Raw genomic sequence first — 144,179 nt, forward strand, 5'->3', positions numbered from 1 at the left:
ATAATTTCAAATTCGAATTTGGTGGCTCTGAATGACTTTTGAGCCGAAACTAAAAATATAGTATGTGAGTTTCACTAGATTTGTATTTTTATGTGTATTATGTATTTGATAGATAGGAAGCACCTTTGAGGCTCTATGAAAGGGGAAGACTCAAGTCTTGAAGTAATTACTCGATTATTTGAGGTGAGTGAATTTCTAAACCCTTCTTAAGTGTATAGAATCATGTATCTCCTTGTGGTATGTGTTGGGATGTAATGAGACTTGGTGATGGTTTGACTTGTCCATATTAAATAACTCTAATGATGAAAACTTATTGATTAATTATTGGTTTGTGAGTGAATTTCTAAACCCTTCTTAAGTGTATAGAATCATGTATCTCCTTGTGGTATGTGTTGGGATGTAATGAGACTTGGTGATGGTTTAACTTGTCCATTTTGAATAACTCTAATGATGAAAACTTATTGGTTATCCAAACTTGTGATATTTTGAGATTTCAGTGTCTTACTTCCGCGTAGTTTGTGATATTTGGATTTTAGGCTGACTTGTCGAGTGCCATTATATCCATTTTTAGGTCGTGACAACCTCCCTCCGGTTTTGGTTTTATCAATAGGGGAGGATTGATGAAGGGGAATCATAAAATTAAAATGCCATTAGGTCTCATTTCTTGATAGTCTCATGATGGAAATTTTAGGAAAATGCACAGTTCCTTAATCAAGAAAGTGACCTAGTTTTCTTCAATGCTGAATTATTTGACAAAAATATGCTGTCAAATAATTTTAACTTTGTTAGACCATTGACAGAGCTAATGAGAATACAAGGAATTAGTTACCTACTTTTTATATTTTGTTAGTTAAAGTTCGAATAGCCCTATAATTGGAACTGGACGACATGCATTAGGGATGTTAAAACCTCTCAATATTGTAGTCCTTTGTATTTATGTGTTAAAAGATTTACATATATGTTCATGTATAAGTAAACTCTCGACATATAATAGTTCCAAATTGAATCTCATTAGAAAGAGGATCTTTTGTGTCGTGGTAGCCTGCTCCAGTCCCCTTAAAAAACATTTGTTATTAGGTTAACCATAGAGAGGGAGAGCAGAGCTTTTGATTCTTTCATGTTTCCAAAGAGTTGAACAACGGGGTTTTTAATGTCCTGAAAGATTTGAACAATGAAAGTAGATGGTCAGTGACTGATTATTACGTAGCTCAGTATCTAAATGAGATTTTCTCCCAATATTATCCCATCAAGAGACACATTTTTCTGTAGTTGTAGCTTCTTGTACACCAGTAAATTGTAGTTGTGTTACTTTCTCACCTTTTACTCCTAGAAAACAGTCATGGGTAATTGCTTAATTTAATTAAGCTGGTGTTTTACTTACATCCTAGACAAGCTGTTCAACTATTTGAGACTGTCATTTTTCAGTATCCTTTTTTATTTTAAAAAACTGGGTATGCTTTCTTCTTGATAGTTGTCTCCTTTTTTTGTAGCCTGCAATTGCCATAGCAATTAGAGAACAGCTTTATGAGGTGAGAATATATCATTCATTTGGCATACATGACCTAATTGTTTCTACCTGCATTCCAACTATGTGTTCATAGTTGAAAGCCAGCCACTTCAAGGTCTTTTGACTATCTTGGGCATTTAACTTTTCAGATTGCAAAGCAAAGTGTCGCATCCGCGAGAGAAAGCAGGGCTAATAAGAAAGGACGCAGAGGAATGGAACATCCCTCAGCCAGGTTTGTGTCATTAAGCTATGCTTTTTATGTTGATCTTGTTAATCAAATCACAGATCTTCCTTTACATTATCCTCGGTACATCTCTTTCCTCATAATTATCTTTTTGACAGTAAAGTAGGTTTGCCTGCACTGGACCTGGGCAAGCTATTTAGCATAAAATCAAGTGTCGTCCGGTACCACTCTTGCTTTTTCTTAATATTCCACTCATAAAAGCCAAATCGAAACTAGGATTTTTGTATCTGTATTTCAATTCAATCATATCTCATTTCATACATTTCAATTGTGACTGTTCTCAGGAAGAAGAGGGACGCTGATGCATATGAACCAATTGTCGATCACCTGTCAAATGAAGAGGTGGATGCCCTCGAGGCTAAGGAAGAGAGGTCTGCTCGGTGATTCAGACAATGTCTGTTGGAATGGGTACCAGCAGTGTAAAGGGGAACTTGTTTAAAGTTTTAGAATGATCCTAGTCGTAGTATAAGCCAAAATCCCGTGTTGTAGATAATGTTCAGATTTTTGCATTAATCTGGAGATCACAGTTACTTCTGTTTATCAAAAGGAAATATGGAACAGCACTTCTGTGCTAATCTATAAGTTGTTTCTCCTACTTCTATGGTTTTGTTGGATTACAAAAGATGGAAAAGAAACTTGTTGATGGACTTGGTTAAGGCTGGGGCAGCTGTGTGCTATACCATCCTCATTTCCAAGTCTGTTGGCCAAAGTTCCCATATCTACTTGATATTGGTATCATAGTCTTTCATTAATCTCAAATGGATTTGTGAGTTTTCGTTTAAGCTCCTGATCCACGCTCTAGTCAGGCCTGATAGAGTTCTACCAGCGTCCTTCTAGTGCTGGTCAGGCCCTGCCTTTCTCTTATGATATTTCTTTTCCCTTACTTCAACAGCCAAACAGATTCAGTATGTAGGAGTGCCCAGAATCACATGGACGGAAGAGGAAGTAGACAGAATGAATGTGATTGAGAATCTACAGTATGCTATTATTGGCAAATTTTCATATGGTTGGCCTGACCTCGTTGATTTCAGTATGCAAATACCTAAACAACTAAAGGTCATTGGTGATAGTAGTATTGGTTTATTTAGGAATAGACATATTAATTCGATTAAGCTGCATGGATGAATATGTTAATATGATGTCTAAGAATGCTAATTACATAGTTGCTGAAATTGGTTATGCATATCAAATGCATCCTTTGATTTATGATGCCAAATTCAAGCCAGAGGAAGAATCCACTCAAGCCATGGCTTGGATTTCTTTTCCAGATTTGCTACAAGCTTTATTTTAACTAGATTCAGCTGTGGGCAAATCACTACATCTGGACATGGAAACAATTAATAAGACGCGTCCTAGTTGTGCAAGACTTAAAAGTTCAAGTGGACCTAATGGGCAATGGCTAACCTTCCTTAGCGGGTGGAAAAAGAGGTCATAAACCCTGAAACGAAGAACACAAGGTTTGAGAAGATGAAGATTCAGTATGATTTCTTGTCTAAAGATTGTCAAACGTGCAAGTTACAAGGTCATAATGAAGAAGAATGTAGAACACTTCATCCTAAATGAAAGCATGATAAAATTCAAGAGCGTCAAGAGAAAGGCGAGATTCCTCGGCAGCAAATACATGGAAGAAACTTCCTATACAACATAAGACATAAGAGATTTGTCAAAAGATAGTGCTCAACTCAGAAAGTATTCATAATGGAAAAAACTGGACATAATCATGTTGTTCCTAAAGCAACTCCTAATGGCATGAGGGGGTGGTGACTTGTAATGCATTTTTCAGTTTGGCAGATGAGGAGCAGCATGATCACATCAATGCTGAAAATTTAGGTCAAGCAACAATGAGGGGATACAAAAACTTTCAGTTGTGCTACAAATGCAGTAGTAGTTAAAGGTCACGATAAATATGATTGCAGACAACACGATAACAAAAAATGCCAGTAGTAGTTAGCGGTAATTAACACTCTTTGTATATGTCCCTAAAACCTTTAACGACATTGGTTCTAATGACACTTGACTAACGCTAGTTAAAAGTTTAACACTCTTTATTAATGTCAATATTTATTGCAGCTAAAAATTGTTTTTGTTGTAGTGAGCATACAAGAAAATAACAATGATAAGCGTATCTAGAGGGGGTTCTGTGGGTTCACGTGAACCCATGCTCCCCTCTCTAGTAGATTATATATAGTACCGTGTTATATTTTTGTTAGAATACTTAAATATAGATGTATGAACGCATGTTCAAAGTATCATATAAAAATATGATGATGATTGGGTGCACCTTTCTAAGTGATGATAGAAATTTAAATTTTATATCTATGTTTTTTTTTTTGAGTAACACCTCTCCAAGTCTTATCGGTAACACTTTTGACGTTTCAACTAAGTTTACTTTATTTTTTTGCTTTAGTCTTTCAAAATTCAAGAGTGTTACATTGAAAATTTCTTTAAAAATTATATAATTAAATCAAATATGTGTATTAAAATTTAAAACTAGTAATATTATGTATTTTGGACCTCTATTTAATGGTTCATATTACGAACCTAAAGGTCAAATATTTCAAATTTATATCTTAGATGCCTTTTTTCGTAATAATGCCTCCATCTTTAAGAATCCTGGATACGCAGTAGTCAAGTCAATGTGGAGAAGACGAATGTCCATTGCTAGGATAATGTTGACCTGCAAAACAAACAATTGTTGGATAATCAGGTCAGAAGAATGGCTGAAGACATAGTGAAGAACCTGAACCACTAGGTCGTGCTTGAATACCATCCTTTTCATTAGTAGTTTGCAACGAAAAATCCCTCATCTTATGACCACTCTTTCCACAATTGAAGCATTACCGACTAAGCAACTTTCTCGAGACGCCTTTTACAAGCGGAAATAGAAAATCTACTACCACCTCCACCTTGAGGTTTAGGGTTAGACACCCTATCTTTGTTGAATTTAGGAGCCAACACATTAGACGAACCTTGACAAAAATACTTTTGCCAGAATTAAGGACGACCATGTCCACCGAATCTAGAATGAGAAAAGTCACCATCACCGGTTCTTGCACTATTTGATTCCCTAGATTTATATTTTAATTTTTCCACTTCAATTTGTAGGCATCTATCATCAAATCAGAGATATCCATCTCTTTGATCAACATGACGATATGACACTCCTTGACCACCATTTCTGACACAGCCGACACGAATGCCCTAGAGCCCACAACCATAGTCGGAGCATACTTAACCAATTGAATAAAATTCAAAGCATAATGTTTCACACTCATGTTCCCTTGATGAATATTAACGAACTCAAGAACCTTCATGCCCCTTATCTCAAGATGAAAGAAACGATCAACAACATTCCGTTTGAATTTCTCCTAATCAAGAGGACTCGTCAATAATCCCTCTTCCTTCTATTGATTAAGACAAACTTGGGCAACAGTTTGAGTTAATAAACGACCAATTCCGCCTTCCCCACTGCTGAAAATCCAATAATTTTCAATATCTTATAAACCTCATCAATGAACTCTTGAAAATCCTCATCAACCTTCGACCCATGAAATTCTGGAGAATTCATCTTAGTGAAGTACCTCACCCTTATCAACTCCATACCCACACTCAGGTTCATGGGATCAATGGCCTCTCTATAGCTTAAGTCATCATAGCTTGATCAAACACTTGGAAAGTGGTTCAGAATTCGATATGAGTCACTTGCTCGGCCAAAGGATTGATCGACACTTGAGGATCCTCCGGCTCAATGTCATTAGGCATATTCCTTCTTGTGTTAGCTCTTTGAGAATGCATATCCTAAAAATATTGGACAAGATTTCGGAAAGAGACCTTTATAGAAATGAGCTCTATGACATGAGTTTTGAAGTTTTTCTAAACGCCTTGTAGCCCCTATTCATGAATGTGGTGCTTTTAACACTCATGAACAAGATTCTACTTGATGCGGCTTGTTAGACATCCTAAGTTATTTTTAAAACCTGATGCTTTGAATACCACGTCTGTCACAACCTAAAGTACACCCTAGAACATGAAAAATTGAACCTTGAAAGGATCTAAATAAGTTATTTGACATAGACATGACGTAATAAATTGAAATTAAAGAGATATATCCAATATAACTCTCAAATCATAAGATAACACAAACGATATTAACGAAGTACATAAGAGATACACAAAATACTACTAAATCTGACACAAGTCTTTCAAATATCATAAGAGTGGTTGAGACCTAACGTATACACCACATACAAGTCTGAAATGAAAGACATCTAAAGCAATAAAGGAACATTAATTGCCTTGTCCTCGGAGCATGACGACTCACCAAATCAAGTAGTCAAGCTGAGAAATCCTAACCTAGGCATGCCCGAGAGGAGAAGCGCCGGACCTTATATTATAAGACAATATAGGAACAAGTACGCATTAGTACATTAAATATCATTATTAAATGATTACAAGATAATTAACTAACCAATTTCATTATTAACCAATTCAGTATTTCCCCTCAAGCTGGATGTACTGAACGTATTCAAGAAGCCAAACTAGTCTATGAGGATCTCATGTTGAAATCTACCTTGTGCCTTTGTAAATAAATCTGCTTGTTGATATTTGATATTAATGTAGGAAGTCCTGATCATGCCATGTTGTACCTTTTATCAACTAAAATGAAAATTTATCTAAGTGTGCTTGCTGTGTGGTGATGCCAAAATTATATAGTTTTAATCATTATTTGTCTTACATTTATTATTTGTATTTGTCCCTTTTGAGCATGAATTTTATGGATTGTGTTGAATAGTTTATTTTATTTGTAGGAGAAAATTTGTATACAAATTAAGAAGTTTGGAGGTAAAAATGAATTCAAGATGAATGATTTTAGACGGAAATCAACCAGACAACTTAATGAATTAAACTCAATGTTATAATATATAAAACACATGATTAAGAATCAAAAAATTGAAATGTTATATGTTGGCTACATGTTAAAATTTGAATCAACAAAATCAAATTGAGACGACACTGTTCACGCGAAATCCTTTTGGATTTTGGGTTCCCAATTCATTTTGGAATCAATTTTTTTACTTAGGGTTTTCTATATCTATATATGATAACGATCAACTACACTTCATCCAAATCTAAACGTAAGCGTGTCGCTAATGAGTGTGAACCCAACTAAGAGTTGGGATCTATCCCACGTAAAGAATTCAATTAAGAAGTAAAAATGTGTCCTAATCATTTGTAGAAGTAAAGGTGTCGCAACATGAAAACACATCTCAAAGTTTCAATGATTAATTTCAAATTGGGAGGGGGGGGGGGGGAGGGGGAGGGGGATGTGGTAACCAATTTAAGACAGATTTTTAAATACGGGAAGTAAACAAGTAGATATTAAACCTTAGAATTGTGATCAGTTGAATATTGATTTCTCGTAGTAGGTGATTACTAGTTGCTTAAAGTTATTCAATCTCAATGGGTAGGCTAGATTTTTAATACAATAGTCATTTCTCAATCAATTCGAACCTCAACAAGCATAACACAACCAAACAACCCAATTCATTAATTAACCCTATCTTTTAAGCTGGGTTTGTAAAGACACAATCAAAACCACTTTCTCAAGCTATATTTTAAAGACACAATCAAATCAATCATTCTATTCTATAGCCTCTTTCTCCACTTGAGAACTAAGCTAGAGTTTTATTTGCAACTACAATTACTCAATTAAAACATGAACAATTTATTGAACCCACTTCAAAACAATATTAAAATCAACAACTCATAACACCCATTAACTAATTAACGCATTCAACTAAATTAATCTCACCCCTAAGGTAAGGGGTTTTCGCTAAGCATGATGAAAAGCAATAAATCGTTACCACCAATGTTTTTCATTTGAATAGGCTAACGATATGCGATTTCCAAATGTTGAAATCGAAGCTAAAATCTTACAATAACTAATTCCAAATCCCAAACTCTAATAAAAATGTAAATACAATGTTTTAAAATGTAAAAAACTCTCAAAACCCCAGAAGTAAATAGTGCAGGAACATTTTTTCTTCTTTGAAAAATTGTATTTATACGTTTCCAAAATTTCAGTATATAGTCAATTCAGTGATGTAAGTCGGATCGTCGATCAGTTTGGCAATCCACCGAGTTGATCTTCTTCTCTCCTTTTGGCTTGGCTCATCCATCAAAATTATGCTGGAACTTTTGGCGAACTTAATCACTATCGCTGATCCATTTGGTGTGTCACAAAATTCCCATTTGCTCACCAAGTTGGTGTTGTCCATGGGATATATTTCTAAAATTTAGTCTAGATGTAAGCCTACTCGGCAAGCTCCAGATATGCTTTTCTTCAACTTTTACAACTTTTTCACTTCTTTTGCTCCATGATGTCCTTGCCTCACTCTTAAGCCTTTATTGGTGTATATCAACATATTAACATCAATTATGACCGTAAAATAGACATTGAGGACACTAAATCCTTTAATAATAAATCCTCATTAAGTCAAAAACCCTGACTTATCAACACCCCTAACTTAAAATTTTGCTTGCCCTCATGTAAAACACAAGATCAATCAGACCAATAGGGATGCCAACAAATAATCTTACTTGAGACTCAACATGAATGCACACGAGGTTCAATCTACATAAGCAATCTCCTATGTGCAGTACAAGTTTCAAACTATGACTAGCCATCATCAGATAGAGTTCAAGCTCACAATACTCATTTCAAATGCAAATTCATGCTTAACAAAAGTGTTCAAATGCACTAACACCAAGAATGATTCCATGCTCTCAAAAAGCCAATCAAAGATTACAATTTTAGGAATCAAAACCATCTCTCACGCTCTTAGTGATAAACCCATGTATGATTTACCCATAGGGTTGCCCATATTTTTCGATCAACACATCATTCGAGTGATGCAAGATCAAGTTTTTTCAAAGCTTGTTATCCAGCAGAAGGTAAATGTATGATCATTTTGGCTTAGTGACTTCCATATTCATGAAGCATGGCTCAAATTTCGCTTCTTTCCCTTTTTCTTTCATTTTTTTCATCTTCACAACTCATCCTTGACATATTCAAATACACAAATTTTTTGGTATAGCTCATTATACATCCTTTTTCTTTTAACAATGCACAATTAATACAAATTTTTATTACTTTAGTTTTGTTGCTTTTATTTTTGTCTTTTCATAGGGAAAAGAGACGGATTTACCCCCGAACTTTAATAAATGGCACGTCTATGTCCTTCGTTATACTTTGTGTACACATATGTCCCTGCCGTCTAATTATAGGTACAAATATACCTCTCTCACTAATGGATCTGTATTTTCTTACACGTGTCTTAATCCTATTAAACTGTTTGTTTGACCCATTTTTTAACCCACAACCCAATAATCACTCCCATAACATCTGAACGAACTTATGAATTAACAAGGACCGGGTAAGTTATCACATACGACGTTTGAGTCTTTTCTCCTCTCTTCTCCTTCTTTTATACTCCTTGTCGTTGGACTTTTTTTTTAATCTATGTTTCCTACATTGGTCATGGTGGTTATTGGATTTAGCTTTCTTTGGGGCCTTTCTCTCATCATCTAACAGAGATTCATTTTCTGAAGAACTAGGGGAATTCATCCAGACGGGCTTCTCTGACCCAACGATAACGTGATACCCACTACCTTTGCTTAGTTTCACATTAGGACTTGACAACTCTTTTTCTCGGGGATCTGGACTAGACGGGTGAAATGTGAATGTCAATTTGGGTGTTTTAATTAGGATTCCTTTTACTGTGTATTGGGTGGATTATGGGTTATGGGGTGGTTGTTGGGTTATGGGTTAAAAAATGGGTCAAACAGATGGTTTAATAGGATTAAGACACGTGTAAAAAAAAGGGTCCGTTAGTGAGAGGGGTATATTTGTACCTATAATTGGACGGTAGGGACTTATGTGTACACAAAGTATAACGAAGGACATAGACGTACCATTTATTGGGTAAACTCGTCCCTTTTCCCTTTTTTATATGGATATAATCCATTTTTTTCTTCAACATAAGCTTTCAAAGATGGATTTCACAAAATTCTTGCTCAATTTCTTTCCTCATTCTTACCACACTCCTAAAGTAAACTTTTGACCTATGTTAACTATTCAAACATATTAATGCTTTATGATGATTTTAAGTGGGGAGGACAAAACCATTTGTGTTCATGTTTCATCGAAAGAAAAGGTTAGGATCAAATGATGTCAAGCTATGTCACACACTCACAAGGTGGTCACACAAAAAGTATAGCAAGTTTGTTCACTCTGAAAGATTTATGCCTAAGATTATTTCCACCATTCACCAAAATAGTCAATTGGACCACTTAGGTGAGTTCTAGATATAACCATGCACATATTTCAAGTAAACCTCACCACACAAGGCGTTCAACATAATCATTGATCATGACTCTATAAGTTAAGCTCACGTGTAACGGTGTAAAAATTCACCTCGAGAAATTGGTTAGTCACAATGAGATTCTAAGAGTTCAAAAGACTTACACAACTCAAATTTCCTCGTTGGACTAGCACACCATATTATTCATCGGAAACACTATTTAGGTCATCGATATTGATCACAACCGAAACTCAAATATATAAGAGAACATCTACAATATTTACAAATCTAGTAATTAAGAGTAGATCAATGAGATAAAACCAATAATCACAATTAAAACCATCATGAATGAGAAGTTTCGAACATAAATAGTAGCACCAAAATTGTAAAAATAGATAGAAACATCCAAAACAAAACAACTCAAAATGATAGGTATCAATATACCTTAACCCCATCATACAATGTCCTCAAAAGAAAACAAATGTCCCAAAATTAAATAAAAGTGAAGGAGAGTCAAGATCCCCCATCAGGCTAAGCCTGAGATGAACTCTACAAACCTAGGGAGCCTTAATTAGGGCATCTGTGCCTGACTTTCCTCCAACATTGAATAGCTGCACAACGACCTCTTCTATAGGTTTGTGATCCACTAGAACCTATCCTCGAGGTGTTAAACAACGAGGTCTATGTAATCATCTGGACTATGTCACCCTCAAATTCATCCAAGTCTACGTATACTACATCCTTAGGCTTTACCAATCCCTCTTGATCATCAATCTCGGGTGTATCTAACTCATCACCATCATCAACTACAATAACATATCCAATCATAGTAGCAGGAGGGATATAAAAAATAGCTGGCATATCTAAATTGGGGACCTTAGGAATCTCCATATTGCCCCACAAAATTGAGATATCAATGGAATTCAGCCACATCAAGTCACAACCCAGCAATATTAACTTTCAATGTTGCCAAATCATCTACTGGTTATCACCCTGCTCACAAGACTCCACCCAAACAGTGAGAGCATCCAATGCTACGCCATGGGCCGTAATCAACTCATGTTGTCCCCTTAGCTCCTCCTTAATGGGATCTAAAATAGCAGCTATAAATCTCTCTATTATGCCCGAGACAACTGCCTTAACCCTAGTGGACCTCACGTAAACCGAATAGGCAAGGTTTCCCATTTTGTAAATTAAAGCCTACATCAATGGGGGATGGGTAACAGGTGTAGTAGAAGTGGATGAGTAGGGTATACCTGATGGCTCAACTACTGGATTGGATTGAGGGGCATCGACCTCTATGACCTTAGCATCAATTACCGGAGAGGTGTCTATCCGTGATGCCTTCCTTGCACTGCCTCATCCATCGTGTACTTCACCCTAATCCTCTGGATGTGAGTAGATGAGGTAGTTTTCACCTAACATCAGTCTTTTCTCGGCAACATAAATTACTTATAAGAATAGGAAAGGGCAATGAGGCCTTGACTCTGCTTGGCTCGCATTGCCATCTCTATGCGATAATGTACACCAAATTCAGCTTATCCCGATCAATAATGCACCCTAGAGTTTTTGGGTGCCTGGTGATTGAGTCATTTTTATATTTCTTCTTAATTGGTACCCCTCCTCAATACATGGGGGTGTAATATCATAAAAAAGAAGGGCCTACCACCCATTTTAGTCATCCAATGTCTTGGTTCATATCTTATTAGTCAAAAAGTCAGATGGCGCGCGTGTTACAATCCAATAAGTTATTAATGTTGGTTTCGGTGCACAGGATGTTCTTGCCTTGCAACTTTACATAATCGACCGGTGCCATTGACTTAACCTCTTTTTTCGCTTTCGATATCAAATATGCATACCCTGCATAAAACTCTTGAACCCATTAGGGAAATAAAGGTTTAAGGGTTTTGTTAACTGCTAAAACTTGTTGAAACGTAACGTCTCCTACACATGAGGGTACCTATCCAATGCCCCATTTGTAGACAACTCTTCTCATCCAGAATTATATTCATATCGACGACCATTAAACAATTCTAGAGCGGGGCAAAGGTGCTAGGGTTGAAGTCACTTGGGGTGCAGGTTTTGTTGCTAGTGCTTGAGGTGTCGAGAGTGTTGGAAGTCGTCCTGGACGATGAAGTGCTCTAGATCATAGCTCAGCATGTCTTCGTTTTAGTGTTTGGTCATCAACTGACACTGAGTCATGAATTGGAGTCCCAGACCCCACTTCATTTTCACTCTCAAAATAAAATATGGTGACGTGGGTGGAATATAAGCTCATGCTATCAGAGCTAGAATTTCTCGAGCTGGGCTCCTTGGATGCTTTTCCTTTGTTTGACCACTTACTTGAGTGGGTCGAGGTCTAGTAAATTGCTGAGGTGAAATCTCCATAGCAATAACAACCCTTTCACCCTTTTTGGGGTGGTGGAACCTTTTCTAGAACTTTCTGTCTAATCATATCTATCAAAATGAGCAAACAAAATTAATGCGCTGCCAAATGAATATTGAAACATCAATTTTCAAAAAGGTGCTGAAAAACTCGCCAAACCACTCGATGAGTCGTAGATATCATTCAGCAGGAAACAAATGACTCGCCCAAAGTAACACAACACAAAAACAACAATTCAACACAAATCGATAATGCAAAAAGCCATACAATAAGATGTCGAACTTGATCAGTAAGGCAAAAAAGGTTCACCAAAAATCACAGAATAAATTTACAAAAATAAGGCTTCAAGAAGGCAAGGTTAGTGTTATTCGATGAGTCATCGAGTCAACTCAACGAGCATATGCTTATCGCTGAAAATCAGAGTAAAAATCAACATTAATTCAGGTGAAGTAGGCAATTAAGAGGCAATTCAGTGACACCGAGTCACTCCGCGAGCTCGATTTAGTTCGCCATATGGCTTGACATGTCAACTTCCAAGTCCAATTTTTAATTTTTCAACCATTAACCTATGACAATGATATTTGAACACAAACCTACGCAATTCAAGGCCTACCCACTGTGCAATGATAAACCAGGGTACTAAGACTACCCCAATTGATTTAAATTCAACCAAACAAAGATTTTGCCCTTAAGAATGACATCACTCGGTCTATCATTGGAAAAATTCATGTTGTTTTATGGAATTCGGGTTACCAAGACTTGACCCACACAAAACCCAATATACAACAACCACAACTTACACAATTCACACACAAAATCAACTAATTTTGACTAAACACAATATCTAAGATGCTCGATTATAAAATAGTATGCAACAATAAATTAAACATACAATCAAAACATAAAATAGATCCATTAACTGCTCAATATCATGCTAAGAAGAAATCATGAAAGTAAAGAAACATATAAGACACCAACCTCAATGCAGACAAGAACAAAAGTTAAGGCAAAAGGCAAAAAAAGAGCAATGCAACATGTTCTGATCACACGAACACACCCACAAAATCTCTAGTAAAAGCTAAAATCTAAAATATGATTGTAAGAGTTCAAAGATAGAAACATTCAAAATAAGGAGAGGTTTTAAATTTAAAACGGTTAAAATATTTTGACCCTTCAGTTTGCACCTCAGTCGGTGAGCTTCATTAATGTCGTTAATTTACTCGGTGATGCGCCAAGTGGATTTTAGCACACCAAAGTTTACCAAACCTCAATAGTTGGTCTAAAGGGCGATCCATGTCAGACTTGCCGAACAACTCGGGGAGTCGCAGAGTGAGCTATGGTCTCACCATTAGCATTTTCCTCCCAAAATTTAATTTTTCACTTGCACATTTAACAAACATTATTCAAAAAACACAAAATATAACTTGGGTTGCCTCCCAAGAAGCTCCTTATTTAACGACATGGCAAAATGTGACCATGTGATCATGCCTCATTATCCAGGTTCACCAAAGTATCATTTGGGATCCCCACTTTTGTTTTTGGATTTAAATGAGCTGAGATTTTGACCCATATGCGTTTCAAGTTTCTTAACGGTATCGAGTATGATGTGATCGCAAAGAGATCTTTCATCTCCTTGATCACCTTGTCCAATCCTTCTACCTTATTCAAGATAAGAGCAAACATATCCTCTATATAAAAGTTTTCAAGATCAGTCTTAGGTTCTTTTGCCTTTTGACATTTATGGGGAGGCACATAATGATCTTTGTCGCCATCTCGATCCCTCGAATTTGTACCACGATCACGCCCTTCACGATCTCTATCTCTCCAACAATCATCGTGATCTATATTCCAACCTTGATTTCCGCCCGACCTTGGATTGCTTTGACGATAACCCCCCTGGTTCGCCAAGAACTACAATGCTTCATTGTACATTGCCTTAAAGTTTGCTTCATCAAGGTTTACACTACTATTAATACTGACTGTATTTACAATCTTGTGACCATCTCTCATGACATGCTCTGTCATCATTCTAGCCATGCTTTCATCTCGCTCTTGGTTCATTTTGATTTGTTTCTTCGTCAGCCTAAGATTTAAATCAGACATCTTCTCTTGTGTACCATGCAGATTAATTTTCATAATCTCATCAAGGAGGGCCGATGCTAGGTCAAACGATTATCTTATGATTCCACCCCGAATGAGTTGGTCTGCAACACCTTTATTGAGCGTGTCCAGACTCTGATAACAATATTGCAATAACGTATTTTTTGGCAACCCATGAGTTGAACATTAAAGCAACAACTTTTGGAACCTTAACCATGTTTCATGGATGGGCTCACGATCAATCCATTTCAAGTTCTAAATACTATTATCAACTTAACCATCTTCAAAGGAGCGAAAAACCTTTCATAAATCACCTCTGAAGTGATCAAACCCCTTGGTAGTTCGGTCAACCACTTTGTTATTTCCCTTATTAGAGAAAAGGGAAACCAATGGAGTCTGATTGACTCTCGAGTGATATTATCGAAGGAAAATAGTTCACACACATCCATAAAGTTTTAGATGTGTTCATGCGGGTCCAGTGATCAAGTTCTCCAAAGATACCTTTCATTTGCAATAACTACAACATTATGTTGGTCACATCAAACACCGCATTGCCCATAGTTGGAGGCAATCGAATAGCACCTGTACTTCCTAACTGATCCTTATTGACATCATGCAAATTCATGATGTCATTATTGTTCCCAAGTTGACTGGTGTTACTCCCATTACACTCAATTTTAGAGCAGCCAAGAAGAACACTAATAAGATAATTCAACTACATAAAAATTAGTTCACGAATACACTTTAATAAAAGAATTATGAACATCACTCCTCGACAACAACAACATTTTTGATAAAACTCAACTACACTTCATCCAATTTTAAGTATATGCGGTCACTAACAATTATAAACCCAACTAAGAGATGGGGTCGATCCCACAAGGAGTGAAATCGTTTATAGAAGTAAAAAATTTGCAACATGAAAACAAATCTCAATGTTCCAACGATTAATGTCAAATGGGAGAATTTGGTAACCAATAAGGCAAAGATTGCTAAGCATGAGAATTAAATAAATATAGATTGAACCTTAGGAGTGTGATCAATTGAATGCTAATTTCGTGTAATGGGTGATTACCAGTTGCTTAAAGTTATTGAATATCAATGGGTAGGCTATGTTTTGAACACAGTAGTCATTTCTCAATCAACTATTGAGTTTCAAGTAAGTTCTCTCGAACCTTAACAAGCATAGAATATCCAAACAACCCAACTCCTTAATTAACAAACTCTTTCGAGATAGGTTTGTAAAGACACAATTAAACCAACTTTCTCAAGATAGATTTTAAAGACGCAATCAAAACAACAATCAATCAATCATTCTACTCATAACTTATTTCTCAAGCAAGCATAAAGAACTTAGCTAGAATTGCATTTGCAACTACAACTCCTCAATAAAATCATGAACAATTAATTGAACCCACTTCAAAACAACATTAAAATAAAAAACTAACAACACCCGTTAGCTAATTAACACATTCAACTATATAATCACACCCATAAGGTAAGGAGTTTTAGCTATGCATAATGACAAGGAAGAAATCTTTACCAACAAACTTTCCCATTGGATTTGCTAATGATCCTCAATCCCTAAATGTTGAAATCGAAGCCAAAATATTACAATCTCTGAATCTAAAATCCAAACTCTAATAAAAATGTAAAGACAATGTTCTAGAATTTGAAAACTCCCAAAAATCCAAAGTAAAAGTGTGGGAAATCTTTTTCTTCTTTGAAAAACTTTATTCATAGATTCCTAAAATTTCTGCACAGAGTCAACTCGGCGATCCACCGAGGTTCTCTTCTTCTAATCTCTTGGCTTGACTCCTCCATCAAATTATTCTAAAACTTTTGGCGAGCTTGATTACTATCGCCAACCCATTCGGCGTGTCATCAAATTGTTTGTTTGCTCGTCAAGTTGATGTTGTCCATGGACTATTTTGCTGGAACCTTAGGCAAGTTGGAAGCCTACTCGGTGAGTTGCTGAGTGGCTTTAATGAGTTCCACTTTTCTTTTCTTCAACTTTTTCAACTTTTCGTTTCTTTTTGCATTATAATGTTCATGCCTCACTCTTAAGACTTCATTGATGCATATCAACATATTAACATCAGTTATGAGCATAAAATAGGCATTCAGGATGCTAACTCTTTAAATAATAAGTCTTAAATGGGCCGAAATCTCAAACTCATCATGTAACAACCAGTTTGGTGTGATCTCATCATCACCTTAATATTTTTGTCTCATTTTTGTCTTTATTAATTATTTAACAGTTCTATTTTGTACTTTATCTTATCTTTTCATAATAGCTCTACCTGGTACCTTATTTTTCTTGTAGATTTGTCCTTCAAATTATGAATGTATGACATTATGTAAAGATAGAGAACAATACAATATATTCAAACATTGTATTCATTTGAACAACACAATACAATTCAATAGAATACACTACATTATGAAACACTATGTAAATCTTTTTCCATTGAAATAATACTTAGCACAAGTTAAGCGGGATTATATTATTATTTTACGCATGATAGCATATATATAATTAATTAAATATTATTGGTATCTTATTTAAATAATTAAAATGACAAGATTAGTTCACTTAAGTTAGCAAACAAACTTATTTCCTTGAGAAAATAAACACATATATTTATCACAATTTTATTTTTGATAACTGCAATTTTGTATTTCCAAATATTTCAATATGTACATATTTGTAAACTCAAGACATGGACATAATCCCAATTCAAAACATTTTTTTAAATAAATTATATTGCCTTTAGGAATTTTTATTTGAATGAAAAAAATAATCCCCTATACACATGTTCCAATTGGACCAGGCCCAAAATAGATCCATTCAGGTCCAACCCAAAAGACAGCATTATAAATACTAATCAGAACTGAAAACCCTAGTTCTAACACTAGAATTTTGTTGTCGCTTTCTCTCAATCTCTACCATTGTTGCTTGTTCTTCAGCCGATTAAGGTAAAGGCACTCTAGATTTTGCTTGTTCTTCTTCTTCTTGCTTGTATATTGTGTCTCATTATTTCATTTGCCCTTTATTGCTGAGATATATTTCTCCTTTGTTATAATCTATTGTGATTGTTGATCTCCACGAGTTTTTTTTATAATCAGGTACTCCTCATTTGCTTATATTCTTGTCCTTTTGAGCTTGATTTTGCTAGATCTTCTTCTCGTGCTGCCATTAATGTTTTTTTTCTGTATTTCCTTGTTGTTGAATCCTAAAACTAAATTTGCATCTACCACTTTATTGTTGTTCTCAGTAACTTGTCACCATTTATCAACCTTTCCCTTCTAATGTCAATTCTTGGAAATATTGATTTGTATTGCTCCATTATATAAACATTTATGAGTCAAATAATCCGTAACTTTATTAGCTTCCCTTAGAATGTGAGTAATCTTAATTTATCTCCTGTTTGATACGTTGTATCTCCTACACTCAAATCATAATATTCCAAGGAGTCTTCCATTACCAGTCATAATATTCACAAGAAACAATGAATCTGATTGTAGATAACCTATTTAATTTGTTATGCTTGTATATATTTACATGCTTCAAGTATGGCCTTAACTTCTGATTCTGTGTTTTTATCTACTTCTTCTCTTTAACTTCCACACATATCACATTTCCCTCATCACCCCTTACACAAAAGACATATGATTTTCTCCTTGGATTGCCCTGGGATATGCCATTAATATTGCACTTAAGGAATTTCCCAGGTAGTAGTTCTCCTAGTACTTTTGTTTCTTTCATCTGCGGAATGTCTTCTTTTAGTGCTTTCAATATGTTTGTCCATTCTGTTAGATACTCCATGTTTTGTCTTTTAAACTTTAGTAATCTAAGCAAGTTTTGAGTAACCTAAAATATTGTTGTATGAGTAGAGTTCAATTTTCCTTTATGTTGGCTATAATTATTTTCCTTTCTATATTTCTCATTATAGCATATTAAGAATTGCTCTGAAGTAAGATTTCATTTTTTTAAAAAAAATAAAATTTCACCAAGTTAAGATTATTTCTCTTAGGTGTCTTCCATATACATTTATACTTGCAAAATAAAACCGTAGGAGCAAATCCTGTTAGTTGTAGATTAGTTCCTGAAAAGGTGAGACGTTGTCTCTTGATCATACTTGCCACAACACCAACATTTAAAGACAAGTTATATCCCTATCTCCAAATTTTATCATTCACTAGTACCTTAGATCTCCACACTCTCCACATGAAGAGAACAATTTTAAAAGGTAATGTTTTTACCCCCTAACTTCTCCAAAATTGGATTAGACTCATCCTTATGTCTTACATACTACTATGTAGAATTAACAAAAAGTACCTATTTGATTCAAGCATCCGCCAATGCTAACTTCTCTAAAATTGGATTAGGCTCCTCCTTATGCCTTACATACTCTCATAAAGACTTAACAAAAAAGTACTATTTGATTCTAGCATCCACCAAGGATTGTCCATATCTTTTGAGTCAACGGGTGGTTGTTTTTTGTTAACTATTTCCTTTGCTACCTTTTGAGGCAATATCAGGTTTAGACTATGTACATTTGATCTACTAGCCTTTATCAAATCTCTTACATTCGATATTGATACATCACATAGAACTTCTTGTAGTGTGATATCATATAAAACACCCATACATTTAGTGGTTGCCATCACATTTGGAGTTCTATTGAATTCCTAGCTTAAAGTAATTCTTTCTTGCTTTCCACTCAATTAAGTTTGCTTCGGCTTTTTGGAATATTTATTACACATAATCAAAGAAATATAAGTGATTCCTTAAAAACCTCAAAGGTTTTCAGTTCAAAATAGTGATATTAGTGATATAAGTAATTAAATTTTGCCATAATTAAGGAATAACAGTAAACGGGAATTAAAATTCATTACCAAAAAGATTTATCTTGAAAACCCATTGGAAATCACCTCAATTGAGTCCTCAAAGCTCAAACATGAGAAATAGAGAAAAGCCCCAAAATTTCAGACCAAGAATGCTCTGAGGTCTTGCGAAAGTGAACTCTGGTTCACTTTCCCGAACATTGCGTTCGTGACCTTTAGTTCGCAAGAGAAACCTGAAAAAATATCTCGTCTCGCTTTTGCGGGCTTTTGCTTACGTGAAGGTCGCGAAATCGAGAAGGCCTTAGCGGAAGTGATGCTTTGTGAACGCGATTTAATCTTCGCTAACGCAACACTCACGAAAGTGAAGACCATTCACGACTGCAAGGTTTGGGGGCATTAGAAATCATTAGCCGACATAAATATTTTCCAATCTTTGAAAGGGTCCTCGGAATTCATTCAGAATCCCATCATACAAACCAATTACATTGCTTGATTAACTTGATGTTCCAAACTTAATGGAACTATCCAAACACGAATTTGAGGTCTCCTTGGTACGAACCTTGTGAAAGTCACATTGAACAACATAACATCTAAAAAGGTCAAGACAAGCTTGGGACCTTTGAAAATTCAACCAAAACCTCTCATATGCCTTAAATCACACCTAAATCTACCGAAACTAATGGTAATTCGATTTGAGCATTCGAACCCCGGATGTTCACCGAAGTCAATCCAAAGGCAAAATTTTACAAATTTCCAACTTAGAACCTCATATCCATTCCAAATATGAAACCTTCAATACTCATAAATCAACTTTCACATTCCGAAACTGATGGAATCGAAGGAATTCCATTCATAGACTCGAAAACAAAAAAGACACCAAAATCATTTCTTAACAACGTAGCTTTTCAAAAATCTAAAATTTCCATAATTCACAACTTTTCACTCAAAATCAATTTCACAATCTGTTAAAAAATGAACCGAGGTCAATATCGAGAGAGATAAAATAATAGTTTTATGACAAATTTCAAAAATAACCTTGAAATGGTCATTTCATTATCCATCTCTAAAAATCATGTTGGTCCTCGAGCATAAATTAAAAAATAGTACCTAAAGCCTAAAAAAGATGAGGATATTTGCCATGAATGTCGGAATTTTCTCCCAAGTTGCCTCACCAATTGAATGGTGCTTCCATTGCAACTTCACTAAAGCAATCTCCTTCTTCCTAAGCTTTCGAACTTGCCTATCAAAGATGGTTATAGACTTCTCCTCAAATGACAAGTTTGGATCCAACACAACCGAATCAAGCGAAAGCACATGAGAATTATCTGGCACATACTTTGAAGCATGAAAATATGCAATATATGATGCACAAATGACAAGCTAGGTGGCAAGAAAAACTTATTAGCCACCTTTCCACTGACTCAAAATCTCAAAAGGGTCATCGAATCTAGGTTAAGCATGCCCTTCTTTCGAAACCTCATCACACCCTTCATTAGTAACACTCAAAGCCAAATCAAGCTCAGGACCTCTAAAAATTCATATAATACGTCTCCTACACCTAAAATATCATCCCTTGAATTCAACAAAACTATTGAAAATCCAATCTGAACATCCAAACCCCGAATATTGATAAAAGTCAAATCAAAGGATAAAATTTCACAAATTTCTAACTTAGGACCTCAGATCAACGAAAAGACTCCAAATTTGAAATCGATAATTCTCTTGAAACACATTTACACATTTTAGAATTAATAGAATCGACAAAAATCCATTTCAAGACTCAGTACTCCAAAAGACACCAAAAATCACCTTTTAACAACTTAGTCTTTCAAAACTCTAAAATTTTCGTAATTCACAACTTTTCGCTCAAAACTCAAAACCGATTTCAAAATTCATTCAGAAATGACTCGGGATGAATATCAGGGGTAGTATAATGATAATTTTATGAAAAATCTAAAAATGACCTTTTGGGTCATTACATAAAAATTAAGAGTAAATTTATGTATTATTTTATATAGATATTAATGATGTATAGAATTATTATGTATTAGTTATTTCATATTCTCTTTCTATAAAATGAATTGACTTAATTCATGTACTACTCCTTAAAGTTGTCTACACAATTCACTTGTACACTTCAACTAGGAATTGTTCCTATTGAACACCTCAATTGTTCAAAACATATATCTATAAACACAAAACACTGATGTGACGAAATCAGTGTAACTCACTGCTATTGAGCACGTGAGTGAACTTTTTTTAAAAAATTGTTAAAAATAAATTAGTGTTTATTTTTTTGACACTTGGTATGTGTTAATTAAATAACTAAAAACTTATTTGATTAAACATCTTTTTCTTTATTTATTTTATAAAAGAAAATAACCCCACACCCATGTACACGTCCTTCTTCTTTTTCTTCAACCCACTATTTTAAAGACTCCAAATTCTTTGTCTATTTTGTTCTTCTTATTTTTTTTTAATTTTTCGTTATAAACAAACTAATTGAATTTGCAAGAAACTTATTTTTTATGTAGATAACTGAATCACTTAAATTATGTCTTTTTCATTTCAATTTATTTATCCATTTTCTTTTGATTATCCGTTTAAAAAAAACATGCACCAATCTTTTTTTACTAACTTCTTAATTTTGACTTTTTGGACGGCATGTTTAAGCATATAAAATAAGAGTATATTTTGATACATTAAATATATTATTATTTTTAATTTTAATTATAATTTTATACTACGAAATATAAATAACAGCCATTTATAAGGGCCTGTTTGGCCATAAATTTCCCAAATAATATTTGGGGGGGGGGGGGAATTGGCAAATAATGTTTATCCATACAATTTGTCATTATTTGACAAATATTTTTGGCAAATACCCCAAATTCCCAAATACTAGTTTTTTCTACTATTTAGGCCAAATCTCATTATTTGGGATCTTTTGAAAATTAAAATTTTACCCTAAAATTTTATCTTTTATAAAAACACCCTCTGTAGTACTTGTTTGCGTTGTATTACATAATTTTTTACGTGAACACTAAAATAGTGATGAAATATTTAGTGAATATTAAATAATGATATGATTGTTGATGAAAATGATGAAAAATTAGCTCAAGGTAACAAAGACATGTGCTTCGTCTACTTCACGATGTATAGAATGACGCTTGTCGCACTCACTCCAAATTACCACATTGCTCTAGTGTCATGGACACTATTTGTTATTGTTGTAACGAACATCCAATTGACTTGTAAACAAACTTATAGTTAGTTTTAATAGATTTTAAAACTTATGGGTATAAATCATATTTTTCTAAAAAGGTGAAATATATTTCCCAAATCCTATTTTCACTTAAGTAATATTTGCCAAGAATATTTAAAAATGTATGGCCAAACGCTAGCTATATATTTGATTTTAATAGTACATCCAAATTTCTGAGCGGGAAAACCAATTTCAAATGGTAGTTTCGTTATGTTTTTCTCCGGCGACATCCTCGGCGATTTTCTCCCTCCGACATCGTATTCTATATCTGATGCTTGTATTCAATTGACCTAAAGCCCTAAATCCTTTTCGCAATGTGAAGTGTCAAAATAATAACTGTGAATTTGCTTACAACAAGTTAAGATTCATTACTATTTGCTATATTAATTCTGAATCTCAATGTTGTAATTACATTATCTAAGTTTATAAGTTGCAATTGTTGTGTAGAAGAAAAGCTTAGCCAGACTCCTTTATTGCAGATTATCTTTTTGTTTCTAGATTGAAAGAAGCAATGATGAAACCCCCTTCGACATCGGGTTCACCGAAGAACCCAGTGAAGTTCAGACTGTAAACGTCTTGTTCATTTTTCTCTTCCTTTAAATTTTAATATGCATACATATATGTGATGGTAAGAAATGATTTGTTCATAATGTTTAACAAAAGTTATATCTATATTACAGTCCAACAGCCGAGAATCTTGTACCTATCCGTCTTGACATCGAAATTGATGGTAAAAAATTTAAAGATGCTTTTACTTGGAACGCAAGTGGTAAGATTTTATCTATTTATTTTTTTACATTTATGTAATACATCAAATGATTTTATGCTCCTGCATTGTATCCTACTAAGCAGTTGATGCTTTTAGTTAGTTCTCAATCAACGTTCAAATTTTTTATTCTAAATGTTAAATGCAAACACAACTCATTTGTATTGTCCAAATGAAAATTTCGGTTTCTGATAACAATGATAAGGAATAATCAATGAGCAAATTTTGTGAACAAGTTGGGTAAACATGCTAGTTCCAGGTAAGGGATTCAAAACTAGTGACTTTTTCATTTGGGAGGTACTATGATATCGAAGGCAATATCTGGAAAATAGTTGGAGAACAATGGAATTCGAGTCCATGGCTTTTTTATTTGTTTTTAGACACTAGTAACTATTTCAGGTGACTTTACAACGCTCTGAAGCCTTCACAGGAAAAGCTAGCAACCTAAGGGATGCTCTGGTGTGTTAAAACTTGGATTTAGGGTGCTTGATTCTTGAAAATGGCTTTATATATGATGACCTTTGTTGAGTGCTATCTTGAAAAACAAAGATTAATATTATAGGGCTTATGTTTGACAAAAGATAGCTTGAAACCTCTGCAAACTCTGATATTTGATAACTTTTTTACTAAAGTGCTTTTTCTGATGTGATGCTTGGCATACAAAGCCATAGATATATTGAATGGTTCTGTTGATCAGTTTTAGAGAAGGAAAATTTATACTTTACTTGATATCACCTTGAACTGACCAAGCAGTTGCGCCTCTTTGAACTTCTTAATTATAGATCCTGACTCAGAGGTGTTTGCGTTTGCGAGGAGAACTGTAAAGGATTTGAAACTTCCTACTGCTTTTGCCTTTCAGATTGCTCAATCCATCCAGGTAATTTATAAGAAGTTTTTGGAACATGTAGGTCTTGGTGTTGGTTAGATCTATAATTTTCTTTTGAAGGTTTCCTTGCTGGTTCAAATCAACCAGCCTTCATACAAGTCTTGTGGCCTTTGGCCGGAGCTTTTGTCTTCTTCTTTTTTTGAGATCATTAATAGTGTCTGTTCGGAATGCTCTTTGTTCTCCTTCCTCTCCCCATGTGCACAAATTTTGACAATCTTCAATTCTTCATTCTTCTGTTTCAACGAGCAATTTCTTGTAAAAACCTTAGGTGATTCTTTCTATTTGCCTAAGTTTTTGCTGATAGAGATACCGATAGTTGTGTTGGTGTGAGGTATAGGTACCGGCAGAATAGTAATGTGTGATAGAGCTTGCCTGGACAACATTGTCATACAAAAAGATCATAATTTGTAGTTGATAATTTTTATCCGAAATCTAAATCCATCACATTGTATACATAATATCGTGAACCTTGAAAGTTGTGAAAAGTCATAGAGCCTCTATTGCTAGACATGAAAGAATCAGACTTATCGTGATGACGTCCATGAAGGGAAACATGTTGCGTTGCTGGGGAAAGCAGTGTCATTTTAATGGGAACCAACATACAGAGATCTAGCATTGTTGTCAAACTGGTGCCATTTGATAATTTACCAAATGTGCGCAAGGGCAGAGAGTATATAAGTATGGATAAAAACTCAAACTGCTCATTTCTGTAACTTCAAAGTCATATGGAGGATTTATTAATTTTTTTTCAATTCTTTGGATTTCTTTTTAAAGGCAGGAAATCTTATTCCTCCCTTTGAGATGTTTATAGGTTGTTGTAGAAGAAGCTAATTTTGATCCAATTTAGAAACAGAATAAGGGAAATCTCTGATATTGAGATCATGATGCATGCATTTTTTTTGCAAAGGGCTTATAATTTGAGATGCATCAATGTTGTTGGATTAGTCATAAAAAAAATTGATGAAAGTGATGAGAGCCTAGCAAGCCTGCTTCACAATAGGCCAAATATTTTTGTATAAAAAGCCAGATTTTTTAAGTTGTCAAAGCCCTGGAGCCTTTATTTATATATGTAGCCTCATTCGTTGGGAAGACTAAAAGGGCATTGAAGTGATCTCCTTGCTTCCTCTATTAGTGATATGGAATACTTGATAGACACTCAAAATTTCCTATGTGATTACTTCTTTCCTTTAATTACGTTGCTTATCACTCTCAACGTATCTATGTGACTGTACCTATTCTTTTTTTAAAGTCTGGAATTTTGATTATATGCTCATTCTCCTTCTTTGGAAAAGGCATTCGAGTTAATCTCCTTCTTACTCTAGTAGTGCTATGAAATACTTGATGGACACTCAAAATTTCCCATGTGATCACTTCTCTCCTTTAATTACATTGCTAGTCAATCTCAACGTATCTATGTTACTGTACCTATTCTTTTTTTAGACTAGAACTTTGATTATATGCTCATTCTCCTTCTTTGGAAAAGGCATTCAAATTGATCTCTTTCTTACTCTAGTAGTACTATTAAGTATTTGATAGCCACTCAAAATAACCTATATGACCAGTTCTGGCTCCTAAATTACATTGCTAATTACTTCTAATCCATCGAAGGACAAACTGGGGCTCACAAATGCTGGAAGTAATGGCTGCTACTGGAAGTAATGTCATATTGGCCTTTTTTCGATTATAAATATTTGGTTTTGGGAAAACGATTGTTTTTTTGTTCTAATATTGGACAAACTCTATAACATCACGATGAGAGGGAATATGGGCTTTTATCCGTTTCACTTTGATCTATTAGTGTTTCTTGAATGAAAGTTTACAAGCTCAATTCTTGTAGCATTTTGATGCAATCTATTCTTTACTATCACATCATTACTTGAGTGCTCATGTAATGCTTGACTTTACCAACGCGTTTGAGCTAATTCGTATGAAAAATGTGTAACTAATTGGTGAGTAACTAACTGGTGGCTGACTTCCTCATTCAGGCCAAACACCATTATTTAGTTGATCACCCTTCTCTCCCTAGTTCTTTTGTATGCATTCTAGTGGAGTTACCTACAAACCACAACTTGTGGCCAGAAGTACTTTACAACACCAATGTATGGATAAAACCATTAAATTCCTTCCAAATTCTTAAACTAAGTGCATATATCTCAACCTTAAGCGGCACCAAGTACCCACCTTCACCACGAGCATAGGTCATCCTTATTCCTCACAACCTTGTAATCTCTCATTTTAATTGCAAAGCCAAATCCAAAGAAAGACATAGTTGTACCTAAGTGGTCGCAACAAAGAGGAGACTTTATACCTAAGTGGTCGCAACAAAGAGGAGACTTTAGGAGGGTGATATAAGTCCAAATATTGGTGTACTAGGACAAGTCCGCTTCCTCTCCGTGATGCAGAGCTGATAACGGACTTGTCAGTTAGGTTGGAGAGTCTCTAGTAAACCAACCATAACTTTTTACTTCGATTGATGAACGGTTGGTGGCATTGAAAAGAAGACTCGTAAAATTTTAATATGATAGGTCATGGACTCATAGGTCACCTAACTCTTTCTAATCTAAGAGATATTGTCATTTCAAGTTAACCTTTATACTAACTCATATGAAAACTTAGCCAATAAAAATGCTTTAAACTTGACTTGGTGTAAGAGGTCCCTTATGACCCTAAACCACATTTAATACGCTTCCCGTACAAAGGAATGAACCTTAACACACATGTACAAGTAGCATATCATGTGGTTTAATTTGATACCTACGATGTGGCTTAGGGTTCATAAAATAATAATTTTCAAGAATTCATCGAGAAAACATCAAGAAACCACTAAGGAAATATTAAAAAGTCATTAAGAAATCATTAGACTTAGTTGTCAAGATAGAAACCGTTACTTTCATAACTATTCATAATTTCATGGAGCAAATCTTGAAAACTCATGGATTAAGAGTTATCATGAAATTGAAACGCTTTCACGCAGAGTTCTTAAGCTTTCATGAAGACTCAAGAACAATTCAAGAAAGTGGGGCTTAAAACCACATAAATGTAGTTCATGGGGAAGAACAAGGTGTTCCCACACATGGAGATAACTTTACATATCTTAGCGATGTAATTTGATGAAGATTCTTGGAAGTTAAACCTGGCCTTAGTGTTTCTCTTGAAGTTCTTGAGCATAGGAATTTAGGAGTGAATGAGAGGGTTCAATTATAAAAACTGATCTCCTACACGCTTAGAGACATTTGGATAACTCCCCAAAGGTTTTTAGGAAAAAAATACCCCCTAAAAATAAAAAAAAATGACGAATCTTGGACTAGGTCTTTGTTTGCTCTGTGTCACGGTGTTTGAAGACAAAAATTTACTCAAGTGGACAACGAGGTTCGCGTCCTCTCCATGATGCGGAGTTGATAGTGGACTTGTTAACCAAGTTGGAGCATCTCTGCTAAATTGATCATAACTTTTTACTCTGAACTCTGATTGACAAACGATCGGTGACATTGGAAAGAAGACTGATACACTTTTAATTTGATAGATCATGGGTCATCTAACTCATTATAATCCAAAAGATATGGTTGTTTGAAATTAACCCTTATATTAAGTCATGCAAAATTAACTTAGCTGATAGAATGCTTTGAACTTGATTTGGTGTTAGAGGTCCCTTATGACCCTAAACCACATCTGATACACTTCATGCAAATAGGAATGAACCTTAACACACATGTACAAGGAGGATATCCCAGTTCAATTAGATACAGTCTCAACGAATGGTTTCCTTAACATAGAATTTGCGAGGTTTTACATATGCGTAATGAGTTGAGGTCCTCCCCCGTAGGGATAAGCTATCTTTGCCATATTGCTTTCATAAATAAATTATCAATACATTTCGATTAATATATATTCAAGATATTTACAATTGTTCATAAAAAATATTATATTATATATATATATATAGAGAGAGAGAGAAGTTGTCGGTTCGGTTATTTCTTTGGTTTTTTTTGTACACAACCAAAACAAATATTATCAAAAATTTTTTTTGATAAAGACAAATATTATCAATTTTTGAAAATGTAAAACCAACCAAACCCAAATAAAATCGGTTTATTGAATCGGTTTGGATGATTAAGAACATGTAAAATATAGCCAAGACTCGAGTGAGGACAATGGCAGGAGACTCGGAACACTTTTGATCCGAGATGGTTTGCATAGGGATCAACTCTTAGCCCGTTATTATCTGCCTTGGTGATAGATGAACTGATCGGCTTATTTAGGGTTAATTGTCAAGGTGTATGTTATTTATAGATGATATAGTAATGATTGAGGACACACACGACTAAGTTAATGAAAGGACGAATGTTTGGAGACAGACTCGACAGTCTAAAGAGTTCAGGTTGAACATGAATAAGATAGAGTACTTGGAGTGCATGTTGAGTGAGTAACTCCCTAGGCAGATCTGGATAAAAGACCAAAAGGCTTCATAAGATGTTAATGTAAGTCTTTGACTATTACAGAATAGTATAATTTGGAGAAACCTCAACAAATATTCTGGTTGTTTTATGTTTACTGATCTTTAAAAATATCCTTTATGTCTGCATTTGGTGGTCTATATGGATGCAGAGGAACCAGAGATTTTTAAAAACAAGAGCTACTCTATGCAGAATTTGAAGCTGAATTGCCTAGTTCTTTTCTTTTTTTGGTGTAAACATGAATATCCTCAAGATGCAGAGGATATTCTTAGCATTTTAGAGTTCTTATGACCTCCATAGGAGTTCTTTTCCTTTTGCAGCTTTTGGATGTAAGTATTACTAGGATACTCCTTATGTATGTTATTTCTTTTGCTGGATAAAAACTTTGTATTACTCTAATGTCTGCCGACCTCTATTGCAAAAGGACTGCTTAGGGTCCATGCTTCTTATTCTGTTGTTTCCTATAACTTAAGTCTTATTGGTTTAACCTTTTCCAATTTTGTAGTCCCAATTGTTAGAATTTCGGTCATACGAAGGAAAAGATATGCACACTGGCGAGAAAGTTGTTCCTATCAAGGTTTGTCACATTTGTTTTTGTTGATATTAATGACATTACGTTGAAAGATTATCCATCCCAAAAAAAATTCCTGTGAAAGAGACCTATCTTACTGACTTTGGTGGTCTCAACTGCCTAGGGTTCAATATTTGAATTAGATACTTGTATTTATCTATTTCCCTTTCTTTTTCGGGCTCATCCAGCTTGATCTCCGAGTAAATCAGACAATTATAAAGGACCAGATTTTATGGGTAAGTTGTTGGATGTCTCATTCTTCAGTCTTTATCTATCTTGCTTTGGTAAGAACTGTGACCAAATTAGCAACTACTTTGCCTCATTTGTTGCTAATACAAAGAGAAATAAAATAATTTCAGGACATGAACAATTTTGAGGGTGATCCTGAAGAATTTGCACGGACATTTTGTGAAGATATGAAAATTGAAGACCCAGAAGTTGGAGTAAGCTCTATTTATTTCTTTTCTGTTGGTTGAGAATAAAAATAGTGATTGTGTTTCCATCCCATAAAATTATCATTTGTTCTTGCATATTCGTTGTAAGTTTGATGTTTATAATATTGATATACTTCTAAGTTATGGGGTGATGAAGTTAAAGGGAGTGCCTTTCTATACTACTTTTTCTTCCCATTTCTATTTGGTTGTTTTTTGGGGTTAACTAGAGTGTGTATTAACTAGCCAGAGACAATTATGGTACCAAAAATTTAGCCCTGTGCTCTCAAGATTCAACATTCAAATTCCATGATACTTCCACATCTCTGATGCGAAATTGAATTTTTGGGTTTAATATTTGCAACTTGTGCAAATAAAATTAACCTCCCTCCTATTTTGCTACAATTAGGAAGACCTTTCTGTAATTTGTAAATGGGGGAGGATTGGTGAGGCGGAATTTAGAATTATAATGCCATTAGGTCTCATTTCTTGATAGACTCATGAGGGATATTCTAGCAAAATTCATAGTTCCTTAATCAAGAAAGTGACCTAGTTTTCTTCAATGTTGGATTCATTTGACAAAATATGTTGTCAAATAATTTCAACTTTCTTAAGCCATTAGTAGAGTATGAGAATATGAGGAATTTAGTTACTTGGTTTTATATAAGAATATAGTTATGTTTGGTGTCAAGTGGCTAATGCCTCCCAGTAATGAGAGCATATTGATGACATGGCAACGCAAAAAAATGATAAAGAGTATACAGTCTGTTTGGAGAACAATTCCTCTTTGTTTATTTTAGGGACAATATGACTGGAAAAAAATAGGGCATGGTTTGAAGGGGAAAGACAACATATATCCATGTTAAAGAATGACAAAAGTCCCACATCGGTAGTTAATGAGATAGGTGAACTCCTTATAAGGCTTGAACAATCCTCCTCCCTTTGAGCTAGCTTTTGGGGTGTAAGTTAGACCTAAGACCTAATTTCACATGGTATCAGAGCATGCCCAGCCTCACCCGATGTTGGGGCCCCAAAAAAATCAAAATTTCTCACGCACCAGATGCTAAGCACTGGGCATGAGGTGGGGTGTTAAAGAATGACAGAAGTCCCACATCGGTGATTGGGCGTGAGGTGGGGTGTTAAAGAATGATAAAAGTTCCACAATGGTGGTTAATGAGATGGGTGGACTCCTAATAAGGCTTGGACAATCCTCCTCTGTTTGAGCTAGCTTTTGGGGTGTGAGTTAGGCCTAAGACCTAATTTCACAATCCAGGACTAAGAATAGATGTCTTGTAAATATGTATTTCTGGTGTACAAAGAGTATTAAGTAAAATATGGAGCAATACATGGTATTCTTAGAAAGAGATGGGGAGATATAAGATATGTGGCTGAATGTTGGTGATAGATATTTTTTTTTTGTAATGTGTACCATCGTGGTTCCTTTCTCAATCAAATCTTACCTTATCAAAAAGATATTGGGAAGGAAATGAATAATGTAGGATAATAGGTCTTTAACCTAAAAAATACAGACAACATATTGGGCTATGAGTACTCTAGAGATCGTGTTCCACATAGGAAACAATTACTATTGTTATGTTTTTACAATGTTCTTGTCTTGTAGTTGTTATATTTCATTCTTTGTTCCCCGAGTCTCTTTTTTGTTATATTGGTCTTAGGAAAAGATCGATTATCTTGACACAACTGTGAGAAGCCAATGTTGAGAGAATTGCATTAGGGATATTAAAACCACTCGATATTGTAGGCCTTTGAATTTAAGTGTTAGAATATCTCTATATATTTCACGTATGAGTAAACTCTGGACATATAAGAGTTCCATATTGAATCTCATTAGATAAAGGATCTTTTATCTCGTGGTAGCCTGCTTCAGTACCCTTAAGAAACTTTCATTATTGGGTTAACTATAGAGAGGGAGGGCAGAGTTTTTAATTATATCATGTTGTCAAATAGTTGAACAATTGGTTTCTAATGTTGTCAAAGATTTGAACAATGAAAATGGATAGTGAGTGCCTGATTCTTACTTACTCAAATGAGATTTTGTCCCAACATTATCCCATCAAGAGACACTATTTTGTAGTGTAGCTTCTTGGAATACACTAAATTGTAGTGTTACTTTCTCACTTTTTACTCCTAGAAAACAATCATGGTAATTACTTTCTTTAATACCCAGTGTTCTAGTTCCATCCCAAAAAAATCTGTTCAACTATGTAAGACTGTCATTTTTCAGTATCCTTTTAATTTTAAAAAACTGGGTATGCTTTCTTCTTGATAGTTTACTCCTTTTTTTGTAGCCTGCAATTGCCATAGCAATTAGAGAACAACTTTATGAGGTGAGAACATATCATTCATTTTGTTTCTACCTGGATTTCAACTATGTTTTCATAGTTAAAAGCCAGTCACTTCAAGGTTTTTGACTATTTTTGGCATTTAACTTTTCAGATTGCGAAGCAAGGTGTTGCATTCATGAGAGAAAGCAGGACAAATAAGAAAGGACGCAAAGGAATGGAACACCTCTCAGCCAGGTTAGTGTCATTGAGCTATGTTGTTTATGTTGATCTTTGGTTAATCAAATCACATATATATTATCTTCGGTACATCTCTTTCCTCATAGTTATCTTTTTTACAGTAAAGTAGGTTCGCCTGCACTGGACCTGGGGAAGCTATTCGACCCTGAAGGAAGTATCCAACGGTACAACTCTTGCTTTTTCTTAATAATCTCACTCAATAAAAAATGAATGTCAAATCAAAACGGGTTTTTTTCCATATATATTTCAATTCAATTGTGTCTCATCAACACATCCAGTTTTGGAATTCATTTTATTTCAAATGTGACTCTTCTCAGGAAAATGAGTGAACGGGATGCATATGGACCAGTAGTCGATCACCTGTCAAAGGAAGAGGTGGATGCCCTCGAGGCTAGAGAAGAGAGGCTTCCTCGGTGATGCAGACAGTGTCTGTTGAAATGGATATCAGCAGTTTAAATGAGAAACTGTTTTAAGTTTTAGAATGATGAAATGAAACTAGTTCCTAGTAAAAGTATAACTAAAATCCGGTGTTTTAGATAATGTTCAGATTTTTGCAGTGATCTGGAGATCACAGTTACTTCTGTTTGTCAAAAGAAAATATGGAACAGTACCTGTTTCTCTACTTCTATGGATTTTTTGGATTACAAAAAGGTTGAAACAAATTTGTTGATGGACTAGGACAGGTGTGTATTGTGCCGTCAATGGGTTCGCGAGTTCATTGAAGAAAACTTTCAACAACTGTTGATCTATATTTATTGTTGATCTGTATTTATTTTTAAACGCATGTACTCATTTTTCACTCATGCTTATTTTTAATGATGTTTGAGTTTTTTCGATCAATATCAACTTTTCATTATTACATATATTTAACTCATGCTGATTTTGAAAAATAATTTTTGAAAAAGTATTTTGAAGAATAATAATTATTTTTGGCTAATTAATCAATTTGAAAAATATTTTGATGATTCTTTTTTCAGTAACTAGTCTTAGCTAAGAGTCTAAAGCTTTTGCTCATTTTGAAGAAAAAATCATATTTTTTCCAGCTATTGCATTAAAGTAAAGATTTTTAGTTTTTTTGGTTAGACGGGAGAGAAGATTCAAGAGAATTTTAAAACATATTAAATGATTGTAATTATTGATACATCACAAAATTTAAAAACTTATATCGATGACACAACACGATTTTAAAAAATTATTGCTACATGTGATGAATAGATGTAAATGTTGTTATTTATGGGATTTTCTCGAAAAAAAAAGTAGGCATCCCAATAAGGTGCCAAAGAATGTTTTATAAAAAGACTAGAAAATATAGCCCGTGCTCACACGGGCCCAACGTGAAAAATGTATTTGCGTACTAATTGAGTAAATGTCAGATTTCACAAATAATACTAGTAATTAGAAGATGATTTACAGGTATGTAACATGAGTTACAAGCACAATACTAAGATTAAGAAGACAATCTTATTACATTTTTATATTTTGAAGGTATTTGCTAAGGATGTAAGTTTTATGGATAGCAATGCATTATATTGAAGGTTAGCTGAGGCACAATACTTCCGATTTTAACAAATAAGATTTTAGACCTGTTCCAAATTCTGTCTCGGTAGGACATGTATTTCTATTACTATGAAATTCATAAATGAAGTAGTTAATGGTAGGGTTACCATTATTCTTTTTGTAGTGACGAATCTTGTATGTTACATAAGTAGAAAAGGTAAAAATAATATTTATAAAAATATAAGATTGCAAAAAGAATTAAATCACAGTAGTTGAAACGGTATCTAAATATGTTGTTAAAGAACCGTATTTCTATTTTGTCTCATTTCAGAAATTATTGATCATTGGCAATGAGAACATAACAACTAAATGAAGCTAATTTATCCCTCTTTATGACTTTTTCAGTCATTTTACATTGTCATATTCATTCTTAATATCCTCCTATTTAAAGACATGAATAACATTATAAATTTATCTTTAATTCAAGACTTTACCCGATTATAATTTAATTTAAATATTTAAAATTCTAGAAAATGTCCATAATTCTAGAAAGTGTATATTTTCTAATGAATATCTTACAGGTCATTAAAAATATAAATAAAATCGGAGATATCATATGAAAAAAATAAATCAAAATAACTTGATCATCAGAAAATTATACTTACTCAGGCATAAATAGCTTGTGATGATGTCGATCGAAGAACTGTTTTCGTATTTCATCTGCAGACAGTGTAGAAACGTATTTCTATTTCGTTTGCAACAGTGATTTTCGACAAATAACACAATGTTTGCTTACTTTTACTGTCCAAGCACTGTTACATCTAAATAATAAACGCAAATAAAAAGATATGTAAGAACAACAGGAAATAATAGGGCCTTGAAAGAAGAGACATAATCAAATGAAGGGAATGATGAACAGGGGAAAAAAATAGTATATAAGAAAAAAAATTCTATGCAAATAACCCGAATTTCCATCAAAATCGAAAGAAAATTTCTTGTTGTCATCGGATTTCAATAATATTAAAAGAGTAATCGAAATTAGTATTTTTTTTGTCCAATAATAAAAGATTAATCGAAATTAATGTTGTTCTTAGTTTGTGAATTTCAAATTTTAGTAGCAGTTTCAGCCCAAAAAAAATCAGAATCAAAATTTCTCCTAACCCTAAACAGAATCTTATAGATCTTGCAATTCAATCTAGCATAGTGAGATAACAAAATTAAATTGAGTTCTTCCATTGAAAATTATCTAAGGTTTAATTTAAAAAGGAGGAGAAATTTTTTTTTAAAAAAAAAATATCATAAAATAGCACCACTCACTTATTTTTCTATAAATGTAAAAAGCATTTTGGAGAAGGAATAAGAAAAACCAAAAAACAGGAAAAAAGCTTTAAAGTGTCACGTGTTCATCTTCACATTGAAGACACGTATAGGAGAATAGGCAGCATTCTTATCATATGAGTTTAAATGACTACAACGCCCTTATTGTTTAAATGATTATAACACCTTTATTTTAAAATTAATTGACATAAAAGCATACATGTAAAAAAATGAAAAGTGATAAGTAAAAAGTAAGTATATATAAGTAAGAGAGGAAATTTCAAAAGCATCTATGACCAGAAAATATAATCAAGCTCCTTAATTATATTTTGTCTAATTATGATGTATAGCTAGGAGTAAATAAGTGAGCAAGAATAGGAGAAGGATGTAGAAGAGAGGGAGATAATCACGATTTATATATCTAGTTGATAATCATAAATATAATTTATTTGTTTAAGAAAAAAACTAGATATTAAAAGGAGAATAGAGGCTTACGAACTAGGAGAGTAAAGAGAGAGACGAGTGACATTTAGTAGAGAGATCAGAGAAATATAATTGTATCAAATCAATCATTGTAAATCTAAATCTAACTGATAAGCGTATCACGAATACAATTGATTTGCATCAATGAATACAATTGTATCAAGGACTATTATATGCAATTCTTTGATGCAAATTAATTGTATCAACTATATTAATTAACACAATTTGTACCAATAAATGCAATTATATCAACAAAAATAATTGTAACGTTGTTGTAATTTGTAACAAACTGTTTTATTATTCATGTACATTTGTATTCAACTATTGCCTTGTGTATAGTTATGTGTTATCGTGTGTATTTATAGTATCATTTGCAGTATTGACGGTTAGTATTTGTATCATTAACTATTACGATTTGTATAGTAGAGAGAAAGGCAAGAGGCGAGGTAGAGAAGGAGAAAAAATAGAAATTTACTATAAGATTCTAACGGTAGCTACGAACTATAATACTTTTAAATTATAATTATATATAGTAAATACTTGATAAATATTAAAGTTCTTTGCCTAAAGGAAAAAAAGTAGTCTCGTGAAGGGCCCAAATCTGCTTCAATCTCTTTTGCACTCGTTGCGCGATAAACCCTAGTAACGCCACCACCTACCGTCTTGGCCTTCTTCCCTACGAGCAACAATGGCTTCCAGTGATCATACCATACTGCAATTTTCACCATCTTCAACCGGCATATCCGCAAAGGTTCACCCTTTAGTCATATTCAACATATGTGACTGCTTTGTCAGACGTCCCGATCAAGCCGACCGAATCATTGGCACTCTTCTTGGATCAGTATTACCTGACGGTACTGTAGACATTCGCAATTCCTATGCTGTTCCACATAGCGAGTCACAAGATCAGGTTCTTTTCTCAAAAACAATTCTCCTTCCTTATTTGGGGTCAATTTAGGCTTTTTTTTGGACTTGTGATGAATATCTGCTAGTTCAGTAGTTTCATTTTTAATTTCAAAATGACAGAGATAGAGGTACAGAAGTTTGGGGGCAGGATAATGAGAGAGAATAGAGAAGAGACTATGCTATTGTGTAAATTTCAGTAAATTTATGATATAAAGAGGATTACTCTAGATGAGTTGCTGAATAGAGATTTTAAGTTTTAGTGCAAAAATTGTGAGTAATTTCTAGTGTCTTGTGTGTATTTACGATTTCTCATAAAGAGAAATTTGTGTTTTGTATGCATAGCTTAATGGTTAAACATGCACACCAAATACTAAACAATAGGATTTTGTATGGATAATATACGATACTAGTGCTTCCTCTGTAGCTTAAAATGTGTCTTTCTGTTTTGTTTTTGTTTTCAAACGATCATAGTTCTAGGGAAAACAAACAAATGAGTGTAATGATAAATATTGTGCTTAAGTAATGGAAGAAACAAGGGAACAGATAATTGGCAGAAGTTGCGAATAGTATCCTATTTGATTGCATCAATCAACCTGTCAAATGCCTAATCGTTGTATCGGAACTTGTAATTTTTGGCGCCATGTTTGCACAACACGAAATACTTTTGTGTCATGTTAGAAAGAAATCAGCCTTCTTTTGAATAGGTAGCCCTGATTGTATTGCGGATTGATACTGAGGCAATGACTTTGACAGAAGAGGAGTGATCCTACTACATTATGTAAATATTTGATGTTCACCAGTTCCGTAATTCTTCTTTTATGGTTTCTAGTATTTTAAATGTCATTGTATGTTTACCAATCATAGTGGCCATTATCAATCTTTACAAAGAACGTGAGGAAGGTAAATGCACATAGATCGGAGGAGAATATGAATATCTTCTAAAGATTATAAAGAAGAAAAAACAGAGGGGATTGGGACAGTTGACTGAGATATCTTAAAATCTGCTAGCAAGAGTGTGAAACTCTACCTCATGTCCTTTACTTATCCAAAAAAAGTGTGAAATACTACATCATGTTTATCCAAAAAAAAGAGTGAAACTCTACAACAAACTTCTTTCTTCAATATGAATTTTCTATTTTGTTTCCTTTTCCATGAGAAGCCAAAGATGAAATCCTGGGTATCTTTCTTTTAAGCATGGATAATGTACTGCTGAAAGACTTCTTGGGCGTGCCTGTGCCTCCTTGTAGTATTATTTTACCATTTTCTTGGGAAGGTAACACATTCTATCATAGTAATTAGTAGCAAATCCTTATTTGGTGGTTTTGAAAAAAGCGGGGCTTGACACACGAATAGTTATTGAACCACTCAATAGGGAACTAAAGAGAAAGGAGGTCCTTATTGCAATAAATGCCAATGATTGCATGAAGACGAAATGTTGTTGGTCATTTTAGTTACTTGGAATATGAGGAAAATGGCTCTATGAGGATTTCCTATAATAAATAGATATGTAAAAGCTAACATAAACCACCTATATATGTATTTAGTTTGATTTGTTTGGGATTATTTGCCTGAAACTAACTGATAGTTGTGATATGGGTAAAGAGCTGAATGATCTTACGAAATATTTTCAATGAAGCGTTTCCACATGCCAAAAGCATTAAAGGCTCAGTGTCCACTAGAGCTTAAGCACAGGGCGTGGTTAAAGCATGTGGTATATAATGAAAGGAACAAAATAACTAGCATTACACATTTTAGAATTAAGATTGGAAGACAGTACAATAAGTGGAATATATGAACTATAAACTTTATAAATCAAGCTCAACCACCACTTTGTTACAAAAATGAAGCGTTGAGTTTCAAAGTGATATCAGCGTGGTGTTTTCTTCTGATTCTTCAAAATTTCCGATATCTATTCACTAAATCATATCCATTCCTAATATTCCTGTGCAGTTTACTCATTTCTTAGCTTTATTTTTACTGATCCCTTCTTCAGGATTAATATGTGAGTATTAATGTGCATGCCTCAAAAGTTAAAACATAGGTGCCTGGACTAAAAGTAAATGTTATATCATCGAGACAAAGTGCCTACTGCTATTAAAGGCTCATTCGTAAAGCCCTTAAGCCTCACGCAACGTCAAGCCTGTGATGGGTATTTTCCTCACTTGGGTGGCACTTCAGTGTATGTATCAAATAACTAAAGCATGCACGTGTATGCCCATGGGTTCTACTTGAAGACGTCAACTATATAAACAATAAATATAACAGGCAGAGAGATATTGATTGTGAAAAAAGTTCATAATAAATTTGTTACTTTATATGAAAGGAAATTTATCTGATGTGAAAATGTCACCTTACATCTTTCTTTGGTCTGAAGGAAAAAAAATAAAAATTCTTTGGTCTGAAGTTAATAGAAGTCAATTGACTTGGCTAAAACATAAAACTGCATCTAAATAATTATGTCAGGCTTTAAAGTTAATTTAACGATTTTCACTTCATTTATTCTACTTGGTTGTTATTTATTCTATTTTCTTTTTCGATGTGATTGTTGTTTGTTCTTATTGTTGCTTTTTTTGTTGCTCCTTTCTTTACTAAAGCTCATGTTTTAATTCTAATTTGTACTTAGGGCCCCAGTAGACATTGTGCAGTTTTGTATGGTTTTTGTCTTTGACAGCACTGGTTAAGTGCCTAATTTGCATGATATTGAGATTAAGCATGCAAGAAGCAAGCCTTTGACAACATTTCGATAGAGAGCAATTTCTGCCTAATTGCTATATCTTTTTTCTTTCCCTTTTCCCCATGTTGCTTTGTGTTCTTAACTTTGCGATATGCGCGACAATGTCATTTTTATTCCGGACCATATTTTTTTGGTGTGAAAATAATGGACCGTACTTCTTTTTGGATGTTTGTAATGCTCTTGATGACCTTTTTCTGGATATTTTATCCTTGATTTTAGGTTGCCTTGGATATTGATTATCATCACAATATGTTATCATCTCATCAGAAGGTGAATCCAAAGGAAGTCATTGTTGGATGGTAATTCCACCTTTCCGTTTTATATTTTGGTTTAATGTTTCTTTGTGTTGTCTTAGCTCCAACTATTTCCAGATTTGGGTACTTTTCTGTGTTGCTGCATTAGTGTACATTACCATGATAGATGAAAAAGATGTTTGAAATGTGAACATATGCTACATTTATTTCATATATATATTAAGTGGCAAAGTTGGGACCTTTTTGGGGGAAACTACCACAGATGACCATAGGTGGCTTAATTCTCAATGATGCCTAATGCGTTCTAGAAATGCTCTACACAACTCTGTCATTTATCTTTTTATATTTTTTGTTGTAGATTTTATTTGAAGTATTGACCATAATATGTGTGTGTTGACATCATATATGTATACATAAATATTTTGTTCTATATTCTAAATGTTTCTGTAACTTACAGTAGTTTCTTGATGTTCTACCTTTACTTTTAACAATTTCTGTTCTAGATTTCTTTTGAAGTATTTGACCATATTATATGTGAGTGTGTAGCCATATTATATGTGAGTGTGTAGCCATCATATATGTATACATAAATAATTTTTGTACAATATTCTAAACATTCGGTGACTTACAGTAGTCTTGATGTTCTCATTCTAATATATTTCTCTATTTTTTTTGAATAATTTATTTTTTAAAATACAAAATTCTTGTAGCAAGTGCTCAGTGCCCTCATTCATGGGACTAATGAATGACTTCCTTCTCCTACATACTTTCATGTCTACAAATTGCAGTGGATTTCCATAGGTTTTTATATACATATATCACCCCTTTATACTTTGGTCTTGTGAGTTGTGACCTTTGAAGGAAAGAGAAAGTATCTTCTGCAATAAGTAGGTGAAAAAACTTAATGCTGTAGTTCTAGCAAGGATAAGGATGCGACGGGGACTATGTTTTTCAAGAGAGCTTCCTGTATTATGTTTTTGGAGGGATGTCTTTATGGGAAGCATATAGTGAAACTTCATTTTATTTCCTAATTTTGTTGCTCTTTCGAAATGTTCACTCTGGCTGTTTTGTTTTCTCCCTTTCCTTCTGTTTAAGGCCTTGATAGGTATCTATCGAGTTAGCTAACCGACTAGCAATAAGTATGAAGGATGATATATTTGTGAATTTGTAGCTGGGGATTGGCAGGAGAGCGTTGGAGGTGTATTTATGATACATGGAAAGATGTAATCGAGTGCTTGCATTCACATTTGCTAATGAGCCTGTCAAACACAAATGAAGATATGGTTGTTAAGTTCTATTTGTATAGACGGCTTAACAGACTATGCTTGATTACTATTTTGCTTTAGTCACGACACTTTTTATGTTATTTGAAGATACCTCCAATTTAATGTGTATACACTTGGAAGAAGTTGGAAAGAATGACAATGATGTGTGAAAGCAGGAAGAAGGCAATAGAGATTCCAATAAATGTGACATGTCTTCAGTTTCAACTAGGCTTTAGTGTGAGAAATGGTTGGATGAGGTTTGCGTTGGTGAACTTGCTTTGTGGAGAGTGGAGACATGTGATAATGGCGAAATATGGGGGGTATTGGATGGGGGTTGTAGGACAAAAGCTGTGAAATATGCCTTAGGGTGCAGAATGTGGAGGAATATCTTAAAAAGTTGGGGACTGTTTAGTGGTGGCTGGGGGGTGGGAGGAAGGTTGGTCTTTGGGAGTAACTTGTAACGCGAGAATAACATTTTGAGAGACTTATTTTCTTTCTCACTTTTTGAGTTATCATGTTAAGAGTTAACAGTCCAACAAGTTCAGAGGCTACAAGATAGAGAAGTATTTTGGGACATGAGTTTTAGGAGGAATTCCCAAGATTGGAAGGTGATGGAATTAAGTTGAATTATTTCACAAACAAAGAACACCATAGGATCATCTTGATGTTTGCATGTTGAGGACGTGAACAATGGGGTATCTTCTTCTTAAAAAAAAATGGGGTATTTTCTGCTGAGTCATTTTAAGAGAAGCTTTTGATCATAAAAGAGGAAGCCTTTCCACATTCATTGGCATGGATCCTAGGATTCTGAGAAAGCTGTGTTTTTCACTTAGTTAGCAACAAAAAGGGTGATTTCGGTTAAGAACTTGAGGTGGAGGATCCACAAAAGGAGTAATTTTGATGGCTGAGAACCTGCGGAAGAAGAGGTTACCTACGTCAGTTGTTGTTTCATGGGTAAGGATTCAAGTGAATACGTGGATCATCTTCTTCGATATTATCTGTTAGCTTCTCGGTTATGGTGGAAAATTTTGAGATGGTTTGGAATACAATCTATTAAGTATTAAGTGAAAGAACTGTTCACCTGAAACTAGGCAAGGCAGAGGAGGAGAAGTGGGGTTTGGAAGGTTGCTCCACTCACATTTATGTGGGTAGTATGTAGAAAAAGAAATAAGAGAGCTTTTGAAGGAGTATAAATGTTCTTGCACTTTAAGGAATAGCCTCTTAACCCCCTTTTATTGGTGCATCATGTGTTTCCTTTATGTATAGGAGATTAGGTATGTGTAGACAATTATAATCTTTTTTTAGGTTTTCTATTTTTTGTGTACCACTACTAGTATTTGGGTGTTTATGCCCAAAGTGCAATAAATCTTGTTTACTTCATAGAGGAAAACTGAAATCACTGTACAAATAGTTCCATAACAGAATACACCTACTTGTTGTCTTCATGACTTAATAGTACTGGGCGCTGGTAACTATATGTTGCATATTACATACTCGATTCTTGCTGTCATCTGTCCATACTTTGTAATTGCTTTTAACTTCCGTTTGTCTTGAATATTTAGTGCATCCACCAAAGTCATTCATTGATCTGTGAACTTTCTACTTTATGTAGTAGTGAATGAGTCAAAGGTTGTAATGCTAGAGCTAATGAAACTGTGAATATCTGATACTTTGACTTCACAGGTTTTCTACTGGTTTCGGAGTCACAGGTGGTAGTGCTTTGATTCATGAGTTTTTTTCTAGAGAAACTACAAATCCGATACATTTGACCATTGACACTGGATTCACAAATGGAGAAGCTTCTGTAAAAGGTTTTGTTTCTGTGCATTTGTCTATTGGAGATCAGCAGCTTGCTGCACAATTTCAGGAAATTCCATTGGATCTGCGCATGGTTGAAGCTGAAAGGATTGGATGTATGTCTCCATTTACATCCCGTACCATATAGAACACTCTATTTTCTCTTGCATATTCTTTGTGTTTTCTTTTTGTTTTTTGATTTTTTGCCATAAACTGATGTCAGGAAATTGTAGTTGACTGAACTATAAGGGGTTGGGGGTGGGTGAGTGAGGAATCTGTTTGGGAAGTGGTAATGAATTTTTGCTTAGCAGTTTACTGAATCCCCAGTACATTAGTATATTGTAATAATTTTGGTGATTTAATTGTCATCCACCCGAAGGAGAAATGCAAAAGTAGCCATACTCTAAATATATTCCAATATAAAGAGTAAGAAGTAGCATCTTCTCTGTGTTTTGTGGGAGAAAGAGTTAGAGAGCACAAGTCATGTTAATTACCTTTGCAGTTTGCACAATGAAGTTTCTCACTGGAGTTCTCTTACTCTCCTTTACTTTAGTTGATATACTTAAGACGACTGCGGTAGAGAAACTTCCCAACGATCTTGAAGGAATGGAAGCCTCAATGCAACGATTACTTGCTCTGATTGATGACATCTACAAATATGTTGATGATGTTGTGGTAACTGAACTTGCCATACTCAAATTTTGCACTTGCAGTACTCAATTTTTTTACTTGTTTTTCTCCTGTTTAAGTCATTTTCAATATTGATATTCCTTTTCAGGAGGGACGCGTGCCACAAGACAATAAAATTGGAAGGTTCATATCTGATACCGTGGCTTCCCTTCCCAAGCTCTCATCTCAAGATTTCGATAAGCTTGTTAATGATGGTCTCGAGGTAGTTGTTTGTTACCTTTAAATTGGATTTTGCTAAAATCCAATGTTTTCTCCCTATTCCCTCTCCACCCTGCCTAATCAAGTGGAAAAGATGGGGAAAAAAAGTGCGAATGTAGACATTATTTTATTTCTCCCTAGTTTTTATGCACTGTAGTTAGAAATGTCAGGAATCACCTTTTGGTGGTTAATTTGTGGAAATGATATGTAGTTCACTCTCCCTCCACTTAGCTTTGTTGCAATTTCTGCCTGGAGCTAATCCTTTTAGCAAGTTTTGCTTCAATTTCTAAAACATTAAAGTTTCTCATTCTACTTGAACAATTTTAGGTATGAGAACAAAGTGAGAGTCTCTTCCCTTTTCTTCTTGCCATGACTTTTCCAATCCATGCGCACTTATCTTGGTAGTTGGCCCCTCCACCCTGCAGGTTCTTACCCCTTATCCTAACCATCTAGGCCCCTTCCCCTTTCCTCCTTCCCAGTTTGAAATAGTGCCCCGTCCAACCTAATACATCACCCTTAATTGACCAGCAGCAGCTTAATCATACGACTTTTACTGCCTCTTCAAAGGTGAAGTGAAAACTGAGAGGTGTCAATCTTCGGTAGAGAATCTGGAAAATGTAGTCTTTTTGTTTGCTTTTGAATTTTCATTAAGTGCGAATTTCGACGGGTCTATTGTACTTTTCATTCCTGACCATTTCCTCTCCTTGTTAGACTTCAGTCTTGGTTATTTTCTTTAGCTTTAATTAAAAAACTTCATTCCCCAACCACCAGGCCTTCCCCACTCTCCACTCAGCTCTTCCTTTTTTTTCTCTGTTTTCTGTTTACAGTTTAAGTTTTCTATGATAGAATACTATATGATCTTTCATATTAAGTACATGTATTTGGACAAAACATTGTGATTCTGTTGTGTTAATAGAATGTAGAGTAAGGGTCTAGTTGCAATATCATGAAGTGTTTGTGCTACAAAAAATGGTCTAGGGGCTAGGGCTGTAAGTTCCTTCCAAGCAAAAAGTTGAAGTTGCTCTGAGTGGTCGTAGAATTATTGTGTGGATGTGGGCACACCCTGAACGTCTTGCGTCTAATGAATCTGTCAGTTACTATTAATATGCATGAAGCTTAAATCAGGCTGGATTGGCTGAACCTGAGTTAAACTTTTCTTGCAGGATCAATTGCTCTTGCTCTATTTGGCAAGCCTCACAAGGACACAACTGAGCTTTGCAGAAAAACTGAACACTGCTGCCCAAATCCTGTGATGATGATTTTGTAGTGCAACATGAAAAATTTGTCTAGGTAACTGATTTTCGGTCAAGAACGAATGATATGAGGTTTGGTCCTTTTGACCAACAGGGTGTCACCAGTTTGGAGAGTTGTATGCTATATTTCGTTATTAGTTTACATTGTAGCCTCGTTGATTTCCCCCTCGATTTGTACAAGATAAATACCATAAATGGTGAAGACTGAGGTATACCTTAGCCTACTTTGATCTATTGAGGATGTGGTTTAATCTTTTTTTGAATGTCCCTGAAATCATTTTATTGAGCATTGGCATTAGTTTCTTTTCAACTTTTATGTTGTTGGATCGATTGTTTTGAACCTCATTTTGTTAGTAACGAGAAGTGTTAAGTCTGACACTTGCCTTGAAAAAAACATGCGCAGTGCAGTTGAGTATATGTAGACCTTCATATCTACATCGTAGAGATAGAGAAGTTTACCAGAGGTTTTTGTGCAAATCAGTTTGAAAAAGAGAGTGAAGAAATTAAAGTAGTAACATCAATGAAATATGTGTAACATATAGAAGAGTGAATAGTAATGTCAATGGAATAGCGTGATAATCGAGAACAACAAAGTGATAACTGAAATAGAAGAAGAAACTATAGAATAGTGCCTAATACTATTGGTAAAAATAGGTACGAGTATGACCACCAAGTTGATCTCGCTAGAAAATACTCAGATACTTCTTTGGTCTGCCTTTACATCTCTCGACTCACACCATTAATCAATCTCCCACGCCTCCTAATTGAGAAGTCTACATCTCCTTTTCACGTGCCTATAATATCTCACTTTTCTCGTCTTATCCACTATGGAGGTCACTCTCACCGTATTTCAAATATCTTCATTCCTAAACTTATTCTTAGTCTAACACTTTAAAGGATTTTCTTTTATTAAAAAAATTGATGACGTGGTCGAATTATAATTGTCCACGTGTCAAAAATCGTTTTGCAAAACCATTGTTAAAAAATAATAGCATGAATGAGCATTTTCTTTAACGGTAATAACATAAATGAGCCAAACTTTTAACTGATGATATAAATAAGAATTTCTGAAAATTCAATAGCATAATTTGAGCCTTTTCCCTTAATTAAATATTATTCAAACGGTCAAGTATTAAGAAAACTTGAAATAAATCACTTTGACAATTTTTCTCCTTTCTTACAAATAAAGTAATCTAAATCGAAAGAGATTTTGATAATTCAATTGTTTGAGTATTTGATTTTTTTACTATCAACAACGACAATATTACTATTCTATCTATCTATCTCAATTTATGTGATACTTTTCATTTCTTTGAGAGTCAAATAGTTTAAGTTTGACATATAATTTGCGCATATAATCTTCAATCTTTTTGAAATAAAATTTATATATTTGTAAATTATGTAAAAAATATTATGAGTCATAATAATTGATAATTCAAAATGTTTATAAAATTTATGAAAAAACTTAAAAAAATTATAACTAAAGATAAATTTATTTCTCAAAATTCGAAAAGTATCACTTAAAATGGAAAGAGTAATAATAAGTAAGAAGTACACAAATCAAGGCTTCTATTGTACTCCATGGAGTTTTAATCTTGATGTGTGCAATGGAATTAACAAAGTAAGAAAATGTAATGAGTGGAGTGAGTAATTATTAATGTGTGATAAAGTTGATGAATTTGAAGAAATTAATAAAACAAAATAAAATTGAAGTTGTTTCCATAAAAAAAAAAAAAAAAAAAAAAAACTAACCTCCAACCACCTTTTTAAAAAATACTTCATAAAAGAAATCCTTTATTTTCAAAAATTAGCAACGACAAAAACACATATAAAATGATCATATTTTAAAAATTTAACCATACAAATTATGAAAGTTAAAATAATGCAATCATGTGGATGATACATGAGAATTAATATTTATAAAATACTTTATATATTAAGATAATAAAGGAATAATTTGCAAAACAAATATACCTTAAATCTAAAAGAATTAAATATAACATGTATAAATCGTCGATTAATTTTTTTTGTTTGGTCCCCTTTCATTTCTCTTTGGTCCAAATTGTTTAAATGCATTCAATATCAATATTTTTCACTCACGTGGATAGAGTTATTATAAAATTATTGAATTTTTTTGATATCGATATTTATTTATAAGATTGATTTTGAAGGTGGTGATGTTAAATTTTTTATATAAATTGATTGTCCTTCAATTTTTTTAATATTGGTTTTTAAATAAAAAACTAATATTTATAAAAAAAAAATTAAAAACTCAATGGGCGTCTCTCAATATTAATTGACTCACTATTTAATGTAGTAAATCCATTGGTTTTTACTTCGTTTTGATCATAACTATCGAGTGTTTGTGGATTTTGACTTACGATTTTGATATGTTATGAACATTGTTCCAAAGTATAATTTCTTCTCTTAGAAAAGATAATATATTTGTCAAGTTATTAATTTACTGTATTTTGACTTGTCCAAGTAAAAGTTCATTTTAAATTGATTTATTTTATGAGAAAATTTTACAAAATATTTTAATTTTTTGTTTGTTTGATATATGCCGTAATAAGATACTCTAAAAGTATATATGTTGATAATTTAACATATTACTTTTTAAAAATTAAAGTTGATAAGAGCTAAATGGATTAGAATATGAAACATTTTTCTTTCTCCTTAGATGAGTTGTTTCCACTATTATAGGATTTAATTTGACACCTATATTTTTTTGTCCTTTGGAATAAACATCAAAAAACATAAAGAATCTGTAGCAAATAAACAGATATACTAAAAGTAAGGTATTTCCAAGTTACATTGCAATGAAAAAAATAAAAGAAATATTGCATTTTAATTTTTTTTTAACCCCCCCCCCCCCCCCACACACACACTCATGTGTATTCTTCTAACCCTTATAATTGCTAAATATTCATTCAACAAGAAAATCAAGAGACTATTAGGACAAAATTTTGAACTATCAAAACTAATTTGAAATTCAAATGATCACCAAAAAAAAATAAAATCCATTTTGGTATGGAACTAGACTTTATCAATTGTAAAATAATTATCAATTCAAGCTTTAGACTAGAGATCTGCAAGAGCCTAACTTGCTTCCAATAGGATAATATATAATATAAATAAGTTGTAGTTTTTATATAATTATAATAATAGTAGAGAAAGGCATTTACAAAAATATATTTAGCACTTTGAGGGCATTACATAGAAAAATGTAATTTAACTTCAATATTTTTAACATAGATAAAATTTATTTGATGTATTCATATATTTTACTTCATTAAATCATAAAATTATGAAAATTTTGCATTATATACGCCAGGTATGGATAAGTCTTTAACATGTTGACTATAATTAATAATAATAAAAATTAAAGTATTTGCCTAAAAGATGTGAAAATATGTTAAATATAAAGGAAAAAAAGGAATAAAACATTTTTCATTCTTTGGTGGCTAAATTATAATTTTATCATTTTTCTCTCAATTTCTTTTTAGTTAATTGGTTACCTTATGTTGTTAAATAAATAAAAATCTAGAAAGTGACAAAAATAGTCCCTCATGTTTGAATCCATGTTTAAAATAGTCCTTTTAAGTATGAATTGAATACTTCTAGTAATTTTTAAGTTTGTTAAAAATTATTTTTTCTGTCTCAATTTATATAACACGTTTTTTTAGTTTATCAAAAAAAAAAAAGGACCAGAACTATTCTTTACATATTTTTAAAATTATTTTAAACACAGCCTCAGATATGATTATAAAAATATTAAAATTGCAACAATATGATAGGGTCAAAGAACATGGAAAATCAGCTTCACTTAATTAAAATCAAGTATTAAACATGTTTATTTTTTGACACTCTACAAAAGATCATTTAATTCCAGGCAAATTTATAAGTCATTTATTTATATATTCAAACATTCCAGGTGTATGAATTAAATAAACATCGACTTATCACCTACTCTTTTCATTCATTTTTATTTGTTCGTTTTAGATTTTACACATTCCTTAAAAATAATTGTAATTAATATGAGTAGTTTGTTATAATATTCACATTAATTTATATACAATCTTAAGTCTTGAGACATGATTTGAGGGTATAATAAAAAATAATAATTATTTTTTAATGCGTTAAAAATGATAGTTAAAAGTAAAAAAATTATTTTTATAAATAATGAACAAATAAAATTTAACGGGGAGCGAGTAAACATGTATACTATTTTTGTGTCAATTAGTCAATATTGTGTATATTGTGTTAGATATTTATGTGTCCTATGATTTAATGCCATGTGCTCTACTAATTAGTACTCAAAATTATCTATAAAAGAACAAGGGAACATAAATTAAGTGAGAGTATGAGATTATGACCCATCCTTTTTTATATTTGACAATTATACAATATAGTCAAAGAATATTTATATCTTAGGAGAAAAATAATCTCAAGACAAGAAAAAACAATTTTTTTAGTCATTAATTTTAAACACAAAGAAAGAGATGCATCATACAATTCAAAATAGTGATTGATGATGATTTAATCTAGATAAATTGACTGGTCTAGAAGAATTAATGCAATAGATATAGTCCAATGTCTTTAATGATATATATATTGCTAAAAACTTAGTTGGAAATTGTCCAACTAATAGTATAATGCCTTTGGATGGATGGCTTTTACAATTTCGTTATCATATTTATAAGCTTTAATTTGGTTCCAATGCTAAATATACTTGTCTACTTATGTGACCCCCCACCCCCTAGACACACCCCATACCAAAAAGTGTATAGTCCCCCACATTACTCTTAAGTTCCTCACATCACAAGAGGGTTCAAGTAAAAAAAATTTAAAAATAGAATTTGTTTATCTTAAAAATAAAATAATTACCTACTATAACAGATAAAGATAACTTGTCGGAACAAAGAAACTAGAACAAAAAATACAAAAAACATGTTGGGACTTAGCACATTGAAAAGGATTTACGTCTTTTATATAAAAAGGATTCATAATTTATTTACATGAGAAATTAAAGTCTCAAGGAGGTATATCATAGCTAGGGAAAATAGAAATAGAGTAAGTGTCACGATCCAAATCGGGCCGCGACTGGCACCCACACTTACCCTCCTATGTGAGCGAACCAACCAATCTAAACCTTAACATTTCAATATAATATCAACAGAAAGTAATGCGGAAGACTTAAACTCATTAATAAAAACCAATTCAATAACTTCTAAAAACTCAACAACTATTATTATCCCCAAAATCTGGAAGTCATCATCACAAGAACATCTACTTCAAATTACTAAAGCTAAGAGTATCTAGAAGCTAAAATACATAAAAAGTTAGTCCATGCCGGAACTTCAAGGCATCAAAACATGAAGAGGAAGATCCAGTCCAAGCTAGAAGCATTAGCTCACCCTGAAATCCGGAGTAATGAAGACTGGCTAGAGTTGCGGTTGAGTTGAAGACGATGGTATGTTTGCTGCACTCCACAAATAATCAAAAAGAAAACATACAAGTAGGGGTCAGTACAAAACACAGGTACTGAGTAGATATCATCGGCCAACTCAAAATAGAAAACAGTATATATCAGATAATATCATAAAATCAACTACAATACTCAACATGCGACATTTACAATTACCATAACCCTTGGTCATAACACCAAGCTCATCAACGAGGACTCACGCCTCCTCATCATACTCATTTGGGAATTAGGTTCATTAGATTGAGTATATTAACATCTTTCAAGATTCATTATCTTTATTCCTCTCGTGTCGGTACGTGATACTCCGCTCCTCATATACTATCCTGGTGTCGGAACGTGACACTCCGATCCTCATATACTATCCTGGTACCGGAACGTGGCACCCGATCCGTATACTATCCTGGTGTCGGAACGTGACACTCCGATCCTCATATACTATCCTGGTACCGGAACGTGACACCCGATCCATATTCTATCCTGGTACCGGAACGTGGCACCCGATCCATATTCTATCCTGGTGTCGGAACGTGACACTCGATCCCCTAATCTCACTACTTGTTCTTTCTATTTTTCTTTATTCAAACCCTCTTTCTTTTATAATTAAGAATAAAAAATGGCAATAATAACCCACTAATTTACTCAAGGTTACCTCTTTTAGCCCCCAAGTAATTGAGTTATTAATATTAAACCACTAACTTTAGAATTATAAGCCGGAATAGTCCAAAACGTCCCTTAAAACATTAAAGAAATCTGATTCCGCCTGGGATTACGCAGCCTGTGACGGGCCGTCGTGCCTGTGACGGGTCGTCGTGCCTGCGACGGTCCGTCCTGCTGCTCCGTCACAGAGTTCAGAGACTCAATTCTCTGAAGAGTCTGTGACGGTCCGTCATGCCTGTGACGGTCCGTCCTGCCATTCCGTTACGAAGTTCAGAGAGTCGATTTCAGTACCCATTTTTCAGAATTTCTAAGTGTTTTGAAACGAGACCCCCTCGACGGTCCGTCGTGCCCATGACGGTCCGTCGCGGGTTCCGTCATCTCAGCCTATTTTTCCAGAAATAAAATCTGCTGCTCAAAACGACTAAACAGGTCGTTACACTAAGAACTATGTACATTGTTCACCAACTCATGTACTAATATTTTTGCTTTAGATAATTGGTTAGGCCTCTAGTTTTTCTATTTTAGTAGGTTAGCTAGTAATGCAAATTGGTTATGTTTCACTTGATGATTATTAGAATGTAAAGGAATAGTTGTAAACCCCCCTACCCCCACCCCCACCCCACCCCACCCCCCACCCCTTCCAAAAAAAAATATTAACAAGTGGTTAGTTCATGTTTTTAACTATTAATTTGTGCTTATAGCTTAAATCATCAAAGTATATATATATATTTTGATGATATCAATGAGAAAGAAGCAATGGTTTAGCGAAAACACTATCCAGTTACCCTTTGATACCATTAGAATATATAATATTCCGATGGCATCAAAGAGGAACATGCACTGTTTCAATGAATTAAACCGCTCATTCACTGTTTGATACCATCAGAGCATATATATACTCTAATGGTATATAGGATGAAGAAGCATTGGTTCAGTGAATAGAACAGGGGTAGTCAGGTAATTAGTTTGGATCATGGGTCCAAATAGGGTCAATATATTAGATTGGATCCAATTTGGATAAATACTTTATCTAATGCGTTCGATTTGTGTAATTTTCCTTAATTAGTACAATATGTTACTTACCCAAAAAAAAAGAGGAGAAGATAAATTGACTACATAATTGTTTATAACACTGATAATATATATATATATATATATAATTCAAATTGTTAATCAAGAGTGATTAATTTTTTAGGGATCGTTCGGTTTGAAGACAAGTTATGACAAAATTAGATATGTTGAGATTAGTTATGCTGGTATTATTAGTAGTGAATGTTTGATTTTTTATATTAAAAATAATATGTATTGCATAATTTCTAATCATAAGTTGTTTATTTACAAAAAGTTGAAAATACCCTCCATGTAAAACATATGAAAAAGTGATGTATAAAAAAGGGTTGAAGGTGTATTTTTGTCATTTTAACTATTTTATTTCAAGATAAATTATTATTTCACCTAAAAATATAAATAACTTATTTCAATACTTATTATTAATGTTTGAGATAAATTATCACAAACTTTATAACTAAACAAAGAATTAAAATATATACTACTAAAATTTAATCCCAAAATTATCCCTCTTTATTCATCGCATCGGATTAGATGTTTTAAAGATTGTGTCCATAAATTATTGTTGATGATTCATCCTCGATCAAAGCACCAACATTTAGTTACATGTCAAGATCATAGTTGTGGGTTGGGGTGGGGTGTGTGGGGGGGGAGGTGTTAAAGAGTTGCTCAAGCCATATATATTTCCACACATAAAAACACTCAAAAACACAAACCTTTTTTTTCCCTTGAATTCTTTTCACACACACAATATATATATTCTTTATTGTTATACTTTTCTTATAACATTGTTAAACTTAAAACTAATAACATGAATGACAACACTAGTTGTTTGTGTTATTTTCATCCAAAAGAAGTTGTAGTGGGAGTATGTGCTTTGTGTTTGAATGAAAGGCTCTTAATCTTAGCTTCTAAACAAGAAAAGATGATTAAGAAGAAGAAGAAGAAGAAGATTATTATTAATTTAAGAGAAAAAATGAAGATTAATAATGATGATGATGGAGAAGAACATTCAAGAATGCATTATCTACCAAAGATATTTGCTTTAACCTCTTTTTTCAATCGTCTTGATATTAGACATTCACGCAAAGAGACTATTCATGATATTGATGTTTCTTCCACTTGTAGCTATGAAGGTACTACTACTACTACATAAATTTAGTTTTCATCCATCGATTCAGAATTTAAAGTTGATCAAGTTTTTATACTAGAATTTCATATTTGTTTGAAAATTTTAATGATATTTTCATATATATAAAAAGATAGACCATTAGAATATTTAATAAGGAGATTTATAAATAAATAAAAAAGTATACAAGCGAAAAACCTTTAGGAAATTCAACCTAGCTATATTATATGTTCTTCTTAAGCTATAGAATTTGAAGTTGAAAACTTTAAATTTTGAGTTTTTGAAGTTGTGGTTTCTAGAATTAAAGTTATGTTTGAGCATGTATTTTACTTAATATTGAAGTTATGCGAGCACTGTAAATCTCGAAACTGGCTTAAATATATTTAAAAAATAGATTGACAAAATGTGACCAAATATTATAGGAATATATATGTATATATATATATATATGAAGAGAAATATGCGCTCTATGTATAAATAATTTCAACTTTAAAATTTATGTACATTGTAATTTTTTCATTTGAATGAACTCTCCTTCACTGCAAGAAAATAATGAAATACATCATAATATGTAGTTAAAGAGTTATACATCATAATATGTAGCTAAAAAACTCTTTAACTAATTAAATTTTCTTATAGTTCAACACTAAATAGAATTAACATTATATATAAATGCTAAATGACCAAAAAATTTGGCCAGAAAACTTAAAAATTTGTAATGTTTTTTTTTTTAAAAAAAGGTAAACTAATTTTTTTCATTTTTAATTAATAGATATTATAATTAAAATAGTAAAAGTATTTTTAAAAAATAAAATAATATAAGTAAAATGTCATTCTAGCCAAATTCTCGTCTCTACCCACCCCCCTCACCCCACCCTTTTTTTTCTTTCCTTTTGGACAGGTCCCTTTTCTTGGGAACTTATAATGTTTTTGAATTTTTCAGCCTTAACTTTAACTTGGTTCTATATATTTGGACATTTATGGATTATTATGTGTGAAATTGATAAATGTAGCATAAAATTTTACTCAATTACTTTATCCTTTTAATAATAAAGTGTAACTATTAAATTATGAATTTAAATCAAATTTATTAAAATATACTTAGGTCAAAAGTTATAAGTTCACGTGAATATGTAATAAAAAAAACATGCAAAAGTTCAAAGATTCAAAACCCAATTTTACTTGAAAAGAAGTCAATATGAAAAAACAGTAATTTTGAACATTAGGTAAAGCATTAGGTAGCAAGTGTAACGACTAGCACCAAATAAGTGTCTTTTTTTTTTTTAATGATTATCTACATATTCCTTTTAACTTTTAACTTTTATATTTTAAATTTTATTATGTTTTCATAGTTGAGTTTGGTGTAAATTTTCCATACAAAATGCATGTACTTAATTACTCTAGTATTACAAAAATTGTGTGTTACTCAAATTAACCTTGTATATGAAGTATAGTTACTATAATTGTTGCATACTTATAACCCAGGAATAATTACACTATTTATATCTGATTAAAATTATGTCTAAATGTTGAAATCTATTTGACTAGTTCAGATATTTACTTCTTGCATATTGAACCTTCTGGTATCTTATACTGCAAATTGTTTCTAGATGTTGAAATCTCTTCGACTAGTTCATATATTTACTTCTTCATATTGAACCTTCTGATTTCATCACTGCCTTATCACTCTCTAATAACTAGTAATTCATTCAAATTAAATATGAGTCTATTATATTGAAAAATCTTATATTTTTTGGTGTGTGGTTTTTGTTGTTGATATGAATTGACTTTAAATGCAAGTAAAATAACAACAATCATTGTTTTTACTCATTATTTTATAGATCTAACTCTCAACTTTTTTGTTGTTTTGTAGATTCTTTTATCTCAATAAAATTTGAAAATAATGGAGTAGGCTCATGGGAGAAGGGAGCAGTTGGCACAGTACCAAAGTTGTCACTAATTAAGCATTGTGATAATAATAATAATAATAATAATAATAATAATAATAAAGTTGCATTAATAGATCATGTTACAAAGCCACGTATGCAACTTAGGTGGCGAAAGCGGATTGGTCACATCTTCCATCTAATTAAATTAAAGAGATCATCTACCAAAGGTGGTAATGCCAATCATGTGGGCACCAAATTAGAAGGTGTGAAGGTGAGACATGGATGGATAAGGACTCTTACAAAGAGAAAAACCAAACAATGAAGGCAAAGCAAAAACCAAAAGGGCCAAGCTTTCATCCACTTATAATTACTATCTCCTAGCTACCTTTTTAAAGTGTGAATGGAAATATAGCTTTTGTGAAGATTAGCTTGGCTTTTTCCACCTTCCTTTTGTTTGTTATTTTTATATCTCCTTTCACTTGTTTGGCATATGTTGTATCCTAAAATATGTGAGACAAGCCCATGTTATAGCCACTTCTTGATTTGTCTAAGAAAAAAAGGATAATGCTCAAAACATGAATTGATTTCTTCTTCTTATCCTACATCCATATGCATGTTTATGTTTGTATCTATAACTCTTGCCTAGCCCATGTTATGCAAGGTAGAAATGATAACATCCTACTATTTTTTATTAGTTTGTTATGGTGCAAGATAAAATACATATTTCACGATATTTTATGTAGCGTTCGAATCATGTGAAGTAGAAATAATAACATGTTACTGTACGTATTATTACCGTTTAGATAATAATATTATTTATTCGTTAGTTCTAATGTCTAACAAATGTTTGATCAAATTTTGTATAGTATCTGGATCACGCGAAGTAGAAATGTCAATTCATGTTATGTGAAGTTTGAAATGATAACATCCTACTTTATTGTTACATTTCCGATTATATTATTTTCATTAGTCCGTACTAGTGTATGATAAATCACATTTAATGAGACTTTATATAGCACTTGAATCGTGCGCATTAAAAATGATAACATCCCACTCCATTATTACGGTTTATATGATACTATTTTTTATTTATTTGTTCTAATGTCTAACAAAACGTTTGGTTAAATTTTATATAGTATCTGGATCATACGAAGTAAAAATGTTAACTCATGTTATATGAAGTTTGAAATGATAACACCCTACTCTATTGTTACATTTCCAATTATACTATTTTTCATTAGTCCGTTCGAATGTCTGATAGATCACATTTAATGATAATTTATATAACATTTGAATTATGCGAAGTAGAAATGATAACATCCCACTACATTATTACCGTTTTATATGATACTATTTTTTTTTTATCATTTGTTGTAATACCTAAAAAAGCATTTAGTATATAGTATTTGAATACATCACACGAAATAAAAATGATAACATCCCACTCTTTCGTTATGATATATACTATGATAGTATTTTCCTTTCTATCCCCTTTCACTTGTTTGGCATTTGTTGTATCCTAAAAATATGTGACAAACCCATGTTATAGCCACTTGTTGAATTGTCTAAGAAAAAAAGGACATGCTCAAAGCATGATTTCTCTTCCCCATATCCTATATCTATATACATATGTCTACATTTGTGTCTAACTCTTTGCCAACCCATGTTATGTATTGGCCTTTTTGGAAAGTGAAAATTTGCAAAAAGTTCAATCAAAATGCTCCACAAAAAAGGAAGAAAATTAATGAAAAAGGCAATAGGAGCCATACCTCCTATGCTACAACTTGTCATCTAGTTGTCTTAGTCAGAGCTAGGCATCTTCTCTTGCTTCACTTCACAACAATATCAATTTAGTGATTCTACAATAATTGATAGCTTTTGCTTTTTTGCTTGATAAGACAATTCTTGGAAAAATTTTATGTGTTTATTCAAAATCTTATATTATATTGTCTGACAGAACATTTGGTGAGATCATCAGGATCATGCTAATTACAAATATATAATAACATCCTACTCCATCTAAATGAGTACTAGTGGTCTTTTTATTAGTATGTTCTAATGTCTAATAAAACACATTTCATGATATTCTTTTATAGTATCCAAATCATACGAAGTAAAAATGATAACATCTCATTCTATATTTTCTATTATTTGTATGATACTATTTTCTTAGTGTCTAAGATAACATTTGGTGAAATTTATATAGTATCTGCAAGGTAGGAACGATATCATTCAACTCCATTTCAATTCATAGGATACAATTTTGATTTTGTTGTTAGATGTTTTTCTTGACACATGTCATATGTAGTAACACACTCAGAAATACGAGTTCAAAAAGCCTATATTTTTTCTCTTAAACTTTGACCTTTATTGAATTAAACTTGTACTTTCATTTATGACATCATGCTATGGTGTTATTGTTGAATTTATCCTTCCATTGATATTTACTTATATATTATGTCGATCACGCGAAGTAAAAATGATAACATTCAACTCCTTCAATACATAGGATACATAATTTTGATTTTATTGTTAGTTCGTTATTAAGAAAACTAAAATTTATTAATGAGAAGTTGTTTTCTCACAAATATTATTATACGTAACACAACAAAAAGCATAAATTTAAAAAGTCTCTTTTCTTTCTCTCTTAAAACTCCGATCTCTATCTAGTATTTTTCATTTGTTGACATTATACTTTGGTGTAATTATTGAATTTTAATTTATCCTTTCAATTAGTTCAACTAATATTACCATATCCTTTAAATAGAAATCTTGAACACAAACATACACACACACCTCTTTCCATCCTTCACGTGAAAACCCATCCCTCAATAGAAGTGTGTGATAATTGATAAGATACCTATTTTTTTGTACATGTGCAAAGCATATAAGAGGGGGTCCAATTCCTATTATGAATGTTGGAGAATAGTATATAAGGTGTTTATGTAAATTATCCACCCCCTATATGTGTGTGTGTGTATATATATATATATATATATATATATATATAAAATTCATGAAGGACCACCATTAATTTGAATGATGTTGAAAATAGAGGACTAATGGGGTAAAAGAAAATGACATAACATCAATTCCAGACTTGCCTAACGACATAAATCTAACTATTTATCAATATTCAATGTGTTTGGGAAGTTGAGTCAAGGATTTTAGTTGAAGAATTAATAAATGAGCTTATTTAATTCAACTCACGGTTTAAAAAAAATAAAAGATCTCTAGCTATTTATTATCTAGTTAATTAACTGTTAAAGAAGAAGGAAATTGACGATTGGAACATGTCCAACGAAGCTGACTGACGTGTGACGTGTCTGCAGCATGTGTTGATGAAGAAGGAAGCTGACGATTGAAACATATTTCTTTGACGTGTTTCAATCGTCAGCTTCCTTCTTCTTCAACATTAACAACCATACAAGGTTTTGTTTAATCAATTAAGAAGTATTTGTTATGTATCTCACAACAAAAATCAATTTTGTTTTTGTATGAATGATGAATATTAGAACTTTGTGTTCTTGCTATCTTGAGATTGATTTTTAACACACATTGGTGATTAGTTACACTTATTTGTGTTTTTTTAATAAGAGTTTTTGAATAATAATGTGTTTAGCACCTCATAGGTGGAATGGTCCTAAGGAGATATTCGACTTTATTAAGATTAATTAAGACGTTTGAATTTCTATGTACATCAAAATAATTTAAATGTGATGTTTTCTAGCTTGATACGATTTTTTATTTTACTTAACTTTGAGTTTAGATTAAAATTTTAAACATCTTCTTCTGATTATAAGATTATTTAAAAAAATTTTATCCTAATATTATACTCGATTATTAAATAGGATAGTAAAAACACTTATTTCTTTTCTAACCTCATTCAAACAACTCGATTCACTAACTTAAACATTTTTTAATTAAAAATAAATAAATAATATTAAGTAATAAAGAATCAACTTACAAAAAACTTATCAAACATGACACTAATCTTTCCTATTTTTTCCATCGTGTAAAGCTTACCATCTGACTCTCAAAATTATTGCATTTTGTCAACTTCCCTTTTAAGTATTAATTTTATAATAAATAATATTACAATACAATTGCTTTTCTAATTTTAATATTTCGAATTAAGAGAAGGAAATAGACGATGTAGCTACTTTTTAAGCAAAAGTTATATTAAAAAAAAAAAAAAAAGGAACTCCAACAAAAAAGAGAAAAGTGCAACTGGAATTTTCTTTGGGAAAAGTATTTTATTAATTTTTCTTTGTACCTTTTTCAATTATTCTTTTAGTATTTATTTTTTTAATTCCTTTTTCAATTGACTTTAGTTTGTCGTTTTTTCTTTCCTAAAAAGAAAATAAAAGAAAAAGACTAACAATTTGATGTTGCAATTATTGTTAATAGAAAATGCAATATTTTTTTTTATATATATATGTTGTCTCAAATTAGATAGTTAAATAATAATTAAAACTGATTATTTGCATCCTCAAATATTACGGAACTAGAATCAGTGAAATCGCCGATGATAATAATAATTTTTTAAAGAGTAACCTCGTACATGAGACTATCTGTGAAATTCAAATAAATTAAGGACGAGATCTGATTCAATCTAAAAGGATCGAAACATATTGAATCTAATATATTTACTAAGTCTTACCTTATATTTAAAAAAAATATATTATTTTCACGTATTAAATTCATGAACTCCTGATTCAAGATTAAAAAAATTACCGTTGGCATAAAAACTCCCTTCAAACCCATAAAAAAACATATATACAAAACTCAAATTACATTTGCAATTAAGCATACATCTTTGATTTGTATACTTGGATGTCTTGGCCAAGTTTGAAAGAAAAAAACACTAAATCAAAAATTAAATGTAGGTTTAGAAAAGAAAAAGGGGTAGACAATAAAGACTACTCTTAAAGGCTCAAGTCAAACAACTCTTTTTTAGAAGTCATATCATTTTGTGTCCAAACTTAATGAAGGTGCTTCTTGTAAAAGGCTTTATGTTAGATTTTTTCTATCAAAAAAATAATAATAGGGTCTTTAGATAACATGGTAGGCCAATAGCTATATATTTATGTACCTTTTTAGCTACATTTTCTACTTTTCTTTTTCTATATCTTTTCTTCCTTTTTACTTCAAAATGGACAATCCACATGACTTGATACACATAGATAGTAGTTGGTGATTCAAGAGAATCTTTCTTCTCTAAGATTGTCTCCTAAGCCCATCCTCTATTCACACACACACATCTATGTCTATAATGTTGTGTCCTTTGTTCTACCTATAATATTTTCTGTTTATTTGAGTATAAGTTGTATTCATTATTACAATGGTACGTTAAAAAGTTTGATACTATCAAGTTATTTAAAAGATATGATTATTAATGGATAATTATTATTAGTTTGACTGCTACCTAAGCACGCATAGAACCACGTTCTTTAAATATTTATGCTAGAAAATAAATTACGGAATAACATAAATCAATACAAGTATTTAGCATGAAAAACTCGTTGCTCAAAGGAGGAAAAAATTTAGATTTATCTCTATAGATTTTTTTGTCTTCAAATTTCCACTAAACTTGAGCAATTTTAGGGTTTTAACGGTCTTTAGGAATTGTTCCCAACAGTCCCAATATCTATCTCCTTGATTCTTTCTCTTCAATGACTCTGCCAGATCAATGAAGTCTATACTTAGTTTTTCTATCTAGAAAATTTCATAAATAACAAAAATAATAGACATGATAAGGCTCTAGAGATATAGTTTCGATAATTGTTTTATATAGCTATAGTCCGTTTACTATGGAGACTGATGTTTGTGTATGTCACTTGCCCGTTTGTATATATATTTCGCTTGCAAATATACAAACAGATTAAGTATATACAAATGGAGGTTGTGGTTTGTATGTTTCGCTTGTCTGTTTGTATATTTTGAGCGAATATACAAACATGGCAAGTACATACAAACTCTGAATTTATACATTAAGAAATTTTTCAGAACTTTGTTGGTATATATATTCCAGTTGCCAATATACAAACAAAGTAATTTATTATGAAGTTCTTATATATAGTATATAAATAGCTAGCGTAAGCATATACAAATTCTGAATTTATACAATCAGAAACCAAATTATACAAATCCTGAATTTATACAATTAGAAAACCGAATAGCAAAATTCCACAATGTGTAACCACGAATTAAAAATAATCAAAACTATAACTATATTACAAAATATATTCTAGAAATTTTTCATTCCCGTAATTTTCCCTTTTATATATGAACATGTTTTCTATAGCAAAAACTATAAATAAAAGGTGGACGTATTCTTGTAGTATATTTAATATTTGTCAAGAAATTAAACTTGGTGGTTAATTAATATCCCACTCAATTTTATTGAAAATACCTTTTTCTATAATGCTGAAAAATTAAGGGAGAAATGAGGTTTTAGTCATTTATCAATATTTTTAGATTTATTCATTTTCACGAGAGAATTCCATACTTACGTGATAAAAAAAATTAAAAATATTTTCTTTAATTCAAATTGTAAAAAAAAGAAAAAAAGAAATCTCATTTCCTTAGAAAAAAGATGATAAAATATTTCGTACACTAACAATATTACTATTTGGCGGCAGTAAGTCAGTAATATAATTTGATAATTTTAATGAGTGTAGCAAAAAAACCTATTATAATTATGTAGTAACTTTTAAAATATATTAAAAGTATGAAAATTATAGTGTCTATATAAGTTAAAATCTAAAAATAAAAAATGATGAAAACTAGTTCTTCACTAATATGTTGTGAGAAATATAGTTAAACTTTTTTGTTTATCTCTTTACGATTTTTTCATATATGCATATACTCTTTTTATTACCTAAATTACCTCATTCGCATTTACATTCAACCTGTGTATGATGATATGTATCACGATCCAGGGATACACAACACAAAGTGCATATCATAACATAAGATAATAGAAAAGTGCAAAAATTTAAAACACATTTATCATACGATCAATATCTTTTATAAAAACAAAACGAAAGTCTTATTACACTTGTCTCAGACCATCTGAACAACTTTGAATAACTCTTGGATACAACACATATAATAGTCTAAAACATAAAAGAAAGACATAAAGTAAATGGTGGTCATATCCTCGATGCTATGAGGATTCACCAAGTCTTCAACTCCTTGCTTCTACTAAGAACCTATTATCGGAGATGAAACTCAAAATCATCGAACCCTACATTTAATGAGAATGTAGGCAAGAATATGTATTAGTACAAAAAGATTAAATATGATAGCTAGCATAATATCATAAGAGCATAACATAAGAATTAGTCAATCATAAGATATATGCATAATAAACATAATAGACAACAACACAATTATAAGCATAATCTCCAACATGAGCATAATATAATCATTAGTCAACATAAGGCATAATCCATAACATAAGAGATACATCATGTTCATAAGCATAGCAAATCCTTAGATTTTTCATAACATAAGAGAACTACTTCTCACGTAGTCTCAAAGCATACTTGTACAATGCATGAATGCGACTCAATAAATCCGTCAACGGTAAGTACCACTTTTAGATCATCATAATTATACTTACCCTCTTACGATCTCATCCTTAGCATAATTCTTATAGACAAGGGAACCTTCACCTTTGGTCAAACATATCAAGGAAGGCAACTATAGCAATTGTTTGACACTCAATTTTGGCCCTCCACTATTAAATTAATTTTCAAGCTTCTTAAATTTCAAATAATTTAAAGTAATTATTTTGAAAAATCAAAAATACTTTTTGAGATCATTTTCAATGCAATTTTTCATTTTTACTATAAAATATATCTCTTTGTACTTAAAACAAATAAATTTTATATAATTTTCAATTTTTGAATAAAAATTTGAAAAATTATTTTTATTAAAAATAGAGTTCTGATTAAGTACACATCTTATTTCCTTTAAAATTGATCGCAATTTAATTAGGATCTTTCTTTTCGGACTAATTATTTTGTATCGTTAAAGTTAAGAAGCTTGAGTAATTATTTAAGTTTATAATTCGTCTCATCTCCAATTTATCAAATTTTGAATTAACTGAAATCAATTTAGACTTCGATGAAAATAACCAAAGGACTTGTGTCTTTTTAAACTCTTCGTTTTATATTTGGACCATCATATAACCTTTAAACCAAAGTTTTAGCCCATTTTCAAAAAACAACCCAGACCCAATTTCATTCCTTCCCAGCCCAAATCCCCTAAAATCACAGCGACCCAGTCCAATCCCTAGCTGATTTTGGCCTTTAAAAGTAGAGAAAATTAGTCAACTAGACAAATTTTAAACATAATTATAAAAAATAACAACACTTTAAAATAAGAAAAAATGGCAAAAATCCCTCTTTTAAGTTCACTTATTACTCTTATCCCTAATTAATTTTAAAAATATCTAAAATCTCTCATTTTTAAGTCAAATGAGGCAGATACAACATTGTGACAAAAAATGAGACGGGTATAAAAATGTGACAAAAAATAAGGCGGGTATAAAAATGTGACAAAAAATAATGTGGATACAAAAATGTGATAAAAATGAGACAGATACAAAAATACAAAAATGAGACGGATACAAAAGTGTGACCAAAAAAACAGATACAAAAATGTGATAAAAAATTAGGCGGATACAAAAATGTAAAAACGAGTCGGATACAAAAATATAACAAAAAACGAGGCGTACACAAAAATGTGATATAAATGTATCCGCCACCTTTTTATTGTATCAACACTATTATGTATCTGTGTTTTTGTATATTTTTGAGAAATTTTGATTTTAAAAACTTATAAGGGACAAATGGTAATTTAATCCTAAAAGTATGTTATTTATGTCATTTGCCTTTAAAATAATTATTAAAAATGTCATTATGTTGACTTTCCTCGGGTACCCATCCTTGCATTCTTTTATTATTTTCGCTTCAATCACCGAAGATGAAAAATCGGAAGACTTTCCTTTACCCTACACTATATCACAATTGTCTTCTTTTTATTGTATATTTGTGATACAACATCCTCATGTTCTCATACACTATATTGCACATCATTTTTTTAGAAAAAATGTCTTGCTACATTTATAAATATAAAAAATATTACTTTATTATGATAATAAAATCCAAAATCTCATTGTTTATGAAAAATTCTCTTTCTTATTAGTCATTTTTAGCCATTCAACTTACAAAATTTTCAACCCAATTTTGTTGGTTTTAGTTTAGGTAATTTTTTTAATAAGTTAATAAAAATTACCATTTGATGGTTAATAGAAATCTGACAGAATTATAATATAAATTTCCATATTAGGTTGTACTGCATTTTGTTACGTATTAATACAATAAAACATACTTTTATAAAATGTTAATTAAAATTTTTATAATTTAATTCTTAAAAAAAAAAAAAGGTACAACTAAAAGCGGACAAATGTAAGTAATATTTTGATTTCTAAAAAAACATGGTTGCATTTGAATTGTCCCAAAATTCTGTATTTCCTAATCTCCACTCTGCCGGCGACTGAATACCGACTGAGCCTCCGGCGATTCCGATCTCGAATCCGACCAGAGTCAAAGCACTATTCTCTCTTGCCATCTGGTAAGCTACTTCTAGTTTACTACTTGAATGTTGATTTTCTTTTACAGTTGAAGGTTGAATTCATAAAAATGGAGTAGTTGTTATTGCTCGAGAGGGCCTTACCTGTTCTTCACTTTCCCATTTAATTTCCTGGCTTTGACAGAGGCGAATAGGTGTAACAGAGTTGAACCAAAAAAGAAGAAATCCTTTTAGAAATACCTAATCGAACCAAACCGAATTTGAAAAAAATGAACAAATTTTCAATACCTTTGGTGGTACACCTATTCAATACTCCGATAATGTATTCTGTTATGAAATATTTCTTTGTGATCTGCTCAAGTAAACTTGTTCCATCATAATCTATGATGGTGGTTGTGGAACCTCTATTGAAATATTTGAGGTACAAAATTTGTGTCTCGGCTTCATATTCTCCTGTAAACTGCAATGATCGAAATGTTTTGGTTGAATATGTTTTCTTGAACAATGAGAACCATGTAAAGATTTTATCACCACTTCTATAGTAAGCATGTATGTGTGATGGATTGATAACTGCGTGAATTGAAATTAATGATTGACTTCTCTCTCTGTGCTTTGATGTGTGTTTGTATTTTTTAATGATAGTCTGTCTATCCTTTGATGCTTTCCACCAACTTAAATTACAGGTCATATTTAATGCTTTTATGTGTAAAATGTTTCTACCTTCACTAAAGATTTTTGTAGTTTAAAGGTGCAATAGAAGTTCTGCATTCAATTCTTTTTGGTAATAAACCTCCAACTACTTGTTCAATTCCAAATTGATTCGAAGATTTCCTCAAATCCAGAAGCTAGTTGGCTGATGGAATCGTGAGAGAAGCAGCGGAAGAAACTGAGTTTGAGCAGCTGGAGTACTGGAGTTGTTCCTCGTCTCTTGTTTTGTTCTCAAAATAAGAATGAGGATAGTCGGACTGACCGGAGGGATTGCTTCAGGGAAGAGCACTGTCTCCAACCTTTTCAAGGCTCATGGTATTCCCGTTGTCGATGCTGACATTGTAGCTCGGGTAACTACGTTTCCCTTTTCCTTTTGCTATTCCTTTACCAGGTTTATTTAGTGCATCAAATATAAAGAGTCTTAAAATATTATGCTTGATTAACTGTAAATTTGGGTATACTATCTCCATCCGCTAAAATTTATGCAAGTTTTTGGCAAGCTCTATATGCTGACAAAAAATATAATTATGTAGAACGTTTTGAAGAAAGGAACAGGTGGTTGGAAAAAGGTTGTTGCCGCATTTGGTGAGGATATCTTACTGGAAAATGGAGAAGTTGATCGTGCAAAGCTAGGTCAAATAGTATTCTCTGATCCGGGAAGACGTCAGCTTCTTAATAGGTAAAGTTTGGTATGAAAATATGAACTAGTTGCTGAGTGAAGTTCTGCTTTTTTAGTCTTCCTGGTTTATTGTTATATAATTTGCATGTTCAACTTGTATGATATAATGTTATGATAAAGGAAAAAATGGATCAGCAGATAATTAGTCCCTGTATTCAGTCTTTCAATTAGATCAGCAGATAATTAATCCTATATTCAGTCTTTTCTGAGTCGGCTCGTCGCACCGGGCTTGCATAGTGTGGGTTATCTCTCCTATATGTGGTTTGCGAGTTATTGCATAGGAGCTGGGGATTTACCCCGTGCGCACCCAAGGATAGCAGCTGCGGGTTTCCCTTGCCATTAAACATAATTGGATAGTTTTTGTCTAATCCAAAGAAACAAAACTAGTACTTCCTCTTATTTTCTTATGTTTGCCGAGTAACATTAATAAAAAAGGTTCAGGATAGTTCCTTTCTACAATCAAAATATATGAAGAAAAACCTTATATCTGGAAAACTTCATCCTATAGATGATTCTGGTTTGATTTGGTGTGGTGATTTTGGAGCTTCCTTGAGAACTTAGTTTCTCTTTCCACACAAATGAGACAATTGTTTCCGTGCCTGGAACTTGAACTCAGAGAAGTAAACATGAGGGGTGAACGCAGAGAAATAAAACAAGTAAACTGCTATCAAACTGTTATATTCCAGAATATTAATACTACATTCTTAAAACATCTCTTATCTTTTTTCTTTTCTTTTAGGTTTAAAACATCTCTTATCAGTGACATTTATTTTACTTTGGTCAGTAAAGAGTAAAATTTCTTTGAGATTGGCAGTTTAGTAGCTCTTTGAAAATTGAAGGATTAAGGCATAGTTGTTTTTGTTACATTAATCTTGTGTTTACTGTAGTCTTTCCTTTTTACTTAGAGAGTTGTGTGTTAGTTTAGAGAGACATGTGAAATGTAGAAACCTCCAGTTTTATAGGTGATATCATTTTTTAGGATAAAGGCATGGTTGTTTTTATTACATTTACGCCAAGTCTTGTGTTTATCATAGTCTTTTCCGTTGAGTAAGAGATTTTGATGGCGGTTTAGAGAGACATGTGAGATTCAGTCATTTAGAGAAGCTCCAGTTTTATAGAACTCTTATTAGGCTTAAGAAAGTCAAGTTATTGAGTGATGAAATGAAGTAGCTTGAATAGAGTGGGAACCGATACAGAGAATATAGCCAACCTCAAATTATTATGGGCCTGAGGCTTTGATTGATTAATTGAGAGTACAATTCGACAACAAATATATAAATTAGTCAACTTTGTGGGATGTTATGCTTGAAGTTTAACAGCGAATATAGAAATTAATCAACTTTGTTGGATGTTATGCTTGAAGGTGCATGACCATGTTAATTGGAGCTTCCTTCTTAAATTTCTATCTAAAAGGCATGGCCTTTGGTGAGAAATGGATTAATTGAATCTCTTCGACATAAAGATTGTGAAAATTTTCTATCTTGGTGAATGGGTGTACAGAAGGACCTTTCCCTTCCGTGAGAGGTTTGAGGCAAGGTGATCCTCTATCACCATTCCTGTTTCTTATTGCAGTGGAAGGACTGAACCAGTTGTTTAAGATGGTGAAGGACAACGGTGTTTTCTGAAGGGGTTTAAAGCTGCAATCAGGGAGACAACAGTGCTGAGATTACAACAGATGACTCTTCAATCTTCTGTTATGCTGATATGACCAAGTAAAACATCTGAGAGTTATTCTGGTGATCTTTGAAGTAGTATTAGGGCTACATGTTAATTGGAGTAAGAGCATGCTATTCCCAGTTAAGGAAGTTGCCAACATCCAGGTGCTAGCAGCTATCTTCAGATGTGTGCGGGGTCATTTCCAACTATTCATCTAGGGCTCTTCCAGGGGAAACAAGTAAAGCTTGAGAACTCTGGATTGGGGTATTGAAAGGTCTGAGAAGAGGCTAGCAATCTAAAAGGGCCAATATCTCTCTTTGGGAGAATATAGTTCTGGTATATTGTGTTCTGGAATCTGGATGCACCATCTACATATGTCATATCACTGGTTCCTCTTTTTTTTTTTTAAACATTAAAAGCTGTCTCTGGTTCCGTCACCTTGTAAGGTAAGAAACAGAATTGACACATTAAGGAGGAATTTCATATGTCAAGGCAACAAAGACAAGAAAGTGCATTTGGTTAATTGAAACAGTCTCATTACTGACAAAAGGAAAAGAGGCTTAGGCACAAGGAATCTAAATGCTCATAATCAAAGTTTGCTTGTGAAGTAGTTTTGAAGGTATTACTTGGAGACTAATGCTCTATGGAGAAGGATTATTCATGACAAGTATGGCCAAGATGGACGGTGTACAAGAATTGTCAACAACCTCTATGGGGTGAGCCAGTGGATCTTCCTGGAACTTTAAGATTGACAACACCAGTATAAGAGTGGGTAAAGGAAGAAAAACTCTATGCTGGAATGATGACTGGATTGGATATGGCTCTGTGAAAGAACTGTTCCCTGATTTCTATAGCATTGCGATACTACCTAAAGCAAATCTAGAAACAGTGAAGGGAGTGCAGAGGTGGAACATTACTTTCAAAATACTACTACATGACTTGGTACTGGAAAGAGTTGTTGAATTGTTCAAGATATTAAATTCCTTCCATGGTCTCAAAGATTCTGACGACACTTGATCTGGAAGCCTGGCAAAGAAGGGGTCTTCACTGTCAAATCTTCCTATACCTTATTGTCTAGGTCAAACCACCAAATTGATCACTGGCCATGTAAGTTCATATGGAAAATAGAGCTTCTTTTAAGTTTCTATTTTTCTCTGTCTAGTAGCAAGAGAAACCTACCTTAAGAAGGGGATTCCAACTATGCTCTATGTACCATGTGTGGTGCTACTTGGGGAACTAAACGTGATTAATTTTTACATTGTTCCATTGCTGGGCAACTGTGACAACTATTCTTCAACATGGTAAGTCTCAGGTGGTTGTGCCAGCAACAATTTGTGAGTTATTGATGTGTTTGAACTACGATGGTGGAGCAGTGAGGCAGAAGAGGTGGTGGAGACTTGTCCCAGCATGCATGGACAATCTGGAAGGGAAGGAACTGTAGATTTTTTGAAGACAAATACAATTTTGTGCAGAAAGTCAAGATGAATTGTATTCTTTGGTTTCATTTTTGGTGTAAAGAAAACTATGTAGAGGAGGATGGATCACTAGTTGATATGATTGATCCTTGTGAAGCAGTATTCCTAAGCATGGTTGGGTTTTTGTAATGATTGTTTCCACTATTTGCTGCTGTTTTTGACTCATATATACATATGTACATGTTACCATTTTAAAATGTGGCATATCTTACCATTTATGACAACAATGATCCAAAACATTGGCCACTTAAAATTGTACCTTTGACATTGGCAAACTGCTGTTGCTTCTGGAGATTTTATTCCGTTTTCGGTATCTTATTGTGTACATTAGTAGCCTTTGAGGTTAATCCAGGGGAAGTATAACATTAGCTTTCTGTTCTGCTGAAGTTGACACTCAAAAGGATCTTGGCTTCTTGAGAAACAAGATAAGGAGAAGCAAAAATATCTTGAATAACAAATTGTGGGAGGTTACTAATTTATTTCTTGCTTAACTCCAAATTATATTATATTTTAGCCTAGTTTTATCAGATTGTCTAAGATTTAGATTGGTGCAGAATCGCATAATGGTTTTTGTTTCAATGTAAGTTTTTGAACATGGGATTGTGTCTATGTAGGTTGCTAGCACCATTTATCTCACGTGGTATTTTAATGGAAGTTTTGAAGCTGTGGATAAAGGGTTGCTCCATAATTGTTCTTGATGTTCCTCTTTTGTTTGAGGCCAAGATGGACAAGTGGACTAAACCCATTGTTGTCGTTTGGGTTGATCCTAAGACACAGCTGCAGCGGCTCATGATTAGAGATGGATCAATGGAGGAGGATGCCAAAAGCAGAATAAATGCACAGATGTCCCTGGATCTTAAGAGGTCACAGGCAGATATTGTGATTGATAACACCGGTTCACTGGAGGCTTTGCATGAACAATTCCAGAAAGTGTTAACTCAGATTACAAGGCCCTTGACCTGGACCGAGTTAATGCTCTCAAGAAAGGGAGCTTTTCTGGCGTTGTTCCCCATTCTTGTCGGTGTTGCTATTTGCAAGAGAAGTCCATAAAGGTAATAACTCACCTAATTTGATTTAACACAATGTATGCATTTCTGCATGGCAGAAGACTTACTCCTTAATCGAGCTCTACTGTTTATGTACTAATTACTATTATTATTTTAAATAAACTGTGTGTGTACTTCCAACATGAGCTTTTATGCTTTATTAGATACTTGTTTGAGACGTTTAAGTTGTAGTACAATAATTTGATTGTACATTTGGACTGATTCAATGAAAGGAGGGATTCTGCTGCATTTTGGAATTTCTTTGGAGCATTTGGAACTAACTTGGTCTGAGATTTCTTTTTTTCTGTTGAAAATGAGTTCTCCTTCCACCACCACTACTGATAAAATGATTTTCATAATAGGATATTGTCATGTGCTGTACAAAATAATAAGGCCCCCAGTTGATGGTTGGTTTACAATGGCATCACAATGTGCTATTCCAGTGTTGTCTTGCTTCCTATTTCCTAGTGACTCTTTAATTTTTGTTAGAGGCATGTAATGTTTCCAAGGTTTTGCTTTTATAAAATCTATCTCCCAGGGTTTTCTGTGATATTAATGTTATTGTGGTTCATTTGTTAATTTAGAGAAGCTTGAAGTGTTTTTTTAAGAATATCTTGGAGAACTGAAGAATACATACCCCTAATGGCTAATTGCTAAATCGGGTAATTTTCTGGAATGTCTAAAGCTAATTTTAGAAATATCTACTACAGTTTGGAGTCCAATTGGGGTTTTTGGCTCATATTAAATTATTAATGGTGACTTTTATTGAAGCAAAAATGGTTGGAAAGAGAAATGTGTGCTGTGGTTAAAGAAATCTTGCTTAAATTATTGCTGGTTGCTAAACCTGTTGTTTATACTATTTATTGTTTCAAAATACCTGATTCTTTTTATAAGGAGATCTGTAGTTCGCAAAATTTGTGTTGTAAGAAAATAAGGTGTAGTGTCTTTAAATCTAGGTATTTGTACTAGTGATCTCTAGTATAATGGACTTTGGTCTTAAATCTGATTGTTCTTGTGGTAGTGGTAGAGACAGTTTGCCCTGCTAAAGATTAAAACTGGAACTTAGAGGAATTCCTTGTGTTATCTAACCTTTTAAGTTAACGACTATCTTGGGAAGCTAGGAACTAATGTTTCTGTGCTAATGGTAGGTTGATTGATCTGAGAATTAATGCAGCAAAAACCCAGTCAGAATGGGATGAGGTTTATATTGAAAATAGGATAGAACCAAGTCAGTCTTTAGCTGAACTTCCTACACATGCATAGTTTCAAAGGACATATTCTTTTATGTGGTCTCAATGGAGTATTTTCAGATGGTGTCAGTTAGGTAAAGATGATATGATTTAGTTCATTCAAGAACCAAATTATTCTTATATTGGTGCTCTATGATCGATCATAATCAATAAACATACAATATTCAGTGATGACAAGTGCAAGCTATTGCACAGAATTTGATTTAAGGGTGTGTTTGGTATGATGGAAAACATTTTCTAGAAAATGTTTTCCAATTTTCTCATGTTTGGTTGGCACAAAAGTTTTGGAAAATGTTTTCCAAATCAACTCATTTTCCTCGAAATTAAGGAAAATGACCCTTCAAATATTAAGGAATACATTTTCCAAAACTCTCCTCCAACTTCAACAAAAGGGTCTTACTGAACTTTTGGGGTTAGACTATGAAGTTCAATACAAAAAGGGTGCAGAAAATAGAGTTGCTGATGCACTTTAAAGACAACATGAGATATGTAAGGACGATTCTGACCAAGTCACCGGGAAATTATTGACAATCAGTGTCACAGTTCCTAGGTGGAGGTAGGAGATAGTTATGTAGATGATGACCTTGCTCAAGAGTTCATGGTGCAGCTTGCGGTGGACTTAAATGGTCCTACTATTTGGCAATTCACTTCTGGTGTTCTGAGAAATAAGAGGAAGATTTATGTAGGTGGTACTGGAGATTTAAGGCAAAGGCTGATCTCTACATTCCATGATTCTCCGATGGGTTGTCACTCTGGGCAGTTGGGTACTCTAAAGAGGTTGGCTTCACTGTTTAATTGGCCCAACATGAAACAAATGGTGATGCAACATGTTGAGAGTTGTGATGTATGCCACAGGAATAAGGATGAGAATGTCGCATACCCAGGGCTACTGCAACCTCTACCAATTCCTAATCAGACTTGGAGTCATATCAGCATGAATTTTATAGAAGGATTGCTGAAATCCAGCTCCAAAGATGTGATATTAGTTGTAGTGGATAGGCTATCAAAGTATGCTCATTTTGTTGCCTTGTCCCATCCGTTTACTGCAGCCACTGTAGCTAACAAGTTTTGGAAGAAGGTACACTGCTTACATGGTACTCCCGAGTCCATTGTATCTGATAGGGACAAAATTTTTCTCAGCAACTTTTGGCAATCCTTATTCAAACTATTGGGTACTCAACTACACTTAAGCACTGCTTATCACCCACAAAGTGATGGTCAGACTGAGAGAGTGAATAGGTGCATTGAGAACTATCTGCGGTGCATGACATCGAACAGACCTATTCATTGGAGACAGTGGCTTCCTTCCGCTGAATGGTGGTACAACACGAATTTTCACATTGGACTGCAGAGTACTCCATTTGAGGCTCTTTATGGTTATTCATCACCCCAACTATCTGTTGGACCCCTGCTTGAGACTGTTGTTCCTGCTGCTGAAGATGTTGTTATGCAGCGACAACAAATGTTACAACTTTTGAAGGACAACCTCCATAAGGCTCAAGAAAGAATGAAGGTGTATGCCGATAAAAAGCGATCAGATAGAGTGTTGCAGGTGGGTGACGTGGTTTACCTTAAACTTCAACCATACAATCAGACCTCTCTTGCTTTACGGAAGAATTTGAAGTTGAGTTCAAAATACTATGGTCCCTATACAGTCTTAGCCAAGGTAGGCATTGTTGCCTACAAGTTACAGTTACCACCCTCTTTTAGAGTGTATCCTGTATTCCACATGTCCCTCTTGAAGAAGAAGATAGGAGATAAGAGGGTAGCTCAAACTGTTCTACCTGCTACTGGTGCAGACGGTCAATTCTTGGTGAAACCAGTTGCTGTCCTTCAGAGACAAATGGTGAAGCATAACAATAGGGCCAAGGTGAAAGTGCTCATAACTTGCCTCCTGAAGATGCTACTTGGGAGGATTACGAGTTCATACAAGCACAGTTTCCAGATTTTATTCTCAATCCTTGAGGACAAGGATGTTGTGCGCTTCAATCTTGTCATGATTAGCTAATCTCATATTCAGTTATCAAGAGTAACGGTCATGATTAGAAGTTAATAAATGAAGCGCAAAGGCTAGGATTGCGCCACGTCGGTAACATCCACATCAGCTCAAGTCACAGTTAAAAAGCAACCACCAAGAGAGAGAAGAGACATTGATCAAATTGGTATTATTCTCGTGCTCTCTTCTCTCTCTTCTATCAGATTCTCTTCTCTTTTCTTCATCTTCCTAATCTAAACATTCCGTTGCATGATCGGAGCTCTGTCCATTTAGGTTTACTATCTTAGTTTCTAGTGTCTTTTATTTCCTTCTAGTTCTGTACAATTTCATTTGAATGAAAACAGAAAATTGTTCCAAAAAGAGAATCGTTCCGTCGTAGTTACATTTCGTTGAATTATATTTCCTATATTGAGGTCAGATCGTGAAAAATCTCTCAATGGAACTTTTCCACTCTAGCATCTTCCTTCCATATAAATAGGATCCCCAAACTTCAAGTACCAATGGAAGCCCTTGTGCATGTGTTACCACACTTTCAGAGAGCTCCACAAAGTCTTCTGGAGGGAGGGAGGGGATTATTGAAAGCTTGCCAAGAGAAAAACTGTAGACTTTCACTTGACCTCATATTTTACATCACCTGTCAGCAAGTGTTTGTCCCCTGGTGGTAATGATAATTCTACTGCCAGGACCAAACCAATTCTTCCCTCCCACTAATGAGTATATTTGCTTGAGATCAACAACGCCGTCAAGGATTGATGACATCAATTGAATTCCATGGTCCACACTGCTGACTTCAACTCTTTTCCTGAGAAGCTTTTCTTGCAAAGCAACCAAACCGCTATCCCCACTTGAAGCTCGAGATTCAACATGAAGAAAGGAGCTACCATCAAAATTTGGTTGAAGATGGCTTTTGCTAAGGTAGTTTTACCAACACCTCCCATGCCCCAGATTCCAACACTTGTGACATCGCTTGACAACTTATTTATCAGTTCACTAATTCCTGTATAATTTTTTGTTTAGTTCACCCAATACCTCCTGGATAATCATCTCAATGAACTTCACTTCACTACTGCACAAAAGGAAAAATGGTACTAGTAAATAAATAATACTAGTATTCCCTAAGGGAGAAAAGGTATTCTGTAAGAAATTAAACAGTATCCAAGTCATGAAGTAATAAAATTTGAAAGAAAAATAATTTTCTTCTCTTGCTTTTCAAAAAGAAGGAACATCAAAAATTAGTAACTAAAAGATGGATGGAAACAATCCAGAAAAACAGTACTAAACCAATACACAGATGGCCCCTTCAATCCAAAAAAAAAAAAAAACAACAGAAAATTAGTTATTATTATTATAATTTTCAAATATCTAAGAAATCTAGAGGAGAATTTCATCATATAACTTTTTAAGATACAATGCTATTAAGTAGTTCTTTTCAATAGGTGGATCTGAAATCATAAAGGGCAATAATTATTTGGGGTCTGTAGTGCATTTCCTGCATCCTTGATAGATAATTAATGGTGACAAAACATTGACTAGTACTACTAGTGAAAAAAATAAAAAAATAGATTAATTATTTGCAGCAATTAATTAATGAGATCTATAATAGAAAAGATGGAATTAATTCTGTATCTTTTCATTCCCATGTTCTAAACACTGCTGGGCAAAGAAAATAGCCTAGCAAATGTGTATTCAGAAGAGAAAAGGTAATAAATATCAACAGATATTTTTCATATAGATGGCAACAACTATTAGCCGTTAAAAAGATTTTGAAGATGGAATCCAGATAAACTTGCAACATCAGTATAAGTGCAGCTCTCCACTTCTTCAACTGTTCTGGACTCTAATTTGATTCAATGTTTAGCAAGAGAATCACCAATTTGCCCAGTTTGATGGCGTACTTGAGAAGGATCGACATTATAAAAAATAGGAAAAATGTGCTGCCCAAACTTTACTATAATTCTTACCCACTCATTAAAATACCATTTAGAAGATGAATAATTTTTGGAGAAAACAACAAAGAGAAATATTCGACTCTTCCATTGCTTCGTATAAACTCCGTGAGATGTCCTCGCCTCTTGGAAGTTCATCGTCTTTAAACACATTAATTCCAACATCACATAATGCTTTATAGAGATGATCTAAAAATGTTCTGCGTACATCTTTAACCCCTAAAACTCAAGAAAACTTCATAACATGGTGATATGCAAATTAGCCATCATATACAGGGGAAGTATTTTGCAGGCTACTCTTTATAAATCCTTAAGGTTAGAAACCATAAAGATCAAATGACTGCTTTTTTTTTCTTGGAAAATGTGGTACATATTTGTATTATAAGAATTTGCAAGGAAGTAGCAAAAGATTAATTAAGAAGGAAGAAGAACTTGCAAGGCAATTTCATCATAGACTTATTTGTAGAAAAGGTTGACACGGTCAAAAGGTGCTTTCATGTAATTTTAATTCCATTTCTTTTGAGTTGATACCTGAATCAGTTACATAGCAATTTTGTATGATCAAAGAGATATGGTTTTGGTCAAATTGATGTCTTAATTTATTTTATCACAAAGTGCTAGCAGGTCTTGTTTATTTTTCGCTAGGAAGAAGAGTCAAATATGCCTCTAAACTATTCGAAAAGGTCTAGATATATCCTCTGTTTTAAAGTTTAGCTCACTCATGTCCTCGCCGTCCAACTTTTGGCATAGTTTTGCCTCTTATGTTAGTTGGTTTGCTGGACATTTCGAACTCATTTTCTATTTCTTTAAATGTCATATGGAATTGCAATATGGAATTTCTTGAATGCTTTGAAACTAATTTGGATATGTGTATTATGGTTTGGAGTCCAAGAAGGGCGTATTGCTATACTTAATGACTGAGGTTTGTCAAACTAAAACGGCCTGAGAGAATAATGTTAGGTAGCAGTAAGGAAATCTTTCTTTAGCTAAAAATAGGTCTGGTTTCAAGAGTCCTGATTGTTTGTATTAGAAGATTTGTGGTTTGCAAATTCAGATAGGAAGTAGATGAGGCGACATATTGTATGTGGTTAAATCTAGGTATATCCCTGATCGATCCATTATGCAAGCTTACATCTATGTCGAGTAGCTCTTGAATTCAAGTACAATGTGGGGTGAGGGACCTGTCAGCTAGAGGACTAAGATGTGAACTGGATGATGATGTAAGTGTGAGTTTGTATGGGTGGGGGGCAGTTCCAGTTTTAAGTTCATTCTGTTCTCATATGTCATACCCCTTCTCAAGTGTGTTTCTTTAACTGCAGCTGAAGCCGCCTTGATGTTTTGTTTGAGTTTGAATTCTGAATTACACAGCATGTTCTGTCCAAGAGACGATGGATCAGACTCTTCGCTTTCTTATTTCTTTACTGGTAGAGAGAGGTTGGACAGATTTGCACTATGCTGCTGGTTGAAGATTCCGCAGCAAGGGCAGTTCATCCAGTAACAGGTTTTCCAGGATATAAGCTACTTGAAACTGACATGATTTTTGATGTTGATCAAGAAAATGAAATCATTGCGCATATGGTCTTTAAACAGTAGGCCTAAGTTCCATCCTGTACTGTTATATTCTCGACTGGTGATTAAATATTACTATGACTGAGTTTTGTTCTATGCTTGCTCCTGCCATTTTTATGCTTCTTGCTTTCCTTTGATGTTACTACTGTTACGTATTCTGGGCTTAATGATGTTTTTCTTGTTTGTTTTGTTCGCTTGATAATTTGTGGCAAGTATTTTTTAGGATGTTGCCATTTGAATGAACATTTGTTCTTTTATATAGCAAAGGGGAAAATATTCCTTCAACTTTGTAAAACCATGTTAAGTAAGGTGGAGGATGCAACTCACCTTGAAACACACAAGTGCTTAAAAAAATCATATTTGTCTTAATCAAGAACATGTAGACACCAAAAATACGTTTGGGTTCCTAATCATAACAATATTCAGTGGTAACGAAATCATCAATGTCTGTCTTATTCTAAGGAGGGGAATCCAACAAGTTGACATTTACCTCCAACTTCATATGAACATAAATATGCTACAAGTTTAGGTGCCAATTGGTAGGTGTGGTGTAACTACACATTTTCACAATAAATATATGAACCTTCATTTTTTCACAACAAAAATGCAGTTTAGCTTCCTCCTAATAATTATGATACCTGTAACATATACTCCAATATATATTAAGTCAAAGAGTATTTTTGTGATAATACCATCCTTCGCCTCGAAGCATAATGTACAACTTTAATTAGTTAACTGAATCAAGCAGTGGTCATCATCCAACATACAAAAAATTTTAACAGAGCAGAGATATGCAAAACGATGAACACAGCCCTGTATCTAATGGAATAAATAAAAGTCCTTCCCTCCCTCCCCTGTTTAAAAGTTTCAAATGTGCATTACCTGGCAAAAGTTACCAAAACAGAGAAAGATAGATACCATGAGAATTATAAGAAACATCTACGATTCATAGCAAATTCTGACTTGCATCTAAAAGGCTAACTCCACATTAGATTCTTTTTCAAAGACACAGTACTGACAGGAACATATAGAGTATAATCTCATCATTATCAAGAAAACACAGATGATTTACTTGACCTCTGAATGTCTTAAACTTAAAGCCTACATTAGTTCTGAATACCAAAGAGAAAGCAAACATCCACTGCTGGAATCAACTCCTTCCTTGGAAACCTGAAAAGAATTAAAAGAGTTACTGCAAGCAGAGCACGCTATATGAAGAATCATATACATCCATCTCCATAATCATATCATGCAACTGCAATCAAAAGCTATCACAGAGGGCTAGGAAGACAAAAGACACGTCCCAATTTCCAAAACATCCAGCTGAACGTCATTATCATTAGTCAAGAAGCAATTAAAACAAACATTAGGTCATGATACACAACACAGATCAAATATAACCATTTGTTAGTAATTGAACACAAACCAAGAAACCTCACAGAGCCTTTTAAAACCTCACTATCTCAATTTTAAGTATGGAGTTACTTGCAATCCTTTGAACAGTAACCAGAATATACCAAAACTGCTGATCACGTCGACTCTTCAAGATTGAATATTGAAAGTTCTCTTTAATTTTAATTATTAACACAAAAATGATAGCAAGTGTAGCAATCAGTGATCCACTTCCACCAGCCTCGCATTTCATCTCAGTTCCAAAAATTTAACTCTCTAAGATTATTACTTGAAAATCTCACTTCTTCAGACTTAAAAATAAAATGAACTGGAAATAACATGCATTAAATGTCCCAGACTCCCAATCATTGGATCATGCTTACTCTTCAGAAATGAAAAATGGGAGTTCTCTTTAGTTCTTATTATAAAAGAAAAATAGTATTTGTAGCGGACACTGTTTCATTTTCACCAGCCTAGCAAGCAGGGTCCAAACTAGAAAAACGTTTTTGAGGGACAACTCCTAATATCTGTACTTGAAAATCTCATATATATAAAATGAACCACAAAAAAACACTTGATATATAGCATAATGAGTGAAGATATAAATCTGCAGTAGGTTCTAATATGCTCCATTTGTTCTGTCAAGGCAAACTCCAGATAATTAGTGTTTTACCTGTACAACTTTGCAATTGATGGCAATTACGGAATATAGTTATCTCAAGATGAACATGCTTCGACAGCTGAGGCTCATTCATGTTGGACATCAGGATTGTCAAACAGCTTGAAAGGTTTATTTGGTGAGACATCTGAGTTGGATGGATCATCTTTATTTGGTGAGACGTCTGAGTTGGATGGATCATCTATCTCTTTATACACTTCAACGTTATCACTTTCAGAGAAACCAAAACCATCTAAAGCTCCCTCAACACGTTCAACATGGATGACCTTACCAAATAACTGGAAAGTACTGAAACGATCTTTTGTAAAAGAGCTGGAACCCGGTTTTGTAATCAGCTCATTGTCCCCAAAATGCACACTGCTCTGACTATCCAGTGATAAATTGTCTGAATATGAACTGCCAATATTCAGTTTGGGAGAAACACTGTCAAGCTTTGCCTTGATTTCTTCATCTAAGCTATTGTTAGTGCACAACCCAAGGTTATTGCTCTTAACATTGGATAAACTTGATACACTAACTTGATCATGCCTGGCTCCCTGCATGCCCGCAGGAAAAGATGTAAAATTGCCCAATGATGGGCTACTGAGTCCAATCGTAGAATTACCCAACCCTGTCATAGGGAAGCTACCCAACCCTGTCATATGGAAGCTACCCAATCCTGTCATAGGGAAGCTACCCAACCCTGTCATAGGGAAGTTACCCAACCCTGTCATAGGAAAGTTACCCAACCCTGTCATAGGGAAGCTACCCAACCCTGTCATAGGAAAGGGGCTTCTCTCTCCATCAGGTAGAAGCCCATTAGGCAGTTTTATTTTCTTCGATGGAGGAAGAAACTGTGGGATTGGCGGAAAACACTCAACTTGCCAAGGATTCACCCTGTTAGCATGCTGCGGAACTTCTGGTTCCTCCCAAGTGATCTGCAATAGAAAAGCACAAGAATCTCAGATTGGCGAAAAACCATAGCAAACCAAAAAGTAATAGCTATGTTACTTGTTTAAAAAGAGAAGCCAAAGGCTAATAATGCTTCCGGAGTTGGCAACTTATAATAGTTGAGTGATCCCAATTTATTCCAAGTTACACAAGGGAGTAAAATGGGAAATGGAAACTGTTGATTTATTTTTATTGATAAGGTAAGAAATTGATTCAAATTATGGCCACTGTTGACTTCTAGGCAAATGTTGGGGGAGGTGGGGCATGATTCAGCATATCAAAATCCAGAAGGACACACTGTGAATTCACTGTTTAAAGAGATTATTGAACCAAACCACAAAACCAGGTAAGAAAACCATAACACTTACTCACCCATACCTCGATGGCTCCATACGTAATTTATTGGAGAACAACTCTCAAACATGAAAATCGGAACGGTTATTAGAAGTGAAACCTGATCTATCACAATAAGTAATTCAATTATAGAGAACCAATATAATAGAGAGCCAATAATGGAAACTAGAGATGCTATCATCAATTATTACTTGGTACTGCACTTTTAAATATGAGACTCAAAGACTTTGGGCTGATGTAAAGCAGAATGAATCTCAGTAAATGTAGTTATAAAAGGCAAAGATTAGTTTGAATGATATTGTGATGCTCTATTAATTGTGCAATTGAAGAGTTCTGTAAATGCACTACTTACCCTGGACACAATTTAGAACTTGCTAAAAACAACTGTGACACACTACTATGCAAAGGTGTAAGCACCACCTGATGTGAGAGTAGAACGCACACACAAGGGGAAGGAGTGGGGTTGGTATGACGAAAATGTTTTTAAAAAATAAGTGGCTTTCTTATGTTCCAGCATTTTATAAGCAAGCAGAAAATATTATCCCAAAAGCATTAGTATATAACCTAGACAAACATTATATGACGTGGATGGAGGTGGGTAGTAGGGGTGTGGGGATGGTGGAGATTTGGAGGAGAAGTAGACAATCGACGTGTGGAACTAGTATTCACTACTTCCACAAAAGAAGTTATTTTCCTCATTTTTAAGCAACTTGCTTTCCTAGAGAACATCTTTTCAAAAAAAATTGACCTACCAAGAGAAAAATGGAAAACTCCATAACAAACACACTCACTGTCCACCACCGACTTTTACTTCAAATGCTCACAGAAAGAGTCTCTTTTTTCTTTTTCCGTTCTTAATATTACCTAGGCTCCCAGCTTCTCTTTATTTTCTTCTTCTTCTTCTCCCTATCCTTTGGCATCCTATTTCCCCATAATTTCGGTATTCGATTTTTAAAACACTATACATTACCATACCAATTCAATTCGGCATGGTTCGATATCTTGAAGTTCAGTTTCAGTATTCTACGGTTTGGTAAATCGGTAACCATAATTTGTTCAACTTCGACTAATATATACTCGTATAATAGAGTTTTATGACTTTGACAATTAAAAAAGATCTCGAGTGTATCATACTAACACATTACACATGTAGAAGTATACATTCAAAACAAAATACAAACAACTCCGTTTGTTAATCAATTAAATTTCAAATACATTTCAATCAAAATAGAGTAGTCAAAGTTTCAACTTCTAAGCATTTAGTATATACTAACTATGTTGCGCGGACTTTTTGTAACCAAACTCGTCTCGATGCGACACAGGTGCAGGCGCGGTTGCAGGGTGCATGTTGGATTTGGTCATCCAATCCAGATACTTTGACCAGAGCCAAGAAAAAAATTGGGGAATGAAAGTTCAGTTTCATGGCCGCAGAAAGTTAACTTTTCTCTGACAAAGTTGTCATGAGATCTGGTTGCTCCATGGAAAAGAATAGAGAAGAGGCAGAACATACGAGAATAGAGAGAGGAGGCAGAGCTTTTTTATTATATAAGAACAAAGGGAAGAAGACGTCTCCATGGGAAAGAAAGAACAAAGGATTCAAAGTCGTCATGAGATCTGGTTGCTCCATGGAAAAGAATAGAGAAGAGGCAAAACTTACGAGAATAGAGAGAGGAGGCAGAGCTTTTTTATTATATAAGAACAAAATGGAGAAGACGTCTCCATGGGAAAGAAAGAACAAAGGATTCAAAGTCGTCATGAGATCTGGTTACTCCATGGAAAAGAATAGAGAAGAGGCAAAACTTACGAGAATAGAGAGAGCTTTTTTATTGTATAAGAACAAAGGGGAGAAGATGTTTCCGCGGAAACAAAGAACAAAGGATTCAAAGTCTTTTTCTTGAAAAAGAACAGAGGAGAAAGCATTCTTTCTAAAAAAGAAAAAGTGCAAGCAAAGAGTTCTTGGGAGAAGAAAGGGGTTTCTTGGAGAAGAAAGGGCTTCTCCTAAGAAATCCTTCGCTTGCTTTTTTTCTTTTCAAGAAAAAAAGCTTTCTCCCCTTTTCTTTTTCAAGAAAAAGACTCTGAATCCTTTGTTCTTTCCCATGGAGCCTTCTTCTCCCCTCTGTTCTTATACAATAAAACAGCTCTACCTCCTCTCTCTCTTCTCGTAAGTTTTGCCTCATCTCTATTCTTTTCCATGGAGAAACCAGATCTCATGACAACTTTGTCGGAGAAAAACTTGTTAACTTTCCGTGTCCATTAAGCTGAACTTTTCTTCCCCAATTTTTTCTTGGCTCTAGTCAAAGTATCCGGATTAGATTGACTGAATTCGACACGCGCCCCTGCCCACACTAGTGTCGCATTGAGACGGGTTTGGCTACAAAAATGAAGAGTCTGCGCAATATAGTATACCATACCATGCCCACCCTAGTCGTACGTACCCGTCTCGGCGCGACATTGATGCGAGTGCAGATGGACGACGCAAGGTGGATGTCAGATTCGGTCAACAGTCAATCCCATCCAGATACTTTGACCGAAATCAAGGACAAATTTGAGGGGGGGGGGGTTGAGAATCTGATTTCTTAAAATTAAAATTAAAAAAATTTACGACGATATTGTAGGCCTTACCTTTGTCTCCTTTTTAGCTTATCCTCTTGATATATATATGTTGTTTCATGTTTAGGCCAAAACTGAAGGAAAATGTTTTTACTAGCTACTCTTATATCCGCACCCGTCTCGGATACCCGCACCTAAGTTCAAGCAACATAGGGGGTAGGTACTACAAGGCTTTTCTTGGATGGAGATTGAAATATTGAGTTGGAATGTGCATGGGCTCAATGAAGAATATAAGAGGAGTATAATCAAATCAATGATTCACAAATGGAGGGCATATATTTTGTGTTCACAAGAATCCAAAATTGAAAAAGGGTCACCTCAAAAGATAAGGGAAATAGATGGGTTAGATGGGTCACTCAGAACACAATTAGGAGTGGGGGTATCACTGTGTTGTGGTACAAAAGGCAATGGCCAAACAAGGGAATCAACAAGGCTCTTACACCATTTCATGTGTGTTGAAAGGTACACAACCGGATTTTACGAGGTGCTTCACAGGGGTCTATAAACCTCACACAAATCCAGAACGAGAGGATCTCTGGCATGAGTTTGCAGTAATTAGAGGTTTATGGAATGAACAATGTTGACAGGTGGATATTTCATCTTTCTCAAAGGAAAAGAAATAGGTGGAGATAAAGTGCATCAGAAGATCCAATGCAATGAAATATTCTCATATATCATCTAGGATTTGGAGCTCATTACACCTAATTAAGGAGGGGATGCGGGGTTAGACTCCATGCCAGCATCAAGAATAGACAGATTCTTAATTTCCTCTAATGGAATGAAAAATTCAATGTTATAAAACAGGTAGCTCTCCCAAGGGTTATATTAGATCACAGGCCTCTGCTACTTGAATTTGGAGACTAGGAAGCCCAACCTTCCTATTTTAAATTCAAGACAGTTACAAATTATAATATCGAGGATAGTCCAAATTTTATTCTAATTCAAAAGCCGAAGAAACCGAAGAAAGACATCACTGATTGGAATAACACTACATTTGGGAAGTTTGAAGCACAAAAGTCAAAAATTAAAGAGGAACTAAAGGAAAATCAGAACGGGAGACCCAATGTATCTTTGATGTTTAAGCTAACATAACTCTGACAGAGAAAGCTTGGTTAGAAAGGTCTTTTAAAGAGGATGAGGTACTAGATGCTTTGAACTCTTGTGCTCCCAACAAAAGCCTTGGCCCTGATGGATTCACAATGGCATTTCATCAACCCCGAAAAATAAGGGCTATATCTCACTTTCATCAGCAATGTCATATGGTGAAGTCTTGTAATGCCTCTTTTATTGCACTTATTTCCCGAAAAGAAATGGGTGCAATAGAACTCAGAGACATCAGACCCATCTGCAACATTGGTAGTGTTTACAGGATTATTGCTAAAGTCCTCGCAGAGAGGTTTAAGACAGTCATGGGGAAGTTAGTATTAGGAGAGCAGAGTGCTTTCTTAAAAGGCGGATAGATTAATGATGCAGCTTTGGTTGCAAATAAACTTCTAGATGGAAGATTAAAAACTAGGGTTTCTGGTATCCTATTCAAACTGGATGTGGAGAAAGCTTTCGACAAGCTTAATTGGTCTTATATTTTCACAAAGCTCAGTAGTATGGGGTGAATTAAATTCAGCATCACTACTATAAAATATTCAATTTTAGTGAATGGATACCCAATTGGTTTCTTCTCCCCTGGGGACTCTCTCTCCTCATTTTTATTTATCCTTGCCAGGTAGGGTCTTAGCAAGATACCTGACGAGTCAAGGCAGATGTAGTAGATTGAAGGGTTCAGGGTGGGCAACAATGTTCATAACTATACCTCTGTGTCTCATCTGGTCTATGTAGATGATACTCTAATCTTTTGCACGGCAGAGAAGTCTTAGGTGCAATATCTCAACCTGACATTGCTACTTTTTGAAGCAATTTGTGGGTTATATATTAAAATAGTGAAGAGTAAGATCTACCCAGTAAATGAGGTAGTAAATGAGATCCCTGGAGTGGAAGAATTGGCTACGATTATGGGCGGTGACATTGGTTATTTACCAACAAAATACCTAGGTCTCCCTCTAGGTGCAAAGTTCAAAGAAGAATCTGGAGTGAAGTTATTGAAAGAATGGTAAAAGGCTTACAACTTGGAAAATGCAGTACCTATCTATGGCTGGCAGATTGACTCTTATCAAGAGTATGCTTGATAGCATTCCCCCACACACAATGACCTTGTTCCAAATGCCTTCCAAGATACAAAATCAAATTGAAAAATTAGAAGATCCTTTTTATTTTTACAAAGGTAACACGAATATTAGAAGATCCTTTTTGTGGAAGAGGAAGGAACTATGAAGGCCATAAGTTCCATCTTGTGAATTGGGAAAATGTAATAATGCTAAAGCAACAGGTCGACAAGGAATCAAAGATTCAAGGAAGCAAAACAAGAACCTGTTAATGAAATGTTAGTGGAGGTATGCTCAAGAACCAACAAGTATCTGCTATTTGGAAGGTAGTGAATGTCAAGTATGGAAGGCATGACAAATGGAGTACGAACCAGAATAGTGTCCCTTATGGAGTTAGACTTGAAAATATATCAACTTGAAAGATGAATTCATCCAAGAGGTGTCCTTTAGAATTGGAAAAGGCAACTCATTTAACTTAAGGAAGGATAGGAGGCTTAACAATCAACCTCTCAAAATCTCCCATCCTACCATATTTAGGGTAGCCTCTGATCCAGACTCTTTACAGGCCCAATACAGAGAAATGGAATATGGGCATCCCACTTCAGGAGGAACATGCAGGACTGGGAGCTTGATAAGCTTATTGACTTACTCAGTTCTAGAAAGAGCTTCAATATCCCCTCATCTGCCAGATAACTTAAATGGGAAAATGAGGCAGCTCTAAAAAGGATATACGGTGACGGACAGATACAGCAAATTGTGCTTTATCAAATGATATGATAGACCTCTTGTGGAACTGAGTTGGAAGACTATACTACCACCAAAGTGTTTCATCTGAACGTCCCTCAAACATTCTATCCGTACCTTCGAAAACCTATGTAGGAGCAAGTTTCAGCAAGTGACCAGGTGCTTCATGTGCCACAAAAGCTTGGAATCAGTGTATTATTTGTTTCTGCTTTGTCCAGCAGCAAAAGATCTTTGAAATATGTTCATCTCACTAATAGGTATAAACTGGACTCTTCCCCTGGATGCCAAAGAAGCAGTGGAAAGCTGGAGACTAAAAGAGGTTGACAATTCCATCAAGAAGACCTGGGAGATGACTCCCCCCATGTATTTTTTGGTGTATTTGGAAGGAAAGGAATGTCAGATGTTCTGATGGCATCTCAACTCCAAGCAGCAGTTTGAAATCTGTCTTTTTAACCTATTTAGTTGGAGCAATCTATCCCCCGTAAATGAGTATAGTTCACCTTTTAGATTTCATCAGCTCCCTCACTATGATTTAGAGACGATTCTTTTGCTTTCTGGTTAACTCTTGACTTATAAAAGAAGTTTTTGTTCTCAAGAGTTAATCATGACTCTCTCATGTAACTACTCTGCATCCACTTGATGCCCTGCTAATAACATCTTACTTCATCAAAAAAATAATTGCTCTGTTAATGACAAATCCAATTATCAATGTATTATTTTTTTGAAATGGAAAAAAAGTAATGCATTGGTAACTGTTTTGTCATTAATAGAACAATGATGAGGAATTATCAATGCATTACCATTCATTCCTTTATTTTTCTGTCAAGAGATTAATCATCATTCTTTTGCCTTCCCGTAACAGATATGGGACCTTCCATAAATACTTCCGAGTTCAAAGTCCTCTGCATTAAGATGTAAGAAATCAACATAGTAAAAGCAAAGTAACTAGTCAAGATTCTCTCCAGCTACCACTATAGTTGCAATTAGCTGAAATTCTCTTATTTAATATCATCACACTGATCACGCATGTCCCACATGCATGGAAATAAATCATTTCCCTCAGATATACCATTCTTCATCATCGCATAAATAAGTGAATCTGCAGAGTTAAAAGATTTATCTTTGCAAGCTTCTTCCCATGCCTACACAGTTGCCTCCACAATCATTTTAAGTTGTGAGATCCGGTAGAAACACTATTAGGAGTTAGGACCTCCAGGTTTAATGGTATTGCCCTAATATCTCTGTTAGTAGTAAAATTAATTGAGGAAGAAGATCTTCTGCAAGATGAACTGCTAGTGGGGAATGGTAGCGAGAAGGAGACATGAAAAATTGCAGCAGCTATAACATATCAAGAAGCAGCACATCATGTTGGCAAGAAGCAGGAAAAGGAGAAGCAAAATAGAGAAGCTCGGCTGAAAATACAAGCAAGCAGGGAGGAAAAAAAGAACAGAAGAAGAATATTTTGTCATTTGATAGAAAACCAACAAAAGAATAGTTTTTTCTAACAATAGATGAAAACCAAATAGCTTGGAGGAGTAAAAGTCTCAGGAAGTAGTTTGATCAACAAAATAAGGGCGAATAGTGCACTTTATCCCAAATAAAGTTTGATGACAGAGAGAGTGCATTAGAGCAATGTTGCCAAACAAGCTGGCGAACAAATACAGATAATATTTATCTAAAACAGGACAAAAGTCCATGGGATTAACCAACACCAACTTATAAGTATCATTTTACTTAATATGTTGGTGTTTTAATATAAGAATTTACAGCAATAACTAACGATTTTGTCTGCATTTTCAGGTTTTACATGATTTGGGGGATGTTTGGAGAACAAAAAGAGAGAATAAATGAAAATTAAGCCAATATAGAAGAAAATGGAAGAACCTGACATGTGTCAGACACAGCATAGAGGGAATGGTCCAATTGGAAAATGCAGCATTGCGGATCACATGCCTCTAACTACAATCAATACGCTTTTGTTGCTATCACAGCCTATGGCCCGACATCTTAGCACTATCGGATATCAGGATTGGAGGGGTATTTTTATTAGAATTTTGTAGGTCATTCCCAATCATATAAATATTCATCTTGGATGTTCGGTAAGCTATCTATGGTTGGAAATCAGAGCTTGGGAGTAAGATTAAAGTTACCTGCACATTGGATTGAAGAAGACACAATGCTCTAGAGTTTTTCTAAAAAAATTCTCTATCATTAATCCCATCCTTGTTACTATCATATTTGGTTTTGGATGATTAGTATGGATTGGAAGATGGTTGTTTTATAAGCTCCACACTAGGGTAGTGAACAAACTCTTCTTTATTTATTTAAATTTTTAATTTGTTTCTTGTGGATAGGCTTGGTGGTAATTTTATTTTTTTATGACCGTAGTGTCCGGGCCAACATTTACGTGCCTCAACTAATTGCACGGGATACCTGCCACCTCCCCAACAACACATACCAAATAACTGCCCACCAAGCCAAGGCTAGGACAGGTGGGAAAATCAGCTACTGTTTTTTGTCTCCTACCAGCCGTAATAGCACTTTTCTCGCAGTTACTTGTCCTTCGATTTTTGTTACAACTTGTTGTTTTTTTTTTGGAACATCGCATCATTATATTGTTGTAACTATTCCTTTTGTTAATGTTATGTAATGCTTTCCCTACTTTATCTCATACCAGTAGTAATAGTACTGTTCTCGTAGTTTCTTGTCCTTCGATTTTTATTACAATTTGTTGTTTCTTTTTTTGAACATTGCATCATTATATTATCGTTGTTACTGTTCCTTTTTTTTTTTGAAATTGTTAAATTGTATTCATCATGTTATGTAATGCTTTCCCTACTATTTGCTATGTCTTCTTTGCTTTTCTATTTTCCTTTTCAAAACACCTTGGTATGCGTTATACTTGAGTCGAGAGTCTTCCAGAAAAAACCGCTCACCCTCTACGAGACACTCTACCCTCTCCTATAATGGGATGTTTTCGCAATTTATTTCTTACCAATGATGTTTGCTTTAATTGTTATATGATTAATTATGTCTGGTATTGATTCTTTTTTATTCCTATCAACTCTTGAAAAAACTCAGTTGCTTTGGTTTGAACTCGGAAGAAGAAACTTAAGATTGGGTCAAGATTAATCAACAAGACAGCAAGGAATTGGATTATTTAAAGAATTAATATAGCCTAAATTATCATGATTAAGACTACGTATAAGGCCTTCACTTTGTAGCCATAATTAGATAAAATTAATGTGTTTTGGTTGAACTTGAGATAGTTAATAAATGGGTAATTAAGATCTAGTTAATTAGTAAAACTAAAGGGGAAAATTGAGAATCCATAAGTAATGCCATCGACTTAAACACAATAGGTGAGAGATTAGGCAATGTATTGAATTACACTTGATGTAAGGTTGCAAAATCCTACATATCCATTGCTTTCTCAAATCGAGACCTTCATTGATATTTTGGTTTGGCTTTCCTAGATAGTTTATGTTTTTGGTCGGTAACAATAGCAATATCATTTAACAAGTGTCTTGGCTTAACATAAAGATAAAGCCACTAACAATATCGTTCTCCATAATATTGCTCCACGTAAGCTTCAACTCCGACTCACACATGGTCAGGGGTGACAATTGGGCGGGTTGGATCAAATTTGGATGGTTCCTAATGGGTCAAGACCCTACACAATCCAAATTTTCTTGGGTCAAAGCGGGTCGGGTAATGAGTCATAGACCCCAACCCAATTTTTACTTTAGTTTAATTGTTTTGTTTGCATTTTTTAAAATATTTTAGTCCCTAACAGAATTATATTTTCTTTATTATAGCTATATATAACATATCAAATAATTTAAAAAGTTTGTAAAAACATTTTGAAGAGATTTCTCATTATTCAATTTGGGTCCATATCAACCCATTTTTTAATGGGTTGAAATAGGTTCAGCCAATAAATGGACGGGTTACTTAAACAAGTTGGGTTTGATTTTGCCACCCCTTCATTTGGTATTACACTTATGATGACTGCTTATTCTATATCGGGCTGGATAATGTCAACAATAATAGGGTTCTGGAATGGTTGGAAAGGCTATGTATGTGTCTTAATGCTCAACAGCGATAAAGACTTGACCAAACCAATGTCAATAATCATATTAAAAGCTCAAGAACAAAATATTTGTACTCTTAAGTTCATTCTATCCTACCAAAACAATGTACATTACATGTCACAAAAATACGTTACAAGTCCACTAGAGGACTAAGAGCTTTCTCGGTTCTTTTCATTTTTTTGGAGTGTTTGGCAAAATTCCAAGTAGCTATTAAATTAAGTGCTCTTAAGCCAGAAGCAGTAACTTGGGATTGTCCAACATATTGTTTTTTACTTATTTCAGCTTAACAATTCTATTACTTTGATTAATTTGTTAACTTTTCATCATAAAATAATTATTTTCAAAAAAAACACCAATATAATTAAGCTCCAACACTTGAAAAGTGTTTTCAGTAGTTGAAGCATAAAAGCTAATTAAATCCAGCCAATCCAAATGGGCTCTAATTGTATTCACAATGGCATCATAGGAACTTTGATGGGACAACCCAAGTAAAATTATTCTTTTGGTCTTCTGTCTTTTCTTTCTTTTTAGTGTAACCATCTCATCGTTGACTCGACAAATCTAAGATTCGCCGAATAAAATTATTGAACAACCCTCGTTATATATGAATATTTCTTTTTGGCTTTCATATTTTAACCCAAGGATGTTAAGGAGTCGTTTGATTGAAGGTTAGAATAATAATGCAGGGATGATAGGTGAGATTATTCTATCGCATGTTTGGTTGAACTTTTTGATCCAGACATGTATAATCTCGATTATTTATACCATAGTAGTTGTATCTTTTTATACTGCATTCAGTGTGGGATAACAATTGTCAAATTAGCAAATCCCGCGGTAATATAACCAAATGACAAAATGCCCTTCTTGAAAGTTCTTCTCCTAGTGTCATTTTTTATGATTGTTGTGTCTATGCCAACTTTCATGCACCCTCACTAATTCATGTCACCTTCCACCAACAATACGTACCAAGCAACATGTACCAGATAACTCTAACCACCGAGGCTAGGACAGAGGAGAAGAATCACCTAGTGTTTTGTCTCTGTTGGAATTTAAACCTGAGACCTCATGGCTCTCAACTACTTCATTGACCACTAGGCCACACCCTTAAGTGCTCTCATAATGTCATTTTCAAGAAAGTTATACCGAAGTCATTAAAGAACACCAAGATTAAAATTTAACACAAAAATTTATCCAAATTTATCTAATGTTTTTGTACTACATCTCATATATCCCATTTCTAATGTAATGAACCAAACATCTACAAGAAAAAGTAAAGACATTAAATAATCTCGTTATTATACAATCCCTGTAACTATAACCTTCACACTATAATCTTAGTATAACTTTTTCACTAACCAAATGATTGCTTAGGGCTTTTGAAACCTTTAAAAGAAGACTTGATGCACCATCCTGCATGCATGTGCTAGAATATATGGAAGGAAAGAAACATGAGATGCTTTAAAGGGAAGAAAGTTAGTGCACACCAGCTTAAATACAAATACTTATGGCTTTTGGATTTTTGGTGTAATCTTTAGGATGTAAAGAATGAAGATAGTATGTTAGATTTCATATGATCTTTACAAGAATAGGACCTTTATTGCAAAAATCCTTCTTTTTTTTTTTGGTTTTTTGGTACAGAAGGATGATTGACTCTTATACTTCCTTAACACCAACTTAGTGCTAAGTTGCTGCATTTTTAATACATAGTCTACTTTCTAAAAAGGAAGGATCAAACCCTCGAGACTTGCCTTTGGTTTAACCCCATTAACAGACACTTCATTGATAAGAACCCCATGAAAAGACACTACAAGGTTGGATTATAGCACATTTTCTCCCTTTCACATTCATCCTGCTATTAGCAGCCTTAAGTTAGCATGAAAGCAATTTTTCCCAGAAAAGCACTTACTTATTTGGGATCAAAGCTAATTGGATTATGGAAACATGTGGTTTATTATTTGGGTGAGCTACTCAAGTAGTTTTGAGTTCTAGATGAAATCATGAAACCTTTGTGCAGAACCAAAAGTGCACCAGTTTTACATACTTGGAGGACTACTAGACTGCCACATAAGACAAAAGGAACAATTGAGTAAAGACCCAAACTTAAGAGATGGGTTCTCCAACAGACACAACTGAATTGGAAGATTTAATAATTGTAGCAAACTACATGTTAACATGCCACAAACAAATCTTTCTATTTCCTGAGTTAACAAAGGTAGACAAATAATGCACTTGACATAAAAGAAGATACTAGCTTTTGCAGATTAATGAGAATAGTACCAATAAGTTAAAGCATTATTACAGTCATGTTTTATACATTGCTATGAACTGCAATCAGCAGAAAATAGATTTATCAACTATCGCAACATATTGAAGAGAACTAAATGTGAAAATGATGACGTCCCTTGAGATCAGAAACATATAGAACTTTTAGTTAGAGAAAAAAGAAATATACTACCAAGTGACTAGTACATCGTTAAGGGAAGAATGAAGAAATCCATGCTCAAATGACAACAACTATAACTAGTCTACCATTAAAGCTGTTTGAGAGCAGTCATCTGTCCCAAAACTAACTCTGTTGCAACCCGCACTTGTCGGTCCTTCAACACATTTCCAAAGTAACCACCACCATATCACGAATCAGAAAGATTAGTATTTAAACTCACTATCCCGAAACATGCCACAGACAAGTTTTCTACTTCCTGAACTATGTAAGGTAAAAGAGAAAATGCACGTAACATAACAACTTATCATCTGTAGATTTTTGAGAAAGGTCTCAAAGCATTAGTAGGAGCATAGATATATTACTGTCAACTGATCTCCAACATAACATATTTGCAACGACTAGGTCTGACAATGCAAACAATGTTCCGTGAAATCAGATCGGACAACAGCTTTAATCAGGAAAAGGAAAAACCAATGCAGTACCATAAACAGTCCCATGCTCAAATGACAATAATTTTAAGTAGTCTACAATTCAAATGACTCTAATTAATAGATATAGAAATATAAATACATCAACAGATAGCAACAGAATCATAATCACCTGAAGCATTCGCCATGGAGATCCACGCCAAGGGCCACTTTCATTCAAAATGACAGATGAAACAGTCCCTTGATAGCAAGCCGTTCTAGATGAATCCTCCGCTTCCACAGCCATCTTAACCCTCATGCCAACTGTCCAAGGCATATTCAATGCCATCTGTACCTCTTGTGCCTTCACCACAAAACCTGCCCAGGCATCCCGTGGATAACACGATACTTCAAATGGCACTCCCCGTGCCGCTTTTTCCGCTACAGCCGCAACAGCCTCCATCGTCATCCGCCCCTTTCTAATCCCCCAAGACACATCCGGGCTACCACCATTATTGATATGTTCACGCATCAAAAAGGAGGAAGTCCACTTCTGCGAATCGTCATTTCGTCTTATAGCTCGTCGGACACCCACATAGAGTTGATTATTTGCAGTTCTCCGCATGAACACAGCGGAATCACCAGCGACAAGCTGTTTACTGTTAACAAACTTGCTCCAACCAGTAGTAAGCAAATGCCGTCGAGGTGTTCCACGATAAATGTGTCGAAACTCCCACGCAACACCTTTAATATCCCTAATAGACAAATTCTGAACCGGCGGTTCTGCCTCAAAATCAAGCCGAGGATATATAGAATCAGCACAGAACCTCGGCACAGAGAAACCTCCTCCATTATTCGCATCTGACGGAGTTAAAATCTTCACAAACGACACGATTTCGTCCTCAACCACCTCCTCCTCCCTCATAGTAACTTCATCAACTTCACTCTGACTAATCGGATGCAGAAAAATCCTAGCGTATACCTCGTCCGTATCGGATTCAGCGAGAAAACGAACAGATAACACACGGCATAGAATAAACGCAGGCATACCAGGAGACATTACAGCAGGTGAAGTAAAGGTTGCATGTTCAGCGTGTCCTTGAGGAAAGTAGTAAACCCTGGTACCGACGGGAGGTATTTTGACAGAGTTTCCGGCGATTGCTCGCCAGACTATAGGGTCCACTTCACGGTCGGCGACGGTTGGAGCCTGCATTGGGTAACGAGTGAAGAGAGAAAAATTACAGAGAAGAAGAAACTGGAAGATATGTATATGTATATGTTGTATGTATAGGTAAGAGAGTGGTCGGGGTGCCGTTGAGGGGTCGGAGAGAGAAGAGTGAAATTTACCTTTGTTTTTCGCAATAATTACAAAAATGTACACGACAATTTGAATGCATCTTTTGTACTTACATTTCGGTAACTGTGTTCACGTGAAATAGACTCGCGTGGATTTCACCTACTTACTACAAATTTTATTATGCAAAAATAAAATAGACCTTAAAATTAAAAAAAATATATATATGTCCTATTTTACATTTATTCTTACTTTTTTTTCCCCATCAAATTCCTACATTCATTACGATATTTTAATTTAAGGTAAACTAGTTAAAGCTCATAATTATAACATAAAAAGTTGAGTGTAAAAATATTAAATACTCCTTTTTTTTTCCTAATCACTAATCTATTTTTTGTTATAGTTATTCTTAATTATTGGTCTATTTTAACAAATTAAAAAAGGGTAAATTTTTTTATTTATTATATTCTCAATTAAATGACTAATTATTTTTAAAATATAAAAAATTTCATCCACTTCATAATTAATATAGATAAAATGGTACACTCACTATGTCATTAATTATTTTTTTAATACATATGTTAATTTAAAAGTAGACAATTGAAAAGAGACAAAGAAAGCAGGTGTTATTCTAGTATTTGTAAGTTTTAAAAAGTTATTTTTAAAGATTGATGAGATTATATTATAAAGGAGTTTTAGATAGAAATATTACAACTCAATTAGTAATAATAACATTTATTATTACTAATTTTTAATTACAATTATCAGCATTATAACTTTGTTTCATTAAAAGAGTTGACAACGCAAAATAATTTTTCAAATCCATAATTTTATAACTACATTACATCTAATATTATAAGTATTTTTTAGATTATAAAATTTTAATTTTACCTTTTTAGGAATGTAATTTATTATAGTAATATTAAACTGTCTAAGAAAGTATAACCTGAAAATCATGCTTTCATTTCTAACATGATCTTTTTTTTATAGAGAGAATTATTTATCATAAGTTTAATTTATCACTCTTAATTGTTTTTTTATTAATAATGAGACATGATTTAATTAATTAATGTAGTTGCTTTGATAAAGAAATTATTTTTGGAGATTGTTTTTATTAAGATAAAAGTTAGAAGTGCACGTAAAATCAAATGAGATAATCTTGTGTGCTTCAATTCTTTCTGTTAATTTATTATTTGTCTAATCAATTAATCAGTTTCATTATAAGTCTAATAATAAAATAAAAAATCGAGGACTAAAATTTAAAATAGAAAAAAATTACGCTGACATTTTTTAACAGATATATATATATTATTATTATTTTGATATGTCCAAAAACAAACATATCATTGTTGAATGAATAATCATAAAGAAGACAAGTTTAAGAAGAGTTCTGGAGAGACTAATAAGGCTAGATAAATAATAATAAGTAAATAAAAAATCAACATCGATATATGAATTTAGCTTGAAGGTGATTTAATAAATTATAATGAATTTAAAATTAATGACAGTGAATATTTGATTATTTCTACATTAATAGAGATAAAATCATCCTAACCATGCTAGGAGTTATTGTTATGTTTATCCTATTGTCTTACTTAACCTTATTACTAATAATCAAATTTTTACAAACTGTAATACAAAAAATAATTAGTAAAATCATCGGTGCATTTTTTTAAAAAATTCATTTCTTTCCTCCCTTTTTTTTTACAATTTTAAATTCAACTTACATACGATATTTGTAAAATCACAAGATAAAAAATATAATGTATTTTATAAATCTTTAATTAATAAAATCACAAAATTAAAAGACATTCTTTATTTTTAAAAACTTTCTAACAAAGTCAAAATCAATCAAATTATTAATATTATTTTAAAAGGAAAAAAATGAAATTAGAGAGCGTGAGATACAGACGCGTGTTAATGGTATGTCCGTTAAAAGCTGAATTTGTAACAGAACGGTGTTTGTTTGTTGGTGGTAAGTCCAAAAATAAATGTAAATAAATAACAAAACGGTGATAGTTGTGTAGTTTGTAGGAATATAAAACAGAAGAATTAAGGAAATGACTATATTACCCTCCAGCTATATTTTTTGCCAATTGGCCGGCAAAAACGGAGAAACCAAAAATGTAAAACTCTTCATACAAGTGACACTTGTAATTATCTTCATACAAGTGACACGTACAATATATATATATATATATATATACACTTAGATATATGCGTCCGTGTTAGCATGGGCCCAATATCTGTTATTTTTTATCTCACTTTATGACACAGATAAAATTTAGAGAGTCAATTAAATTTTAAATATGATTTTTAAATTATTTAAATTGTTAATTGTGTAATTTATAGTATCTTTACCTAATTTATAAATAATATATATTATTTTTCTTGTCCAAATATATACGACACAAATAGAATCTCAAAAATCAATATGTTATTAATTATAGCGTGGAACCATACATGTGAAACAAGCGTGTTGGTTGCCTGTTGTGTTGTTAAGATGGAATAACTAAAATATGAATAAGAAATATATTTACGTATATGAAATTCAAATCATAAATAAGCTGAAATTAATTAAAGACCTCTACTAAGTAAAACCAAAAAAAATTCAATGTGAAAATCTCATAAATCAATTAGTAGATGTAAAGGTCTTTAATTATCAAAACTAATACTCCCTTCGTTCACTATTAATTGTCATACTTTTCATTTTTAAAGTCAAATTATAAAAAATTTGACTAATATTTTACAATATATTTTTTCATCATACTAATATGCAAAAAATTGCAATATAATTTTTGAGTATCTAAATTTTTTATTTTAATATCAAATTATGTAATTTACATGACAAATAAAAGTGAACGAAAAAAATAATTAATTTACAAAGAAAAAAAAGCTGAAATTAAAACAGAAATAGAATATAATGTTGCCAAGGTTTGAACCCCAAACCTTGGGGTTAAAATGTCAAGCCTAATCCAGTTGGTCAAACATAGTTATGTGGATAAGCACATAGCTAAAGCAGACATCTCGACCTTCAGCTGTGTGCTTATTGCCATTTATATATAAGTATAATAATAATTATTATATATATATATATATATATATATATTAAGTCCACTTGGACATTTTGGTAGCAGATTGTTTCATAATTAAAGACGTGCAAAAATCGAATTGATCAATAAATTGAATTGAATATATGATTGTGTCGTTATTATTGAGTTGATGGATTTTAATAATTTTATAAAAGAAGTTATTGGATTATCAATTTTTAGTTGAGTTATTAGATAAATTGATAATTATATAATTCATTCATACGACAGAAAGTTACCTGGGACGGAGGCAATATATAGTGATAAAACCCTTTTGTGAAAAATATTACTATTTATACATAGTTAAAATTAATTTTTAAGTATGTATAATAAATGTCAAATCTCCTTCAACTAGTTCGTGTATTTACTTCTCAAATTTTAAACTCCGTTATTAAAAATTTCAACTGCCCAACTATAAGTATACCCTTCTTAAATATTAATAATTTAACATAACTAGACAATGTACTCGTAGTCTATGGAAAGGTAATATACTGAGCTAGCCTCCCTACACTACGTTCTACACACTTCATACATCATAGTACTTCTACTTCACATCAGAAATTTCATCATATGTTTTAGTTGTAACATGTTATTGTAGTCTTCATACTATATATACTTTTACTGATACAATTTCTCATTGTATTTCTTGTCACTATAGCAAAATATTTAACACTGATTTGATTGTCTTACTATATCGTGTCAAATTGTTACAGAAGTGGGAAATCATATATATATTATGAGCAATTTCTTATTTGGTAAATAAAAAACTGAATCGTAAATGACCAAAAATGAATAAATCAAAAACTGATAAAGAAAATCTTATTGTTTATTATTAGTTTAGCATATTTAAAAATTGAATGAATAGACAAATAATACATAACATTGAACCAAATCGACTGATGCATACCCCTAGTCACCTAAGGGATTCCAGATTTTTTGGGATGATTAGTGTGTTATTATGACAATGTGGATCTAATCCGTCCGACATTCAAGTTTGTAGCACTGAAAACAATTAAAACTTTAAAATAATAGGTCCAAAATTGAAATGCTTAATTAATTAAACATCAAAAGTTCTATTAATGATCACTTAGATAGGTATTACCCAATTTTAGAAAGAAAATAATACAACATAGATACAAAAATCAAAATTATAATCTCACTAAGAGGTGCACCCAATTATCAATATACTTTGAGTGTGTTCACATATCTATATTTTATAAAAAGTTAGAAAAAATATAATACTAGGATATATGATTTCAGGAGGGGAGCATGAGTTCACGTGAACCCGGTAAAGCCTTCCTGCATACGCCTCAGACAGTCAATGAAGTTAATTCTTCAATGTATATATATTACAATTGACAATCTTAAAACATCCTTTTACTTGACTAATAAAATTTAAATACGCTTATGATTTTACAACATGACTAAAATGCACTCCTAATTTTTGTCAAGTTTAGATATATTTTCGATACTTTTCTCGTCCTTTGATTAAGAGTTTCAATATATCTCTATAATATAAGAATTTGAGATCACTTACTATAATATGTGGCAAATCAAAAGTATATCTAAATTTAATAATTAATCAAGTAAATGAACAATTATTAAGTTCGTTAATTGTTTAGAATAAAATTAATACTTTACTTTAAATTTAGAAGTGTTTAAGTGTTTCTTTTTATTTTATTATTTCTCAAGATAAAAACTCTAGTAATAAAAATGTAGTTACCATAAATAAAGTTACATTACACATGAAATTTAGGTCTTTGATAATTAAGACATTACTATTACCTAGTTGGTACTTCTCTGATTTCATCACTTTTGTCTATTTTAGTTTTGTCATATTGGTTTTAGTTCATTAAATTTTTTTAGAAGTGTACTTTTATCAAAATTATTTTTATAAAAATAATTTAGGAAAATATTATCCGCATTCAATTCAAATTTTTTGTTCTATTTAGATTATTGTGTCCGGTGAATTGTAGTTTTATAAGATTTTGTCGTCTGAGTAACCGTTGCTTATTTTACTCCCCAAAGAAACTAGTAGAGTATATTAGTAAAAATGTCACGACCCAAATCGAGCCGCGACTGGCACCCACACTTACCCTACTATGTGAGCGAACCAACCATTCTGAACCCCAACATTTTAAACATAATGAACAAAATACAATGCGGAAGACTTAAACTCATTAATGAAAATCAATTCAATAAACTTCTAAAAAAACTCAACAACTATTATTCCCCAAAATTTGAAAGTCATCATCACAAGAACATCTATCCTCAAATTACTAAAGCTAAGAGTATCTAAGAAACTAAACATAAATAATAGCTAGTCTATGCCAGAACTTCAAGGCATCAAGACATGAAGAAGAAGATCCAGTCCAAGCTAGAAGCTTTAGCTCACCCTGAAATCTGGTGTGACGAAGACTGGTTAGAGTTGCGGTTGAGTTGAAGATGACGGTACGTTTGCTGCACTCCACAATGAACAAAAAGAAAACATACAAGTAGGGGTCAGTACAAGACACGGGTACTGAGTAGATATCATCGGTCAACTCAAAATAGAAAACAGTATATATCAGATAATATCATAAAATCAACTACAATACTCAACATGCGGCATTTACAATTACCATAACCCTTGGTCGCAACACCAAGCTCATCAATGAGGACTCACGCCTCCCCATCATACCCATTTGGGAATTAGGTTCATTAAATTGAGTATATTAACATATTCAAGATTCATTCTCTTTACTAATCCTAGTGTCGGAACGTGACACCCGATCCATATATACTATCCTGGTACCGGAACGTGGCACCCGATCCATATTCTATCCTGGTGTAGGAACGTGACACTCCGATCCTCATATACTATCCTGGTACCGGAACGTGGCACCCGATCCCCTAATCTCACTACTTTCGTTCATCAAGACTTCTTTTATACCAAGGCATCATCATTAACAAAGTAGATTAGGGTTTCTTTTTCAAGATTTAGGATTCAATAGCTTCATCGTGCTTATTTTATCACAATTATATAATCACAACATGCAAACACATAATTAAGCATATAGAAGGGTTTACAACACTACCCAATACATATCATTCGCTATTAAGAGTTTACTACGAATAGTATAAAAACCATAACCTACCTCCACCGAAGATTAGTGATCAAGCAAGCAAATTCCCCAAAGCTTTGTGTTTTCCTCTTCTCGTTCGATCCTTTCTCTCTCTTTGTTCTTTATATTTTCTTTATTCAAACCCTCTTTCTTTTACCCTAATTAGCATATAATTAAGAATAAAAGATGGCAATAATAACCCACTAATTTACTCAAGGTTACCTCTTTTAACCCCCAAGTAATTAGACTTATTAACATTAACCCACTAACTTTATAATTAAAGCCGGAATAGTCCAAAACGCCCCTTAAATTACTTAACAGAAATCCGACCCAGTCTGGGATTACGCAGCCTGTGACGGGCCGTCGTGCCTGCGACGGTCCGTCCTGCTGCTCCGTCACAGAGTTCAGAGACTCAATTCTCTGAAGAGTCTGTGACGGTCCGTCACGCCTGTGACGGTCCGTCCTGCCATTCCGTTACGAAGTTCAGAGAGTCGATTTCAGTACCCATTTTTCAGAATTTCTAAGTGTTTTGAAACGAGACCCCTCGACGGTCCGTCGTGCCCATGACGGTCCGTCGTGGGTTCCTTCGTCTCAACCTGTTTTTCCAGAAATAAAATCTGCTGCTCAAAACAACTAAACAGGTCGTTACAAAAAATAATGTATGTATTAACACTATGCATTAGTAGTTTTTTGTTTGGTATGCTTTCTTAGTTTATATATAACTAATGAAGCATAAATTATACACTCTATCTGTATAGGGGAATGCATTGCAAAAAAATTTAATGTATGCATTCTACTTATTTTTATACACTCTATCAAACGACTCCTTATTATTTTCTCTCAAAAACTTATCCAAACACTACACTTTTTAAAAATAAACACTTTTGACCCCTCAAAAGTGTTTATTTTTAAAAATTATAGTATATAGATTAATATTTTTTGCAAAGTTACTTTCTTCTAATCGATTATATTTCTCTTTTGCACATTCATTTAGAAATCATACATTAAAAAATATTATATTATTTTATCCTCGTCTCTGTCCAATAAATGAGACTAATATCATGTAAAGTCAAACTTCTAAAATCAATTTGTTTATAAAATTGCATAGACTTGACATTAAGGTATGTAACACCTTTATAAAATTTGTCTAAAACTCAATTGAATTTTGATATATCATTGACAAGACTAACTCACAAGTGACTCAAATAGAATTTGTTACAATTTATTAGTGATATTATTCACTTTGAATCTACGTCCATATGACTTAAAAGTACGTCACTAAAATTTGAGGCTTACTTGCTTATTATTAAATATTTATCCTAAATTTTTTACACGACTTATAAAAAATTATAGTTCGAAATATGAAAAAGTTAAATATAAAAATTAATTTTTTTTCTCAAAACGAGTAACATTATAAATTGTGACACATTTTGAGTAGGGGTTTAACTTATAGAAAAAAATTACACTTCAGAAAAACAAATCCTATGCATTAAGGATTTAACATATACTTTGAGTTAAAAAAAATTTCAACTTTCTTTCCTTTCTGACTTTTAAATTTCAAATTTTGCCCCTTTCATAATTTCAAATAACTTTCAATTTTTTAAATAATTTTCACTATCACCTATTTGCTCTCTTGGTAACTCAAAGTCTCAAACTCACAATCTTAAAGGTAAATGATAATTTTTTTCATTTGAGCAAGACCATCTTGTCAGTTTTAGGTTTTGTAGTGAAATTGTCGAAGTTAGTATTGACTCTCACTAATCATATGTACTTTACCTTCAAAATACTAAACGCATCTTTGAATTCACCCATTCGATTATCATGACTTATATATTATGTATTTATTTTTGAAATATTAATTTTTAGGTATGTCTTTATCGTAATTAATGATTATATATTTTTTAAATAAAATAAATATTATTATAAATTTGTGTTTGAATTATAAAAGAAAAGTTAAGAACTTCATCAAAGTTATATAACACTCTAGGTAAACAAAGTTAGAATCGAGGCATGGAAGAATCGATTGGTAATTTGGTATGTATAGTATTTTGGGACTTACGCTCAAATTGGAAACCAGTGATGTCAAAAAATAAAAGTTGATCATGATCTAATAGTTGATTAGACGAGCTCAAATTCATGATTTTCAAAATTTTTCGTTGTTATTTCTTCTTATTTTCTTAAACTTATTCTCTTCTTATATTATATATTGACTTGTATATTATTGTATTTCATATGCACGTCAATATATAACATTTAGTGATATATATTGCCACATACAAAATATTTCTCTCTATATATATATGTCGCCCACAAACATTTAGTATAAATTAAAGGAATTCCATAATCTAAGATCTTAATTATATTTTAATCCTAATAATTTTAAATATTACAAAAATCCCTTGAAAATGGATGCAGACGGATACATAGGTACAAATCAGATACATTATAAAAGATACATTGTAAACAGAATGTTGTTGAGCTAAAAAAGAAATAGATAACGTAAAATTTATTTTTATTATATTACGTTCCTTGATTAGTGCCTAACAGTTTCACTATTTCAAATATCAAAATTTCATCTTCTCCATTGAAGACGACATTTGAACAGCCAATGATGTTGGAAAATTCATAATTTCAAATATATCTATTTTGTTGAGACATTCAGGAATTTGAGCGAGTGAAGTTAATTAAGAAAGTTATAAAAGTGGCGAAATTGTTGTGAACAATCAATTTAATTTTTGAATCTCAACGCAGTCATTTCAGCCGAGTTAAAGATTGATAGGAAACTCATGTCCATTGAAAATTACAAACGATGTGGGTGTAAAATTGTATTTGAAGGTGAAAAAAATGAGTCTGAATTTGTCATGTATCCTTTTTGTATTGATACAATAGAAAAGATTGATGGAGAGATACATAACTTTGATGGTACATCCGGAGAAATTATGAGCATAAAGGTACGAAAAGGGATACGAAAGCTCTTGCTCTGGTTAAATTGAGAATTTGTGATTCATATTATATTCCAAAATTAGATTTTACTAATTACATAATTGATTCAAAGAGTACAGAGGTAAAGACATGTTCGTTGTATAAGGATAAACTAGACTCATACACGTTATGCCGAAACATACAATAAAGCACAACTTTAATTTCAAAGTGGATAGATCAGATAGTAAAAAGTACGGAATTGTTTGATATGTGCTGTGAAGTAGTTTTTTTTTAGAAATATAACGATGATACACTTTTATTTCTAATCTATATAATACTTTATTATTATTAGGTTCTTTTTATTATCTGATCTTGTCAAAATAATTATGATACATAAGCTGTAAATAAACATTAGTTTGTCAATTAGCAATAGTTTTAAATTAGGTTTGTATCTATCATGCGTGTTCAATAGGGCTTATTAGTATTTAGTATTAAAAATAGTAAATAAAAATAATGTATTGTAAACTATACTTGGTACAATTTAGTAAAAATTTTGTATCTTCAATACGATAGAGTGACTGATTTATATTACATGTATCATTTTATTGTTGTGATGTTGATACATAAAAATCTTGTAAAATATTTGTTTTGGTCGTTTATATGGATGATACATTAATGTGTATCACCCTTTAAAAAATTGTGAAACACTTAACCTATGAGATTCTAGTGGTTTCAATGCAAGATAAGGAGAATTAGTTGGTTATTAGATGAAACTGTGTTGCCACATAGATAAAGAAGGATGGTTAGACTGTCAAGAAAATGAAGAATAGAAAACGTATTAGACCTATTAATTATTAATGGACTATATGCGGATGAGAAGGTAACAATAAACACAAATTATTGTTGATGTTGTAGACAAGAAGGTTACAACATGAGAACTTGTACTTTATTTCGAAAGAGAACTGATTTTTTTTTTTTTTAAAAAAAACATTAATGTTCAACCATTCTTATGAGTTTTGAATAATTTGCACTTCTAATATCTTTTATTTTTATATTTACATTAAATAAAGTGTATTTTTTGCTTGAATTATTTTGATATATTATTTATTATGATTGTTGTTGTTCAATTTAATTATTCGTTAAGATTTGTGTGGCAATGTTATATCAGGTAAGTAATTATTTGGATGTTGTTTTAAATATAAAAAAGTTTGAAATGTATCAACTTTTAATTAAAAATTCTTGTGTAACTGTATCATAATTGATTAACTATGATACATAATTTATGTCATATGTATCACATACGTGAATTAAGTAAGGTAAAATATACATTATAACTTTGTATTATATATATTTTGCTTGATGTATCATACACCTAGATTTAAGTCATGTATCATATACATTATAACTTTGTATCATATATATTATATCATATCAAACTTCAAGTAAATTAGTTATGTGCATGAAGCGTAACTTTGCAAAACAAAAATGTATACTTTAATTTTTGTAGTAGGTCATAATGTATAAGAAACAATATATTGAAAACACAAAGATTTAAGAAATTAAAAAATATTGTAATAGGAATATGTTTTTAGAGAAATTGTTCAAAGCTTAAGTGACATTGTCTTAAAAACAAAAAAATATAAAACATTGTTTGTGCAAAGGTGTTTAATTATTAATTTATTTGAACCAAATCTTCTTCAGATGGTGGTGTGACTTGACCTTTTGGCTTTGATGGATCATCATTCTCGCTAACGTATTCATCCTCGACCTTGTCGCTGTCATATCTCCACAACAATGATGTGTATCTATTGTGTAGATAATCTAAACGAAAATAGTCTAATAATATAACGAGTTGGTCGCTTAGAAACTCTGCAAGCGCAGCTATATATACACAACAATCCGTGCAAAATGTGCTACACAAAACATAAAGAACATCAAGACAAGTACTTGATACACAAGTAACAAAATGTATCTGATAAAAATTCAAATGACAAGCTATAAGACAACGATTTAAAATAAAATTTATTTTTTGATACATTCCAAACATTACTTTAAAACTACTAAAATTAGAATTTTAATGTATCAATATAGTACAATCAAGTAGTGTTCAACTATTAAAAAAAACACAAAAAAAATTTAAAACATATCTAAATTTCATATCAATGTATCTTCATTGTTTATATGATACACATATATCAAATGTATCTAATACATATTTAGATTGCAAACTCTAAAATACATTACGTACAATAGTTCAAAATGAACTTTATTTTTTGATACATTCCTAATACAATTTCTGAACTAAATTAAAAATAGAATTTTAAATACAAGTAATATCCAACAAACTATGAGAACATTGTATGAAAAATGTATTTTCATTGTTTAATGTATCAATTTATTTCTATCCAACACATCAAATGTCATAATATAACTACAACTAAAATTAGGGGTTTTAATGTATAAACGAGTTACAAATCAGTTAGAAACCAACATACTATGTGAATATTGTAGTATAATGTATCTTACTGCTAATGTATCAATTTATTTTGACATAAACATACTAAAATGCCATATGAAACACAAAAGTTTGAAAAGGGTACAAAAACACATACTTTGGACAGTAAAGGTGGAGAAATTGTCGATGCTACTTTTCTTCCCCTTTTTTAAATTTTTTTGCTACATTTGATTTTGGAGAAGAATGAATTTCCTTGTTCGAATTGTCATTACTCTGATTCTTCATTATAAATGTGTCATACAACAATTTGGATCTATTTTCAGCCTAATTTCATCATCACAATCATATATACTATTAGTATTAGAAGTATTTGATCGAGTGTCACCAATACTAATGAAGGACTGATCCATATGTATAAAAAAAAAAGCTAAAAAATCAAATAAATTGAAGAAGACAACAATGGCTACTAAACATCCTACCTATTCTGATGCTTGGAATTGCTTGATTTGAGAGAGAATATCGGTTGAAAATCAAATTGATTTGAAAACTGTAACTTTAAGAATGTGGAGCGAATTTAGAGAGAGAAAAGAGAAGTGAAAAGAGGAGTGGACAAAAGTAAGTTTTGACTAATGAATTTTATGTATCTGAAAGTTACAGAAATTGGAAGAAAGAATGGATTTATGAAATATTTTTAAAAGATTGATAAAAAATGAAAAATAAAGTAAATAAATGTGTGTATATAAGTAATTTTTTCCAACATATAATGATATATACATGATCATTTCATGACGTGTGTGTGTCAAAAAATGTAAGGTGATATATAGGTCATCAATATACACTCTACTTATACAAAACATACACATGATATATGATATACATACATCCATTTCCACTTTCAAACCACCATCACCATAGTTAGCATAAAAAAATCATCATAAACACTACTAATTTTACTCTATAAATACCCAAAAAAAAATCACTTCAAAAAAGAAAAATAAGAATTTTATCAAAAACATATCTATTTAAAATCTATTTCATTGAATAATACCAATGAACATGAAAGTGGGAAAAGACAATAAAGGGAAATGTATAGAGTATTTCACATTTACTTGTAGTGATCGTCAATTTTTATGTCAACTAATTTAGCTCAGACTAAATTTTGATCAGAAATATTTGACTTGTGATAACAAAGAGAGGAAGAAAAGAGAAAATAATATAAGGTAATTATGTTGGAAATTAGAGTTTCTTTAAAATAGATAATTAAGGGTCTTTTTCATTATATAATTTAAAACTCTCTTAGAAAAATTGGTACAATGATATCAAAATAAGAAGATTGTCATAGTATATTAATCACAAAAACGATTAGTGTTACAAAATTAAATATGAGGAATGCATTCTAAAATCATTTTAAACATGTGAAATTTTATAAAGATCATAAGTAAAATATCGTAAATCATTTATCGATATTAATTTAAATATTAAAAAAGTTAAGTGACACTTTATATATGTAGTAGATAAATGTCATTATTTTTTATCAATATTTTCTTATTTCCTCCATTTCATATTAATTGAATTGTTGAGGTGTTTTACACGCTTTAATAAAAGAAGATTAGACATAAATTAGATATAACGTTCCATTTTTATCCTAATTAACTGTTGTCAAATTTATGATTAAAATTGTTTGTAACAAATTTTGATGTGACAAAATAAATTTCAATCACAAATAAAATATGAAGAAATATGATTTTATTGATAAATATTGTGGGTACAATTTTGTTCCTCCCTTAATTCTACTCTCCTAAGATATTTATCCATGATTTGAGGATCGTTAGTGGTGTATTTCTTGAACTAAGGTAATCTAGATTTGACCTCTATATAAATATTCCGTGACTTTTGTGGAATATATCGAGATGTCTTTTAGGGGAACTTAGTACCTCTTTATAGGTATGAACTAATGTTTAGGGATGATGGACCTCCAAAAATTCTAATTGAAATTAAATATTCCTTCTAGAGTCCAATTCAAATTGAACAAGTCTTGTAGAGTTCACAAAATTTCAATGTCTACAAATACCCACTGTTTCAAGGCTTGTCGGAGTGTAGACTCAATAAAACTCAAAAATGAGGCTTGAAGTACTCATTCTTCCACTTTTACAACTTTTAAATTTTAGATTTGATTTAAGAGAGGAGATGAAGGGCAGATTTGGTCCAACTGGACATGCAATTTGTTTGCAATAAATTTTAAAGGACAGAAAATAAATTGTAATCACAATAAAATAAGTGGAAACTTGACTTTATTGATCAATATAGCGGGTACATTTCTGTTGATCCCTTGATCCTACTCTCCTAAGATTTATCCATGATTCGAGGACCGTTAGTGACATATTTCTCAAATTAGGATGATTTAAGTTTAACTTCTCTATATGAATATTCCATCAATTTGCGGACTATTCGAGATTTTGATCACTTTATGGAATTTTTGAGACATTGATCTTTAAAAAATACCCAAGAGTTTATGTGATATTTGAGATGTGTTTTAAGGGAATTTCATACCCTTTGTAGAAGTGTGAACTAGGGTTAGGATTGAGTAGCCTCCAAGAATCCTATTTGAATAGAACACACCTTGTAAAGTCCCAACTCAAATAGAAAATATCTTGTAGAGTCCTGCAAAATTTCAATGTCTAGAAATGTCCACTGCTTCAACGCTTGTCAAAGTATAGACTTGATGAAACTCAAAGACGAAATTTGAAGCACTCATTCTTCCACCTTCGCAGCTTCAGATTTGATTTAAGAGAGAAGATATGAAGGACATATATGGTCCCTCGGGCGTGCCAATTTCTTTGCAATAAATTTTAATGTGTCAGAAAAGAAATTGCAATTACAAATAAAATATGAAGAAATATGATTTTATTGATAAATAAAGGGTACAATTTTGTTCCTTCCTTGATTCTACTCTCCTAAGATATTTATCCATGATTCGAGGTTCGTTAGTGTCATATTTCTCGAACTAAAATATTTTAGATTTAACTTCTATATGAATATTCAATGACTTTTGTGGAATATATCGAGATGTCTTCTATGGGGAACTTATAGTACCCTCTGTATAGACACGAACTTGAGTTTAGGGATGAGAGACCTCCAAGAATCTAATTGTAACTGAACACACCTTCTAGAGTCCCAAATTTAAATTAAACACGTCTTATAGAGTTCGCAAAATTTCAATGTCTACAAAATAACTAAACATTAATTAATAACTAACTCCAATACTAACTAATGAAGGGTAAAGTTGGAAGAGCATTTTAAAACTAGTTTAGAAAATTGAACAATTAAGTTAATTTGAAAAATAAAAAACGTCTCAACAATTTAATTAATATGAAACAGAGGGAGTATATGTTAAAAAATTTAAGCGATATTTCTATATATATTATAAATAAATGTCCTTTATTTTTTATCGACATTTATCTATGTATCAAAAAATTTAAGTGACACTTTTATATGTGTCATGAATAAATGTCGCTTACCAATATTTACTTAAATGTTAGAAATTTTCGACACTGAAATTTATGATATTTGAACTAAATGAAAATTCAATGTAAATAATATCTTTTGTAATATTTCAGCAACTTATCACGATATTTATGTAATGTTATGATCATATCTTCATTTTCTTGAGTGTTTATGTATATTCAATCCTCCCAAATCTTGTTTGTGAGATTTTATTGGGTGTGTTATTGTTATGCAATGGATTAAAAAGTAAAATTATTGATCAAAATAAAATGATTTTTAAGGTAAAAATATAAATATATAAAAATAAGTAACTATGTTGAGACTTTAGATTTTAGAGAAAATGGTCTAAAACCCCTCCAATCTATACACGAAATCTCAACTACACACTTTAGCTTCACGAGTGTCCTATTACCCCTTGAACTTCATATTTTTTTTTATTTTCTATACACGTAAACACTGACCACAACACATAAATCAAACAAATATTCCAACGTGATTGCACGCGCCGAGTCCCCCACTTTTAAACTCCCAATTCCAATTTTCCCCCCATTTTCCTCCTAAAACGTAAAAGACCCATAAAAAATATTTTTCTCTTTTTCATCTCCTTCTCCATTTGCATATGCATTTCTGTTGATAGTCGAAGGAATTTGTTGTGTATTTTCAACTTGATTTCATAGTTTATTAACTAGTTTAGTAAAAGGTTAGTTCTTTATCCCTTATTTCGAGTTTTTGTTTTATTTTTTAGGTTTTTGTTGATTCGTAAAATTAAGAGCAACATTCTTTCTGATTCATCCATACAAAGCTTATTCAAGTTTTCATTTGCCATTTTTGATGAATTATTAGAGACCTAAATAAGAAATTAGAGTAGATTACAAACCTAAATTCAAGATTTCAAGTAGAATGAACATAAACAACTAAATATCCTACTTATTTTTTTTAGCAAAAATCGTGATTTTTTTAATGAATGGAACAAGGGTTAATGGTGAGGAAGAAGAAACAATGGTTTATTTGATGGTGCGAAACGATGATTGTTGGAGAAAGAGAAAATTTTCATCAAAATTTAAGGTGTTCTCACCTTTTTACGTATCTAGAGGAGGTGTTCTTACCTCCTACGATAGGTCAGCGTTTAAGCGTGTAGAAAATAGAGACATATGAAGTTCAGGCGGGTAATAGAACACCCGTGAAGTTGGAGTGTATAGTTGAGATTTCGAGTATAGATTGAGAGATTTTAGATCATTTTCTCTAGATTTTATAAAATGACTTTATGAGAATCTTTCTCTTTTAATAACCATTCTCATCTTTATATATATATATATATATATATATATATATATATATATATATATATATATATATATATATATATATATATATATATATATATATATATATATATATATATACATACATACATATATATATATATATGTATGTATATATGTATGTATGTATGTACTGTTATAAAACTATAGAAGAAGAAGAAGAAACTAAAGAGAAACGAAGAGAAGACTTGTTATTTCTCTTGATGAATGAATTTACAATGAAGAAGAACACTCTATTTATAGGAGAAATCTAACTTGGTCCCCAAGTAAGACTCTTTAATCATATCCTAAAAAGAACTCCACATGATAGACATTCACTATAATACAAATACTTTATAACACTCTCCCTAAATGTTTAATTCATAGATGATGTGCCTCGTCAAAAATCTTACTAAAAAAACTTTAAGAAAAGAAAAACTCTAGTAAAGGAAAAGGGTACACATATCTATTAATACACATCTAAGCTTCCTCATTAAAAACCTTACAAGGAAAACCCAGTGGGACAAAATCTCGTTAGGGAAAAAAAGTACAGCGCGTGTTCACTCCCCCTAATGAGAACATCAATCCAGAGACTTGAATCTTCGCATTCCAAGCTTGTGCACCATCTTCTTGAAAGTTGCAGTTGGTAGAGACTTGGTGAATAGATCAGTCACATTGTCACTTGAACGAATCTGTTGCACATTTATATCACCATTCTTTTGAAGTTCATGTGTATAGAAAAGCTTCGGTGAAATATGTTTTGTTCTATCTCCTTTTATGAATCCTCCCTTAAGTTGTGCTATGCATGCTGCATTATCTTCATATAAAGTGGTAGGTACTTTATCATATTCCAAACCACATTTCTCTAGAATGAGATGTATCATAGACCTTAACCACACACATTCTCTACTTGCTTCATGAATAGCTATTATTTCAGCATGATTAGATGAAGTGGCTACGATGGACTGCTTTGTAGATCTCCAAGATATGGCAGTCCCCCCACATATAAACACATAGCCTGTTTGGGATCGAGCTTTGTGTGGATCAGATAAATATCATGCATCAGCATAACCAACAAGATTTGGGCTACAATTAACAGAATAAAATAAGCCCATATCAGTTGTCCCTTTAAGATATCGCAAAATGTGTTTGATCCCATTCCAATGTCTCCTAGTAGGAGCAGAACTATACCTTGCTAACAAGTTAACAGCAAAAGCTATATCAGGCCTTGTAGTATTAGCAAGATACATTAGTGCACCAATTGTACTAAGATATGGTACTTCAGAATCAAGAATTTCTTCATCATTTCCTTGAGGTCGGAATGGATCCTTATTCACATCAAGTAAACGAACAACCATCGGAGTACTATACAGAATCTTTTCAACATTTTTTCTGTGTAGGCAGATTGATGAACAAAAATACCATTTGTCAAATGCTCAATTTGCAAACCAATACATAATTGTGTCCTTCCCAGATCTTTCATCTCAAATTCATTCTTTAAATAATCAATTGCCTTTTGAAGCTCTATTAGAGTTCCAATAAGATTTATGTCATCAACATAATAGCAAGTACAACAAATTTCGATATTCTTTTCTTTATAAAGACACATGGACAAATTGCATCATTTGTATAACCTTCCTTAATTAAATACTCACTAAGACGGTTATACCACATGCGCTAAGATTGCTTCAAACCATATAATTATCTTTGCAATTTAATTGAATACATTTCTCGGATTTTGAATTACATGATTTAGGCATCGCAAATTCTTCGGAAATTTTCATGTATATCTCATTATCAAGTGATCCATAAAGGTAGGTTGTAACCACATCCATCAAATGCATTTCAAGTTGCTCATGGACTGTGAAACTAATGAGATAATGCAATGTTATTGCATCCATAAGGGTGAGTATGTCTCTTCATAGTCGACGCCAGGCCTTTGAGAAAATCATTGTACCACAAGGCGTGCTTTATACCTTTGTATTTCAATTTCGCACAAACTTCCATTTGTAACCAACAGGTTTAATACCATTAGGTGTTTGAATTATAGGTCCAAAAACTTCACGCTTGGCAAGTGAATTCAACTCTGATTGAATTGCTTCTTGCCATTTTGGTCAATCATTTTGGCCAATCATTTTGTTGTCGACATTCTATAACAGATTGAGATTCATGATTCTCATTATCTTGCATGATATTTGTTGCAACATTATATGCAAAGACATAATCAATCACTATTTCTGATCGATTCATATTAGTTTCAACATCTTTTAAATTTATGGATAGTTCATTATTTCTTTGAGTTTCAAGTTCATTGATTCTTTCATGAATATCAGACTTGTTCAAATTTTGAACTTCCATATGAGATTCTTTCATAGTGTCATCTTGACATTTAATCTTTCTTTTTTCTAGGATTTTGATCCTTAGACCCCAATGGTCTACCACGCTTTAGGTGTGTTTTTGACTCATTAGCTATGACACTAGTGGATGGTCCTTTAGGGACATCAATTCGAATTGGGACATTCTCTGCAGAAATATGTGATTTAGTAATCCTTTTCAAATCTGTAAATGCGTCTGACATTTGATTTGCAATTTTCTGCAGATGAATAATCTTTTGTACTTCTTGTTCGCAAGTAGAAGAATATGGATTAAGATGAGACAATGATAAATTTTTCTACAAAATTTTTGCATTTTATTTTACTATTCTCTCCCCCTAATTTTGGGAAAACTGTCTCATCAAACGGACAATCGGCAAATCTGGCAGTAAACATGTCTCCATTCAATGGTTCAAGATAGCAAATAATGGAGGGTGACTCAAACCCAACATATATTCCTGACATTCTTTGAGAGCCCATCTTAGTGCGGTTTGGTGGTGCCACAGGCACATGTACAACACTTCCAAAAATTCTTAGATGGGATATATTAGGTTCTTGACCCATAATCAATTGCAATGGAGAAACCTTATGATAACTTGTCGGTCTGAGACGAATAAGTGTTGCAACATGCAAAATTGCATGTCCCCACACAGAAGTGGGCAACTTAGTTTTCATAAGCAATGGTCTTGCTATTAATTGCAAATATTTAATTAATGACTCTGCGAAACTATTCTGAGTATGAACATGAGCAACAGAGTGTTCAACTCTTATCCCAATTGCTAAACAATAATCATTAAATAATTAGGATGAAAACTCTGCAGCATTATCAAGACGAATGAACTTAATCTGATTATCAGGAAAGTGTGCCCTTAACCTTATTATTTGTGTCAATAATTTTGCAAATGCCAAGTTACGAGATGACACTAGGCATTCATGAGACCATCTGGAAGAAGCATTTATTAGAACCATAAAATATCTAAATCACCCACTAGGTGGGTGAATAGGTCCACAAATATCCTCATGTATACGTTCCAAGAACGCAGGGGACTCAATCTTAACTTTCATTGGTGATGGTCTCACAATTAACTTGCCTTGATAACAAGCAGTACAAGAAAATTCACCATTTAAAAGAACTTTTAGGTCTTTTAGTGGATGTCCATTCGAATTTTCTATAATTCGTCGCATCATTATTGACCCAGGATGTCCTAGACGATCATGCCAAAGTACAAATGTATTGGAATCAGTAAACTTCCTATTTACTATAAAATGTGCCTCAATTGCACTAATTTTTGTCCAATACAAGCCAGAAGATAAAGCAGGGAACTTTTCTTTAACATATGTCTGCCTAGAGACATACTTGGTGATACCAAGATATTCAAGATTTATTTAATCCATTTATTGGATATGATAACCATTTTCACGGATATCTTTAAAACTCAACAAGTTTCTCTTAGATTTTGGAGAAAACATAGCATTATTAATGATGAGTTTAGTTCCCTTGGGCAAAATTACAATGGCTCTTATAAAACCCTCAATCATATTAGTACTACCAAAAATTGTAGTAACATTTATTTCACCCATACTTAAATGAGAAAAATATTTCTTATTTTTGAATATCGTAGGTGCTGTACCAGAATCAATCAAACAAATATCTTCATATTTCGATAATATGTTCTTAGAATTATTTAATCCTAGTTATAACAGACTGCATGTTTTTAACATTAGATCAAATTAAAGACCTAATATAATACAAACACATGATAAATCCTAGTTAATTTTATAATTTATGTTTTTAACAGTAGACCAAGTTAAAGACCTAATATAATACAAACACGTGATAAAGTTTAGTATTTGACTAACTCTATCATATTAGAATCATATAAATAAATCAATGAAAAATATATATTATTCTATTAAGAATTAAGGAACAAGCTAATGAACGACTAAACTAATTTAAAATACTAATACTCATGCAAACAACTATCATTACATTAAATTTATTTATAAATACTACAAAAAAAATATCACTCTTCCATGTTCACAGAACCATCACAAATTAAGTGATCTATTTTTCCTTCAGGATGTGCGAAGAAATCTGCTACATCCAAGTGCGTGATGTCAACTTGATTTTCAGAGATAAAATTTGCCTCAGGATTTTTCTCTTTCTTCTTTAGTGATTCTTGATAAAGCTCAACCAAGTGTTTGGGAGTACGACAATCACGTGCATAATGACCTCTTCCACCACATCGAAAACAACCTTCCCTAGTTGCTTCACGTTTCTCATCCTTTCTTTTTTCCTTTTTATTTGATGAATGATTAATGCCAGGAATAGAATTACGTTCTTGACCATAATCACGACCACGTTCACAACCATGATTAGGACCGCGACCTTTTCCACGCCTAGCATGGTGAGCGTACGCCTCATTCACTTCAGGAAGTGGTTCAGATCCAGTAGGTCGATTCTCATGATTTTTCAATAATAAATCATTATTTTGCTCGGCCACTAGAAGATGAGAAATTAGTTCAAAATACTTTTTGAAACCTTTCTCTCGATATTGTTGCTACAAGAGCACATTCGAGGCATGAAAAGTGGAGAACGTCTTTTCCATCATATCAATCTCACAAACCGTTTCTCCACATAATTTCAATTGAGAAGTGATTCTGAACATGACAGAATTATACTCATGTGTAGTCTTAAAGTCTTGTAGCCTTAGATGCATCCAATCATATCGTGCCTTTGGATGTATGACCATCTTCAAGTGGTCAAATCTTTCTTTTAGGTTTTTTCACAAAACAAGTGAATCCTTAATTGTCAGATATTCGATTTTCAGAATCTCGTCAAGATGATGACGCAAGAATATCATTGCTCGTGCACAATTTTGATTTGATGCCTTATTTTCTTCTTTTATGGTGTCTCCAAGACCCATTGCATCAAGGTGTATTTCAGCTTTTTACACCCATGAGAGGTAGCTCCTGCCTGAACTTTGAAGGGCAATGAACTCTAGTTTTGTAAGATTGACCATTAAAATTAAAAATAAAAGAATAAATAATACCTTTATTAATTCTTCAAATCTAACTTTCACTTTTGAGAAATTAGAGTCTCGTGCTGATAACGTGTTATAAAACTATAGAATAAGAAGAAGAAACTAGAGAGAAAAGAAGAGAAGACTTGTTAAATCTCTTGATGAATGAATTTACAATGAAGAGAATCATTCTATTTATAGGAGAAATCTAACTTGGTCCCCAAGTAAGACTTTTTAATCATATCCTAAAAAGGACTCCACATGATAGACATTTACTATAATACAAATACTTTATAACATGTACAAATATATAAGAAGAATTTTTTATTTCTTTTTTGAAAAGGAGTAATCAGACTTCTTTAAAGTAATAAGACTATTCCAATTTTAATATTTATGGAGAAAAAATTATAATAAATGTAAAAAAATACATCTATGAAAAGTAAGGCGTGGAGCATTTTCTTATTATGTTATATATTTAGTCATTTTGAATATGTTTATAAACACATACCAATTTTAGGAATGTTTATAATTACATACTCAATTTATAAATATCATTAAGCTTGAGTATGTTATCAATTTTTTTTTTATAGGAAACTTTAATGCTTGCTGCCAAAATATGATTCGTATAAAATTAGCAAAATTTCTAAAAATAGTCTATTTTATACAAATGCCTACTGTCATATTTGTATCAGCATTTTTCCTTTTGGTGAAGTCTTTTTTTTAAAAAAATAAATAGCAGAGGTCATGTGAGTTTGATTTTACAGTATTATTTTATTTGTTTTCTTGTTGTTGTGCTACTTAATAGTCTCAATTTGTAGTTGTTTCAATGGACTATTCTTGATATTTATTATGTCCTTTTTTTTAATTTCAATTTTAGATGATTTTTTATGATATATGTTTTCTTACATATGTGTAATTTTTAGTTGATCATATATAACTAAATATTTTAAATATTTTTGCTTGATTAGTTAACCATGATTTTATGTCTTTTTGTTGTTATTATTGTAAGGATTGTAATTATATTATGTTGAGAACATGATCCTTCTTTCCTCTTTAAATCATATATAACTAAATATTTTAAATATTTTGGCTTGATTAGTTAACTAGTTTATGTATGTTTGTTGGTATTATAAGGATTGTTTATAGTTCTCCGGTTAAACCTCCGATGCAATAAGAGTTGATTGATTCCTTATCAGATTAAAATTAGTTAATCGAAAAAAACGTCAATATATCTTATTTCTAATATCGTCTAACAATATCTTCCTCCTCACTAACTATATACAAATATATAATAAATATAAGTAATATATCACATCTCAATATAAAATAAATAAAATACTAAATATTAAATACAAATATTATATAGCGAAGAATCAAATAAATCGATTCCTCTTATAATTTCGTAACTCACAATCACAATAACAATAATATGGTAAAATACATAATTTTAACGTTGCATTATTTATTATATAATTTATATATAGAAATTCTTTATAGGTCAAATGTTTCACAATTTTCAGAATTTAATCAACAAAAAATTAAATATTTTTTAATTTTATATTAAAACATCCGTGGGCAATTACTTTTTTTTATAATTTAAATTTTTTTTCTATTCCTTTTGATTAACTTTTTAATTCTATGTCCCTTTTTAAATTTGTTTTTAATTAATTTTTCTCTTCATAGATATCTCTCCTATAATATAAAATAAGACAAAAAGTATATATTGTTCAAAATAATAGTAATTACTAAAAATAATGTTTATTATTAGAACCATATTTGGAGACTTTTAATAATTTGAATTTTCTAAAATGAGGTAAAAAGAAAACATGCCATATTATAAAATAAATCATAAAAATGGTGGAGGATTTTACTTAAACATATTTTTGTTTATTAAAAAATATGTAACATTTTTTTTTACCTTTTTCCTCTTATTTTTATATATTTATTTTTAATTTAATTTTTATCAAAAACTCACACCTCTTCATCTTTCATAACCTCTATACTTAATTAATACTTACTAGTAATACCTACAACTTCCAACTTTATACCTTCATAACCTCAAATTACTTAATGTTTAAATTTGTGACATCTTAAAAGCATATCAAAAAAATATTTCTAAACAAATATATTTATGTTTATCTTAATTGTCCTCTACTTTAATCTTGTAATGTAAAATCTATCGACAAAGACTGTTTTGTGTAATTATTTTTACTTTTAATAAGAATGATATAAAAAAAGATATATAAAAGAGAATAATTGATTTGTTTTTTTGCATGAAATTATAAGAGCAAGATCATTACTAAAAGTAAGACAAAAACGATTCTTGAAAACATTAAAATGCATTTGTAGATACGCTTAGCGGGGGAGTGTCACGACCCAAAACCGGGTCGCGACTGGCATCCACATTTACCCTCCTATGTGAGCGAACCAACCAATCTAAACCTTATCATTTCAACGTATATCAACAGAAAATAATGCGGAAGACTTAAGCTCATTAAATAAAAACCAATTCAATAACCATTATTCCCCAAAATCTGGAAGTCATCATCATAAGAACATCTATGATCAAATTACTAACTAAAAATGTCTAAGAAGCTAAAAATACATAAGAAGCTAGTCCATGCCGGAAGTTCAAGGCATCAAGACTTGAAGAAGAAGATCCAGTCCAAGCTAGAAGCATTAGCTCACCCTGAATTTCCGATATGACGAAGACTGGCTAGAATTACTGTTGAGTTGAAGACGACGGCACGTTTGCTGCACTCCACAAATAACAAAGAAGAAAACATAAAAGTAGGGGGTCAGTACAAACACGGGTACTGAGTAGATATCATCGGCCAACTCAAAATAGAAAACAGTATATATTAAGCAATATCATAAAATCAACTAATATCCTTAACATGCAACATTTACAGTTACCATAACCCTTGGTTACAACACCAAGCACATCAATGAGGACTCACGCCTCCTCATCATACTCATTTGGGAATTCGGTTCATTAGATTGAATATATTAACATCTTTCTAGATTCATTATCTTTATTCCCCTCGTGTCGGTACGTGACACTCCGCTCCTCAATATACAATCCTGGTGTCGGAACGTGACACTCCGATCCTCATTCTATCCTGGTGTCGGAACGTGACACCCGATCTATATTCTATCCTGGGACCTGTGGGTGGCACCCGATCCATATACTATCCTGGTGTCGGAACGTGACACTCCGATCCTCATATACTATCCTGGTACCGGAACGTGGCACCCGATCCTCATATACTATCCTGGTACCGGAACGTGGCACTCGATCTCCTAATCTCACTACTTTCGTTCATCAAGCCTTCTTTTATACCAAGGCATCATCATTAACAAAGTAGATTAGGGTTATCTTTCAAGATTTAGGATTCAATAGCTTCATCATGCTTATTTTATCACAATCATATAATCACATTCATGCAAGCATACAATTAAGCATATAGAAGGGTTTTACAATACTACCCATACATATCATTCGCTATTAAGAGTTTACTACGAATAACATAAAAACCATAACCTACCTCCACCGAAGACTAGTGATCAAGCAAGAATTTCCCAAAGCCTTGTGTTTTTCCTCTTCGTTTGTCTCTCTCTATCGATTCTCCTTCTCTCTCTTTCTGTTCTTTTCTTTTTCTTATTCAAACCCTCTTTCTTTTACCCTAATTAGCATATAATTAAGAATAAAAGATGGCAATAATAACCCACTAATTAACTTAAGGTTACCTCTTTTAACCCCCAAGTAATTAGACTTATTAACATTAACCCACTAACTTTATAATTAAAGCAGGAATAGTCAAAAACGTCCCTTAAAACGTATAAAGAAATCCGACCCAGACTGGAATTACGCAGTCTGTGACGGCCCGTCGCGCCTGCGACGGTCCGTCCTGCTGCTCCGTCACAGGCTTCAGAGACTCAATTTCTCTAAAGGGTCTGTGACGGTCCGTCACACCTGCGACGGTCCGTCCTGCCATTCCGTTACGAAGTTCAGAGAGTCGATTTTCAGTACCCAATTTCAGATTTTCTAAGTGTTTTGAAACCAGACCCTGCGACGGTCCGTCGTGCCCATGACGGTCCGTCGTGGGGTCCGTCGCCTCAGCCTGTTTTTCCAGAAATAAAATATGCTGCTCAAAACGACTAAACAGGTCGTTACAGGGAGATAATCAAAATTATTATGAACTTATTTTTAAATTTTAAATAAAATATGAATCATGAAAAATATAATAAAAATTAATTAAGAGAATTCATTTAAACATTTTGCTTAAACTAATAAAAAGCTAAAGACAAGCTAACTTGATTATGTTAAGATACGATGCTAATTGTTACTGTTTTAAAAATATTTATATAAATTAGTAAAAATACTAAAGACGAGGAAACTTCATTCTCTTAATTACGATGCTAATTGTTTGTGTTTTCTTAATAGAATTAAATAAGCAAAGACTAAAAAATAAAATTAAAAAATAAAAAAAGATAAAAGGGAGATTAAAAAATAGCGTTGAAATAAATTTTAAAAAAAGACTTGTAATTATAAAAGAGAATTTATCAAGGAAAAAATTAATACAGATAATCATTTCAAATATACTTGTTACTTAACCATTCATCCTCCATTATAATGATTCTAAAAATTCACTTTAACTTTTTCTCCTACACTTTAATTATAAGAAAATATTATTTATCGTTAATAATTATAAATAGTCATATTATTTGTGAACAATTTTTCTATGTTTACTTTATTTAGAAAAAATTCAAGAGTCTAATTATAAGTTTTTTTTAATCTTAACATAAAACCTTTTATCATTTTATAATTGTTCATTTATTACTTATTTTATTATGCATTATAACAATAATATATTATTTTTATGTTAATTCTACATCACTAAAAATTATTTATCGAACTAAAATCATGTATCACCCATTTCCTTCCAAAGAATCAATATATATATATAGAAAACTTTATATTTTAATATATAAAAATTGAAGTACTTTTTTAAGTTTTCAAATTATAGATAACTTATCTATTACGAATAATTTTTCATATTTCTAAGTCTACTTTTGAATTTATTACTGTTTTAATTCTTTTGATATTTTTAAAAAAATCTAAAAGACTAAAAATCTCACTTTAAATTTTTAACAAAACATCAAAGTTAACCATATTTAATTTTGAGAACTCATTCAAATGGATAATGAAGTCATACATTCTTAATTATATATTATAACTAACATAAAAGAATAGGTACTATTCAACCAAAAAAAAGTTAGATATTTAACCGTACTGCTAATTTAAGGTATTTATTTTTTGATAAAATTAATTCATGAATTGAGTAGAAATTACTAAGCTAAATGATAAAATTTATTAACTAATCTATTTGGATTTGAAAATTAAATAAAAAAGAAAACTTTTAGACACCGCGCGTAGCGCGGCTAAGTTTACTATTATGGATATAAAAGGGAGAAGGGTAAAAAATACCCTTAACTTTAGTCTATTAATTGACTATACCCTTACTGTTAAAATAAAATTATTATACTCTCGTTGTCACTAATTTCAGCATTTATACCCCTCAATTGACGAAAATTTCCAAATCAAACAAAATCAATCCAATTTCTTAAAAAATGATCTAAAATCATTTTAAACCCATGTTCGACCCATCTATCTATCTTAAACCCATAATAATTTAATCCATTTTCCTTAAAGATCCCAAAGATGAAGCTCTCCATCCCAAGAACAACATCCTGAACAAAGTGGCGTAGCCGGTGATTCCTTGGCGGGGGATACAGTACTGTGCGCCGTCCTTGGTGAGAGACCAGACAATGATGGACTTGTCCCTGAAGAAAGTAACGATCATGTCTGAGTTATCAATTGGAGTGGCGAATCGGTGTGGGCTTTCATGGTGCGGCAGAGGACAAGTGATTCTTGCGCCATTTTGTCAAGCAAGGTGGTCGCCCTCTAGTTTTCCTTTGGAGGCAAATGAGACGACGAAAAAAAGTGAAACTGATTAAATTTATTGATCGATTGTTTTCGTTTTATTTTCTAGTATTTCTTGGTTGCTCCATTGTTGATTAAGGAAAAACTAAAGTTTAAATGAAGAATCATTGCAAAATTATCATTACAGTAGCTCCAAATGATTTTCTTTTTTGAGAATGGGTATAGAAAATGGGTTAACTTATTTTGGATTTAAGATAGATTGATGGGTTGGGCATGAGTTTTAAATAAAAAATGAGTCATTTGTTAAGAAATCATGTCAATTTTGTTTGATTTGAGGATTTTCGTCAATTGAGGGTATAAATGGTCAAATTAGTGATCGCGGGATATAAATAACTTTGCTTTAACAGTAGGAGTATAGTCAACTAATAAGCTAAAGCCGAAGGGTATTTTTGACCCTTTTTCCTTTTTAAAATTTCTAGTTTTATTTTTTTTGTTTTTATTTATTTTTTATTATTCTAATGTTTTTTCTCTCTCTTTATATATATATATATATATATATATGTATGTATATATATAAAATTATTATTATTATTATTATTATTATTATTATTATTATTTCATTTTCTTCTCATTTTCAACCTTTATTTCATGTGATTCCATGTATTTTTTTTATTATCTACTTTTTATTTTTTCATTAGAATAATTTTGTTAGTATTCAAATTTTAAAATTAAAGTAGAATTTATTGTTGAATAAATTTATGCCCTACATTTTTTTAAATTTTTTTTACGTATGTTATGTTGAAATTTGACACAAGAGTTTATGTTAAGTTTTTTTATTTTGAATTTAAAACTTATATTATATTTTCATTTTCATCAGTATTATGTTAAATTTTTTGTTTTGAATTTAAAAGTTATATGATATTTTCATTTTCATTTGATTTAGAAGTATTGATTGAATATTTACATCACAAGCTATTTTTTTTAATTAGACTTCATAGATTATGTTTTTGATCAAATATTTTTATAATTTTGTGATATTATATTTACAATATTAATCTTTTTGTCAAACATTTATTTCATGATGTCATAAAAAATTTGAACTTTTAGTTTTCTTATGATTAAATTCATTAAAATATACTAAATTGAAAATTAGTTTTTAATGATTAAATAAATTAAAATATGCTAAGAATATAAATAATTATTTTTATAATATTAGTTAAGAACATATATTTATTTATTAATATATTTTAAAAAGACAGTATATATCTTAAATATACAATTTAATATCATTTATAAAGACCCTATTTATCTAATATAAAATTTTAATTTTAGATAATTAATTTTCATTTCTTAAATTTAATTTAACCTTATTGATTTCACTTGTGCAACCAAGCAGTACATTTATAATTATACGGTCTTTGTATTGTGACAAACAAATATGTCAATGCAATTTCTAGGTTGTGACTAGGTTTATCATTACTACCCTTGTAATTTATTTGTTAATGACTTATGAGTATTCACATTTTTCTAACACGTTATTGAATGATATTCTTTCTGTCCACTTTTATTTGTCATATTACATTTTTGAAAGTCAATTATTAGAATTAGATCACAATAATTCGATATTTTAAGTAAAAAATTTAGATATTTTAAATTATATGAAAAGTACTATATGTGACATCATATAACAACAGAAAACACTACAATTTATCCGAACATCATATCTGTCAAGTAATATATTAATATAATACGATACGTTATGAAATAACACGTAATAACCATTCGAATTGTGTGTTTAATACAATTAGTTAAATCATGTGTTTTATGTTATCCCTAAAACAAGAAGTTTCCACATCTATATACCAAAACTAGACTTTTTCATCATATTACAAATTGTTATCAAAGCATATCCTTTGAAGTTAACGTTACGCCTTTGGAAACTTAGTACAAAAGGACCCATACAAAGCTTAACTTTTGACAAACCATTGTCTTCCTCCTTTCATCTCTACTATATATATATATATATATATATATATACTAAATACTATTCTCTCTTGTTGTGTTGTGTGCCTAACATTCTTGAGAAAAAAAGTATTACAACATTCTCAAAATCTCAACAATAGTTTAATCTTTTTGGTAAAAAAAGGGAAAAGACAGAGAAATTAACAGCCCCTTTTTCATGTTGGCACTACTCTCCAACTCTGTCTCCACCCCTTTTCATATCTCTGTATAATATGAAAAAAAATTCATAGATATAGTGACCCTTTAACTTCCAATCCCTTGATCTTGATTAGGAATTAGGAGCAATGAAGAATAGACATACTGTTAAAGTTTCTGTAAAATGGATACCTATTTTCTCAATTGCTTTCTTCTTTATTGGGATGTTGTTCTCTAACAGGTGAAGATGATAAAAAGGGTAGCTTTAGATTTTTGGGTTTTGTTTGGAAATTTGTTAAAGTTTTGATTTTTATTTATGGATCTGTTTGTTTGATGAAGATGGTGGTCTCCAACTGAATCTGGGAGTCAGCTTATAGCTCAGCATAGAAGGGACCAAGAACTTCAAGTTGTTTCTGAGGATTGTAATTCGAAAAAGAAGGTTTTTGAGTTCTTAATTTATGTTTATTTAAGTTGATTGCAGATTTAGATACTGTTGTGTTGTGTTGTTTTGTTTTGTTTTGCTAATTTTGAAGTTGATTACAGAGTTCTGCTTCTGTTGAGTTCAATCTGTGGTTTTTGTGGAGTTCTCCTGTTATGGATATTCAATCTGATTGTGGATTTTAGCTTCTGTTAAGTTCAATCTCTGTCTGTTTCCTCTTAAGTTATTGATTACTTTTTTCGGATTTTGAAGCTAATTCTGGAGATTACAATTTGTTGTATGTTTATGCAAAAATTTAAGTTCTTGATTTATGGATTTTGAAGCAGGTTCCGGAGTTTAGATTCTGTTGAGTTGAATCAGTCTATTTTTGAGCTTTTACTGCGTTTTTGAGTTTCTGGGTGTTGAAGCAAATTGCCGATATAAGCTTTTCAAATCTGTCTGCATTCTGAACTTCTGTTTCTAAACGTCTGGGTGTCGAAGCTACTTGTTGATATTAGCTTTTGCAAGTTCAATCACTTCCTGAGTATTGAAGTTAATTGTAGATTTTAGATTCTGCCAAGTGCAATCTTCTGTTGTAACTTCTTTTTGTTCTTGATTTCTGAGTATTAAAGCTGATTGTGTTTTATTGTTTCTGTTGAGTTCAATCTGTCTACCTTGTGTTTTTTCAAATGAATTCTTTGTTATGAGGATTGAAGCTAATTGTAGTATTAATGAGTTCTGTCTTTATGTGTATTGAAGTTGGTCGATAGGGGTTTAGTTGTGTTAAATACAATTTGTCTGCTTGTTATTTTTCACGAGTTCTTGCTTTCTGCGAGTTCAAGATTATTTTGGCTTGTAGCTTGTGTTCTTACCTGGCTATTCGTGACCTTGTATAATTTGTCCGTATACTAGAAACAAGGACAAGATAAGGATGTAATGCAAGAGGTGTACAAAACCCATGAAGCAATTCAGTGAGTTCTCTAAGCATCACATTTTTGTTGTTTTCTATATTTAAGTCGTGTGGGAGAACTTTCTATTTTTGGTACTAATGGTTGTGAGCTGTTTTGGGAGGTCTGCTTAGATCACTGGACAAGTCAATTGCTACGCTTCAGATGGAGTTGGCAGCCACTAGGAGCACACAGGAAATGAAGGTGGCTGATCAGTCTTCCAATTCTTCTCATTCCCAAAATGGCCCTCCAAGAAAGAAAGTTTTTGTGGTAATTGGAATTAATACTGCTTTTAGCAGTAGGAAGAGGCGAGATTCGGTTAGAGAAACTTGGATGCCTCAAGGTAAACAAACCTCCAAGTGCATTAGTGTCCCTGTATCCTACAATCTCTACTGGAATATCTTTTTTTTTTTTGAAAGAAATATGCATGATGGCTTGATTATGTATATGTGTATATTAGGGGACAAGCTTCTCAGATTGGAGAAAGAGAAGGGAATTGTCGTCCGCTTCATGATTGGTCACAGGTATGATGCTTCTTTTCCTTGAGGACAAACGGGTTCCAAATCCTACAATTTGGTGCTCCTTCGATTCAATTTGTTTGTTTGGTTTTGACTCGGCATTGAGTTGATGAAAATAAAGAAAGACTTTTGAATCTTGTGGTTTAAATATTTCACGTGGAAAGTTGGAATTAAAGAGTAACCAAAAGAGGAAAGAGACATTCTTTTTGAAACAGACTAAAAAGGAAAGTAAGACGGACAAATTGAAACGGAGGGAGTATTAATTTTGAGCTACTATGTCAGTACTGGTAAATGAAGAATTTGGTTCACCTAGATGCAGAATCAAAGAAAGAAAGTTTTATGTGTTTTCCTTTCAAGTCAATTTTTTTTTATAAAAGATCTGATTGTAGAGAGTTTGCAGAATTAGATTGTTACAGTTCTATAGAAATTTGGAGTGACTCATACTTCTGACATGTTTCCAAGGTCAAATGCCCCCATATTGTGTGTTGGGCAAAAGAAAGAATACCAAAAGTGAAACCCTTTGACTTTATTTGGATCAGGAGAATATTCTTCTAAAGGGCCAATATGTGCACTATCTGTTTCTTGCTGGATCGAAATCGTCAGATATCCACACATCTTTAGGAGTCCTACTTCCTAAAGATGCCAAAAAGAGAGGAGACGTATATAGATAAAAAGTGGATAGTAAGTTAAAGAAGAGGAATTGTATTCTCAACTCAAGCTCGACTATACTTTAGCTTCTAGGAAAGAGACACCAAAGCAGTGCTCCTAACATACACTTCCAGCTTACTCAGTTAGCTAGAAGAATACTTTGGTGGTGTTTGGTTCAAAGATGAGTGTTATATGTTGATTATAATGCAGAGATTAGTTATACAAGTATTAGTAATACAAAGATAATTTCTTGTTGGATTTTTGGTTCATAGCACTAAATTTGGATATATAAGATATTATTTAAAATAATTATTTACTTTTAAACTAATAAGTAGTAATAAGTTTACAGTTATACCTTTGAATGATTGACCTTATTGGTTTCTAGGAAAAGATGAAGGTAATTTTGTCCTTCGCTATTTTATCCATGTATAAGTCATACATGGATTAGTTATTCCATGTTGTTGTTGCTATAAAGTAACACAGCTATTGGTGTATTAGTTTATTGATTCAAACTACAACCAAACATTAGATAAAGTTATACCATGAATATTTTCCTTTTACATCACACCAAATGACTCCTAAGAGTTTGCTAGAAGAAAACTTGGAAGGCCTTCCCCTGCATCATAATGCAGCAGAACCGATCGTTATATCTCTCGTTGCTTGCTTCCGGAACTACTGTGTGTAGTTTCTATCATGGGTGATACAATGCATGCCTTAATGCCCCGCTGCCTACATTGAAGTGTCGTTTAAAGCCTTAAACGATTCACGAACCAGACCTATTTTGCACCTAACTTTATGGCTTAAGTGTGAATGAAGCACTGAGCTTTTTGACATCATTGAATGAAAATTAAGTAAATACTTTCCATAGCAAAAATGAAAAGAAGACAACCTCTTCCTGAATTGTGGTCAGCTGTTGCTACCTCTTCTTTTGATAAGTAAGTAATGCATTAAAACCTTGTGATGTTCATCCTTGCAAGTCGTCCTATGCAATTTGTTTTTAATGTTCTAGCTGGATCTGCACACAATGGTGGACCAGAACTATCTACTCTTTTTGGGACCCTGCCAAATGCTCTCCAAAAGAATGTATATGCTTCTTTATGGCCATGTTCTACTAAGCATCTTTACGTATCATCTGAAAATTGGATTTCAAGCTGTTTTCCACTCATAGTTGAATGCACTTACTCCTTCCTCAGCTGTTTCCTAGTTTTCGTACCCAGGTTGAACCATTGAAGTTACCTGTGAAATATTTTTAAAAACTTGCTGTGGGAAATATTGGCTATCCAAAATGAATCTCAAACTGCTTTTTGTACTAAGGTAGCCATCTAGTTTGAGGCGCTAATCTACGGATTTCAACACTAGTAATAAACTCGAACAGGGTCTGTCTACTGCTTATGACATTTATGAGGTTCAAAAGAGTTTAGAATTCAGAAATTTATTTCCTCGTAAGAAATAAAATAAAGGAACTAAAAATTGATTAAGATGCATAATATGCAATTTTTTATGTGAGTTTAATTTAAACCAAGAGGATTGTAGTGCTTTAGAGAGATGCATTTTGAGAAATAAATGCTTTTAGCTTGAAATGGTACTTCTTCAAGTTGTCTTAGCAAATGTTTTAAGAGCCCTTTCAGTTTGCAGATACTTGAACAGAAAAACACTTTATGCGAAATCTCATTTTCGGAGTTACTGAAACTACTTGTGGGCCAAAAATGAACTATCTCGATAGTTGAATAGTTAAAAGAACCGAGATTAATTTTTGTAAATTTGACAGTAAGTATTTCATTTAATTACCTAACAAAGCCCTTAGTGTTGTGTCTGTAAAATTTTCATAAGTACTAAACACTACAGGAGAACACTTAACCAAAAGCTAAAACACCACTGAAAAGGGCTGAAGAGGTTTGTTGCAGACACATTTTAATTGATGAACGCATGATTACATGCTGTTTGAGTTCGTATGGATTATATGAACTGTCCGGTTTTATGTTAACTAAAATACTTGCAATTACATATCGCCACTAACAAGATACTAGTTTTAGGATTGATCAGAACCTAAATGTTTCATTTTGGATAGTTTGGCTTAGACCCGTGCAATGATCTTTCTCATCTGTATGATGCTTATCCACTCCAACTAAATTTTCCATCACCTGTAGGATCTTTGTCAATTCTACGTCTTTGCACTTTCTTTGCTCTCTCTCTTTTCCAGCATTTTCTTTCCTTTTTCCGTATTATTATTGGTAGTATATATTACTAGTATGTATGAGTCATCACTCATTAGTGTTACTGAGCAAGGACGAAAAGGAAATTAATGTTACTGAACTGACAAATGACTCTGTTGGTTATCCAGTGCAACATCTAACAGCATACTTGATCGTGCTATTGATTCTGAAGAAGCTCAACATAAAGACTTCCTCAGGCTGGTACGATACTTTAAGAACGGTTTTGCTTTTTGTGTTTAGTTTTGAAATCTTACAGATTTGGGGGTCCGAATCTGCATGATGTTGTAGGAGCATGTTGAAGGATATCACGAGCTCTCTGCCAAAACTAAGATTTTCTTTTCTACTGCTGTTGCAAAATGGGATGCCGACTTCTACGTCAAGGTTGATGATGACGTCCACGTCAATTTGGGTATGCACTGGATATGTTTTCTATATTGTTTTATAGTTCAACAACAATACTCTTGGTTCAGCTTGTATTTAATGACTGATGATTTTCAGGCATGTTAGCTGCAACTCTAGCTCGTCATCGATCGAAGCCCAGAATTTACATTGGGTGTATGAAATCTGGACCTGTTCTTGCTCAAAAGTAATTGTGGAGCTTTACTACTTAAGACAATTGATGCTTTCAGCTTGCATTTTGGTTTCAACTGTAGTGACATTTTATTTGCGTGAATTGAACTTCAATATTGTTTTGTAGGACTGTAAAGTACCACGAACCAGAATACTGGAAATTTGGAGAAGAAGGAAACAAATACTTCCGACATGCAACTGGTCAGATCTATGCTATCTCCAAGGACTTGGCCACATACATATCAATCAATCAGTAAGTTTACACAGTTGATATTTGAATTTGTTATCGTCTACAGTCGTTGAAGTTCTTTTGAATGGTAGTAGGACTTGTTTTTTTCTTGAAGTATCCATGTATATTAGCAGTATAATACTGTGGATTATCAATACTAAAATTTGTCAGTCTCCATTATACTAGGTATTTGTATGTTTGATGTTAAGTATCACTATCATATAGTGGACACTCACACATTCTTAGGATTGAAGCATAGTTGTTGTTTCATCGCTGTCATATATTGTTAAATGCTCTAGTAATTATAAAGATTTTGAACTTTTAACTCAGGCCTATATTGCACAAGTATGCCAATGAAGACGTGTCATTAGGGGCCTGGTTTATCGGTCTCGAAGTTGAGCACATTGATGAACGAACCATGTGCTGTGGAACTCCTCCAGGTATTTCTCTCTAGTAACGTATCTCTATCAGCTGCATTCAGAACTTTCTGGGCTGCATTTTTGACGATCTAATATTTTGTTTTGGTCCATTCAGATTTTCTTAGTAGGTTAGTTGAAACTGGTCAGTTCTTCCTAATTGAAAGACATGCCGGATAACGATCTTTTTTATCAGTTTCCCTCCCTCATTCCATGCCTAACATCTTGAATTCATATAGGAGTAACATGTTGATAAAACCTAATTCTTAGTTGTTGTCCGTTGACAGACATTTTAGTTGAGAGTAGTGTAATACAAAATAGAACAGGGGCAATTTAAACTGTTTAGCTCAGGTCTAAGCAGTTTATAAATACTATGGTACTCCCTTGCAGATTGTGACTGGAAAGCTGAGGCAGGTAATGTATGTGTCGCCTCGTTTGACTGGAGCTGCAGTGGAATTTGTAAATCAGTAGAGAAGCTAAAATATGTCCACGAGAAATGCGGTGAAGGGGAAGAAGCTCTTTGGAATGCTCTCTTCTGATTTGCGCGAGAAATAGAAAGTTGAGGATCCTTGCTGAGACATAGCTGTCGGACGATTTCCATCTGGCTGGCTGTTTTCGATTGCCAAAAATTTTGCAGTCAGAACTTTTAGTCCAGCTAGCAGTTTGTTGTAAAGAGCATGTTTGTTGTAGATTATGTCTCTGTCTAGATATACTGATATAGATACATGGATTTTGAAAAGACAGTGGCTATGATTTTTCTAATTCTTTTCAGCATATGAGGAGAAGAGGACCTTTTAGATGTGTACTCACATTCTTTGTGGTGGAGATAATGTAATTTTGGTGGTGGTGAGATTCAACTCTTCTTTCTTATTTTGTGAGTACAAGGCCTCCATTTTTGACAACCTAATATGTTCTTGTTTAAATTATTGGTATACTTTTAGTTGCAATTATATGTTTTGAGGAAAGGAATAGAATTTTATCCACACATTAGTTGTTTCTCTTTGAGTCTATTTCATCTCCATTAACATTATTATTTTGATTTGTTTCACTTTAGTCGAAAATTTTTGTACGTCAAATAAGATTAGAAGTATTGATATCAGAAGATGAAATATCTAATGTTTTTTTCACCTAGAGAACCCTAAAAGCTAAAAAAGGTTATCTTGATTGCGATAATCGGGTTCATTGAAATTATGATTACACATATTTCTAATCTTAAATGGAATGTAACGATGTAGGGATTCTACCATCCTCAAACTCCACTTTGTGAGATTTCATAGAGTATGTTGTTGTTTGAGAGAGGTATTGAAAACACACTTGAACTTGACGCAAATTATTAGTTTCGTCCCCCAACTTTTGACAACCTTAACACACTCCTCTACTTAACTGATTAAACTTAAATACATCCCCACTGCCACATGACATAGTAAGTAAAATAATTTGAGAATTGTTAAAACACACACCTAAACTTGATGAGAATTTATATTTAATTCCAGTTAGTGATCAAGTAAATAGATGTTTTAAAGGCTGTCAATTATTCGAGAATGAAATAAATAATTTGCACCGAGTTTAAATCGTATTTTCGATAATTAAAGCTTGTCAATTGATCAATAATTCTGATCTCTATTCAAATTTCATTTTTTCTTCTTGGCACAAATATCATCTAGCATACACAAAATATAAGGGTATAGTTGAAAACAATATTAATTATACATATTATCTTGAATTTTTAAAGCGATAATTATTTTGTTATTATTAAAATATAACACTTATTTCAAGCCAAAAAAAAAAAATTAATATAATAGTAGTGAACCTAGCTACAGAAAATTGTGGTTGAAACAAAGTCTATAAAGCTATGCATGTCAGCCATAAATTATTAAAAAGCCAAATTAGTAGTTGAAAATATATATTGGTGGAAGAAAAATAAATAAATAACCCTATCTGTTTATAAAGCTGACGTCAAGGTTTTGTTTTGTTGTCTTTGCAGCTGGTTGTTCATACCATGGTGTATTGTCTCCACACAGATCCCAATGTACATCTCAATACAAGAAGACAACAATTGAGATCAAATACACAAAGTGTAGACAACAAGATGTGGATCATCATATGTAGTATGTATGAACTAGATTTATCTAATTCTTTTTCCTTAACTCATAAGGTGTCTTCTGGTGTGTTCAATCTCGCTATCTTTATCTTATCTGTCGTGATTGATGTCACTTTCATTTCGCTCTGTATAACTTTATTTATAATCATATCTCTCCACATCATATGCCTACTCATACCTCATTTATCTAACTATCTGAACATTCACATATATTTAACTGACTAATAGTTTGCCATGTACAATAATATTGCTCAAACTATTACTTTGTAAAATTTACCTTCAAGTCAAAATGGTATATTCTTATCGCACGACACCCTGTAGGCGAGCCTCTTAAAAAGACCACTTTTCTCATTTTCTAAGTGAGGTCCGAACCTTTTATATCAGTGCATATCCTTTAAAAAGCATAAAGATTTTACGTATGAAATTCAACTGAATATATCATTATTATTGTTGTAAGAATTTATTGTGAAATTCTACTTATGTACGTGACAAACATAGGTTAAGCAAAGTGTAACCATGAATATTCTTTTGCTAGAGTGTTCAGTTCAAAGATATGTTTGATGATCGTCATAATTAGAAGTGAGTGGGACTCGTGTTGTGATAATAAAATAAAAAAATAAATACATCAAATATATTCTATCAAGATATTAGCTGGCATATATAGATAACGATATTCACACGTGAAGTATTCATATTAAGCATAGGACATATACTTCAGGTGTCGAAAGGAGTTCTTTTATTGATTAATTATCTTTGTTTTCTATAAATAATATAATCTGCAAATTGGTGGATTATTCATATAGAGAAGTCAAATTTAAGTCATTCTAGTTTGAGAAAATACGTCAATAACGACCTTCGAATTATGAATAAATCTCAAGAGAGTAGAATCAAGGGATCAACAAATTTGTACTCGCAATCCATCTAGATTAATAAAATCATGTTTCTTCAAATTTTGTTTGTGTGGTTTATTTATTTTTCATATGTTTAAAATTTGTTGCAAACAAGTCGGCATGCCCAGTGGGACCAATCTGCCCTTCATCTCTTCTCTTTTAAATCAAATCCGAAAATCTAAAATTGCAAAGGTGGAAGAATGAGTACTTCAAGCCTCGTCTTTGAATTTCAACAAGTCTACACTTCGTCAAGCCTTGAAGCAGGGGGCATTTGTAGATATTGAAATTTTGTGGAACTCTAGAAGATGCGTTCAATTCGAGTTGAGACTCTACAAATTGTGTTCAATTCAAATTAGGATTCTTGGAGGCTACTCAACCCTAAAACCCTATTTTATGCCTATATAAAGGATACTAAATTCCCTTAAAAGGTGTCTCGGAAATTCCATAAAAAGATCAAGATCTCGAATAATATGCAAATTGATGGATTATTCATATAGAGAGGTCAAATCTAAATCATCCTAGTTCAAGAAATACGCCACTAACGGCCCTCGAATCATAGATAAATCTTAAAAGAATAGAATCAAGGGATCAACAAATTTATACTCGCAATCTATCTAGATTAATAAAATCATGTTTCTTCAAATTTTATTTATATGATTTATTTATTTTTCATATGTTTAAAATATGTTACAAACGGCATTATCATACTTACTAAATTATTGCTTATAGTTTTTATTTAAACCATTTATTAACAAATAAATTCAACCTCTAATTTATAGATCTAACGAGTTAAATTAAAACGTGGGTCATTATCATTTTCTTGGTGAATATAAGTGTGATGATCAATGTGTTTGTATAGTATTAAACATTGTTAAATTATATTTTCTTTCATTTTATATAACAGCGTTTGACTTGATAGAGTGTTTAAGAAAAATAAAAAGAAAGATTCTTAAAAGTTTTTGGTCTAAAACAATAATAGATATTTGTGGGGTTGTGTATCATTTCATTAAGAATACAAAAATTAAAATTAAATTATTTCTAATTATAGTAATATGACATTTTTTAAAAAGGTCTAAAAAGAAAACACATGCTCTTTCTGTCCCAATTTATACAATACATTTCAAATTTTGAAATTGAAACTAGTCTATCTTTGATTATAAATTTGAATTTTTTTTCAAAATGTCAATATTTTAGCATTTAAGAGGACTCATTAGCAACAATTTCAATATTTAGTAAAAATGTCATTTTAGTTTGTTATGTATCTTATTTATGTTTTTATTATTTATTTTTATTTAAAGAATATAATTATTTAATAACAAAAAGGAGAAAATTAAGGGGGGAATCTTTCAAAAAAAGGCAAGCATCCCTAATTTTCTCAACATTTTCAAATAAAATTTAAATTTTGTTTTTTTTCTCCAAGAATTTTTACCTTTTTAAAATTATATTCATTCCACAATATATTCTATTTATATTTATTATAGTTTTTATTAGTTTGTATTCATTCCAATAGGTATGTCAAATTTATATATATAGTCATTTAAGAAATATATTTGTATTTTCATATATTTTTTCCCTATATAGTTATTTTTTTCTTCAAAAATCATGTATATATTCATTTCAATATGTATTTTATTTGTATTTCTATTTATTCTAGTTTTTATTTAGAATTTTGTATAATAATATATAAAATACAAAAAATTAGTATGATGAAAAAGTGAATCAAATATAAAATCGAAAAGAAATAATTGAATATTTGGTGTACTCATTCTTAAATAAAATACATAAGTAGTTGACATACCTTTAGAATAAATACAAATTAGAAAAAAATGTCAAATTCAGTTGACATACCTTAATTAGTTTGTATTCATTTCAATATGTATGTCAAATAAAATGTAGCTATTTAAGAAATACATTTGTATTCGTATATATTTTTCACTGTGTATTTATTTTTCTTTTCAAAATCTTGTTTCCTTTTCTAAGTCGTATTCATTTCTATATGTCTATTATTTGTATTTGTATTCGAATACAAATAAACTAATAGAAAGTTGTTCTTCTTATAAATAAAATACATAACTAGTTGACATACATTTGGATGAATACAAATTAGGGACAAATACAAAATTCATAAACCATGCAACAAGAAATTTTTAAATAAATACAAATATTGATAGTATACATAGTGATTTGAATACAAATTAAGAAAGCATACCAAATTCTAAAAAAGAACTATAAATACAAAACAAACTAATAGAAAATTGTTCGACAACTATCCAATCTTCGTCGTCTTTTTCAAGATCCTCACGAGTAGACAAAGATTCTACATTTGCGTTCTGAATTTGAGGAAGGTTTTGCACACCAATGAGTCTTGTAAATGTTTTTACTCTCTTTCTTTCCTCATTTTAGCAGCGGATCATACATTATACACTATTTGTTAAGTAATAAATAAATTAAAGGATGAAAAATCACCAGAAATTGGTTGATTAAGATGAATACCTTTAGTAAGCCTCTTGGATTCAGCCATTGGAGAGTAAATCATAACGGAAATTAAAAAATACAAACAACATTTTTTTAAGACTTAAACAAAAATAAAATTAGAAAAGAAATCTGAAAATAGGATAAAGATTAGAGATACCTTAATCAAAGGGATTCTTGTTGATTCAATTTTAGATTAAAAAAACAACCAAAATATATGGCAAAAAAATATTTGCAACTTGAATGTTGGAGGAAAATCAGAAAAGATAACAATGAGAGAGAAAAAAAGTAAATGGGAGAAAGAATTAACAATTTGAAAAGATAAATATGAGAGAGAATGATTTTTTATTTTATTTTTTTAAAAAAAGGATATATAGAATTAATTGAAAAAGAGAGATAAAATAGGAAGAAAATTGGGACACATAAATTTTATAAAATAATGACATTTTTGACATTATTGCTAATATTTATAAAGTATGGATATTTTTACTAAATATGTTATTTATTTTGACTAGTTTACTAATTTTTCCTAGAAATTTTTCATATATCTTTTGTTTGATCACGTTTGGGCCGTTCCAGACCCGTTTTATATGTAATTTTGGCCCATTTCGGGTATTTTAATAAAATAGACCTTGTGTCCTAATTTAACCAAAAAGTAAAATACAATTGAATTGTCAATTATTGTAACTTATAATACTTTTAAAATACTTTATAATTATACAAAATTTTATTTAGAAAAACTTTGAAGAATCCATGAATAAATTCTCGATTAAATATAAATTATTTGACTCTCAAAAAATAAAATATATTACATAAATTGAGACAGAAAAAATAAAATGGAGGATGTATAACCTTTTCTTCTATCGCTTCAAGATCTGTAATTTATCAGCTGATGCTCGTGATCAACCAAGAATTATTGAGCAATTTTCATTGATCATTTTCACAATAATTAATTAAATTTTATTAACCATTTTGGAGTCAATATTTTCTATCACTATCCGTCATAAAATCTCAGATATTTTCTATTTTAGGTTGATATATTTAATTTTAAAAAGATAATACTTTGTTCGTTTAAAAAAAATAATCTTACTTTTTTTTTAGTCTGTTTAAATAAGAATGACCCCTTTCTGGCAACACTTTAACTTTAACTTTTCACATAGCATGTTTAAGACCACAAAAATAAAGGGTATTTTGATACATTTGACATAACTTTAATTTATAACTACAAGATTAAAAGATCTTCTTTCTTTTCTTAAACTTCATTTCTAGTCAAACTAGATTATTCTTTTTAAAACGGAGAAAGTACATTTTATATGATTAACTTAACTATTAAATAGACATATGAAAATATGTAAAAAAAAAAAAAAACAAAAGATTGAATCGAAGGTGACTAATTAAAACACTTCATTAGGAGAAACATAAAAGGAATATATGAAATATTTTGATATAATTTGGCACAACTAATGATATATTTCACGTGAAATGCTTCTATTGGACATAGTTTACTTTAGGGTTCTAGAGAAAAATTTCTATTCATTAATGTATTACTTATGCCACTTTTAAAATTAATCCTAAATACCCATTGTAAAAAAAATCTTTTGGATTAATCTCAAAAATATAAAAGCAATCCACTGGTGTCCTTGTGCTTTAAACTTGTCATATTTTTACTAAATCGAGCCCTTTTTTAGTACTCCAATAAACAAATAATAACATCAGATCTTATATCATTTAACACTTAAATCATTATTGAATCCAATATAAATATTTATTATTGGAACTCCATTGGTTCTTACAACTTTATTTACTTATTTTATCGCTTTCCTTTATTTCTTTAACAGACATAGATATATTTAACTGTTACTAGTTAAATCTAACCGATTAAATTGAAATATGTACCCTTAATCTTATTATAAATTCAATTATATTGTTTCTCGATAAATAACTTAGTTCAAAGTATCGGAAAAAAATATCCTCACAAGTTTAAGGATTTGAACATATATTAAGCTATAAAACATGAAAATGTGAGATTATCATAAAATTAATTTAAAATCAACTATAATTATAATAATAATGTTGTATAGTTGAAGCAGGTCCACATGAACTTTCACGTGCCCACCACATGTCAACAAATAATAATAATGTTATTTTGTCCCTCCAAAGGTGAGCACTTACAACTATCTTGCACGTGATTTGCTTCCTAATCTTTTTAATTAAACCTTCTTAATTAATCTTATCTTTGTTTGTCTAAAGCATATTGCATAATCTAAAAAATAATGTCTCTAATATTATTAAATACATTTAATATTAGTTAAAAGTTAGTGGGTAGGACTGGTTTTATATAACAACTACAATAATTATATGCCTCAACCCAAGCAAGTTAAGACTTAAGATTCACTCTAATAATTTTAAATTTTATATTTTAAATCTTATATATATATTGTAACGACCTGTTTAGTCGTTTTGAGTAGCAGATTTTATTTCTGAAAAAACAGGCTGAGACGACGGAACCCACGACGGACCGTCGAGGGGGTCTCATTCCAAAACACTTAGAATTCTGAAATTTGGGTACTGAAATCAACTCTCTGAACTTCGTGACGAAGTGGCAGGACGGACCGTCGTGGGCACAACGGACCGGCTGAGACGACGGAACCCACGACGGACCGTCATGGGCACGACGGACCGTCGAGGGGGTCTCGTTCCAAAACACTTAGAATTCTGAAATTTGGGTATTGAAATCGACTCTCTGAACTTCGTGACGAAGTGGTAGGACGGACCGTCACAGGCCCTTCAATAATTTCAGTCTCTGAACTCTGTGACGGAAGCAGCAGGACGGACCGTCGCAGTCACGACGGCCCGTCACAGACTGCATAATCCCAGGCTGGGTCGGATTTCTGTTAAATGTTTTAAGGGGCGTTTTGGACTATTCCTGCTATAATTATAAATTTAGTGGGTTAATGTTAATAATTTAACTACTTGAGGGTTAAAGGAGATAATCTTGAATTAATTAATGGGTTATTTCATCATCTTTTATACTTAATTATATGCTAATTAGGGTAAAAGAAAGAGAGTTTGAATAAGAAAAATAGAAAGAACAGAGGAGAAAGAGAAGAAAGATCGAGAGAGAGGAGAAACGAAGAGGAAAACAAAGCCTTGGGGAATTTGCTTGCTTGATCACTAATCTTCGGTGGAGGTAGGTTATGGTTTTTATGCTATTTGTAGTAAACTCTTAATAGCGAATGATATGTATTGGGTAGTGTTGTAAACCCTTCTATATGCTTAATTGTATGCTTGCATGAATGTGATTATATAATTGTGATGAATAAGTGTAACGACCTGTTAGTCGTTTTGAGCAGCAGATTTTATTTCTGAAAAAACTGGCTGAGACGACGGATCCCACGACGGACCGTCATGGGCACGACGAACCGTCGAGGGGGTCTCGTTCCAAAACACTTAGAGTTCTGAAAATTGGGTACTGAAATCGACTCTCTGAACTTCGTGACGAAGTGGCAGGATGGACCGTCACATGCATGATGGGCCGTCACAGACCCTTTAATGGAATTGAGTCTCTGAACTCTGTGACGGAAGCAGCAGGACGGACCGTCGCAGGCACGATGGCCCGTCACAGGCTGCGTAATCCCAGGCGGGGTCGGATTTCTTTAAATGTTTTAAGGGACGTTTTGGACTATTCCTACTATAATTATAAATTTAGTGGGTTAATGTTAATAATTTAACTACTTGAGAGTTAAAAGAGATAACCTTGAATTAATTAATGGGTTAATTCACCATCTTTTATACTTAATTATATGCTAATTAGGGTAAAAGAAAGAGGGTTTGAATAAGAAAAAGAAAAGAACAGAAAGAGAGGGAGAAACGATCGAGAGAGAGAGAGAGAGAGAGAGAGAGAAACAAAGAGGAAAACAAAGATCTTGAGGAAATTGCTTGCTTGATCACGAATCTTCGGTGGAGGTAGGTTATGGTTTTTATACTATTCATAGTTAACTCTTAATGTCGAATGATATGTGTTGGGTTGTATTGTAAAGTCTTCTATATGCTTAATTGTATGCTTGCATGAATATGATTATATAATTGTGATGAAATAAGCATGATGAAGCTATTGAATTCCAAATCTTGAAAACTCCAATCTTGAAAACCCCTTGTTAATGATGATGCCTTGGTATAAAAGAAGGCTTGATGAACTAATGTAATGAGATTGATGATGCCTTGGTATAAAAGAAGGCTTGATGAACTAAAGTAATGAGATTGATGGTGCCTTGGTATAAAAGAAGGCTTGATGAATTAATAGAATGAGATTAGTGGAGCGGGTGTCACGAACCGACACGTAGAATTAGGAGATCGGGTGTCACGAACTGACACGTAGAATTAGGGGATCGGGTGTCACGAACCGACACGTAGAATTAGGGGATCGGGTGTCACGAACCGACACGTAGAATTAGGGAATCGGAGTGTCACGTTCCGACACATAGTAGTAGGGGAGCGGAGTGTCACGTGCCGACACAAGAGGAATAAAGATAATGAATCTTGGAATTATGTTAATAAATTCGAATGAAAAGAACCTAATTCCCAAATGAGCATGATATGGAGGTTTGAGTCCTCATGAGTGTACTTGACGTTATTTATCAAGATTCTTGTACATGTTTTTGCTACAGATTGAGTATTGTGGTTGATTTATGATATGATTTGATATATATTGTTTTCTATTTTGAGTTAACCGATGATATCTACTCAGTACCTGTGTTTTGTACTGACCACTACCTGTATGTTTCTTTCCTTGTTACTTGTGGAGTGCAGCAAACGTGCCGTCGTCTTCAACTCAACCGCAACTCTAGCCAGCCTTCATTACACCGGATTTCAAGGTGAGCTAACGTTTCTAGCTTGGACTGGATCTTCTTCTTCATGTCTCGATGCCTTAAAGTTCCGGCATGGACTAGCTTTTTATTTATTCTAGATTTCTAGATACTCTTAGCTTTAGTAATTTGAGGATAGATGTTCTTGTAATGATGACTTCCAGATTTTGGGGATAATAATAGTTGTCGAGTTTTTAGCAGTTATTTAATTGATTTTTATTAATGAGTTTAAGTCTTCCGCATTATATTGTGTTATTATATTCGAAATGTTGGGTTTTGTATTGATTGGTTCGCTCACATAGGAGGGTAAGTGTGGGTGCCAGTCGCGGCTCGATTTGGGTCGTGACAATAAGCATGATGAGTCTATTGAATCTCTAATCCTAAATTTACCTTGTTAATGATGATGCTTTGGTATAAAAGAAGGCTTGATGAACTAAAGTAATGACAATGATGATGCCTTGGTATAAGAGAAGGCTTGATGAACTAAAGTAATGAGATTGATGATGCCTTGGTATAAAAGAAGGCTTGATGAATTAATAGAATGAGATTAGTGGAGCGGGTTTCACGAACCGACACGTAGAATTAGGGGATCGGGTGTTACGAACCGACACGTAGAATTAGGGGATCGGGTGTCACGAACCGACACGTAGAATTAGGGGATCGGAGTGTCACGTACCAACACAAGAGGAATAAAGATAATGAATCTTGAAAGATGTTATATACTCAATTTAATGAACCTAATTCCCAAATGAGTATGATGGGGAGGCGTGAGTCCTCATTGATGTGCTTGGTGTTGTGACCAAGAATATGGTAATTGTAAATGCCGCATGTTGAGTATTGTAGTTGATTTTATGATATTATCTGATATATACTGTTTTCTATTTTGAGTTGGCCGATGATATCTACTCAGTACTTGTGTTTGTACTGACCCCTACTTGTATGTTTCTTTCCTTGTTATTGTGGAGTGTAGCAAATGTAGCGTCATCTTCAACTCAACCGCAACTCTAGCCAGTCTTCGTCACACCAGATTTCAGGGTGAGCTAACGCTTCTAGCTTGGACTGGATCTTCCTCTTCATGTCTTGATGCCTTGAACTTCTGGCATGGACTAGCTTTTTACTTATTTTAGCTTCTTAGATACTCTTAGATTAGTAATTTGAGGATAGATGTTCTTGTGATGATGACTTTCAGATTTTAGGGATAATGATAAGTTTTGAGATTTAGAAGTTGATTATTGATTTTGTTAATGAGTTTTAAGTCTTCCGCATTGTTTTCTATTTATTATGTTTGAAACGTTGGGGTTTAGATTGATTGGTTCGCTCACATAGGAGGATAAATGTGGGTGCCACTCACGACGCTTTTTGGGTCGTGAAAAACTTGGTATCAGAGCATTAGGTTCGTTGGTCTCATCACACAAGAACGAGTCTAGTAGAGTCTTAAGGAACGGTAGGGGGACGCCTTTACTTTTCTTTGAGAGGCTATAAAACTTTAGGAAAATTCCATTCTTTCTTTCTTTCGTGCTATTACTTGAATCCAATTGGTATCTAGGTGATACAAATTGGTATCTGACCATCTTCACTCTATTTCGCAGATGGTTAGAACTAGAGCACACACCGCGCCAACACCAACACCGGCAAGACAAGAAGCGTCTGAGCCAGCCACTGTGGCTGTAGCTCGAAGAGGAGTAGTGACAAGAGGCCGTGGAAGAGGTCGTGGGAGGACGCCCTCTAGAGGAAGAGGACGAGCACCTAGCCCATCTTGTACTAGGGCGGTGACTCCTCCACTAACTGAGGAAGTTGTAAGAGAGGGTGAGGATGGGGAGAATGAACAAGTGCAGAACGAGGAATTGCCACCCCAACCTACCCCAGAGATGATCAATTAGGTTCTTGCTTATCTTAGCGGGTTATCTGATCAGGGCCAGACACCTCCAGTGTTTTCTACACCAACCCCTCCCGTTCCAGAGGTACAACATGCAGCTACTGTGGCTCCCCGCATGGATGCCTCATTGGAAATAGGCACGTTTCCTCGTCTGACTACAGGGCCTATAATGACAAATGATCAGCATGAACTTTTCAGTAAGTTCTTGAAATTGAAACCTCCAGTCTTCAAGGGTGCTGAATCTGAGGATGCCTACGATTTTCTGATTGACTGTCATAAGCTACTACACAAGATGGGTATAGTAGAACGGTTTGGTGTTGAGTTTGTGACTTATCAGTTTCAAGGAAACGCCAAAATGTGGTGGCGGTCACATGTTGAGTGTCAACCAACAGAGGCACCACCTATGACTTGGGCATCATTCTCTAGCTTGTTTATGGAGAAGTATATCCCCCGGACTTTGAGGGATAGGAAAAGAGATGAGTTCTTGAGCCTAGAGCAAGGTAGGATGTCGGTTACTGCATATGAGACTAAATTTCGTGCATTATCCAGGTATGCCACCCAACTTTGTTTCAGTCCACAAGAGCGGATTCGCCGTTTTGTGAAGGGGTTGAGGTCAGAATTGCGGATTTCAACCTTACAGGTAGTGGCTGCGGCAAAATCCTTTCAAGAAGTGGTAGACTTCGTGATAGAGGTGGAAGGAGTGAAGCCGGATGACTTCACCATGGCATCGACATCAAAAAGGTTTCGAAAGGGAGGTGAGTTTAATGGTTCTTACTCTAGAGGACAGGGTTCAGGAGGTTACTCAGTACGACCAATTCAATCTTCCCTACAGACTGTAGTTGGGGGTCCACCTCAGACCGGTCAACACTTCTCTCAGAGACCTATGCTTGACTCCAGAGAGTGTTATGGATGTGGGGAGACTAGACATATTAGGAGGAATTGTCCAAAACAGAGTTAAAGACCCCCAATAGCTAGAGGTAGAGGTAGTCATGGTAGAGGTCGTTATTCTGGAGAACGTGGTGGCCGAGGTAATGGTGGTCACCAAAACGGCCGGGGTGACGGACAAATGGGAACTACTGCAGCGCAACATGGTAGGGGCAACGGGCAAACAGGTGATAGGGCCCATTGTTACGCTTTTCCTGGGCGATCGGAAGCGGAGACATCAGATGCTGTTATCACAAGTAATCTTTTGGTTTGTGATTGTATGGCTTCTGTATTATTTGATCCTGGCTCCACATTTTCATATGTATCTTCCTCATTTGCTACTGGTCTTAATTTACATTGTGAATTGCTTGACATACCTATTTGTGTGTCTACTCCTGTGGGTGAGTCTGTGATAATTGAAAAAGTATATAGGTCTTGTTTGGTGACTTTTGTGGGGAGCAATACTTATGTAGACTTGGTTATCTTAGAAATGGTTGATTTTGATGTAATTCTGGGTATGACTTGGCTTTCTCCAAATTTTGCGATCTTGGATTGTAATGCTAAAACTGTAACGTTAGCCAAGCCTGGGACAGATTCGTTATTGTGGGAGGGCGACTACACTTCCACTCTGGTTCGTATCATCTCCTTTCTTCGTGCTAAGAGAATGGTTAGTAAGGGGTGTTTAGCTTTCTTGGCACATCTCAGGGATGACACTACCCAAGTACCTTCAATTGAGTCGGTTTCGGTAGTCCGTGAGTTTTTGGATGTGTTTCCTGCAGACCTTCCTGGTATGCCACCGGATAGAGATATTGACTTCTGCATCGATCTTGAACCAGGTACTCGCCCCATTTCTATACCCCCTTATAGAATGGCTCCCGCTGAGTTAAGAGAGTTAAAGGCCCAACTTCAAGAGTTGTTGAGCAAAGGCTTCATTAGACCAAGTGCATCTCCTTGGGGTGCTCCGGTGTTATTTGTGAAGAAGAAGGATGGGAGTTTTCAGATGTGCATAGACTACCGGCAGTTGAACAAGGTAACTATTAAGAACAAGTATCTCATTCCTCGCATTGATGACTTGTTTGATCAGTTACAAGGTGCTTGTGTCTTCTCTAAGATTGACTTGAGATCCAGTTATCATCAATTGAAAATATGGGCAACGGATGTGCCAAAGACTGCTTTTCGGACCAGGTATGGG

At 32.8% G+C, this 144,179-nt stretch overlaps 8 protein-coding genes across 19 annotated transcripts in view; 6 read left to right on the forward strand and 2 right to left on the reverse strand.

Annotated features, from left to right (window-relative positions):
* LOC101255453 (chromatin structure-remodeling complex protein BSH) overlaps positions 1-2,346 on the forward strand; it is an 11,140-nt gene extending 8,794 nt beyond the window's left edge. The window contains exons 8-11 of the mRNA XM_004250298.5: positions 1,491-1,529; positions 1,657-1,739; positions 1,850-1,912; positions 2,036-2,346. Of these exons, the coding sequence (XP_004250346.1) occupies positions 1,491-1,529; positions 1,657-1,739; positions 1,850-1,912; positions 2,036-2,135 (285 nt within the window). The 3' untranslated portion in view covers positions 2,136-2,346. The remainder of the gene's footprint in view (positions 1-1,490; positions 1,530-1,656; positions 1,740-1,849; positions 1,913-2,035) is intronic.
* A 15,174-nt stretch (positions 2,347-17,520) lies between these two features.
* Positions 17,521-33,207, forward strand: LOC101256344 (chromatin structure-remodeling complex protein BSH-like). 2 transcript variants are annotated; one of them, XM_004250523.5, is made up of 11 exons: positions 17,521-17,579; positions 23,196-23,283; positions 23,397-23,485; positions 24,265-24,359; positions 29,328-29,399; positions 29,582-29,629; positions 29,753-29,836; positions 32,134-32,172; positions 32,282-32,364; positions 32,469-32,531; positions 32,685-33,207. In XM_004250523.5, exons 2-11 carry the CDS (start codon positions 23,228-23,230, stop codon positions 32,782-32,784), a joined length of 729 nt encoding a protein of 242 aa, XP_004250571.1. In that variant the 5' UTR covers positions 17,521-17,579; positions 23,196-23,227; the 3' UTR covers positions 32,785-33,207. The 2 variants fall into 2 exon arrangements, with proteins under 2 accessions (XP_004250571.1, XP_010312801.1); XM_010314499.4 differs by lacking the exon at positions 29,582-29,629.
* A 2,883-nt stretch (positions 33,208-36,090) lies between these two features.
* On the forward strand, positions 36,091-45,024 carry LOC101255947 (eukaryotic translation initiation factor 3 subunit F). Its single transcript, XM_004250300.5, has 6 exons — positions 36,091-36,574; positions 39,524-39,603; positions 42,507-42,736; positions 43,174-43,295; positions 43,399-43,512; positions 44,672-45,024. Exons 1-6 carry the CDS (start codon positions 36,353-36,355, stop codon positions 44,759-44,761), a joined length of 858 nt encoding a protein of 285 aa, XP_004250348.1. The 5' UTR covers positions 36,091-36,352; the 3' UTR covers positions 44,762-45,024.
* A 7,648-nt stretch (positions 45,025-52,672) lies between these two features.
* LOC101256242 (uncharacterized) lies at positions 52,673-55,589 on the forward strand. The gene is given in 2 exon segments (XM_004250301.5): positions 52,673-53,110; positions 54,977-55,589. Coding segments are annotated over 2 exon segments (708 nt in total). The 5' UTR covers positions 52,673-52,785; the 3' UTR covers positions 55,360-55,589.
* An 8,877-nt stretch (positions 55,590-64,466) lies between these two features.
* Positions 64,467-77,106, forward strand: LOC101256544 (dephospho-CoA kinase). Of its 9 annotated transcripts, XR_011212498.1 has the most exons (6): positions 64,488-64,640; positions 65,441-65,656; positions 65,840-65,985; positions 69,731-70,168; positions 71,311-74,323; positions 76,674-77,106. XR_011212498.1 is itself a non-coding variant. In XM_004250302.5 (5 exons), exons 2-4 carry the CDS (start codon positions 65,549-65,551, stop codon positions 70,164-70,166), a joined length of 690 nt encoding a protein of 229 aa, XP_004250350.1. In that variant the 5' UTR covers positions 64,467-64,640; positions 65,441-65,548; the 3' UTR covers positions 70,167-70,168; positions 76,674-77,106. The 9 variants fall into 9 exon arrangements, 7 of the variants coding, with proteins under 7 accessions (XP_004250350.1, XP_025884035.1, XP_025884036.1 ...); XM_004250302.5 differs by lacking the exon at positions 71,311-74,323 and having other exon boundaries at positions 64,467-64,640; XM_026028250.2 differs by lacking the exons at positions 71,311-74,323; positions 76,674-77,106 and adding an exon at positions 70,525-70,718.
* A 494-nt stretch (positions 77,107-77,600) lies between these two features.
* ARF17 (auxin response factor 17) lies at positions 77,601-94,146 on the reverse strand. The gene is made up of 3 exons (NM_001247308.2): positions 92,926-94,146; positions 78,989-79,911; positions 77,601-78,093 (listed from the first exon to the last, which is right to left on the reverse strand). Exons 1-2 carry the CDS (start codon positions 93,943-93,945, stop codon positions 79,063-79,065), a joined length of 1,869 nt encoding a protein of 622 aa, NP_001234237.2. The 5' UTR covers positions 93,946-94,146; the 3' UTR covers positions 77,601-78,093; positions 78,989-79,062.
* Positions 94,147-114,797: 20,651 nt separating this feature from the next.
* LOC138339681 (uncharacterized) lies at positions 114,798-115,526 on the reverse strand. Its single transcript, XM_069291558.1, has 2 exons — positions 115,401-115,526; positions 114,798-115,334 (listed from the first exon to the last, which is right to left on the reverse strand). Exons 1-2 carry the CDS (start codon positions 115,524-115,526, stop codon positions 114,798-114,800), a joined length of 663 nt encoding a protein of 220 aa, XP_069147659.1.
* An 8,100-nt stretch (positions 115,527-123,626) lies between these two features.
* LOC101256831 (beta-1,3-galactosyltransferase 7) lies at positions 123,627-130,766 on the forward strand. Of its 3 annotated transcripts, none has more exons than XM_004250303.4 (11): positions 123,627-124,141; positions 124,240-124,339; positions 125,231-125,289; positions 125,400-125,608; positions 125,726-125,789; positions 128,773-128,845; positions 128,933-129,053; positions 129,143-129,230; positions 129,342-129,467; positions 129,774-129,883; positions 130,250-130,766. In XM_004250303.4, the coding sequence occupies exons 1-11, from the start codon at positions 124,050-124,052 to the stop codon at positions 130,396-130,398; spliced, it is 1,191 nt and encodes a 396-aa protein (XP_004250351.1). In that variant the 5' UTR covers positions 123,627-124,049; the 3' UTR covers positions 130,399-130,766. The 3 variants fall into 3 exon arrangements, with proteins under 3 accessions (XP_004250351.1, XP_025883910.1, XP_010312804.1); XM_026028125.2 differs by having other exon boundaries at positions 123,639-124,159; XM_010314502.3 differs by having other exon boundaries at positions 123,671-124,141; positions 125,390-125,608.
* The last annotated feature ends 13,413 nt before the right edge of the window (positions 130,767-144,179 follow it).

The sequence above is a fragment of the Solanum lycopersicum genome, chromosome 11, assembly GCF_036512215.1.
Source record: "Solanum lycopersicum chromosome 11, SLM_r2.1".
NCBI classification, from domain to species: domain Eukaryota; kingdom Viridiplantae; phylum Streptophyta; class Magnoliopsida; order Solanales; family Solanaceae; genus Solanum; species Solanum lycopersicum.

Excerpts from the sequence above, each read along its gene's own strand:
- LOC101256344 (XM_004250523.5), top strand. The coding sequence starts at position 23,228 with ATGATGAAACCCCCTTCGACATCGGGTTCACCGAAGAACCCAGTGAAG. Across the intron at positions 24,360-29,327 it reads AGATTGCTCAATCCATCCAG|TCCCAATTGTTAGAATTTCG; the intron begins GTAATTTATAAG and ends CCAATTTTGTAG. Across the intron at positions 32,532-32,684 it reads CCTGAAGGAAGTATCCAACG|GAAAATGAGTGAACGGGATG; the intron begins GTACAACTCTTG and ends GACTCTTCTCAG.
- LOC101255947 (XM_004250300.5), top strand. The coding sequence starts at position 36,353 with ATGGCTTCCAGTGATCATACCATACTGCAATTTTCACCATCTTCAACC. Across the intron at positions 42,737-43,173 it reads TGAAGCTGAAAGGATTGGAT|TTGATATACTTAAGACGACT; the intron begins GTATGTCTCCAT and ends CCTTTACTTTAG. Across the intron at positions 43,296-43,398 it reads AATATGTTGATGATGTTGTG|GAGGGACGCGTGCCACAAGA; the intron begins GTAACTGAACTT and ends ATTCCTTTTCAG.
- LOC101256544 (XM_004250302.5), top strand. The coding sequence starts at position 65,549 with ATGAGGATAGTCGGACTGACCGGAGGGATTGCTTCAGGGAAGAGCACT. Across the intron at positions 65,657-65,839 it reads ATGCTGACATTGTAGCTCGG|AACGTTTTGAAGAAAGGAAC; the intron begins GTAACTACGTTT and ends ATAATTATGTAG. Across the intron at positions 65,986-69,730 it reads AGACGTCAGCTTCTTAATAG|GTTGCTAGCACCATTTATCT; the intron begins GTAAAGTTTGGT and ends GTGTCTATGTAG.
- ARF17 (NM_001247308.2), bottom strand. The coding sequence starts at position 93,945 with ATGCAGGCTCCAACCGTCGCCGACCGTGAAGTGGACCCTATAGTCTGG. Across the intron at positions 79,912-92,925 it reads CTCCATGGCGAATGCTTCAG|ATCACTTGGGAGGAACCAGA; the intron begins GTGATTATGATT and ends TTTCTATTGCAG.
- LOC138339681 (XM_069291558.1), bottom strand. The coding sequence starts at position 115,526 with ATGGTCATACATCCAAAGGCACGATATGATTGGATGCATCTAAGGCTA. Across the intron at positions 115,335-115,400 it reads TGAAATTATGTGGAGAAACG|CAACAATATCGAGAGAAAGG; the intron begins GTTTGTGAGATT and ends GTGCTCTTGTAG.
- LOC101256831 (XM_004250303.4), top strand. The coding sequence starts at position 124,050 with ATGAAGAATAGACATACTGTTAAAGTTTCTGTAAAATGGATACCTATT. Across the intron at positions 125,609-125,725 it reads AGAAACTTGGATGCCTCAAG|GGGACAAGCTTCTCAGATTG; the intron begins GTAAACAAACCT and ends TGTGTATATTAG. Across the intron at positions 129,231-129,341 it reads GGACCTGTTCTTGCTCAAAA|GACTGTAAAGTACCACGAAC; the intron begins GTAATTGTGGAG and ends ATTGTTTTGTAG.